We start from the raw sequence: 123,926 nt of genomic DNA, 5'->3' as shown, positions 1-123,926 counted from the left end.
AAGTCCAAGCATGTCATTTTCAATACCACATGGTTCCAAAAACGCATTTTAAGGGCTTCCCCAAAAGAGATAGATCCAATTTTTTTTTTTTTTGGACCAGCAATAGATCCAATATATGTACCATGTGCACTTACATATTTTAACATTTACAGACACAGGACTATTTGTGGTTAGGGTTGAGCAAGTTAGTGAATACAGAGAAATTAATAATCACTCTGGTGGGGCCTTTTTCCATCTAGTTTTTGGACAGTGTTTTTTCATATTCATGATTGGAGCTTACTGTTTTCTTTTCTTCAATTAATTATTGGATTATTGGTGGATTCATACGGATCCCAATATCATTTTAAAAATTGCGATTAATGATTGTGAAGGGGTCCATCACAGTTTCTGGGTATATATGATGTATAATTATTATTGTTCTAAAAGTTAATATAATAATATAGTCGTTGGCAGAAAAAATGTAATCATATATATGGTCTTTTCCGATATTAATGCAACGGCTATGTTTTTATGTTTTTCCTCGATAATATATAGAATATCATAACTGAATACACTGCATCTGATCTCAAGATAGGTATAAAACTAAACATTAGAAAGGGACGAATAAGAACTGAAAGTGAAAAAATTAAATTATTGCAGCCCACTGCCATCTCTATGGAAAGCTAAAAGATTTTCCTTTGCACAGTTATTGATATCCAATACAATCAGATCAAATTTGATTATTCTTGTATCCAAGTGAAGGTAACTTCTCTCTCTCTCTTTTTTTTTACTCATCACATGGTTCCAATTCTCAAATCTCGACCTTTTTTTTTCAAAAAAAAAAAAAAAAGCAGGCTTCTTCCACCCGAGCAAACCACTATCGATAATGAAGAGTTTTTTTCAGTAATATCAAGAAATGTGAAAGCATGCATACATGTTGTTGTTGGATTATAAATATTATAACAATCTACCATTTGAATTGCATTAATCAAATAATATTAAGCCACCAACAAAATTTAAAAATAAAACTTAAAAAATCATCGAATCCTATAAAAAAATAAGTGTTATATAGATAGAAATGTAGTGTTTTATAATCTAATTAGTTAATTATTAATTTTAACTCTCTCAAATTCTCTTAACTCAGTCAATTAAAAAATATAAAAAATAACCTGTAGTTAAAGGATTATTAGTTTGGGTCTTTGCTTGTTCTTGAAACAATCGAGATCTTTACTTGTGCTTATATTTTTTTTAGATCAATATGGATTCATAGGTATGCTCATTGAATTTTACTTTGATTATTTTGATTAATTATTGGGATATTTTCAACAAGTACAACATAATTATAGGTGGCAAAATCATACACTGCACATATATATCTTCCCAACGTCCTTACCTACTTCCATATATAGCAATTATTGACACTAAACACAAACCCCTGGATTATGCTTCGGCAATTCTTAAATTTTAACTTCACGATGGAATAGGTAGCTTGATCATATTAATTAATTGCTAATATTATATATATATATATATATATATATGCAAGTTGGTCAACAGCAGAGTATATCAGTGAACTTGGGAGTTAGAAGTATCTCAGCTGCATGCACATGTAAGTTCGGTATATGAAATTCATAATTACAACTGCCAAACGAATTTTATTAGTTTCCTTTATAATAATTGAAAGTTAGTGTTCAAGATTGTAATTTAATCAAACGGTTCCATGTGGTCTCATGTGTTTCTTCACAGTCCACATCTCAGTGTGTGATATCTTCTTCTGGTCAAAAAAGGTTTCACATGATGTAATAATCAATTAAAATTCATAATCAATCATCTTTTCCATTTTTTGCTTATCATATTCTAGATGCTTCTCTTTCAATTTGATGGCCATGTTCTAAACATATTTTATACATACGTAATTCCCTCTACCCATGTTAAGATCTGCAGAATAAATTTCTAATTAATAATATTGTTGGCAAAGTCGTTATTGTCCAAAAAAAATTATGAGTTCGTTAGTGCACTTTCTTTTCTTTTATAGGTAGGTAGTGAATGCTTTGTGACCCTTAATTAACAGGAGAGAAATTAATTAATTAATAGTATATATAAACGGTAGACTCTAAAGACGAACTCTTGGTCAAACCTGGTGATGATGCTTTGACAATTGAACTCTGATACTGAACATTGATGACGAAAGATTTAATTTGCGCTGATCTCATAATACGTCGGAAAATAGGATTATTAGAACACACATGGTTTGGTACAGCAGTACTTACAAATAACTCCTTTATTTTGTGAATAGATATCCTTATATACATGTTATATTTATTTAATTAAAATCACTGAACATCTATATATAATAACGGTGAATTTATTCAATTTTTTTAATCTCATATCACATATAGTACATAAAAACAATGCCGGTGATAAGTAGCGGAACCACATGTTAGTGAGGGGGGCAAATGCACCCCTTCACTTTGAGAATATTATAAATACGGTATAAAAATTTTATAACTTTACACCCCTTATTCTTAATCCTTTGCTTCCTTTAGATTAAATAAAAGTTTTTGACTCAAAAACTTATTAGATATAAAATAGTTTAATGGTTTTAATAAGATATGAAGGGCATATTACATAAAAAATCATATCAACTTGGTCATTATAATTTTTAAGAAGAAAAATGATAATTAATCTATTTATGTTACTATAATTTTAGTCCTATAATATAATTATTATTTTAAAAAATATTAATTTTTTTATTAAATTATCCCACATCCCCTGGTTTTTGGGTCCTGGCTCCGCCACTATCGGCGGTAAAAAATCAAAAGAAAATTGCATTCAAGTCCCACAAAATAAAATTTATTATTGAAAAGTTTTATAAATTTTACAAAATACTCTTAAATTTTAAAATCCTATGTATTGACATTTGACTAAGGGTATTGATAGTTAGGCAATGATCATTTACAACTTGTAAAGGAACATGACAACTTGTAATAACAAATTATAAATGACCGTTACTCAATTATTAATGTTCTTAATCAAATTGTCAATGAACAGGATTTGAGACTTGAAAGTATTTTGTTAAATTTATAAGACTTTTTATTAATAAATTTTTTTTATGGGACCTGAATGTAATTTTTTTAAAATCAACATCAATAGTACATCCCAAAATAAAATATCGGATCACTATTTAATTATTGTTTATTCATGTGAGCACCCTTCTTAATGGGTTGCTATATATTTGCTAGTATTTCATTCGAAAGGGTCTTTCGAAATTGAGTAACGCTGCTGGAGCATGGATGAACAGAGATTTCTCTGCTGAATTCAAATGTCAATGACAAAATGTTAATTTTCAATACTATAAAAATATCATTTTACATACCATCAAAGTTTACGACAATGTTTTATTCTAAGTTCCAAAAAATAAATCCAAGAAGAAAAATAGGGTAAGGGATTTTTTGTAGGAATTAACTATTGTTGACTTCAGAATATTATGAGGTCCTTGTTGCGATGGACTTTTTTCCCTCAGAAGTTGACTTTCTCCCATAGTTTTGACTTCCGATCCAATTAATAGAGAACGATCACATGGATTCGTTGAAAACCACATATAATTAATTAATATTACAAAGGTACCTGCAAAAAGCATGTGGACCTTTTTTTTTTTTTTTGGGGGGGGGGGTTTGTTAAATGTGGACCTTTTGGATAGTTGCTTGTGCATATTGTTGAAGTAAAAATTCTATTATTAATCAGATAGATCTTGTGCTATGTTAATTAAAGCGTTGTTATTTCTTTTTATTAAAAAACTTAATAGAATAAATATATATCAATTTTATCGTATAATTTTACACTGGGCAGTATAATATAGGGTCTATGCCGGTAAAAGAAAATTGTAATATCGGTCTATATAATACTTCATTTGCGTGGTAATTATGCAGTGCGTAGTGGGTAATAGAAAAGTCTTAACTATCTTTTACACGAACGTAATTTATTAAAAAAATTGGGGAAAATACACGTGGCAATTAGCTTAAATTTTATGCAAAGTGATAGTGATATTTATAAATTTGATATTATTTTATTAACTGTTGAATTTTTTATTTAAAGGTTTTTACTCGAAGGGGTAAATAATACGACATTTTAAATAAAGTACTTAAAAGTTGAATTTCCCTTTGACAACGTATAATATACAACGTGAAGGATAGAAAAATTGTATCAGGAATTCATCTTTTTAAGATTATTCTTAGATTCTTTTCTTTCTTTGTTTTTTTTTTTATATCCTTCGTTCGTGGATAAAGAAACTCACTCACACATGGCATAGGGGTCAAACTTACAATTTTACACATTAAGAAGACATTTGAAGAAAATGCTCGTAGTCATTGTGATTTGTGAAAGACTCTAAGGCCAGTGGCCCTAAAATAAACCAAGTGGCGTATTGGCTTTGAACAACTTTGACTCTTTGAGTGGTCGAAGTGAACCCTTAACACGATACCATTTGTATCTATGTCCTCAAATTCGATAGTCTTGTCTTTCCAAGGGTAAAATGCTACTATCCGGTCATCTTGTTTAATTTACCCCCCCCCCCAAAAAAAAAGGCACAAGTAAAATGTTTATATTGTTACTCACATTCTTATATATATATATATACATATACATATATAATTCTTCACATTCTTTAATTTCACAAATTTTCACTCCCTACGTCCCTAATCTCCCTAATTATAAGACATCTTTTTTTAGGTTTAGTTTTATATAAGGAATTTTACAAAGTTAATAGGAATTAAAATATTTTTCATGGAATACCCTAAAAAATGAATAAAACGAGTTGACGATCCGCCTGCCAAATAATGAAACATTAACAATCAACTGAGGGTAAAACTGAAAAGAAGGAATAAATATTGGCAAAATAACAATTAGGGACCCCATAAAAATATTAATGACAATAAAAAACTTTGAATTATTGAAATCCCAACAAAAAATTATGATCCTTACTTACAATTAAAAAAATGTGAATAGTCAATTGAAAAACTTATTAAATACACTTTGAATTATTTGTAAGTTAATTAAAAACTTATAAGAGTTAATTCTGAATTTCAATTTTTTGCTATTAATATACTGATAACCCACTTGAAAAATAAAGTAAATACACTTTGAATTATTTATTGTAATGTTAAATGAGAATTTATGAGAGTTGGTTGTGAATTATAAGCAAATCAATTACAATTTTTTTACTATCAATATAAAGATAAATCATCATAGAAATCTACTAAATAGACTTAAAATTATTTATTATGTCAGTTAAAAATTTACGAGAATTAGTTATAAATCACAAGTCAATTACTTATAATTTTTTGCCATCACTTGATAAATCAATAAAAGATAGTTGGAAATATCTATAGCATTGACTAGAAATTAAATTTACTAAATTATGCAGTAGATCTCAAGCCAATCAATAAAAGATATATATAATTTATTGCAAGTTAGAACCATGATCTATTATTAACATTTCTATAATTGAAGATCAGTGATTATCATTAATGTTTTTATAAAGTCTTTAATTATTATTTTTCCTAAATTTTTAGCCAGGCAGCTATTTTTTCACACTAGTGACTTGGGTATGTGGCTTTTTTTTCACTACAAGATAATTGTGACTTTGTAACCAAGTGTTAAAGCTTAGAATGTTGAAGTATGAGTGAACAAATGTAAAAAGTCATGTACCAAGTAAAAAATAGGTTCAATAACTATTAACTAATATATAAATTTAAATATTAAGATTTTTAGTTAAGATGCAATGTCATCTAATCCTCAACATTTATTCATTCTCTTTTCTATTTTTGAGTAGTTGTCCCACTTCTAACATTAGAAAATGAGTACAGTACTCCCTCTAATCCTAATTATAAAATGGAGAGAGAATATTTTTTTATCATATTTATAATTCACATTATTAATTTTTTTATTATAGATTTCCCCATTCACCCCCACTAAATACTAGTGATATAAAATATATTATTGAAGCATGTATATTCAATAGGGGTAAAGTTAAAAACTCATTGAATTTTTAAACAAAATTAATAAGTTTAAGGTTTTTTCTAATTCTAATAAAGCATATTACAATGACTTGTAAATAGGATTTCCCATAAATAATATGCATGACTAAATTCCTTCTTGAAGATTAAGCTCACATATTTATTACCTATGGGATTAGGATCCTCTCAATACTCAATTTTATTCATCTATTTAATTATTTATTTAATTTAATGGTGTCATATCGCTCATCATGGCATTAAAATAAATATACTATTTATCCAATAATTATTATAAATAAGCATTATAAACTTATTTTTAAAAGCATTTAAGAAATAATAGTGAATAATCTATTTATTTTACTGTTATAATTGGCAATATTTGACATCATCAATAACAACAACAAGCCTTTATCCCACTAGGTGAGGTCGGCTACACAAATTGTAAGATGTCATTGTGCTCTATCATTTATCAAGCTTTTAAGAATATTATTAATTAAGAGATCGTGTTCAACAACTTTCAAGAGTGTTCTCTTAGGCCTTCCTCTGCCCTCTTAATCGGGCTCAAAGTTATATGTTTTACTCTTCTCACTGGTGCCTCCCGTGGTTTTCTTTGTACATGCCCAAATCATCTCAATCAATTTTCTACCATTTTTTCCTCAATAGATGCTACCCTCACTTTTCACGTACTTGCTCATTTTAAATTTTATCTTTACGTGTATGTCCGCACATCCATCATAACATTTTTATCTCTGCTACTCCAACTTTATGCTTTTGCTGTCCCATTAAAGCCCAGCATTCACTACTATATAACATAGCTGATCTGATAGTAGTATGATAAAAATTTCCTTCAAGTTTATTAGGTACCTTACGATCGCAAATAACTTTTTTAGCTTTTCTTCAATTAAATCATCCAGCTTGAATTCTATATGAAATATCCCCACTGATCTCGCCATCATTTTGAATTATGGCTCCTAAATATTTAAACTTTTTCACTTAAGGTATAATTTGATCTCCCAATTTCACTTCCAAATTATTGTTGACTAGTCTCTTATCAAATTTATAATATAAATATTTCGTCTTACTCCTACTCAGATGGAAACCTTTTGACTTTAATGTCCTCCTCCATAACTCAAGTTTGCAATTAACATCTTCTCTTGTCTCTGCTATAAGAACTGTATCATCTGTGAAGAGCATACGTTTAAAAATTTTTCTTTAAATATGTTCCGTCAAAACATTTAGGATCAAATTAAACAGATAAGGACTCAAAGATGATCCTTGATGTAGTCCAATCTTTATAGAAAAATCCTTTATTTGACTATTAGGCGTTCTTATACTAGTTTTTACCCTCTCATACACATCATATATGACTTTAATATAAGCGATCCGTACTTTTTTTTTTTCTAAGGCTTTCCAAAGTACTTTTCTTAGTATACGATCATAAGCTTTTTTCAAATCAATAAAAATCATGTGTAAATCTTTATTTTTACAACGATAATTTTTCATTAATCTCCTTAATAGATAAATTATCTCTGTAGTCGATCAACCTGGCATAAAACCAAACTGATTTTTAGAAATACTTGTCTCTGATATCAACCTATGCTCAATTACTTTCTCTCATAATTTCATTGTGTGGCTCATGAGTTTAATCCCTTTATAATTAGTACAATTCTGAATATCCCATTTATTTTTATAAATAGGAATTAATGTACTTCTCATCCACTCATCAGGTATTTTCTTGGACTGTAAAATCACATTAAATAACTTGGTTAACCATCTCACTCCTTCTTCACCTAAATATTTTCACACTTCAATAGATATACAATCAAGTCCATTGGCTCTATCATTTGTCATTTTTTTAAAAGCTTCCTTTACCTCCTTATCACGTATTATTCGATAGAATGACAAATTTTATTCTCCTTCATCGGTTACCAAATCCTCCCAAGTTACTAGATGAACTCTCTCCATTATTGAAAAGTTTGAAAAAGTAAGTCTTCCATCTATTTTTAATTTCATCATTTGTAACTAAAATTCTTCCCTCTTCATCCTTTATACACCTTACTTGTTCTAGATCTCTTGATTTTCTTTTCCCACTCTTAGCAATCTTATAAATGTTTCATTCTCTTTTCTTCATCTCAAGGCTCTTATAAAATTCTTCAAAAGCTTTAGAACAAACTTTACTCATAGCTCTCTTAGTTTCTTTTTTAGCCATATGGTACCTCTCTCAATTTTCCTCATTATTACACAAATGTATGGCTTTAAAACAGTTCTTTTTATGCTTAATTTTGTCCTGTACACTATTATTCCACCATCAAAACTCCTTATCTCTTAGACCAAAACCTTTTAATTCTCCCAAAACTACTTTTGTAACCTCCAGTATCTTTTAGCCATATCCTCCCACATGATGTTAACACTTCTCTGAGATTCTCAATTCCTTTGTTCAAAAGATTTCGCTTGAAAATATCGTACTTTTCACCTTTTAATTGCCATTATCTAATCCTTGATGCTACTACTTGTCAACGTTTTTAAATTTTACTCATAATACACACATCAAAGACTAAGACTCTATGTTATGTCGTTACAGCATCCTCGAGAATTACCTTGCAATTTGACATTGTTAAATAAAAAAATAATTAAGTGAATAGACATGATTGAGTATTAAGAGATGTATTAAAAAAATGCATGAAAAGAATCCAATCATTATCCATGACCATCGCATTAATATTGCTCTTTCGCGAACCTCACTTTCACTTAGAATTTCCCAAGGAGAATAACAATAAGGCGGTAGCTTGGTTATTAGAAAGGAATGTTATGAAATGACTTGATATGAAACAAAATGAACAAAAATAAGGTTGCATGGAATGATAAAAGTAGGGATGATTTAAAAAAAATGAAAGCCATGGGTGATAGATAAGTGAGAATGGAGACTGACATGAAAAAAGTCATCAATCCTTACTCCCTCCATCCATTAATCATTTATCACTTTTCATGACTTTCACCTCTCTATAATGTTTGTCTCTCTATCAATCCACAACTTTAATTTAGTTTATTTTATTTTTTATTAATACATTTCATTTAAGTATTTAACGGATGATCAATTCCAACAACCAAATGGTCATAAAAGAGATTCTACACAACATGTGCCGGATGATCAATTCTATAATTCAACGGATGAACTCAAACATGTTGACCGACCATTAATATTAATTAATCTGACGAAATTCTAGTTATAGAATACGTTACGTGGCCTTAATCTATCACCATAATAGAATGGATAAAGAGCAATCGACTTGATTAAACTAATTACTGCTCCCAATATACGGGAAGAAGATTAAACTATTATAGCCTCTTCTCAGATTATCAATCGATATCGTATTTGTATATCCTAATTAAATTAATTAAACAAACTAGGTTATTCCGTCTTCCATGTGACATTGATATCTACGACAATCTGGAAAACATAATCTTCAGTGGGTGAGCTTTGAGACTAGCACGATGCCTCAGATGACAAATCCCAAATTTGAGACCAAAAAATAAATAAAATATTGTATGCGCCCTGGAACGTGAAGTTTTCATGCCAAAACCATGAAAGGTGCGATGGGCGGCACATAGGAAGAAGAGAACAAAATCCCATTAGCTATTCTTTAATTTGTTTAGGAAATTAAAGGATGTACGTCAACAAACATATACACATGTAAATGAAGAGCGATGCCCTGCCACGTGCAAGTCCACGGTTGCGCCACGTGAGATATACTCTTAGCATGGCATTTAGATGAACATTTAGCTTCAACTTGGGATTTCGCTTTAGGTCCAAATCGTTTCAAAGAAGCAACGTAACTTACCAGCATACTGACTCAATGACACCGAAAAATCAAAAAAGTATCCAACATATGACCTTTGGAATTGTGCTGTGTCTCATGAACAGATTAACGATGAAGGAATCGTCCCAAGGGAATAAGGATTAAGGATCATGTCACCTTATTGTAATTAAATAAAAATCATAATAAGTACTCTTTTTCATTTAAAATATTACAAGATATCTTTTAGAGATATCCAATTTAAAAATATGGGGTCTTTCATTTTATTTGAGTAATCACTTCCTGCAAAATCATTATTAAGTAATTTACACTTTCAAAAAGATTGGTTACAAAATTGAATTTTCAAAAACTTTTATATATTTCCAATCATACTTCTTAATGGAGTAAATATAACTTGATTTATTTAAAATATTCTCATTAATTACTTGTCTGTAACATAATAAAGTAATGATATAATTAAATATATATGTATGTATGTATAACCTGTCAAATGTTTTATATTTTAAACCAATCAAGACTTTTGAAAAATACCTTACATTATGATTTAAAAAAAGTATGTATATTTAATAGAGGTAAATTTAAAAATTTATTAAATTTTTAGACAGATTTAATAATTTTTAATATTTTTTAATTATAATAAAATTCACGAAAACTTTGCCAACTGCAACTCTACAAACACCGCCAGTTTGACATTGCTACCACGGGAATTCATAGCAGGAGGCTGAAAAGGCTACACGTGGATCCTCATCGAAGTATATGTGATTCACCATATGTGAAATTGTAAGAAACATTACTAGCATATGGATCGGAATTGAATTTGAAATTTAAATTTAAATATAAATATTTTTTATTTTTTATTCTTGATTAAACCATAAATCTGCAGTCTCCACTCTTAATTACTCATATGTGTGTCCGCGAGAACGGAAACATTTGACGGCAAGCGGCTCTAGTAAAATGCTGTTGCGGGAAACAAGTTATTACTCTCTCTATTTTTATATATAAAGTATTTTTAAAAAATTTATTTTATTTTTAAATATAAGAGACGTTAATAATAATTTTGAGTAATTAAATAATTTTATTCTTATTTTAAAAAATAAAAATATTAATTGTATGCTTTACTCACTATCACCATGACCCAAGATGGATACCAGTGGTCGTTGGATTGAGTAGATAAAAAATTTGATTAATCCTTATATAGTAGTAATATTAAATATTCAAACTTTGTAGATAAAAAAAATTTTACTCTTTCCGTTCAATATTATAAAATATTTTGAACTAAATTATACTTTTCATGAATTAGTTAATTGTTTTCAAAACTACAAAATCTTTTATATTCACACTTTTTCATTAATAGGATATCTTAATTAAAAAATCTTAATAATTACACTTAGGAGCTAAGAGTAAGAGTGTTTTGAAAAAATATTATTAATTATACCTTAAAATATCAAAAATATATTATATTTTCTAACATGATAATTAAAAAATTCTTTATATAGTACTTTTTTTGCACATCAGAAAACAAAACGCAAAATATATATATATATATATATATAATGCAGAAGAGTGATATTCCCAATCAAGTTTGATAATGTTCAATGTGATACGATAATAGTAATACTATACTGAATATCATTTTTGCTAAAAACATTAATGAATAATTTATAATTAAATAAAAATTCTCATGCACACAATGCGTTAATTAAAGGAGGAAAAATAACAAAAAATCATAACAGGGGCTTTTTAATGGCTAATTAAGCAAGTGAGTATATGCTATATCCTGAGCAATAGATATTGCAGAGACAAAAATCCCAACACAAAAATTAATCAACTGATGTTTAGATTCCAATCATATTTACTAAGATTATGTTTCATCGATAATATCTAAACACATGCCAGAAAATATTCCAAATCCGATAAAAGAACATTAATATATTTGGCTCCACAGTGAGAGTTTACGTGTTTTGTCACATGAGAAGACCAAGCGAGCAAATTGTAGGAACAGAAGATCTTCAAAATCTTCTCAAGGTAATTGATTGCCACCTTCATATTATTTTTTTCCCCAAAATATTTGCTTGTTCCCCGATGCCCACCCGTCATGTGAGTCTAATTTTTAAGGAAAAATCGAGGTCAATTTATTTTCCTTCAAAGCTTCATCATCGCTTCCTTTTTTTTTAATTTTTATAATTATAAAGCCAAAGCCATATCCACTGAGACGAAGGGAAAGGACCCCCACAATATATACAGAGCATTAGGAGAAGGCACAGATGATTAGTCGGAGACGAGCCACGATGATGAGCATTAATTTAATTGAATGGTCAATGATTAGTATAGCGGGGTATGGGGCGGTTAAGTGGAATTTTATAAAATAAAATCAAAGTAATAATAACGAAGGAACATATACAATTACAAAGCACTCGATATAATTGTTGGGGTCATCAGTGAGAGTCAATTGTTTATATCTTCGAGTTAGCTAGTCAAACACCCCCTTTTGCCTTTTGCCCATCATGAACTGAACCTAGCCCCCCCGGGCGTTCTACGATTCTATAGATGATAGTTTTGCATGTAACTATTTTAGATATATTTTCTAAGTATTTATTACTTATATTTTTTGATATAAACGCTTTTTCTTAAAAAATAATTATGTTTTATCCAGAGGCTGTAAAATAGTTCAGCTAGCACTGGCTAGATATGTGTCTGTGGTACGTGCAAACAGTTATATACACGTATAGATCTATGTAAAAATGGTTATTAACCCAGTGGTTAAAAAAATATTATTTTTATTTTATTTGCTGAAAGCAAACCTTCATATAAGTATTTTGAGAATCTCGCACTTGGCACCATACATAATTAAACTGGAAATAAAATGGAAGATTGACTGTAATACCATTGAAATATATAAATGAGATGTGAGTACTGTGAAATGTGAAAATTATTTTCTAGTATCAAGGAATTATTTGACATTCTAAATATTTGTAAAAATACATATTTGACCATTTTGACATTACACGGAATCTCCTCCCCAGATTTGACAAAACAAGATGCCAAGAGATCGAGGGTGCCGCCATTGTTCTCAGCACCGTAGGCACTGCTTGTATACAAATAGATGGGAGCCGCCAAATGAATATAACTTCTTCTGAAAACGAACTCCGTCTTCCTTTCTTGCTTTTGTTCTTGGCTCCATGGTTAGAGTAGTGGTGGTTGGACTTGTCAAGATAAAAAAGGCTTTTTCAAGTTTCGTGTGAAGTAGATGGGGTTAGATAGGTCTTCTAATACATGGAGAGACGTGAGGGAAGGAGGGAGAGAAAACACAAGGTCAAATATATTATATAGAATCATTAAAAGAAGCAATCTATTCCCAAAGAAGAGACGGAGGGCTGTGGATTTGGTAACAGATTTGAACCACTCGAAGCCTTTATGCGTTGCAATATATATGTTTGTACTTTGTTCTCTTCGTTGATGCATGGGTGTCTATGGTTTTGTTATATGTGCAAGTCCTAAGAACTATGATATAATTATCATATTCTGCCATACTTAATTATCATTTAAATATTTTAAAGTTTTCTGTCATTCTCCCAAGTAAAAATACCACTTCCATTTTTAGTAAATGAAATCGTTGTTGATATCAAATCATGTAGCAATTAAGTACACACTCTATATATCCATAGATACATACTAGTATTTCTTATGACTATACTAAAAAAAAAATATTCTTAATGAAAGGACGTGTCCTTACTCACGATATGATAGAAATCAGTTTTAATGCTTGTTATACAAATAAACACTTAGAGCTCACTGCCTATGAATTATTCAAATATAATGTGGATGGTCTAAATTTACAAAACATCAATTGAAAACTTATAAATATGGACTGTAAAAATTAGATTTAAATGGTTCAAAGATAATGAACTCTCAATGTTCATTTATATGATGAGCATTGAAATCAATTCAGATATGTTACAAGGTCTTAAATCATCCTATATGCTATTATTGAGACTGAAAAAAATTTATTTTGTTGAAAATATGATTGACGCGCACCGAACTGTGGGGGCGGGGAAGACTTGATATTGTTGTTAGTTGCAATGTTAACATCGTTTAATCCAAAAAAGTCTTTGATTCGCATGCCACGTTGTCATTTTTTTGGCTCCCGTATTTTTTATTTATTCGTCGGCAGTGCTAATTGAAATCCATCCCTCCTCTTCTCTTCACTATCTAGCTAAAATACGCATATTTAAATGAGGAAAAAAAAGCTAGAAAACCTAATTAAATGTAATGTGGTCGCAAAACTACTTGTACAATGTATCACCATATTCCAAAGTTGACCTTTAGTACGTGTTCGATGGGTTCAGTGTGGGAACTGCGTTTCAGTGCTTCACAAAGCAACTTCCTCAGCAAATCAACACGTATATAACCCCAAATTTGTCGTCACGCTCTTCAAATTTCTCATCCAAACTCCTTCCCAGAAATTTCTGAGCAGCCAAACAAGCTTGGAGATGTATATAGAGATCAGGAAAGCTAAGTGAGGAATAGTTGATTTAAAAAATGTGAGTGTGTGGTGGCATGCACCGCCATGAACTGGGTTATTAAGTGAGGAGTGTAAAGAACTTCAACTTCCGAGAAGCTCCTATATATCTCAATATAATGTGGCGTGTTGCCTTTCTCTCTCGATCTTTTTCCTCCACGCGTGATTCAGGCTCATCATAGTCCTGCTTTTCATGTAAACGTGTAGTACTAGTTTATTTGTTTAATCAACGCTGAATGAATTAAAAGCTATACCAGTCATATTCTTCCAAACAAACGCGTTTTATTTATTTCATTATTTTTCTTGAATGCTAACACACACATGCATATGGAAGGAGCTGAGGGAGATCACCACGGACGGAAAAGAGAAAGCTTAGCTAGCTAGCATTAGTAGTGTACATGATGATATAAGCTGGACGACTTGAATTGACCGGATATATTAAGTTTATTCATATAATAGCTAGATAGAAGCTAGAAAAGGGATTTTGAGAATGAGTAGGAGGAAAAGCGTTGATAGGTATGATGAATCACATCATAAAAAGCAGAAAGGGCTTGTTCACAAAGATGGATGTGGAGCAGAGCAAGGCTGTTTGCGTGAGGATAATTAGTTGCTTAGGGACAACAAATATAACACTCATCCCTAGCAAGAGATATATATCATTCATGGGATTTTGCCCCTCTCTCTCGTATCCTTTAATTTTATTTTTATACACACACACACACAGAGCCAAAGCTCCAAGCTAAGCTTGATTGCAATTTTTTTTAATTCCTTCATCGTGAAAAGGATGGCCTCGTATATGTTGTGAATTGTGAGGTTCATGGTGTCATGAACTCATGCATGCACGTGCCACTCCTCCTTCCCATGAAATTTTTAACCTTTATTAATTTCTCCACTGTCAAAGTGAAGGAATGTGGGGACACACGCCATCATGATTTTCCAGCTAATTAAAAGCTCACCGGTCATATAAACGGCTCGAAAGGTATGTATTGTATGTGAACTGGAGCGATCGCTTCGGGAAATAAGTTAAAAACCTTGACTAGCTGGCCACTCATACGTCGCTTGATTTATTAAGTCAACAACACCTAGTGCAAACGCCCTATCAATAGCTAGCTAGCTAGCTAGCATCAAAGTATGAACCCACGAGGTGCTTAGTAGATACTTAACTATCAGTACTGTTCACGATACACCGAAAGTTACGTTACATATGCCCTTCAATCATTCCTGAGCTCTCCGTGCGCCAATGAAGTACTATTTTGTATATGATTAGCTCGGGAATGCAAGTTCATGAACTTTCATATTGAAAGGTGGAACTCTACGTGTAATTGGAACATTGGATAATAACTGCCAACAAGGTGCTAATTATATATTGCTGTACCCAGAGAACCCTGTGGCTATGCAGATTATAATTAAGCACACTACGTACGTACTATATATATGCTTCTATATTTCCTTTTTAAATATAAGAGTTTTTAAATATTTAAGGAACTCTCTATATTTCTTTGTTTTCATTGCAAGCAAAATTACAAATTTTAGAAAACATTAATTACAATTTTTTAAAATTGTCCATTATAAATAGTTAGCATCATTAACTTAGAGGAAAAATAAAAAATTAATCACAATGGCATTTTAGTCCAAACATTTTAATTTTAAATATAATTATTATGATAAATTAATTTTTTTTAACTGTATGAGTTGGTTGAAATCCTCCCATACTTGAAAATGGAAGGAGGGCATGCATCTCTTTGAATAATTTGCATACAAATTCATTACTTTGCCATGAAATAACAAGCAATATCATAATAATTTTTTATGAAGCAATATGTCTCTTGATTTTCCATTTCTCCTTTTTTATGCATTAGCATATATATGTACATAGTCATGAATATAAGTTTAAGTGAGTGGAGTCTCGAAAACTCATTAACAGGTTGGGGCATGTCTCTAAGCATGTACAATAGTATATTTTTATTACCCAACTATGCACTCTATTTTGTATATTTATTGGAAGTAAAATAAGAAAGATTAATTTTTTGAAACACAAAATCATTTCTTACTTCCTCCGATCCCTATTATATTGCACTTTTAACTATTTGAATGAAATCAAGTAGAGGTGGTCAAGGCATTAAAATTTTCCAAAAATAAAATAAACTTCTAATTTTATCCATGTATAAATGAAAAAAATTAAATTTATATCACATTTTTTTCTCATAATTAATAAATTTTTCACTATTAGATTAATGAATTTAAATGAAAATAATATTAAAAAATATAATTAATACCATAATATGTATTTTATATTAAAGATCAAATAATCCTTACAAAAGACATCCTATAACAAGGATACGAGGTAGAATGTATCTAGCCTCATGTATTGATCATCGGCTTATCTTTTAGAAGCTTCATTTGATACTCCTTTCGTTTAAAAATATAAGCGATTTTTTAAAAAATTAGATATTTAAAAATATAAGGTATTTTTAATCTTTTGAGGTATAATTATTGCCCCTATTAATAATAAATTTAAAAATGTATTATTTTATTAGAGAGTGAGATTCAATTAAAAATACCTTATATTTTTGAATGAATTCTAACCATACACCTGCTTCATTTATTGTTATTTTTTAAAAAATAATACATTAAAATTTTAATTGTTGTTATTAAAACACTTATATAGGGAAAATATGTAAATTTTTTTAAAGTAATTAAGATTTTAATTAACACTTTTTTAATCACCATAAGTTAATTATCAATACTTTATATTTTAGAAGAATGATTGTTAGGTCTTATAATATTGAACTAATGATAGTTAAGTTCCTAATATTTTTTTTGAACAACAAGTTAAAAATATCGATTCAAATTATTATAAATTTAAAAATTTTAATTACAAATAAATATTTATAATTGTAATAGAAATTTTTATCTGTAATTATTTAAATTAATATTTATAATTTATTTTGTAAAAAATTTATTAATAATATAACCACAATTAACTCATTCCTTTAGAATGTAATTGTCATTCATGGTCAGGGAAGAATAATATAGAACTGTAATTTATTAATTTATAATCGGCTTCTGAGCATGTCGGTAGAATAGCAGCAAATTTTACACGTATGAAAATTCGAGGGAATTCATCGACTTTCGCGATTGGGTAGGAGAATGTAGCTGGCGAGGTTGGTGTTAATCAATTTTTAAATTTTTTTGTTCTTGGATGAGAAAAATTAAGAACAAAAAGGGATGAGGTCGAGATTTTTTTGTGTGTTTGGCTGGGAGGTTAGAGAACAGGTGAAGCTAGGATTAAATGGGGACCGACACGTGTCAATGGGCAAATGATATGAAAGTCGCGAGTGGGCACCAAAAAGGTCGCCATCCCCGAAGGGCGAGGGCACTCGGAGGGCTCGTCCCCTCCACGTGGGCTCTGGTGGGCTTATCCTAGTCAGCACTAGGCCGCCACGTGAGCACCACCCTTTCCGCTCAATTTTTGGTCCCAGAACAATTACTGGAGGATTACATGTCACCTTCGCTGCTGATTCCTCATAATACAATTATTATTCTTTGACGTTGCTCGCTACTCATCGCTCAGTACACACGTCAAGAGAGTCTCATCCCATCAATCTTAACCCCTCCAGTGCAAATCTCATGACTGAAACACATAAACTTCATTTAAATCAATAATCCACACACACATTTTATGGGGCCAGCTCCATGAAATAATCCCGAACCCCTGCGAGTCTCTCATGTGGCACCAACCTAACTGAAAAAAAAAAAAATATCACAGGATAAAAAGATAAAAAGAAAGCCTTGAGCTTCATGAGTATCATGCTATATTGATATGATTTTTTTTTTTCCAAAAACTGATCAGTGTGTGTCTTATGTGATGTAAATATATATTACGAAAATGTAATTTTTAATCTTTAAAATTTTCAATAATTATTGACTTCTTAGGTCCTATAGCTTTAAAAAAAAAAACCTAGTCCCTATTAGTCACGGACCTAGAAAAATTTAATAGTAAAGGCAAAATTTTTACTCAAAAAAAATATTTATTATTTTTTAAAATATTTAAAATTAAATAAATTTGTTTTTTAAAATATCATTCCTTCTATTATACCTTCTATTCTAAAAGAAATTTTCTTTTAGAAGATGGGGCAATTGACATATTTTTTATCATTATATCTAATTTTTTCTAACATAGTGGGAACAATTGCCTCCATAAACCTTAAACTTGGCACGCCTCTAGCTCTATAATTTATTAACTCAAAATAACTCAAATCTTATAATTTTTTTAGTTAACAAGACTCAATTTTTACACTTTATTCACTCAAAAACTATAAAAATTAAATTATAATAAGTCAAAATCTAAAAACTAAATCAATAATTGAGAAAAAATTTAGGAGTTAAAAACTATATTATCTTGTATATATTTTATTGTAAAAAAACTAGTAAAAAGTCAACAGTGAGAGTCTTGTTCAGTTGTTTGTAGCAAGAAAGGAACCACAAACTTTAGGGGTGGGTTTCTTTCATTTATCATTTATCTTCATTGTCTCCCCACTACAAATCTAGATCTTTTAAATTGAATCTATACTTTTAAAAATTATTAGATTTAAATTTGTAAACTTAATTTAATAGTCCAGATTTTTTCTAATTTCTCCACTCCTCTCCTCTGCAAAGAAAATCCAACCCCAAGTTTTCAACGAGAATATATTCCCACATTTTTGTTTATTGTTTATGAACACCCAAAAAAAAAAAAAGTTAAATGGTCATGGTTGAGTAATTTATGGAGAAGCTCAAAGTGGTAGGGTCTAATAAAATAATAACCAAGGAGAACATGTCCCACTAAAATTTTAAATATATGTAGTGAAAAAATAAGATGAGATTATATGAACTCACAAACATAATTCATATTCAAACTCACAATTTAAATAATTTTTGCAATGCTCAAGCTTTCCTATTTAAGGCCTCCGAACCTCTCCTCCTTCTTCGTACAGTATCCAAAATCCCAACATTTTTCTTCATATCATCCAACAAATCCCAAGCTCACTCTCTCTTTCAAGCACACTACAAAGTCCTTCTCAATTCCTCATTTGCTCAAATTACCAGAATGGATAACTTGTTTCGCCTCCTCGATCCCCAAGACACGTCCTCTCGACGATGCATTTGGGTCAACGGTCCTGTCATCGTCGGAGCCGGACCTTCTGGTCTCGCCACGGCCGCTTGCCTCAGGGAACAAGGCGTCCCCTTCATGGTTCTCGAAAAAGCTGATTGCATCGCCTCGCTCTGGCAACGCCGGACCTACGACAGATTAAAGCTTCACCTTCCCAAGCAATTCTGTCAGCTCCCTAAACTTCCATTTCCTGAACACTACCCTGAATACCCCACCAAGGGGCAGTTCATCGACTACCTCGAATCCTATGCCAGGCATTTCGATATCAACCCTCGTTTCAATGAGTGCGTCCAGACCGCTAGGTACGACGAGACCAGCGGCTTGTGGCGGGTCAAGACTGTTTCCTCCGCTGGCGAGATGGAGTATATTTGCCGGTGGCTAGTGGTGGCCACGGGGGAGAATGCCGAGCGTTTCACGCCTGACATTGAAGGGTTGGGCGAATTCAAAGGCGAAATCGTTCACGCCTGTGAATACAAGTCAGGGGAGAGTTTCAGGGGAAAGAAAGTGCTCGTTGTTGGCTGTGGCAATTCCGGCATGGAGCTCTCACTCGACCTCTGCAACCACAGTGCTTCTCCTTCAATGGTTGCTCGTAGCTCGGTGAGTATCAATTTGGATTGGTTCTCGGTTTTCTCTGAGATGTAGTAATAAAAAAAATATTCGTTTCACTGGGATGAAAAAATAACAACGGAGTTTCCTCTGTTTTTGGTGTACAGGTTCACGTGCTGCCCAGACAAATCTTTGGGAAATCAACATTCGAATTGGCTGTTTTCATGATGCAATGGCTACCTCTTTGGCTAGTGGACAAGATCCTGGTGATCCTGGCATGGTTGGTGCTGGGTAACGTGGAGAAATACGGGCTTAGAAGGCCATCCATGGGTCCATTAGAGCTAAAGAACACGCAGGGTAAAACCCCTGTTTTGGACATCGGCACTCTGGAGAAAATAAGATCCGGAGACATTAATGTTGTACCAGGAATCAAGAGGTTCAACAATAACGAGGTTGAACTCGTCAACGGGGAAAAGCTTGACATTGATGCCGTGGTGCTTGCCACAGGATATCGCAGCAACGTCCCTTCTTGGCTGCAGGTGAGAAAATGTTCCAAGTCCTCTGTTTTCCATAAAAGGCAGAAAAGAAGCAATTTTTTTTTTTTAGAAGCTTCTATTTATTATAACACGGAGCAGTGAACTGAACTGGACTTGGTTATGTTATGAACAGGAAGGTGAATTTTTCTCCAAGAATGGATACCCAAAGAGACCATTTCCTCATGGGTGGAAAGGAAATGCCGGGCTTTACGCAGTTGGATTTACAAGGAGAGGGCTATCTGGAGCTTCATCTGATGCAGTGAAAATTGCTCAAGATATTGGCGATGTCTGGAAACAAGAGATAAAGCAAGTGAAGCAGCGTACAACTGCCCGACATAGACGATGCATTTCCCAGTTCTAAGTTACCAAAACGTCAACCGAATTTCTACCTCACAGTGTCTCGTTAGTCAGGAATTTTTTACTGTAAAAAGTAAAAACAAATAATAGCATCTCATAAAAGAAAAAGGAAAGAGAAAAAAAAAAAAAAAGAATACTCAGATAAAGGCGGATAGCAGAGCCCTCTCCAAAGGCCCAGGTTTTTGTTTGGGCATCTTTTAACTACAGGATGATGAGGCTTCTTGTTTTACTTTTTTTCCTTCCCCTTTCAATGATGATAAATACAGCTTATATATATGTACCAATACTTTTGAGTTTTATATGATACGCTTTCGAGTTTCAACTTTACTTCCAACTTCTGTCTCCCCTCTTTCTGTATTCAGGCTTTCAAGTCATCAGTCATGTCAATACGTTTATATTCCCTTCAGCCCGGAAAAGAAAAATACATACTATATGACAAAGAATATGAACAAACCCGAAAAGTTCAGGGAAGACGATGAAATTTCCTATTACGCTGTCTAGTCCTTATCTTACATTCCTCAAGAACCCAATGATAATAACTCACCAATATTAACCAAGGTCCCAATTCCGAGTGAAGAATTTTCAAAACAGTTGACTTTTCTCGACACATGGTCAGTATTGAAGACTTTCAGCGAGTGTTAATGGGGAAACGAGTTGTGCTTTGCGTTGCGTTTCACACATGATTTGGAGTCATGATTTGCATGGTCTTTTTCTTTACACATGTATTTCAAAGAACTGATCGCAGTCCCGAGTGGGCCAAATAATTAATGTGGGGATTGATCTGCTCACAAATTGAGATGGGTAGGGTCCATTGGAAAGAAAAAATATTGAAGCTCAAGTTCATCACACCCGGTCACCCACCCCCAGAAGCCGATTATTCTAACACGTCTGCATTTAGATTTGATATATAGGACTTGACCCAACTACAGAACATAGCAGTTTCACACACACACACTACACAGAAGATGAATATGGTTTACTGCTTTGGTAAATATAATCTAACAGAAGAATGTTAAAATATATAAAATGGAGGGAAAAAGGAACAAGGGTGTACAGTATATACCATACTGGTGAATAAGGGCATACAGTATATACCATGCTGGGATTATTGTAAAAAAAAAAAATGAAACGCCCAGATTAATTTTCCCTTGATGAGCACCAGACGCGTTCCCTTCTTACCATTTGTTAATAGAGACCCCGAACAACTAAATAACAATATATTGAGAATAAAAATTTTGGACCTTTTTGTTGTAGTTTGTTAACTAGAATTATGAGTATAAGCTAACTAACAAGTTCTTCATGAATTCATAGCCGCTAAGTTTGGCGACTAGTGTAAAATGCTGTCTCCAGAAACGCGTCGTTTTCATTAATTGTTTTGGCAAAACTAAATATAATTGTATGTCTTGTATTGCATTGTTCGGCTTCTTCACAATCTTCAAAATATCCTTAACAGCTGTCCTTTTTCCCCCCTTCAGAGAGATAGAAGATTTTAGTATGAAATAAATTTTTTATCTGGAAAAAAAAATTACACTTCTTCTTGTAAAACATGGACGTCATTTTACCCTTTTTCCCCCCTCCCATTTCATTAGTATTATTTGAAAAATGACTCTTCAAGGTAATTTTTTAAAGAAAAAAAACTTACAGCATGAAAATAATTATTATCGATAGATGTTTTCTTTAAGTGAAGTTGAAGGCCTGAATCTTATAAATAGCCAAAAAAAAAGGGGGAATCATGTCAAAGAAGCTACCACAGCTGTTGAACTCATGAATATTCTGCGACAGTAAAATTATCCTTCTGCTAAAGTTCAGCTGAAAACAGAAACACACGTATGAAATATATGCTTAACTGTATTCCAAGGAGTGACAAGTGTGAGTTGGAAGAATCGGTGTCGTGACTCGTGAGAAGCGAGAAACAGGCCATATGAGTTCCCATGCTGACCAATTCATAATTTATAAGAAAGAAATATAATGAATGGCCCATCTGAAAATGATCAATTCTTCACCATCACAACCTCTCGGGCAGCAAGTCAGACTCGGGACATTCATCTCAGTTTCCCTTCTTCAGAACTCACAGCATTTAATGCATTCAAGTTAATTTAACACATGGAATGGCTTTTATTTTTCTGCTTATATATATTGCTCGAATTTATATATACTAGCTGCTACTGCATGTGCAAATCCGACGTGTTTTCTTCACATGCTGGTGTCATATGTGGGCTTGTGCGAGTGGACCTACCAGAATCCATAAAAACATGCTATTGTCAGAATTGCAAGCATTGACTCTCTTCAGTAAGTTCGTTTCCATCATATACTGCATTATTTATAGCTAAAAACACAACACTTTTGATTTGATGAACCACTAGCAACTTGTCCTTATGTATCATCATTATCTAATCAATATGTAGCTTTAAATCTAAGTAATTGTTTTGTACTTCCTACTAATGCTAAATCGGCTTGGCTGGTCCTCCCTTGCGTACATGTTCTAGATCATATTGTTCATGCATGTTGATTATCGAGGCTTTCAAGTATACTTACACAACAAATGTGTCTATACGCTAAGGTTTATTTTTTATCTTTTGTCTCAGCATTTGAAGTTGAACATAATTTAACACGCAAAATGATGTATCAAGACAATATACAAACAACATGTTGGGTAGACAAGAGCAGCGATTCTCTCTGCAGGCTGACACAGTTGCGCGGCCATTGTGGTGTGTTTGGTCATGGTTTAACTACAGGACAATAATGCTATAACTATCACGCAAGAGGTGGGATGTCCAAACAAGTTGTACTAAAATGTGGACCATACACTGAGCTGAGATTTCCAGGTTAACTGCAAACTCAATCCAAAACCAGACAGCTATGACTGTGATAGATGCTTTGGCTCACAACAACACTCCCTCTTGCTAGCTATCGTATAAATCCATTGATTCTAGATCATGTGAACTTGATTTGAGGTTGAATATATATGTATATAGGAATAGTCAGAGGCAGAAAAGGGAAGAAAAGCCATTCATTAGAAACAAATCTGTTACTGGAGCCAATAATGAAGATGAACTTGTAGTGTTCTGCAAAAGCTAATGCATGATGATGATATCAGAAATATCATTTACATTTTATCTACAACTAAAGCCTAGTTCAGTGGAATCTCAATGATTACTTATATATAGCAACACGTTTCTCTGGGTCAACATCGGACAATGGAGTGAAACTTCCAAGTGAATAGACAAAATAAAATAGGGCCAATAACAGGCATGCGGGTTTTGCGCGTCTCCAGCTCGTTTGAAAGCGGCCATCTCACTTTCGGTTCAAAATTCAAACCATGTATGGTTGATCATCCTCATGTTTTATCCTCAGGTTTAGTCATTGCGACAGAAAATTTACGTGGATGGATATGTTCTTATTGCGAGCCAACTTCTCCGATCAATCACTGCCTGTCAATGAAAGACCCATAAATAGGCTAGGTGTATATACAAACAATTCTCTGTGTCAATGTCATTTAAAGTAATTTTCCAAATAAAACACGACAGGTGCATGGTTGTTCAATAATAATATGACCACTTTATAAACATCAGACAATTCTATACAATCTACTTAATTAATATTTTTCAAAACCAAAGCCAAAGGGTTTTTTTTTCTTTTTTTGTTATATCAGAAATGTTTGAATTCTCGTCCTCTAACTATATCACACCCTTATTACTTAATATAGCCTTAATTGACTGTAGAAAACTCAGGAAATAGGGGCCCGCTGGGGGCAAAACAGAGGACTAGTCCTCTTTTCGCCTCTGGCTTTCATCATGCAGTTTATTATTCCTCTCTTCATCTATTTTGGCGGGTCCGTTTTTTCTTCTTCTTCTGTTGACCCTTTCTTAACTGAATGAATGGTTAAAGGTGGACCAGTGATCAGTCTGTTGAGGCATGAGGAATCGGCCCAGATCAATTTATTAAAATCTCAACCCATACATAAACCCTGACCCAGAAAAGCCCATATAAGTGACTACTGTCCACAAGCCTAAAAACTTGTTCACAGTTCAAATTCCTTGATATGCAAGGAAAACACAGGAAAGGTCAAAAAATATATATACGCTCGGGCCTCGTGCCATGCGGAGGATTGAAACGTGTAAGATAGGACAGGTAAGACATTTAAGGGTGTGTTGGATTAAAAAATTTACAACTGAGGTTAGGATTCAACTGAGGTTAGCAAACTGAGGTTAAAAAAAAAGTCAATTAATGTAACGTGATTTATGTTTGGATACTTTTTTTTTCAAAAGTCAGTTAGATAAACTGAAATTCGTTTGGATGATTTGATTCAAAAGCCAGTTGATAAAATAGGATGTTTATATTTTTTGACTAACTAATAAGTAAAAAATATTAAACTTCAAATCATAATTAATAAGTAAAATATTTTAAATATTCAATTACAAAAACCTAAAATAAATTAATATTCAATTGATATGAAGTAAAGTTGAACTTTAAAGGTCATCCTTTCCATTGTAACCACTTCAATTCTAGGGGGAAAGATTTAAACTTCCCTTCCAATCTCACATTATTGATCTGAAGCAGCACCAAGTTCACCATTGTTTCGAAGGACTTGGTTTGAAGCACTACAGCCTCTCCATCTATCTCAACTTGTTGAAAATATTTCTTGTTCAACTGCTTAAGGAATGCCCGAGCATTTGCAAAACTCAAACCCCATTGAAGGTGTTTCCCAAAAATTACTTCATCCTTATGATCTTTAGTAGATCTTTCCTTTAAGTCTAGGACTATGCCTTGAATACTCCTCGTTCCCTACGATATCGAAAGCAGCCAAATATTTAACAACATATGTAAGGAATTGGTATTGTTATCAGAGGAGCGGAGAAGAAGCTATAAAAATCGCTAACACCAAAAATCTGGGGCACTTGTGTGAAATGCATGTCAGACATTATATATAATATTTAATGCATGTCAAGATTTTCCATTGGTCTGATATATGCACAGCATGCAATTTGAGAACGTATTACGACATTGTAGTATTTTATTGAACCAAATCTGATTAAGATAGTTGCAATATGATTAAATAATCTGACATGGTTGCCTTACAAAATTCTGTCTTTTCTTTTGTTTGTCTTGGTCACTCCTCTTGCCCACAAAAGACAAGTAACACGAGGACATGCATTCTTTTATTTTACCGAAATGTACAAACAACTATCACCATTTAACTTCAAATTCTTTTGGAAAAACTCAGCAACAGAATAGTATAGTTATCTACATAAACACCCATTTATTTCAAACCCCATTAAAAAATGAAAGTAGAGCAAATAGTTCAGACTTTATAAACCAAAGCAACAAACGAAAGCTACTCACAGTTCATTAAAAAAAGAAAAAAGAACCAGAGTGAGGACGGCACAGCAAGGAATGAGACGATGTAGGCAGAGCAAAATCAGACGATGAAGAGGAAGAAAAAAACTCAACATAGCAGCAACCTTCAGCAACGAATGAGATGAAAGGAAGAACCTTACTTGCCAAGGACAGTCGATGAGGAGTAGATCCAGCGATGAAAATCTCAGATCTGGTGGAGATCGAGACGCAACTGTAACGTGGAGAAACCATTGCTCAAGAAACTACACTTTCATCTCAGACCTCGGTGCTTCAACATGGAGATGTTGGAGCTTCAACTAAGGTAGAAGAGAAGCAGATCTGAACGCGACCTGGTGCTGGATGTCTGGAGCTCAGGAGGTGAAGCGAAGCAAATATGGAGGTGTTGCACAGGAGGTCACAGGAGGAAGAAAGCAACATAAAAAAAAAACCAGATACCTCGTGCCTGGCAGGTTGAAAGCTAAGAGGAGAGAGAAAGCATGCAAATTTTAAAACATAATTTAATGAATGCAACGGTTTGCAACGTGAACGCTGATGCAAAAGCCAGGAGAGTGGGCTTCCGAAAAAACGCTCATTTTTTGCTAATTGAGGTTGAGATTTTTTCTTAATCCAAACAAAATAAAATGGGCTTTTTTTGTTTTAACCTCAGTTGGGCTTATTCTAACTAAGGTTGATAGCTAATCCAAACATGCACTAAATCCAGTACAAACTCTGGGTTGAAGGCAGGGTAAATTTGATTAAATATGTTGCTAAGGAAGAAAAAACAGAGAGAAAGAGATATATGTTAATCTGCGAATTAGCGTGCTTCACGTTGATGTCTAATTATACGCAGTGTGCGATTTTGATTCCTTTTGTGCTTTAAATGGTGTAGAAAACTATTGTATCCTAGCTTAAAAAGCTTGTATGTGTACTGTGATTTCCCATTCAAATGAACAGTCTCCTGGCTTGCTAATTGCTATTTATATGAGCTTTTGAATAGAGCATGATTAAAAGTTGATTTTCGATCCTTAAATTCTCAGTCGTGCATTAAAACTGGAAAATACATTGGTGGTGGTATTGGGATGTGTTCCCTCCCAGTGTTGTTGTCTTTTACATAGTCATTAATATCTGATTGTGAATGCACGTTTCAGGTTTTAGCCCTTCGAAACAATAAAATTCCCTCCGCTGGACCTCGGAGATAGGCCTGTGATTTATTTTAGCTGCGTTTCGTTGAAGACTGCTGCTACAAAGTCAAAACCAAGACACATTTTTCGTGTCTTATATGAACTAAAACAGATTAAAATGCATTAATAATAAATTGTGAATAGTTGAAGATTTCATTGTGCGCGCGCGCGCGCGAATATACAGATATATTGGTGCTAGGAGTCTAGGATAGCTCCTGTAACTTCTTGTCTCGATAAATTTCAGAAATAACTTTCTATTATAGTTTACCGTCATATACATACAGACACAGGCCGATTCCAATAACAATTTTAAAGTCAGACCCATTGGATTCTAACTTAATTCCATACATTGATTGGAGCTTGAAATCGTGTTTCTGATATCCCTGAATGGGATTCAGTTATAACTGTGAAGGGTTATAAGAAAAACAGATTTATGCGTGAAATTTTAATTTTAAACAAGAACAGGAGAAACATACGCGTGTAGTACGTACATTAAAATTTCCTTGGTGAATTACTACCAAAAATTGCCTGAGTTTGATGACAGCATTAACAAGAATAAACAAGAAGGATCGGAAACAGATGATGAACAAAAGCACATGGAATGTAGAATATTGAAAGATCAAAGGGGTAGAGAGAGAGAGAGAGAGAGAGAGAGAGTAGGAGTAGAAATCAAATCCCTTAATCCATAAAAGGAAGGGGAGAACAAGAGTCAAAATTACAAAATGAACACGGAGGGGAAGAGACAACACTCAATTCACTTCCTCAATTTCATCCAAGGCGTAGTTGTTGGTTGATACGTTGGCATAGTTAACCTTGTTGAATCGAACCACCACCGGGTACCGAGTCTTCGGGTCCTGCTTAACCCAAACCACACACAAACATCGTTACAATCACAAGTAATTAATATATGCACGCCACTGTGAATTGAGATCGAGTCACCGAGAGGAAACAAACCTGATCAACAGCAACAACAGAACCAGTGCCTTTATACCAGTAAGATTCCTTCCTCATAATCTTAACCTGTCAAGTGTTTTAAACATTCCATCACTTTGCAGAAAATAAACCTTAATCACATCTAGTTTTTTCGATTTCTTCTCCGATTTCTCCACATTATATCCACTAGTCCTATCTACTCTTGAACAACATATGTCAATGTTGTAACTTTTGGCACAAGCACGCGATAAAGCTATGAAACCTCCAAAGCATTATAGTCAACAACAAGGGAAAGAAGTAAAAAGGTGAGGGAAAGCAGGTGACCTTGGTTCCTCTCTTGGGGCCAATAGGAGGAGGCTTGGGTTTTGGTGTTTCGCCTTCGGACGGTGGGGCGGCGGTGGCGGGAGGAGCCGCCGCAGCCTCGTCGGCGGCCCTGACGACGAACCTCGAGGAGTTGTTGGGTGGGAACATGAACGTGGAAGTCCTGGAAGCTGAATTGGATGTGACCGATGGTGCGAACACAAACACAGAAGCGGCGGATGCCATGTTGGAGGTGGCCATCGCTTGTTCTCAGTCTCACACTATGGTGGCGACAAAATCAGTGCGTGTGAGAGTGATCAAGATCAGAGATCTGTGAGGCTTGGATTCAACTCAACTGGATTTCCTGGTTCGCTCGGACAATTATCTGATATGATGAAGCCAGTGCAAGCAATCGATTGCTCCACTAGGATGCCGCCACCTGTGCATCATATCCACTTTTCGGAGATAACGTTCTTCAAGTTCCAACTCATCCATTGACACTTGGGAAGTTCCCCACTCGAAATCCAAACTTGCTTGCCGTAGGGAGCGATTTTTTTTTTTTTTAGTAATAAAATTTTTAGATGAATTGGATGAGCCAAAGCCGAGGGTTCAAAAAACATTTATCAAAATATTTATAAATCACCCATCAATAAAATTCTCGTATCATGAGCTGTAATTTAAGCCACTAACTAACGAGTGAAGTTAATATATGTGGATAAGAGATTGTTTTTCTCCCATAATTTTTTGAATGATGCACTCAAAATCAAAATTGGATTGAATTTTTTGTGAAAAAGGCCATTTTTCATGAGGCAAAAGACCATGATCCTATTGGGCCTTATCGGGCCTCTTTTATTTATCTAAGTTATGAGAAATGACATCTTTAATGCAGAATGGGCCCGACTATCTCATTGGGCCAGATTTTCAACTTCATCTCATTGTACATGCCAAAAAGACACTGGGCCTGTTACCCTATTGGGCAGTGTAATTTTCTTTGTTCATTTCAGCTATTTTTTTTATCAAAAAAGAAAAAAGAAAAAAAGATGCCAGCGAATCCAGCAAAGAAGAAAAACCACACAAGGAAGAAGTGATGTGACGGTGGAGACGATGAGACAACAGAAATAAGGAAGCGATGGTTGTTAATCCAAGTCACTGTTAATGATAAGCAAAGTTGGAGAGATTAGATTTTAATTGTACTGCACGTATCTCTTGTTGCTTGAAGCAACACGCAAAAGTGGGATTTTTTTTTTTTTGGACTTTTAGTTATAAAAAGGTTGTTGTTTTATTGTAATATAATCATACTCGTCACTAACCACGCATTAGTTGCGACAATTCGTTTTTTCGTCTATCAAGGTGTCGTTTTCAATTGCATGTGCACCTTCTGTGTCACTTCTTGACATGCAACAAAAGAAACCGATACGCATGGGCCCACTATGCACTACTTAATTCAATTAATTAATCATTAATACCTTATAATACAGCTTCCTTTTGTCTTGGCTTGCCTACATAACCTCCATAAGGCTAAGATCGTACCAACCGCCATTACAAAGTCAAGCTAGATTTTCTCCATGCAAAATTTTCGTTCCTTTTTCATGTCTTTTCTTCTTTCTTTAATTTAATACAAAATTAACCAATTAATGGTTACTCCATCTTTAGAGTTATCTTAAAAAAAAAAAAAAAACTCTAACTCAATTGTATGATTGTATCCTTAGTAAGTACTCATACACACACATATATTTAGTAGGTAACTTTTCAATTTTACTATTATTTATAATTAATAACCATAGTAAATTATATTTTATAAATTCAAACGACAATAAGTAAATAAGAAGCAAAATTAAAAAAATTAATTAATCTAACTTAGTTTTATATTAAAGATGAAAAAACTTTCAAACTCAATCTCATAATTAAGAATGAGACGGAGTATATCTTTTCACTGTTGTTCTTTTATAATTTCCATGTTTTCTGGTCAAAGTAATAAATGGGGGGAGACCCCTGTCGCATTAATTATCAGGTAACCGCGTTCATTCTCGTCTATGATAGTTTCAAATTACAAAATATTTTTAAAATTTTTTTTTTTAAAATATAAAATATTTTAGGTTGATTAATATTTTATTAAATGTGACAATTTTAATATTATTTTTTTCTCTTTATAATTAATTTATGTTCTTTTTTTTAATATATTAAATAATAAATATTTTTAAAAATTTATATTTTTATTTTAAAAAGATAAAGTTGTTAAGTATATTTAATGAGGTTCATTAATATATAAAAGTTTGTATAAAAATATTTTATAATTTAAGACGGAGGGAGTATTATGACAAATTAATTGACGTTCGGGTATTTTCTTTGATTATATTTTTCCAATAATCCCATGGCCTGACCCTTGAGCGGAGTAGCATTTCACTCGAGAACGTGTCAATGCGTAGATATGGTAAAAAGCTAATCCCCGACATTTAAATCACGTACCCACCAAATGGAGGTAGCTAGCTAGGTTGAAGCGTGACGTGAATTTAAAATTAAAATCATTTACATGCACTTGCTACTTAGTATACTCGACTCTGTGTGCAATTATGGACGGTGTAGTAAATAAGGTTAAATTATTGTGCAGGAGTTAATTACTACTGCTCACAAAGTTGCTGGCTGCTTATGCTAATATTTAATAGCACATTCAATGGAAATAATGGGTGGCGTGGTGAATAAAACTTGGAATGTAAGGCAGTAAGCCAGTAACCAGAAGGGTCTACTTTTGGAATAAAGAGGTTTGAGAATTAAAAGCAATAATAAATACAGAGAAACCCCACACGTTTAATATTTGGCGTTAGATATATCTTGTTCTTTAAAGTTGGTAGGTCTGCCCCATCCATTTTATTTACTTGTCATACTTTTATTAATATATCCTCTCTTTTTTTTTTTAACCAGATCTTATTCATCCTTTCAATACCCACTCTCTGGATCAGTTACTCAATGTGGTTTATCTAACTAGACCATCAAAATTGATTGCAGTGGACAAAAGTCAGATTCCCACAAATCTCAACAACCATAACAGTATCTTTTTTTTAAAAAAAAAAAGTAGTTGCGAATGTGAATATAAATATATAATAAAACCGCACGGGGCGTAATTATCTGATTTTCCGCACCGCCTGTGTACACAAGTTCAAGGTTCATTTTATTTTATTTTCATTTTTGCGGGTTCTAAAGTCAAATAAAACGATGGTTTAAAAAATGTCCGTTGTGTCGTGACGTGAAATGTCAATGGCGTCGAATAGAAAGCCCAAGAAAAGAGAAGAAAAGGTCCGTTGCCAGGAAAATTCTAGGAAAAATTGCGCAGACCTGACATTTTTACTTCTCCGATCTTATTTATAAATTTTTTTAAATATATTTTATTAATATCAATAAAAATTTTAAAATTTATTAACTTTATCTTAAAATTTGGTAGATTTTTAATTTTATTCTTATTAAATATATATACTTTTAATAATATATTTTTTTCAATATTTAATAGAGGGTGAAAGAAAAAATTTATAATAAAAATTTAATAATATGACTCATAAATAAAATCAAAAAAATTATTCTCTCTCGCTTATGAATAAAATCAGAGGGAGTATATTAAAAAATTTAATAAAATTTGAAATAAGTTTATAAGTTTAAGGGATTTTTTTGCAATGAAGTTATACAAGTTTAAAAACTTCTATTGCAATTAAGGTTTTGTTTTTTTTTTTTGTTTTTGGTGAAAAGATGCTATCGTCTCTTGACCACCTTGTGATTTAATTGGTCGTTGGCAGCCAGCATCATAATTTTTTTAAAAAGATAATATATTAGGGGTAATTTAATTTTTTTTTACAGTATAAATTAATTTCATTAGGATCTTTTGATCTTGTAAAGTAATTTTTAAAATCATTTAATGTTATTTATGAAACTTTATTTTGAGAGATTATTAAATGCGATTCTCCTAACAAAAAATACCATATGGTTTGACTTTATGATATAGGTGTTGTTTTAATGTATGTAATGCACTTATGCAAGAATCGAATTTAGATGAGCTTTTGTAACGAGTGTAAGTTATAAGAATTTCTTCCAAGCATATGATACATTAAATTGTCTCGATGCAATTAAAGAGTTGGTGTGAGATTATTTTACATTTGCATTCATGTCCTTGTACCAGGCAACTTGAAACGAACAAGTAGACAGTTAAATGTTGAGAGCGTTATATTATATTGAATAATCTTCACCGTCAAAACCGCGTGGGTGAAATGGATTCTTGAATCCAACGGCAGGAGCGAGAGGGAAGCTTCGGCGTAAGATGGAACGTGAAGACCAGGCTTGAAGCTAATAAATAATAAATGGCCTCTTTAAAGCAAGTCAGGCTCCGAGCCTTCCAATTAAATTAAATTGAATTAAAATGGATGACCAGTTTGTATGTAGTCTATATAGTATTATTGCCCAGGGTGATCTGCTGTTTTCATATAATATGAAACCAGCCAAGATCTTTTTTTAAAAATATATATATATATATATATATTTTTTTTCTGGGTTCCATGAGAATTTCTCCCCATCCTGCCCTGAAACTGCCTTGTCAACGGGAATTTATCACTGCACACTCTTTTACACAAAAATGATACATGCAAAGAAAATGTTGGAAATGATTTTTTTTTTTTTAAGTGGTAATGTTGGGGATGAGATTTTGTTTCAGATTACACTCATGAATGATAACCGGTGAAGCAGTGCAATAATCAAGCAAGGCGGAGCTTGGAGTAATAAGTACTGGCGTGTATAAAATCATTAAGAAACTTGCCTTTTCTATTATTTCAAACTCCATTAAATAAGTAGGTCTCACATGGTAGAGTTGGCACCAAAGTACTGTGTCTTGGAAAGCTATCAAATGTAAAATATTTTTTAATATTTTAAAATACAATTAATACTCCATCCATATTAAATTATAAAAAAATTTAAATAAAATTTTGTATATCAATATATTTTATTAAATATATTTAATAATTTTATTTTTTTAAAATAAAAATATAAACTTTTAAAAATATTCATTCTTCAATATATTAAAAAAACGATGAAAATTAATTATATAGAGAGAAAAAAGGTAATCTTAGAATAAGTCTATTTAATAACATTTTAATCTTCTTAAAATATTTTATATTTTTAAATACTGAATCTCTCCCAAAAGTGTTTTATATTTTGGGATGGAGGGAGTATATTTTTTTAAATGCATCTAATAAATGATTTATTTTATATTTCTTAAATAAAGCTCACTGTTAAATAAAAGTAAATATAAAAATATGGTATTATAAAATTTTACATTTTTGAATACAAGACCACGATAAGAATTGTGTAAAAGATAAAAATTAAGTCATGTCAGAATTCAAAATGATTCTACATCTTGTAGGAGGATTAGTAAAAAGAATAAAACCATAATTGTCTTGGTGAGCTTGTGTGCAAGTATATTCGCGTATTTGTTAGCTTATATAAGGATGTGATCAAATATGACCATCCAATCTTTCACTACAAACTCCTTGATTTTCTTAATATTATTCATTAAATAATGACTATCAGAGAAGTTTTGCTGGATGAGTAAAACGGCTTCTATGAAATCAATGTGTATGTTAATTTTTGTGAGTTTTGCACTCTAATAGATCCGAAGACCTTTTAGAATGCCAAATAGTTCAGTCACAGTATTAGGGTGGTAGCCAAAATGCTTTCAAAATCCTATAATCTAATGTATTTTTTCATCAAATAGAATTCATATGTCTGCATCTGCTGGAACATATAAAAAGCGAGATGCAAAATAATTTATTCTAGAGAGGACAATCATGACAAAGATATTGCCTTTTCTAATATCCAACAAATAATTAATGATACAAGGTTTCAATTAAGAGCGAATATTATAAATAATGGCAACTTTAAATTTAAAGCTAACTTGAGCCTTTCAAAAGTAGGGTGGGTTTGACTTGATATTGACGATTCAATAAGTTTTAATGGAATTACAGTTTGTGATGGAGTCGTTCATAATAAAAAAGGCTTTACGCTTTTTAATAAAGGAAATGCTCTTCTTATTCTTATTGGAAAGTACTTTCAACTACTTTATTTTATAAAAAAAAATATAATTGACTCATTAATCATGTCTTCAAATAATTTTTTTAAAATTTTATCCTTATTAAAAATGGAAAGAAAGGGATACAAATGTATAACAAGTCATAAAACTAAATTTATAATAGGGTTAAGTTTCAAAAAATATATACCTTATATTAAATACCAAATAATTCTTCTACAACATGTCTTATAATATGCATAAAAAATAAATAAATACTCCCATCTCTTTTAACAGAACAAAGAGCGATATTTTTTTTTTGCCAACAAAAAAACGATATTAATCATCATGTGTTTTATGCAAATAAAAAAGGATGTTATTTTTAGCGATGCAATACTTTATTTTCATCCCTTAATTTTGATGGCATTGTCAATCGGGAGAAAGCATAATAATTTTATACAAATAACAAAACATTCACTTCATGTTTTTCTTGACTATAATTTTTATTGTAATATTTATATCCTTTTAATTAATATAAATGTATGATTAAAAATTAGGACGCTTTTTAACAAATAAAATAAAAGAATGATTGTTTAACTCATATAAAAAATGTTTCAAACATGCTATACGAAGAAGACGAGGCTGGGATCCTACTTTCATCATACTCAAATAATTGGGTTAGACCGCCTTCTGTTTTTATCCGTCTTTCTCATATCCTAACATAAACTCACAGTAGAGTGTAAAGTGCTGCACCATACACAGACAACTTTTTCATTTTCCTCATCATTACTAATTTGAGACGCCAAATTTGTTGTCAACTTAAGTTTCGGATATTATTTACCAACAAAAATAATTATATATGTTAAAATGATCATTAAATTAAATCCAACTATCGTTATAATTTTTTTTATAGAAAATAAACTATGCATAAAATACGAGAGAAATTATTTCTCTTTAATTATGCGTATCTTTTACTTTTTATCCTGCTTAACTTATTGATATTATAATCAATATCAATTAACATGTATAATCTATAAACAAAATTAGAAGTTACAAATAATACAATTTATAATTCATTCCACAAACTCAGATTGTATTGACATATAGTTTTATAGTAAAATATGTGTAATTTTTATTTTTACTATTTCAATAATTTTTTATTTATCTTAATAAAACTTCACATAATAAAAAGATGTTTGTTATTATTATTATTATTATTATTATTAATATTATTCATTCCGTTAAAAATGTGTGGTATTTTTTATAGGATTGAATGTTAAAAAATTTAAAATATTTTTACTTTTTTAAAATATAATTATTATTTTTTAAAAAATTTTATAATAATTTTTTATTTATTATAAAATATTTAATAAAAATAAATATAAAAAAATAAAATTAATTTAAAAGTAAATAATTATTTTATACAAACGTTTGTTTTTTTGGTTAAAATTCCATCTACATTACTTGTTTTTAACGCTGCAAGAAAAAGAGAGCAAGCCCAACTCTCATACATTTTGGTTCTCTCTCTTTCCCTCTCTCGTACCCTCCCCCCCCCCCCCTCTCTCCCTCCCTCTCAATCCCGAACTGATAAATTCAGCAGATCCCACAAAGACTAGGCGAGGACAGAGAAGCATTGCCAAGCGGCACCCCTCCCCAATCCATCACTCTGTAGTCTGTTCCTGGGACTCGCCGATTCCCTCGCTGCGTCAGATCCCGCGTCGCTTCTGTTAACCTGCGGCTACGTTGTCGCCGGAATGTCTCTCTTCCCTTTCCAACGTTCATCGCCGGGTAGGTTTTTGCATACTATTATCGACTTTTATGGCCTGTGAGCTCCGCATTTTCAGAAATTTCTCTTTGGCCGTTGCCTTTTTGCCTGCCATCGACCTCACTATTCTCGAAGCTCTTGCTTTTCGCTGCCACTCCAAAACTCATTCCTTCTACTTTCTCTTTCTAGATTCGCCTTTTCTCTTGCTGTACCCGCAGCTTTTTCCGAAGCCGTGTTTGAACCAAGATGCTACTTTTTGTGCATCGATTTACTTCAAACAGTCATGATTTAGTTTTACTGTTCGCGATGCTAAAATATATATTTTTTTGGGGAGAGGACGGGCTTATTTTAATACTTGGAGGACGTTTCACTTCTAACAATGCTTTCAAGTTAGCTGTCGTCTTGCTTTGTGTGTTGGGATTTTCGGCTTTACAAGCAGTTGTGGTTTCACTTAGTTGGTACGACTCATGGTGAATACTGAATACATGTGTTTTGAGCCTATGATCACTGTCTTCTATATTTCTCTTTCAATTTTCCAAATCTGAACGGACACTTGTGCTCCTGATACCTTGGTTTTTCGTTCACGCATGACTTGATGCAATTATTAAAGTGAATAACGGCGTAATCTGTGACTACTCTTTTTAAACAAGATGGTTTATTATGCTTCATAAAACTTTTATCCGTGTTTCCTCCTTCGTTTGTCTTTCCACGTTTTGTTGATATCTAAGGCCATGACACTGAGGTTGTAGATTTATTCACACTGCGCAATTTATACTCGGAGATTTTTTTTTTGTTTGTGGCCAAAGAGTCAGACTTAGAAATGCGAAGCTCTTTTTGCCAGTTCATTGCTGGGTACCTCCCAACCAACTGAAAGATGCGTTGTAGATTGTGTTCAATGTCTTGTTTAAGCATTTGTATCTTATTTTTCGCTTACCTATGTTGTTTTCTTTCATATTATATCTTTATCTGCCCAAAAAAAGTTGTCATCTTCTTAGGTATGGTGCATACAGGCTAATCTTGGAGCTCAATCACAGCAGCTGTTGAAATGAACAGGGTGCAGAACAAACAGATTCACAATATTGAGAAACCTTTTCCGGGATGCCTGGGAAGAATGGCAAACCTCTTTGATTTGACTACAGGTGTAACTGGAAACAGGCTACTCGCAGACAAGCCACATCATGATGGTGATTACCTTTCTGTTATGTCTCCTTTTATGCTACCATAGGATTCAACATCTTACTAACTAGTACTTTGTTGACTTGCAGCCTCGCTTTCAAGGAGCCAATCTGATGTTACAGGGATCTTGAGTCCTCCTCTTGGCGATCAGATTGAAGATAAACTGGTAAATAGGGTGCATTAATCTTTTTGTCCGTATAATATGATCCTAAAAGAAAACACAACTGAAATGATATTGACAATTACATATAGTCTCTGATTCCTAGATTTATCATGTGCATTGCTATACTGATCTCTGTTCCATTTTCATGGTGGATTTTGCAGATCCTTTCCAACTTAGCTAGAACATTTTCAAAGAACAATATAAATGGGACGCCCATCAAGATGCTCATAGACCAAGAAATGTCAAAAGACATTGACTCTAAGCGCAGCCCACCCAATGTAGTTGCCAGATTAATGGGGCTTGAGGCCTTTCCTCATGAAGATCCTAATCTAGTTGTGCAAAAGAGCCATAGAAAAGATTTTACTCAACATACATGTGGTCATTCAGAAAAACCATCCAGACATTGGCAGCTGGAAGGTAGTTTTATGGACAAGCAAATGGTACATGAGGTTCATAACACCACAAAGCAGGTTGATTACAAGGATATTCATGAAATATGGCATCAACCTAGGAGCACTAGCCATGTTAGAGAAAAGACACCAGAGAGAGGAAGGCGAAATCAAAGTCAAAAAATTATGGAAGCAAGCCATCTGTCTTCAGATGAGACGATGTGCCAGTCCAAGGAAGTTGAAGGTGCCTTGGAAGTTTTAAGTTCCAATAAAGATTTATTACTTAAGTTTCTGGCTTCTCAAAATCTTTGTGAATTTCAGTCTACACCACCACCTGAGACAAAGCGGATAACTATTCTTAAACCTTCAAAGATGATGGACAATGACAAATCTCCTTGTAAGGTGAAGAATGATAAACCAGTCAAGAAACCAGCTAACGTTGGGCAAGCAGCTGTATGGGACAAAAGGAATCATGGATACTCTCTAGCCAGTCAGAGGGTTGACGAGTATCCAGCTCAACCTACTCGAATAGTGGTATTGAAGCCTAGCTTTGGGAAGATACATGAGAGTAAGGCCGTGGTTACTCCAACTTCATCCTCATCTCAAGATCTGCAAATTGGAAGCTTCTATCAGGAACCTGGAAATGATGCACTAGGGTCAAGAAAGGCAGCACAAGAGAGCACAGAGCAAATGCAAGAAAATCCTCAGGGTCTTCATAGAGACGAAACTTTGTATTCATCAGTCTTTTCCAATGGCTATACTGGTGATGAGAGCTCATTCAATCAATCAGAAAATGAGTATGCAGCAGGGAATTATAGTGATTCAGAATTTATGTCTCCATCTCCAAGGCATTCTTGGGATTACATCAATCGTACTGGTAGTCCTTATTCTTCATCATCCTTCGGCCGTGCATCCATTTCTCTGGAATCATCAGTGTGCAGAGAGGCAAAGAAACGACTCTCTGAAAGATGGGCCATGATGGCATCAAATATGAATCCTCAGGAACAGAATCAAGCAAGGAGAAGTTCTACCCTAGGTGAGATGCTTGCTCTTTCTGACATGAAGAAATCTGCAGTTTCTCAGGCTGAGGTTGTTATCAAAGACCAAGAACCAAGGGAATCTGTTTCCTGCAAAAATAATTTCGATGAAGAACATGTGGGTGATTCTCCGAAAAATCTTTTCAGGTCAAAGTCTGTCCCTGTATCTTCTAATGTCTATGAAACTGCGTTCAATGTTGAAGTTTACAATTCAGAGGTTGGCAATATGCCTATTTCCAAGAAATTGTCAAAGTCAAAGAGCTTGAAATCATCATTTAAAGGGAAAGTTACAAGTTTGTTCTTCTCGAGGAACAAAAGGTCAAGTAAAGAAAGATCCAGTCTGTCTGAATCTAAAAATGAATCCCAATCCACTGTTGTTGAAACGTCAAAATCTCCATCAAATTTCCCTGGGATCCGTGGAGATGATTTGTCTCGGAGCTTCAACAGTGGTGGCTTTGGAGACCGTTCTCTTCATTCTCTTTGTGATCCATCAAGTAAATCTTCATCACATTCAGTCTCAAAGGGACAAAAAGGCCTAATTTCTCTAGAGGTAATGGCTAGCATTATTCTGCATATTTAAATTATTAAGTTGCATATACAAAGGTTTCTTTCCAGTACTAATGACTTCTTTACGTCACTACTCACTCGTTTACTCCCTCTAAGTCAGGCACCTTCTTCCTAATCCAATTCTCTCCAATCCTCCTTTCAACTGCAAATTAAGGGGAAAGAAGAAATAAAACACAGAAAAATAGAATTAGGAATCCACTAATTATTTACTAAGCATTCTTCTACAATCTTGGAACAATTTTATGCTCCCTCCAACTTCATTCCTTTCAGCTTAGATTTTGTGTAGGTAAAACACAACCTCTTCGAATTACATAATTACATTGCAGATCCTAAAACGAATTGAGTGCGTCTATCCTGGGACAATATAAGTGGAACATTTAATCTGTGCTGAAAATTCACAAACAATATACTGCAATTTCCTTAGACAGTGTTTATTTTCACAGCCTGGATTGACTGTGTCAAAGCCTGGTGCTCTGGGCATGTCAAACCAAATCCAGGACCAGCCAAGTCCAATTTCAGTTTTAGAACCTCCATTTGAAGATGATAATGCAGCCCGAGAATCCTCTGACTGTATGAAGGCCGGTCAATTGGGTAAAGCTTATACCCCAGCTTCTTACTGTCATTCTAGCTATACTGAGAAGTTCTTATTTGATGTTATTGGTTGATGTTATTCTTATATGGTCTGATTTCCGTTCATTATGTAGGTGAACAGGGACACTTGAAGTCTAATTTAATTGACAAATCACCACCTATAGAATCTGTAGCCCGGATCCTGTCATGGGATGGTTCTTGTGCAGAGGTAGCAAGTTCGGATCCACTAAAACCATTGATGACTTCCCTCGATCCAGTGGCAGAGGAACAAGACAGTCTTGTGTTGGTCCAGAAACTACTATCAGTGTCTGGCCTTGATGATCAAGTGCTGTCAGACTCGTTTTACTCTAGATGGTATTCCCCTGAGAGCCCATTGGACCCAACATTGAGGGACAGATATGCGAATCTGAACGGCCAGGAGCCTCTCCAGGAGGCCAAACGAAGGCAGCAAAGATCAACTCAGATGCTTATATTTGACTATGTTAGTGCTGTGTTAATGGAAATTAGTGGTTACGGGTCAGAAAAGTACTTAATGAGAAGGATGTGCAGGCAGCCAGAGGGTGCATCTACCCTACTGATGGACCTCATTTTGTCCCAAACGAAGGAAATGACATCTAGTGGGATGAAGTTTGATTGGGGGGATGGTGGGGACAGCAACGGCATGATGGTAGAAATGGTTGTTAGGAAGGAGGTTGCGGGGAAGGGATGGTTTGAACTCAAGGGATTGGAGATTGATCTTCTAGGCAGGGAAATAGAAGGGAAGATGCTGGAAGAGCTTGTAGAGGAGGCTGTTGTTGATTTGACTGGTAGGATCTATTACATTTGATAACCTCCTTTTATAAAGTGTCTATTATTTGTGTATTTGACGAACAACATATTGCCCTACTTGGCTAATTTATTCAATGCTTACGAAATTGTATCAAGATGTAGTTTAGCTGATATTATGTCTCTGATTTATGTAGTTGCCTTTGCGTAAATCGCTGCTTAGGTAAAAATTGAATATGAAAGGATGGAGTTAAGCTTGTAGGAGTGATCAACTTTCAAATTTTGTACGTGCATTGTGGAGAAAGGTAAGTTCGTGTGTATGAAGACAAAAGCTGCCATATCGAACAGCTAGAAAAGTAGTTAAGGGGTTTTGCCTGCATTCGGCACCCAAAAGGTCACAAAAAGGAAGAAAAGGGCATTGCAATAAGTGAAAAATCTAACGACGAATTCAGCTGTGACGGTTTAATAAATGCAACTCCTCGGAGCATGAATACTCACTCCATCAGACTTGGAATTGTTATCTTATGCTCTTTCTAATCTAAAATATAAATAGTTTTTTTTTTTAAATTCATATACCAGTAAAGTTTTTATTTTTATAAAAATTTGTATTGCTTTTTTTTATTCCTACTTTCAATTATCAATTTATTTTATAATGAATGAGAAATATATTTATATAAATATTTAAGTGAATAAATAGACGGGATAAAATTATAATTATTTTACATATGCTAAATTATTTATATTTTTGAATTAAAATTAATTAAAAAATACTTATATTTTGAATCAAAAATAGCAAGTCATAACGTCGTCCGTGGTCCAAACTTAGGCACAGCTGTTGCGTGCTGTACATTCCGTCAAATTGACATGCACCTTTCACTATCCGAAATCACTTCGATGCTCATCTGGGATATATATATATACATATACATATATATATTGACACCCACACAGGCGGCACACATATTTTGGGACCGAAGAAGAGAGAGAATTACATTTAAAGACTTTCTATGATTTTTATTTATACTTAAGGACTTTGAAATTTTAAAATTTAAAAAAAAATCATAATCCTCAATTAAAATTAATTTTTTTCGTACTCCTCTTCCATGTTCTTAATACTTAACTTTCACATTTTCAATACTTATTTTTAGAATTTTCAGTTCTTGATTTTAATTTTTTAATAGCTATTTTAGATATTGTCGATGCTCATCTCTCATGTTTCCATTACTAAAAAAATACTTAAGATGACCACTAAAAATTTAAAATTAGGTATTGAAAATGTTAAAGATGACTATTTAAAGTGTGAAAGATGAGTAATGAAAATATGAAAAATGAGTTTCAAAAGAATTCAATCTAAAAAATTTTAATCCCAACTGGGGATCATGATTTTTTTAAAATAAAATTTCATAACTGTAATTAATATTCTTAAAATATCCTTAAATATATTTTTTCCCAGTAAGAAATATGTACTGTATACTCCAATAGAAATTATTAGAAATGATAACAACTAACGTTTCAGCAGTTGATGAAGATTAATTTCACTGTGCTGTCATGAACTAATTGAATTTCTATTTATTCTCTGTACTATTTGGTGGTGTATAACTTTATTCTATGGTTTTTTGTTAATATATTTTTTAAAATTTGCAATCGCTTTTACTTACCTAATCCTGTCGCTGTCATGCACTATGTCGCTTCCTGAAACATTATTGCAAAGCTGGATGGAAGGCCAACGTTATTACCTTCATGCACGCCTTCTTGTTCTGGTAGACGTCGTAGCAGTTTCAGAGACTGATCTACAAAGTAAAATCTCCATTAAACACCTCAATTTAAAAACAAACACATACTATACATTAATTAGCCTTTCAATCTTTTGTATAATTAGAGTCTGAATAAGATTCTCCTGCAACACATGGACAGAAGTTAGTCGCATATGCTAAGAACAGTTTGTGGTCCAAAGATTGTGTGTAGGCTTTCCTCCGAATTTATAATCTCTTGCCTCGTTGTTAACAAGCTGTTAGTTAATTTCATCATTTGTTTGACGAACGGGCTTGTTTAGTTGGAGAGAAGGGAACAGATAGATCGTGAATTGTTTATTGCGTTCGATAAGATAAAACCTGAAAGGATAATAATTGAAGTGTTGCAAATATTTAATCAAAGAAAGTGGTCAACTTGGATTGTGTGTAGTTAGTGTCGTTTTTCAAATGAAAACGGACAAGGAGAAATACGTAGCTAAATACACATGTAAATTAGGCAGAGATTCTTGGCAGCTAAGGTATGAAGCAGAACAAGACAGTTTTTCAAAATGAAAGGGAACATATGGTGGGGGTATGCATTTCTGTGAGCAAGAATATTCCTGAAGAGGAGCAACCAGCGACATGTGTTCTGGTCTGTGAGAATTCTCAGGTAGAAGACAAAATCATGGAATCTACAGCTTCAATTAAATTGAAATCGATCCAACCCAGAAATCCCGTGACAGTGCGGTGGACTTGAAGAGAATAATTAACTTGAATTCATTCTTGAAATCCTAAATAGAGTGGGCGTGGTCCTTGGAAGGGACTATGATGTTCTTCATCTCGTCGTTTCTTTGTCGATCATGGAAAAGCAATATACAAAGGGAGAGGTGTCTAGTTTTTTTTTTTTTTTTTTAATATAAAAAAACATAATCTTATGAATAATTATAATTTTTCATTTCTTTCTAACGTAAATTTGTGTGAAATTTCAATTCTTGAACCCAAATTTTTCATATATTAAAGGAAAGCTTTTGCTTCTTATCCCTTAAAAGATTTTTGGTTCGTTGGGAAAATGTTATGTGAGAATTTCTGTCTAAGAAGCCTTCGCACAGAAAGACACGACAATAACGCAAACATTACCTAAACATCAAGTTTTGAAGCCCAAGGAAAAAAAATTGCACGAAGTTTAGAGAATTTCCACTAATTTTTTAGCATATATTATTATATAAAATTTATTTTGTTAAGATTTGCACGTATTGTTATAATATATTGATATTTATTTTATTAGGATTTAAAGAATTTTTTGTATTCATTAGTCATTATTAAAATGATATATTTTTTGTGGGTATATTGTAAGTTTTTCGTATTCTCCTATCCTTACTTCTTTCATAATTGTCATATTTGATACTTGTTGAGCACAAATTCATCTTACAAAAATATCAGAACTACATCAATGTCGATCAATTCCAGAATTTCATTTTCAGCCAGTGAAATAAGAATATATATATATAGTGTTGAATGGCCGAATTCTGAACCTATACAATACATTCTGATAGTTGAGGACCCGGGGCAGGGGATCAAGAGGACATGATACATTTATACAAATGAGACAACTGATATGAAAATGTTGAAACCAAAGATGTACACATATATACTGATATGTAAACATAATTCAGAATTGCTCGTGAACCTACAGAGATCTCACTGCCTGGAATTATTTCCTGGTGAAGAGTTCTGAATTGGTAAGCTGTACTTATCACGAGAGTTTAGTCCATCCTGCATAATTGAAACAATGATGCATATGTTAACTACAAAAGGCAGAAGGACACTACCATAACCAACAGTAGCCGCAGAGTTTAGTAGTAGTTTTTAATTTACAATGTCAAGACACCAGAGTAACCAGGCTGCAAGATAAAGGCCATCTTCTATTACAAAGGTACACTTTTCAAGAATAAATATCGAAGCAGCTACTCGAGATTCTTTATTCCATTAATTCCATGATGAGTGGGTATCTAAGATTACAACAAAAAACTAAATAAGCTTTCCAAATCTTAGAAATATTGGTGGAACACAACCACTGGTTTGTTCCTATTGAATTCAAAGTGTTCAGGTGACCAATAAAGTCCCAATTTCATCACAATAGATATAGATACACTTTTCTTAATAGTATCGTGATTGTTTGAATTCATATAATTAATTAATTAATGCTACATTTGTTAATAGCATACCTTGTCTCTTGACAGGAAGTTCCAGATGTTTGAGACAATTTTGTTATGACTCTTGGTAGATCCAGATGGGCGGCCAGATTGATGATTCAGTTGGGGCTCCCGGTTTCCACCCCTAACATCATAGTCATCCTCATAATCACAGTCTGATCTCCGAGTAGAAATTGTGGCTCGCAGAATTAATGCGAGTAGAAGAGATAAAGCCTGAGGTTAACAACAGACAAGTGAGCAATTAGACCAAAAACAGAAAGAAAGAAAGAAAAATGGAACAAAGACAATTGCTAAAAATCAAATTACCCAAGGTATCCCATGATGTCATTTTATAGGGCTCTACAAATTTTGCTATATGTGAGACATTGCAGTTGATTTGGCAAACACATCCAGAATGCATACAGACAAATGAACTAAAATCTATATGTGGCGATGGAATCACAGACATATTCATTTGAATCAAGCACTCTGGCTGATACGATGATGTCCTTCATCCTAAATTCTATAACTGACCAAATATAAAGGTTCCAGTGACGTGCAGAAAGACCTTTAAATTTGAACGATTCAAAGAATTCCAGATTTTCATGAATGCTGGTTGAGAAAGCCCCAACTTAGAGATAGAAGATGAAGATAGAATATACTGCACATTAACATGCAGGGACTATGGTCTGTAATTTATTCATTTATCATTGGAAATCATAAAAGATGGCCAGAGGCCATCCCAACATTGCAGCACAATATACCTGGATCATGAGCACAGCAGGCCAACCCATTTACATATATATCTAGATTATCTTCAATGAAAGACCGAAGGCTATCGAGTTCACCGTTGGATCGAATGGAAAATCCTGTAATGGTAAGAATTGACATGTTTCACGCTTTATGAGGGGACACGAATAATAGATGGAGTTACATGTTGATGTGGGGGGGAAAGAAATAAAGGAACCTCTTCAAAGTGATGGTCAATTGCAATGAGTCCCACCAGAACAGCCTCTAGTAGGAGGACTACTAAAATGAGTATCGTTTACTAACAGATCAGAAGGGTCAAGGAATAATAAACTGATAATGAAGATCAAAAAATTGAAATCTGTAGAGTTTGTAGGGGTTATGATTCAAAAAGAAAAATCAATATCCTTTACTTGCAAGAAACAAAATGGTGTGGAGAAGAAGCTAAGGATATTCAAGGTTTCAAACTTTAGTATACAGGAAAAGTAAGTGCACGCAATGGAGTAGGCATCATTATAGATAAGGAGTGGAAGAAGAAACGTTGTAGAGGTTTAGCAGAATTGGAGACAGAATTATTTCTTTAAAAAATGATAATTGGACGTGAGACTGTTAATATTGTTAGCGCTTATGCGCCGCAAGTCGGGGAAAAGTCAGTCTTTAAGGAATTATTTTGGGAAGATCTGGAGGAGTTGATTCGACACATACCACAGAGTGAAAAGATTTTATTGGAGGAGATTTTAATGGGCATGTCGGGAGGAAGCTGGTTAGTATGCGAGGGTGCATGGTGGTTTTGGTTTTGGAGAGCTAAACAATGAAGGACAACTCTTCTTGATTTCTCTATTGGCGTATGATTTTAAGATTGCCAACACTTGTTTCAAGAAGAAGAGAGATGAGCATCTCATCACTTACAAAGTGGAGCCTCAAGGTCACAGAATGATTTTCTTTTGGTTAGGAACACGGATAGAAAACTTTGTAAAAATTGTAAGGTGATCCCCGGAGATGCACTAAAATTATATGTAGCGATGGAATCACAGACATATTCATTTGAATCAAGCACTCTGGCTGATACGATGATGTCCTTCATCCTAAATTCTATAACTGACCAAATATAAAGGTTCCAGTGACGTGCAGAAAGACCTTTAAATTTGAACGATTCAAAGAATTCCAGATTTTTATGAATGCTGGTTGAGAAAGCCCCAACTTAGAAGATGAAGATAGAATATACTGCACATTAACATGCAGGGACTATGGTCTGTAATTTATTCATTTATCATTGGAAATCATAAAAGATGGCCAGAGGCCATCACCAAAATTGCAGCACAATATACCTGGATCATGAGCACAGCAAGGCCAACCCATTTACATATATAGATTATCTTCAATGAAAGACCGAAGGCTATCAAGTTCACCGTTGGATCGAATGGAAAATCCTGTAATGGTAAGAATTTACATGTTTCACGCTTTATGAAGGGACACGAATAATAGATGGAGTTAACAATGTTGATGTGGGGGGAAAGAAATAAGGAACCTCTTCCCAGTGATGGTCAATTGCAATGAGTCCCACCAGAACAGCCTCTAGTAGGAGGACTACTAAAATGAGTATCGTGTACTAACAGATCAGAAGGTCAAGGAATAAACTGATAATGAAGATCAAAAAATTGAAAAAGAAGCATCTAAAGTTTGCATATAAATTTCTTTCAGAATAAAACGAGAATGAATTATAAGCCGAACTAAATGAGAAAATAGATATTTTCACTTTAAGTGGGATACAAAGCACAGGCAGCAACTATGAACAACTTCAGCTGCAATGCAACCCAGGAAAGTAATGCAGCACATTACTATACCCACCCCCGTAAAAGAGTAGATGAACCTGCCGGCGATGGATACATGGAAAAATTGGGGGAAGAAAAATACCGCATTAATAACCATCAAATATTAAGAATGAAGATCCTCGTTAAAGAATAGCATATTAATGATAACGTGAATATATGAAAATCTGACAAGCGGAGGTGTGCAAATAGCCGCTCTATCAAGAGACCGTACAAGCCTTCATGCAGCACTCACGTTTAGTCTTTCAATTTTTAAATTCATTCAATAACAACCTAATCATATTTACAAGACAACACCCTATCCTGCTTTAAAATTGCAGCAGAGAATAATCAGCAAAGTAACAACTAAGCATAGTTCTATCCTACTACTTTCATGTGGTCCTGAATCGTAAAGCTAAGTCATAGCATTTTGAATCCTAGAGTTCAAATAATTAAAAGGGGACAAAAAACAATTTGAAAAAGTTACCAAGGTGCGGGAAGCTTGAAGGAACTGAATTGAGGACAAGTCCATTATCGTAGCCGGAAACCGTGTCGACGGCGAGATATAAAGGGGTGAATAGAGCAGAACCCCAGTGTGGGGCGAGAATTAGAGGGAATAGATGGGAGGAAGAAGATGAAGAAGTAGCTTGTGAAGGGTGTACAGGAATGTGATGGTTCCATTGATCATCATCATCCATATCGAGTAGAGTACGATTGAAACCCCAAGAAAGCATGGAGAAAATTTAGGAATTTAAGAAGAAAAGCTAAGAAAGCATGGCAGCAATTGCGACGCATGGTTCGGTCAGCCCCTCGGTCGGCAATTGGAGGGAATACACCAACCTTCTCCAATATCTAATGGACGATTCATCACTTGACATGAATTTCTTCAGATAATCGAATGGCTGGATTGGCTTCGTTGTTCTCTCTTCTGAAGAAGACAAAATTACATTTGGCCGTTTTCTTGTTGCCTTCAGCTTCTCAATAATTTCAGAATTTTATTCGGCTTTATCCACATCTTTTTTTTTTTTTTTTTGGGGTGGGGGGGCGTGGGTGACGGGCGGCCGCGCCTGAAAACAGTTGTTTTGAGGACATTATATGAATATGATTTTTTAAAGTTGGCAAAAGAGATTTCTTAAAAAATATAATTATGAATATTTATTAATTTTTTTTGGCCTGAGAATATTTATTGAATTAATATGATAATGAAAATGTGAGCTATTAAGATTATGATTTTTTTTTTAATTCGAGGCATGGGATTTGAATCTGGATATATCAGATTATGAAGGATTAGCTCAACTTGTTAATAAATTAATAGTGTTTTTTGATCAAGTAAAAATAATCATTCCTTTTGTGTGGGTTGTGCAGTTTTTTGTGCAGAATATTGATTTTTTTTTTTTCTTTCTGAAAAACACCAGGTCTTCCTCTTCGTGGTTTTGGGCCCATTCCCCGGTCGGATTAAAACGAACGTTTCCATACTCGTTTGACCCAACCGGAAACAAAATTCAATTGACCCCCTGTCGCGGGCGGGACTGGTGACTCACTGACTATTACTAATTCCGCAACTCTAATGTTACCCCCTTTCACTCGCGCGTTGCGTTGTGTGGATTCGTAGAGGTTTATGCCTTTATTGCCCCCCAATTACCGTTCTGCTTGACATCAGCGAGCGCGGGTCCGAATCGGATACGTGAATAGAGTATTCATTGTACTACTGATTATCGAGCATGGTAGAGGTTCCATCTTTGCTTTCTCTGTGCTTAGACGCTCTCAAGAAGAGATTATCCAAGGCAAGAGCTTTCTGTCAATTATGCCTCTCTGTTTTTGGTTTTAGATTTCTTCCGGATGAAAAAGCTGTTTGCAATTTGAACATGATCGTTTAAAGTCGGGGATTTTTAAGTACTGTGCGAAATGGTTGCAGGGGATGGTGTTCTACCACCTGTCCATTTGCTTCCTTCTGAGTTGCTGGACACCTTAATTATGTGTTTGCCCCCCTTCGGATTGTGGAAGTTGCTGAATCAACTGTATGTTGAGTTCTCAATTTGACTACTAATTTTATGCTGTTCATTTTTCTCTATACGTATAGTATATCCAATCACCAGCGGTCTAGTTATTTCTTATTTTGTTGTATTTGCTGACTTGTTTTAGTTTTCTTTATTCGACAGTGCAAACTTGTATCTATCCAATCTGGTTTATATAAATACAACAATTTTGACGATAAGGTCCTGCTTGCGAAGGATTGTGTTTATTTTATGCACTGGCTATATTTTAGTAATTATTGGAATTCAACTCTTAACTACTGTTGTTTCCTTTTTGCGCTCTCAGTTTCTCACAATGGGTTGGATCATGGTTGTATTAGTCACTGAAACAGGCCACTCGAGGGTCACCGTTGGAGGGTATTCTATCGATCACTTAACAAAAAAGAGAAAACGTGGAAGGTTAGGAATGATTTTATACTCCTAATTGGTGCATGGTCGGTTTTTTTGTTTTTATCAAGGAAACTTGTTATTACAGGGATTGGAATATAGATATTGCTTGGCAGTGTGTCCTTTAAGTTACGATGGCCTGATCTTGCCAACCAGACCAACCAACTGACTGACTGGCAGCAAGCATATTGGGAGGCACATTTGCAAAAGTATACTTACAGATGAAATGCATATTTTTAATGCTGAATTGCTTGTCATTTGACAAAATTATAAATATTATTACTTTTTTTTGGCCTGAGAATATTTATTGAATTCGAGGCATGGGATTTGAATCTGGATATTAGCTCTTTTATTAGACAATTTGTTAATAAAATATAGTATTTTTTATCAAGTAAATAAAATTAATCATTCCTTTTGTGTGGGTGTGCAGTTTTTGTGCAGAATATTGATTTTTTTTTCTTTCTGAAAACACCAGGTCTTCCTCTTCGTGGTTTCGGGCCCATTCCCCGGTCGGATTAAAACGAACGTTTCCATACTCGTTGACCCAACCGGAAACCAAATTCAATTGACCCTGTCGCGGGCGGACAGGGTGACTCACTGACTATTACTAATTCCGCAACTCTAATGTACCCCCTTTCACTCGCGCGTTGCGTTGTGTAGATTCGTAGTCTGCTTGACATCAGCGAGCGCGGGTCCGAATCGGATACGTGAATAGAGTATTCATTGTACTACTGATTATTGAACATGGTAGAGGTTCATCTTTGCTTTCTCTGTGCTTAGACGCTCTCAAGAAAGAGATTATCCAAGGCAAGAGCTTTTCTGTCAATTATGCCTCTCTGTTTTGGTTAGATTTCTTCCGGATGAAAAAGCTGTTGCAATTTGAACATGATCGTTTAAAGTCGGGATTTTTAAGTACAGTGCGAAATGGTTGCAGGGGATGGTGTTCTACCACCTGTCCATTTGCTTCCTTCTGAGTTGCTGGACACCTTAATTATGTGTTTGCCCCCCTTCGGATTGTGGAAGTTGCTGAATCAACTGTATGTTGAGTTCTCAATTTGACTACTAATTTATGCTGTTCATTTTTCTCTATACGTATAGTAGACACAATCACCCAGCTGTCTAGTTATTTCTATTTGTTGTATTTGCTGACTTGTTTTAGTTTTCTTTATTCGACAATGCAAACTTGTATCTATCAATCTGGTTTATATAAATACAACAATTTTGACGATAAGGTCCTGCTTGCGAAGGATTGTGTTATTTATGCACTGGCTATATTTTAGTAATTATTGGAATTCAACTCTTAACTACTGTTGTTTCCTTTATGCGCTCTCAGTTTCTCACAATTGGTTGGATCATGGTTGTATTGTCACTGAAACAGGCCACTCGAGGGTCAACCGTTGGAGGAGTATTCTATCGATCACTTAACAAAAAAGGAAAACGTGGAAGGTTAGGAATGAATTTTATACTCCTAATTGGTGCATGGTCGGTTTTTTTTTTTTTTATCAAGGAATCTTGTTATTACAGGGATTGGAATATAGATATTGCTTGGCAGTTGTCCTTTAAGTTACGATGGCCTGATCTTGCCAACCAGACCCAACCAACTGACTGGCAGCAAGCATATTGGGAGGCAAATTTGCAAAAGTATACTTACAGATGAAATGCATATTTTTAATGCTGAATTGCTTGTCATTTGACAACGGTTTCATTCAGAACTCATTTTCTAAAATCTACATGAAATAACAGCTGTCTTGATGAAGCAGCAGAAATGGCACTAGTCCCATCTTTTGAAGGATATATTGGTGACATAAAGATCCCTGGTATTATGATAAGTTGCCCTCTCTGTCACTCAGTCAAATTTGTGGGTAGTTTCCTTCTAGTTCTAGCTGAGTCATAGACCTCTTCAGTGTTTACTGTTAAAAGTAATATTTTATTTCACCTGAATGATATATTGGCTGCTATTATTATTTATGAGGAGTGAGGACATAAAGTTACTTTTAATGGAAAATTACCTTTTTTTTAACCTGCGGAGATATCTATAATCTTTTAGAAATTGATTAAAGTGCACTATGACCTCGATTAATGAAAAAAGAAGTGACGTGTTGTGGATGACTTTTTTTTGTTTTTTATTGCTTCACTTTGCATTCTGCACCAACCTTTCAAGTTTTACTTTTTTAAATAATGTATATCTATCACGTGGTTTCCTGAGAATAGAGCTTTTAACAAAATCAAGTTTCTTATAATCTGCTTTAATAGCATTTACAACCTTTGTTCATTTCCTGCTTCTTTCATGCCTTGCCTCTTTTCCCCTCTTATTTGCAGAGACCATATTGAAACATATTGGCATTTGGGGACATCCTAATCATTCAACTTTTGACCATGCAAAACTATCTTATCATTGTCAACATTTTGGCTGCCATGCAAGGTAAGATATTACAACGTTATTGTGGATTATAACTCATAAAGGGTGTTGGTTTTTTGAAGATAGATTGTCATTTAACTAGACTATGAATGGAAGGATAGGGCCATGGGTTTCATATGTGTTCTTGGATGGGATGATTTCTGCTCACATCTTGGATAGTTAGTCAGTTTGAGATCCAGTTTACTGATTAATATGTGCTATACCTTAACTGAGGGTTAATGTTAGTCTCTGTCTGCACTCTGCAGTGATAATCCATCATGATTATAACTGTTTTGGAATGGTGTTATATATTATTGCATGTTTTATTGAACATGTCTTTTGTTTCTTATGTTACTTTCGTGTTGATCACAGATGTCTGAGACTTCAAAATGTGCTATGCACTGCAGAAACTAGTGTAAGTCGTGCTTTCTAGAATTTCATGAAAAATTTTCTAGAATTTTATCTAGCTTGAGATTTATTCATTCCTTAGTCTACATTCTCTTTGGTATTCTATGTTCTTGGAGTCCAAGTTAATATTTTTGTTCCTCAAATGTTTCTTTAGGTACCTCATGCTTGCTAAAGTTTTGGCAATTGCATGCAGTAATCTAAAGAAATCCTGAACAGAGATGCATGACTCTTATAGTACGTTCATGGGGAATGCTTGTAATTGATAAGCTTTCCAGTTATTTCATTTTCTTTAAGATACTAACTTTAATAGTTATTGTCGAAGCATTTGAAAGATTTTGTGTGTAGTATTGTAATAATATTAGTTCAATTTATCTTTGAATTTTTTATTGGCGCATTTATGGTGCTGCTAACGAGACTCAAGACAACAATGATCAGAATGAAATGTAAATGATCCATCTCATGTTCATAGCCAGTTAGCTTGTAACGAAATTCAGACTGAAAAAAAAATGCAGAACTTTATCATTTCTCACTTAGAAGCTATCTATTATTTTGCTTGTAACAAGAAGTTACATTTAAATTGGCAATTTAGGAACTGTATCATATGATGTTATCATAATTTCATGCTCTATTACGCATATCTATTGATCATCTCTATATTGTAGCACGTGGTTTTGTCAAATTTCTCCTGCATTTTACTTAGGAAACACGCAAATCATTCAGATGACATCTTCAATTTATTGCTTGAACCTTTATGATATGGACTAAAAGTATTTGAGCACCTCTAACATGTTACATGGTATATATTCATGCATTGTGATTTGTAGGATTTGTTGAGTGAATGCAAGCTGCAAAAACTTATACTACGATGCATCAGATCCAAAGAACAAGTAAGTTTGCAGCACGCCCATAATGGATATAATATTTATTTACATCACCCACATAAAGGACCAACTGTTTATTTCAGTTGCCAGTAAATAAAATAAGATAGGATGGGCATTATATAAAAACAGTAGTTAGCTTACAACTAAATAACTGCATTGAGTTTGTTTATTTATTTTGTTTAATTTTATTCTTCCTCATTGTAGTCTGTCTTGGAGACCTACATTCTAGCATCTCTAGTCCCTTATTGGAGGGACAAGTGAGTTTTATACATTGCATAAGGTTTGAGTAGCACAGTACAATGTCAAATAGGCTCACTTATGTTCCTTTTCATGTATAATTGCTCTGTAAATTGTCATGCTAACTCGAATGTAGAAGACATATATGAAGTTCATATACTATTTTTATATACGAGAGCCTATTGAGGATATAGATTGTCAAAGTAGAAAAGAGTTGAAAGATTCAATTTTCACACCATGCTGAAGCACCTCCTCTTTTGATGTGTTAGTTATGTTATATTTAGCAAATATATAGATTGTGTTTCTCTGCATGGGTTAATTGCCTACTCGTTACTTTGGTGTTGATGCTTTCATACGCTCCATTTTACAGATTGATGGATTATGCAAGCTTCTCACTCAACATAGTAAAACATTATCATCGCTAGAATTTGTTCACTGTTCACTCTCCTTAGATTTTGTTAATGCAATATGTGGTGCTCTGGTTTTAAATGGTGTCCAAAGACATGAGCTACAGCACTTCTCCATCAATTCATCAAGCTTTCAAGAATCAGGAACAATTCCATTGCCCATTGGACTTGTGTCTTTTTTGTCTTCAGGAAGGTTCATATTCGCAATTGTTTCTCTCTAAAATAGGTTATTGCTTAGTTGTAGTCTCTATTGATTGCACAAAATCTACTAAGTTTCAGTGCGCAAAATCTGGATGTGATTGGAAAAATTTGATAGTTTTTTTCTCTCTGGTAATTTTTTTTTTTCAATGCTTCTGTTACTGTCAGGTCATTGTGCTCATTAAAATTCTCTGACAACAGCCTTGGCCGGACTTTTGCACAAGCTCTTTTTCATACTCTTCTTAATCTTTCTTCTAGCATATCCATCCTTGACCTTTCTGAGAACAATGTGAGTTTTTCATCCTTATATTTTGTGTTTTGACTTATTAATATTAGGTTACCATAAAGTTTCACACACTTGTAGATAGCAGGATGGCTCTCTGACTTTAAGCGGAGGCCCTTGAGTGATTCCCATGTGTCTTTTGAAATTGGGAAGTCCTTGCAACTGTTGCGAGTGCTTAATTTGAGGTAGCATGCTTCTAAAATGTAATTTTATACTTTCAGCTTGATAGGAATTCTTCTGTTACCAAATTTTGTTGGCTGTGATGAACAGCCGGATGGTTACTGAAGATGAATGAAGGTTTCTCTAAAACTTTGTTCTAGTTCATGTATGTCGCATAACATCAATTCCATTTTTCTGAGTCGTGCTAATGTGAGCTGCCGGAGGACAAAGGCAATAAAATTAGAGCAGTTGCTTTTTCAGATTTATTCCATATTTGATGAACATGAAGTTTCTAATCTGGCTGTAGGGGAAATAATTTACGGAAAGATGACGTTGAAAGTCTTGGATATGCTCTCGCTCAAATGCCTAACTTGGAGGATCTGGATTTAAGTGACAATCCCATTGAGGATGAAGGAATCATGTGAATTGTGTTTTTGTTATCTAGTTGTATATACTTTAAAATATATTTTAGGTTTCTCACTTTCTTTTGTCAAGTTTACAGGAGTTTGATTGAAGCATATGAATCACGCTCTGCCTTGGCTAACTTGAAATTGGAGAACTGTGAGCTGTCCTGTGATGGTGTGAGTCATCTTCTTGATGCCATTTCTACCTTTGAAGGACGATTGAAGTCTCTTTCTGTTGCTGACAATTTCCTTGGAAGGTTTGTTTGTAGACAAGCAAATTTACATATTGTCACTCAAATCCTCTCTCCATTTTTGTTTTAATTGATTTTTGGCATTTAGTGAAATAGCTGGGGCTTTAGCAAAATTTATGGGCACGTCTATTAAAACACTTGATGTTGGAGGCATTGGATTGGGTCCATCTGGTTTTCAAAAGCTTCAAGACCTAATGAAGGGAGAGCTTGAGCTTGTGAAAATTAATATAAGGTTTGAAGTTGTGCTTTTAATTCTGTTTCCTGTGTCGTTTGGTTTAGCTTGTGGAAGAAAATGACACGTTATTCTATTTGATCAGCAAAAACCGTGGTGGGATTGAAACTGCTATGTTTTTAACAAAGCTCTTGTCACACGCTCCACAACTAACCGAAGTGAATGCAGCAATGAATCTTATGCCAATAGAATGCTTGACCATCGTCTGTGCTGCATTGAGACTGGCAAGAGGTATTTCTATTGTAACTGGTTCTTGTATTTATGTCCTTGGCAATTGAGTAACTTTGTGATTATTAAGTCGATTAATTGCTGAAACATGGCCGCTGAACTCCCATATGTAATCGCTGTAATGTTAATAAGCAATAACAATGAATTATGGTCACAGTAAATATTTAATTCAACTCATCTTTCAACCTGGCTTCATCCAATCCCATTCACTGATTGCCCATGGACTTCAAATTTTCAATGGAGTCTGGATTATACTTCACATATCCAACTGATGTTTTTTGTGGGGGCCTTGACATATCCAACTGATTTATAGCACGTATTTATTAATTATGTAAGCTTGTAAGTCTAAGTTTGCAATTGCAGTTTTGTGGTTATAGCTTGAAAATGACAAGTAATTTAACGTGACAGCCACATCAATAGCAGACAAGTCTGCCAACCTTGTGCCTTGTGTGATGTTAAATTGTCCCATGTTTGCTATTTCTTTGCTTAAAACCTGTTAAATGTTAGCTAAAGTAGAAAATGCCGCTACTGCTAACAAATGTAAAGTAGAATTTGTATATCCTCGTGTATCACACTTAGTCAAGTTACTTGATCTCTTTGGGGAGTTGGTGTGAAGCTATTGGGAATTGTCTTTTCACGTTTGAATTCTACCTGTCACCTTCAGATTTAATTATGTCATCGCTATTATGCTTTAGGTAATCTTGAGCATATGGACTTATCGGGACATATTTGGAAGTATGAATCAGATCATGCTTCACTTCATGCTGAGTTTGTACGTAATGGAAAGCATATGTTGATTCTTCCATCATCATCTGCGTTAGTTGCACCTTATGATGATGATCCTTAGACAACAGATCTCACATGCTCCGAAGGTTACAAGCCATGTTCTTTTAACTCCTTGATCATAGTGCATGTTGACACTGTTGCTTGTATATTGCCTGCAAAATATACTACGACGAAGTTTGAAGCAATTTTACCATCTGGATTTCAAACCTGGGCAGACCTATTGTCTTTTGTTTTGATTAATGAGATCTCTTTTTCTCCTCAGTATATCAAAATTTCAGCGGGCCTTACCTTTATTTAGTTAATTAGATAATCCGCTACTACACGGACAAATATGTTGTATCATAACAATCTAAATCATGGTGGATGGTGATGGAAAAGATGGAAAGCTGGAAACAGACACCATGTCCTATCCCACCCATAAAGAGATGGACAGAATTGGCTCATGGAAAGCTATTTATTTCCTTATTATAACAGATTGGAATAATGTTACTGCTCCTTAATTATTCTTGTGGCTCTTTTAGTTAAAGTTAGATGAAGTTATCCAAGTATGCAAGGAGTATCTTGACAGTTTTTCTAACTTGTTTTTCAATGCAGGCAAAAAGAAGGAGAATTCAAATCGAGATTACTCAGACCTCTAGGCTAGGACTCATTTTCCAAACAATATACAGTTAATTGCCCAAGTCTTTCAAACTTCTCATCATCCACTTGGCTGAACTTGCTTAGGGTTATTATACGAAATAGAACCTAACGTGATGGAGCAAAAGCAGGAGGGGACAACTGTTGTTTTTCTCGTCATCGGCCTTTGTTGGGCTTAAGTCCAAAATTGGTTGTTGATTTGGCTTTGTCGTGAAGTTACGCTGTTTTTTCTGCTGTGTCCCATCTAATCGCAGAACAAGGTGGACCAAACCATATAATTTAATTATAAAGTAGTGATTCTTGTGAAAGACCCGTGAACAAACAATCTGGAGCTATTATTTAACTCATCTCTCTTACAATTTTACGCTTAGCCTTCACCATTTATCCGGATATGCGAAACGTCATGGGACCATCATAATTATCGGAAATGATAAGTAAATGAATTATAGTTTATAAAATTGATATTTAACGATTTATAAGGTTGAGTTCTCGTTTAGGAATTATAGGAATGGGTGATTATTATTATTATTATTATTATTATTATTATTATTAGTACTGCTACGTTTATGTTGTTTTGAAAACAATGGTGAAATTTAAAATTTAAAATATTACTATAACATCGTGAAAAATGGATTGCAACCCAAGAAACCAAATATTGCAAATAAACCAAATATCTGCATGCTTATCTTGACTAGGAACTTCTTGAATTGTTTTAGAAGGTTGAGAGCTTTGAGAATTTGAGGATTAAATATAATAAGGGCGTTTGCTTTTGCTCTGGCTGTCAACACCTAATAGATCAAGATATTGCAAGGCTTTGGATAACTTTAATATCTGTACGGTTCAAAAATGTGATCCACTTTACTTGTCTTTTCTTGTTAATTTTTCTTCTTCTACTGTATTTGTTTTATCTTTGACATTGTAAACTATATTTTATTATTAATATATTTGTCTTTTTACAAAAAAAAAAGGAAAAGAAACCAAATATTGACCTTGACAAGCGTTAATAATGATTCATTTATATCATCTCATTCAGGGACATTAACTTCTAAAACTAACCATTAATTTCGAAAGTTTTAGGTTGTTACAAGGCATTTTCCCTGACTTTTATTCTAAGCGCCAGATTGCTAAAAGCCTGAAACTTTCTTTCTGCTGTATATAAAAAGTTGCCATGATTATAAGATCATATAAGCCATATAAGATATGTATGAGGGGGTAAAAATTAGTATAAGAAGCCTAGTGGTCAAACAAAGAATTCTATAAGATTGGACTACATCAGGGATCATCTCTGAGTCCTTATTTGTTTAACTTGATTTTAAATGTTTTGACGGAACATATTCAAGAGGAAATCCCGAAATGTATGCTCTTCGCGGATGATATAGTTCTTATAGCAGAGACAAGAGAAGAGGTTAATTGCAAACTTGAGTTATGGAGGAGGACATTGGAGTCGAAAGGTTTTCGTCTGAGTAAAGTAAGACGGAATATTTATATTGTAAATTTGGTAAAGGACTATTCGAAAATAATTTGGAAGTGAAATTGGGAGATCAAATTATACCTCAAGTGAAAAGTTTAGATATTTGGGAGCCATTATTCAAAATGATGGCGAAATCAGTGGAGATATTACACATAGAATTCAAGCTGGGTGGTTTAATTGGAGAAAAGCTAAAGGAGTTATTTGTGACCGTAAGGTGCCTAATAAACTTAAAGGAAAGTTTTATCGTACTGCTATCAGACCGGCAATGTTATATAGTAGTGAATGCTGGGCTCTAACGGGACAGCAAGAGTATAAAGTTGGAGTAGCAGAGATGAGAATGTTACGATGGATGTGCGGACATACACGTAAAGATAAAATTCGAAATGAGCACATATACCAAAAAGTGAGGGTGGCACCTATTGAGAAAAATGGTAGAAAATCGGTTGAAATGATTTGGGCATGTACAAAGAAGACTAAGGGAGGCACTAGTGAGAAGAGTGGAACATATAACTTTGAGTCCGATTAAGAGAGGTAGAGGAAGGCCTAAGAGAACACTCTTGAAAGTTGTTGAACGTGATCTCTTAATTAATAATATTTCTAAAAGCTTAATAAATGATAGAGCACAATGACGTCTTGCAATCCATGTAGCCGACCCCACCTAATGGGATAAAGGCTTGTTGTTGTTGTTGTTGATTATAAGATCATATATTCAGCTGGATATTAGCAAATCAACAAGAATTGGGTTTACCAAAAGGATTAATCCCTCAAAAGAAATGTTCATGTTTAATGTTCGATTATGCCTTGAACATAATTACTTTTGATAAAAGAATACTTGATTACTCTTGCACAAGTGCAATGATATTAACAAACACTACTGTAGGGACTTTTTACTCAACAGGTGAACTAGTAGCCTTTAATAATAACAATAAACAACAGCAACAACTTCCTTTCATTACTTATCTTGATTTCAAATGATATGAGTGATTTATAAGAATGAATTTATCTAAATAACGTGCAACTAAGGGATTAGCTTGCCTTGATTTCATCTCCACGGAAAAGTTAATTGGCTTTCAAGTTGGTGAGCACATTATTTTCATCAAAATTTCTGTTCAACAACTTACGGGTTATACCTTGTAATGTTCACATTTCTTTAACACGACTCAAGCTAATTCAGGAACTCGATGCTTAGTAAAAATTCATTTACCCGTCCCAGTATAATTTGCTTGTAGGTAGGTTTCTTAATTTGGTAATCAACGTTATCATCTCTATCCATTTCAAGACTGAAACGTTTCGTATTGAGGGCATTATGCTTTTAGTTCTGGCAATTAGTACGAAAGCATTCTGATGAATTAAACGCGCTGGAGACTAATTTTCTTTTGAAAACTACGGAATATTTCTTTGTGTGCAATTAAGCTTTAATTTCAAACAAAAAATAATTGCTCGTGTCATGTCATTTACTTTGTAACGTGCTTTTCTATTTTTATTACTTCAGCTGATGATTTGACGCGAAGCAGTAGTGATTAAAGGGATCCAATGTCAAGTTCTGGATATAACAAATTTGTGAGGTTTCAGTTCAATGTACCCAGAAGAAAAACCTCCACCGATTGGATTAATAATTATATTGAGTTCAGAATATTAGGTGAAACTGTATAATCAAATTTTGTTGGTGATTTGATGTCAACTATAGTCACTATAATCTATATCTCCCCAACCACATAATTGTTTTCCATATATGTATTTTTTGCGTGGTATTGTCTCGGCGCCTGCTTATAAGAAATAATCTGTGGCAAAATTTTAACCATCTCTGGTTTTAAAAAGCTTTGACAAGAACTGGTGATGAGGACTTTTGGCTACTCATAAAGCCTGTACCCTGTAGTTGCAGCACAAGTTTGCGACTCATTGAATTTGTATATTTCGTTTTGCAAAAAGCAAAAGTAAGGAGTAGCGTGAAGTGAAACATGATCATCACTTGATTGCGTGTTTATTTTCACATTGGAAATTAGGATGCTGCTTACACTAAAACTGTGAGGTTCTGATAATTTTTAATATAAAATTAAGAAAAAATAATAATAAATTTTTTTAATTATATAAATAACAATATAATCATTTGAAATGCTATAATTTCAATGTCAACAAATTTTAAAGTAAAAAAATTATTTTGCTTTTATTGAAAAGGAAAAACATATATTTTGATACCTGCACTTGCTCGTATTTTGTTATAGATTTTTATATTTTTTAATGTTTTTGGTCCCTATACTTTCATTTTTTGATATTTTACGTTTATCCAAGATCCTTACATTTTATTCATTTAGGGATCTAAAATGCCAAAATGAAAGTGTAAGGACCAAAAATACAAAAAAAAAGTACAAGAATTTATAACAAAATACGAACAAAATGCAAGGAGCAAAATGTATGTTTTCCTATTAAAAATAACAAATTCTATAACAACTTTGTTAAAGAATAATAATTTTATTTAAGAATTACAAGAGTTGATAAAAAATAACAACTTATTAAATATAATCATTATTATTACAAAACAAATACCAATCACAATTTTTAATTAAAGAATAATAATTTTTGTTCAATGAATCACAAATATCGAATAAAAAATCATAACTTATCAAATGTAATTTTGTTATGAAAAATAAGTTCTCAAAATAAAAATCTCAATTACAATTTTGTTTAAGAAATAATAACTTTTATCTAAAGAATAAAAAAATTGAACAAGAAATCACTAACTTGTCAATAAAGGCAAAATAATCTTTTTAATTTAAATTTATTAACACAAAGAATTTATGATATTTTGAATAATTATATATTATTTATATAATTAAAAATATTTTATTATCATTTTTTAAATCAAACATATTTTAAATTAATATTGGAGGCTAATTCGTCTCTTTTTGGACTGAGTGTTTACAAAATTAAATAGGGACATTTATGTCGGCAGGGGGAAAAGATGGGAACTGCTGCAAATGCAAAGAATGTTTAAAAAAAAAAAATCAAAAATTCAACCCAAAGAGTGGATATTCTACCTAGCATTGTACTTGGTACCTTGGAATCAATTTAAAAAAAAAAAAATTGCAATCCATGTGAAAGTGCATTTTGCATGCTATAAATGCAAATTTAGAGATTCCCAGTCCTTGCAAAATAAACAAAGTCAAATTCTAACGTGTGTACGGTGAAATCCGATTTTATGATATTTTCTACGTATTTGTCTTCAATTTTACCACCTCCTCCATTCTACACCTTCTTCGTCCCCGCGACGCTTCAGCAATAGCAACCAACCAGTGATGATGTCCTTTCACTGGCGTCTGACAACGATGTCCTTGTCAGTAACGAACCACAACAATATGCACCCTTGTATTTCATAGACAGCAATGTGCTTTGCCTCTTTACTCTTAACAGTGATGGATTTCAAACCAAAACAGGATAGCAAAGATTTTTTCGATCGCCTCCACTCGTCGCTTCCTCTTTGGTGATCATTCAATGCCTGAGATTGGCTCTTCCTCATTCCATGCCATAGGCAACGTTAGTCGGTGTCCCATTTGCTTCACTTGCTTCGTCCATCTCCCTCTTATTGAGTTATTATCTCTCTGCCTTTCAAAGCCAAAATCCTTTTTTTTTTGAAAGGATATTTTTATTTTTTAATTTTAAAAACGCATACTTATGAAAATTATATTGGTCCCGTCACATGTTAAATATATTTTTATAAGTTAATTATAGTTGATTTCAATTTCATAAAAACTATTTCATCTTATCAAATCAAATAGAATCTAAAGGAGAAGCATTGGGGAGGATTCGAGAAATTAAGATTAAAAGCACATATACATGGAAAGGCAACCCACTTATATACAAGAATTACAATTTTTTATATGTCTTTCTTTCTTTCTTTTTTTGAACATATTTGAAATATAAGGATTATTGTATTGCCAGACTTTTTAAAGGATGGTTGAAAAGATGTGTTAAGCTAAAGAAATTTAATAAAATAGAAAATTGCTCTAAAATCCTAGTCATTTAGGAATATTAAAATTGTCAATTGCTTGTTATTAAAGTTTTTCAGTTACTAATTAAACAATATTAGCAATTAGCATTAGCAATTTCGTAATTTTATAAGAATTTTTTAATGATGAGATATCTGTCTTAAACAGTCGCTTAAGTTTTCAACGTCTCATCCACGATCGCCTTCTCTAGCCCGTCGATTGTGCCCCGTCATCTCTCTCTATCTCTCTCTCTCGCCATCAACTTTGCTATTTCCCCGTACGACTGCGACTCTCTCCCCCACACCCGAAAACCTCTTCGAATTTGACGGCTCCTCTACATTTCGCGGTTCTACTCCTCAGTCCTCAGCCCCCCCATCTGAGTCTCTTCCCACATTTCCCGTTCATAGAACCCACCCGCACACACTCCCCCAAAGCCCCATTATTCAAGTCCTAAAGTCAATTTGGTACCACGTTATGTTAATCCAAGCATGCAGATTATTCCGTATCTCAGGTACCTAATGTGAATAGCCGTGCTCAGTGTTAGTACATCATTAAAGGATAGAGACACCAGCATTCACGTGCTAAACAAGCATATAATTCCCGTCTCATATCTCCCAAAAGATGTGGGAATTTGACATCCCCCAAGCTTATCCCGTGCATGCTTGATATTGAGAATAAAGGTGCCTGTGTACCAAATACATCCTAAGTGGCATATTTTTGCTCTCTGAACTCTAGTTAGTTCTACCTGAACACGAGGGGTGTTCAATCGCATAGCAATAATTCCAGTCTTCTTTTAGTGTCAAAATACAAACTATTTTATGAGGTCTAACGAGTTCATCAGCAATGTCCGTTGTTGCAAAGTAGAAAATCCAAGAAATATGAAAAATGATCTCTTATGGTTGCAGTCTTTTGAAATATTAAGCAATACCAGTTTGACCTTGGCTAAAAAAAAAAAAAAAAAAAAAAAAACAGAGCAACAAGAGTTAAGGGTAAGAAATTGGAAAAGCATTTGCAAGAAATAAACGTTGATTCTATGAAGAGGAAGCTTATTGGCTGAATGCTGCCGACACCCTAGCAATTATTAATGAATCTTTCACTCTCTTATCGTGACTTTTTAGATATTTGTTGTTGCGGTATATTGGTATTTTAAATTGCGGCGCTCCCAACTCCTATATTTTGATCTTGCTCCAGTGAAACTGACACCAAATCGAGCAATGATGAGCCAATGAGTATTGTGCTCTACATTTGCAGAGGCTCTTATTAACTAACTTGGCCATTTGAAACATTAAGGAATTTATGATTAACTGTCTGTGAGTAGCTTCTACATAACAATTGGAGATATTGGTTTCAATTTTTCATTTGGTCTTTAGGTTTCTTCCCCCACAATAATTGTTGAAAGAGCAGGACTCTTTGCTTGGACACACAAAAGCTGGAGAGTTAGAGAGGAGTTTGCTCGGACTGTCACATCTGCAATTGGTCTATTTGCATCTACTGAGCTCACCCTTCAACGTGCTATTCTTCCTTCAGTATGTTTATTGACTTTTAGCAGTGAGCAGCACATATCATTAGAATGTTTGCTATTTTAGGACGTGATACTAACCCTTTCCATTTTGATCAATTTCAGCTTTTGCGGTTGCTAAATGATCCAAATCCTGGTGTTAGGGAAGCAGCTATCTTGTGCATTGAGGTTAGCTTCCCCAATCTTTGTGTCTTTACATATTATTAGGTATAGAACCCATTATCAAGTTTATCTTAGTTCACGCAAATAGACAAAACGTGGGGGAGGGGATTCCATATTGATAGTTGGCTTGAATGATTATGGGTGAAAAAGGAGAAAAAGAAAGAAGTGCTAGTATTGTGTACTGTTTGCAGCTTTTCTTAGAAAGTTGCTCTCTCTATATGAATCCGCGTATGCCTTTGTCTGATTTTTTCTTGTGGTATCATTTAGCAATATGCTTCTGAAGATTGAAGAGTGGAATAGTGGTGGTGGGTCTATTTTAGAAGGTGTCATTTGATGTTTGAATCATGTTAAACATGGATCATAACTGATAAAATTAAAAGCTGATGTGATCTTAATTTATCCTAAAGTAGGAGAAGAATGTTATTTAGTGCTTTTGTTTTAAAAAAACATTTTCTCTTGACAGGAGATGTATGCACAAGCTGGTCCTCAATTTCGTGATGAACTTCAGCGCCACAACCTTCCTTCTTCTTTGGTAATTACCAAATAGGGAATCAACTATCTGATGTGGTGGTTATTTCATACACACACTGCTTGATTTGGACTTATTGAGGCCCTTCTCCTATATCTTGCCAAAAGTATGTGACTTTTCACTATTCTTTTTTTTTTTTTGGTTAAATTACTGTGGTTTCAGGTGAAAGATATTAATGCTAGGCTAGAGGGTATTCAACCAAAGTACGTTCTTCTGATGGCATACCTGGTGGCTTTGTTGCTGGAGAAATTAAACCTTTAAGCTTTACTTCCAAGAAAAGCAGCCCAAAAGCTAAAAGTTCATCAAGGGAAAACTCTATTTTTGCAGGTTAGATTGTTTGTAATTCTTGGATAGAGGGAGATTTGAGAATGTGAGTATGCAAATAAGGCTCGCACTCTATCACAGTGAGGGAGTTTTGGATATATATATATATATATATAAAGAATAAGTATCTATAGTCATGTTCTTATGAAATGAAGCATATCAGACATAAGAAAAATAAAATGTACTAAATCACATGAACGCTTGGCAAGAATAAATGAATATGAGAAATATAAAATACTGCAAATGTAATTAACTCTGAACTATTCATTCTAACTCTCTTGCACTTATTCTGAAATTGCATTATATTCTTATTACAATTATTTGGTAGTTGTGATGGACATGTTTTGTCTCAGGATCACAATTTTGCTTTGATTTTTTCAAAGTTTGATTTGCCTCATTCTATATCATTAAACTAGCACTGAATGCAACGATTATACTCTTTTTTGGCATTACTCTTGAGCTTTCAAGTTATGTTGGGATGATTTGCATGTTTTGCCTAGATGATCATTGGATCCACCTTGAATCCATGTTGGTCATGGGCTCTGACCAATTTTAGTTGGTAAATGGAAGAAAATTTCTTCGGCATGCCTTCAATGGGGAATACTGAAATGTGCCATAAGATGCTGTTAAATGTGTAAAATATGAGATGATTATGGTGGTAGAAGTTAGATGAAATTAGGGAGAACAACCACATGATTGGAAGAGAATCACCTGGGAAGTCCTATGTTGGAAAAGATTCCAAGTTTTATGCTGTTAATATAGTAAGCCAACCCCACTTAGTGGGATAAGATTTGTTGTTATTGTATGCTGTTAATATAGTAGGTATAGTCTGATAATTTTGGTACACATATGCTTCTGTTCTTTGAGAAATTTATGATGCTCAGATACTTTCATTACTAAACACTGCTTTTTTGTTTATATTCTATTATGATTTACGAGCAGGAAATGGTGATGTCACAGAGAAACCCATAGATTCTATCAAAGTGTACTCTGAGAAGGAGTTAATCAGGGAAATTGATAAGATTGCATCTACCCTTGTCCCAGAAAAGGATTGGTCAATTCGTATTGCTGCTATGCAGAGAGTTGAAGGTCTTGTTTTGGGAGGTTGGTGTTCCAAATCTCCTGTTCAATAGTATGTTCAGGAGTTGTATCATATGCTTATGATGCAGTTCAATGAAAATACTTCTACTATCTGTTCTCGCACCTGGGTTTCGCAGAAGTAACTTTATTGGGATGTCTAATGGTTATTCCAAGTCTAGATGGGCAACGAAACTTGCAACCGTAAATTTATTTGATGTGATGAGATTAGTATGAAGAACTTCTGGTGATCTTTGTCTTAAATTAGTGAAGTGCTTTAGTCTTTGTCCATTGAACTATGGCATGAAATAATTATGGAATTGATCGAAGAAATAGATCTTTGACAAACAATAAGAAGTGTAAGAGAAGTGTTTATAGGGTCCAAAAAATTCTAATCTACTGAGTGCCACCTGTCTACCAAGTACCAATTTGGGGTGCATATAGAGGTACTTTTTATAAGATCCAAGTTCCAAAAAGAACCAGGGCTTATGTAGCAGTTCAAAACGATAATTGCACTGTTGAAAATTTAAACTTCTGTTCATCTATTTAGGTGTTTTACTAGATATATCTTTTTGTCAGTGTCACAATAGTGGACATCTTTTGAATGCTTTCATTATCAGGTGCTGCTGACTATCCATGTTTTCGAGGACTCCTGAAGCAACTTGTTGGACCTTTAACCACTCAATTATCAGATCGAAGGTCCAGCATTGTGAAGCAGGTGTGTTAACATTTCTTTTTCTCATGTTTGCATATTGATTTTTATCCCCCTTTTAAGAAAGCAAGTGCGTGTGTCAAAATCTTATCATGATACATTTTTTTTTTTCTTTTTTCTTTTTGCTTTGCTGCTCTAGGCTTGCCATTTATTGTGCTTTCTGTCAAAAGAACTCCTAGGTGATTTTGAAGCTTGTGCTGAAGTGTTCATACCTGTAAGTTCAATCTTTTCCCTTGATTAGTATGATTGTGTTGCTTTAATAGTGTTCATCAATAATCAATTTTCATCTGTGAATCAGGTCCTTTTTAAGCTGGTTGTGATCACTGTACTGGTAATTGCAGAGTCTGCAGATAACTGCATAAAGACGGTATTGCAAATCTTATGTAATTTTCTGCAGCCCTTTTCTCCCCTTTCGTTATGCTGTATTCACGTTGGCCCTCTATTTTCCAGATGTTGCGTAACTGCAAAGTTGCCCGAGTGCTTCCTTGTATAGCTGATTGTGCAAAAAAGGATCGCAATGCAGTACTTCGTGCAAGGTATGGTTGTCTACTTTCTGGGATAAAATGTGGGTGTTTTGCGCTTTGATTTATGCCTTTCATGCTGTAGGTGTTGTGAATATGCTCTTTTGATATTGGAACAATGGCCTGATGAACCAGAAATACAGCGATTGGCTGACTTATATGAGGATCTGATAAGGTGTTGTGTTTCAGATGCAATGAGTGAGGTAGCTTTCATAGTTTTAAGTTATTTGAATTCACGACTTCTGTCTGTAATTTGTAATTTCCTGAATGATATTGTAGTCTTCCAATTTATCCTAAAGACCTATATGAAGTTGTGCTGAAGTGTTCAACCTGTAAGTTTTTTTTGATTAGATGATTTGTGCTTATAGTGTTCATCAATAATCAATTTTCATCTGTGAATCAGGTCCTTTTTAAGCTGGTTGTGATCACTGTACTGGTAATTGCAGAGTCTGCAGATAACTGCATAAAGACGGTATTGCAAATCTTATGTAATTTTCTGCAGCCTTTTCTCCCCTTTCGTTATGCTGTATTCACGTTGGCCCTCTATTTTCCAGATGTTGCGTAACTGCAAAGTTGCCCGAGTGCTTCCTTGTATAGCTGATTGTGCAAAAAAGGATCGCAATGCAGTACTTCGTGCAAGGTATGGTTGTCTACTTTCTGGGATAAAATGTGGGTGTTTTGCGCTTTGATTTATGCCTTTCATGCTGTAGGTGTTGTGAATATGCTCTTTTGATATTGGAACAATGGCCTGATGAACCAGAAATACAGCGATTGGCTGACTTATATGAGGATCTGATAAGGTGTTGTGTTTCAGATGCAATGAGTGAGGTAGCTTTCATAGTTTTAAGTTATTTGAATTCACGACTTCTGTCTGTAATTTGTAATTTCCTGAATGATATTTGTAGTCTTCCAATTTATCCTAACTAGACCTATAATGAAGTAGCTGTTCTGCATACGTGACCAAGGAACCTAGTATGTGTTTGGTAGTTGAAGTTGCAGAAAGTGAAGGGAAGGAGTTTGATTAAAATTTTGAATTCTTTAAAATGTTTAACTTGGTGGATTGTGGAAATGATACTGAAATTTAGAAATCCTTCTAAGTTATATTGGTGGATTACTTTTATGTATAAATATTTGCATGCATTTACTTATAAATAATTAAAATTTGGAATCTTTGAATGCATAGACAACCTGCTTTTACGGTTTATAATTAGACAGAAAATTGGATCTTTCTAATTGTTTCAAAAGGCATTTGTTTGAATTGCAATGACTAAAGTTCAATCACCCAACGAGGAAGCAATGAAAAATGCTTACTATTTTAACAGTTAGTTTTGTAGAGACTCAATGCTTTCTTGCGACCATGGTCATCAGGTGATAAGTATCGACCCAATTTGTTGCTTGTTACAAGTCTTGCATGCGTCTGCTAGTCTATGAGTTGATCTCACATTTAGGAAAGTGGGATGGCATCATCATTTTTTTAAAGACTTTTTTGTTGAATAGATTGACATAATTATCTGATTCTTCTGTTTCATTATACAATTTTGGTTGCTAATATATCTGAGAGTTTCTCTTTTAACTTGCTGTTAGGTTAAGATATAAAAATGTAATCAATCTTATTTTTTAAAAAAAGCTTGTCCTTTTTGTTTACCTAAATTTATTCATTCGGGACAGAGATTTTTCAGCAATTGATATTCATTGATGTCATTTTCATTTATGGTTGGAAATAATTACGTGATATTTGATAGGTACGGTCTACTGCAAGGATGTGCTATAGACTATTTGCAAAAACATGGCCTGAACGTTCCCGTCGCCTATTTTCATCCTTTGATCCAGTTATTCAAAGGGTATATCCTTTAAATCAGGTGCTATTTATCCTTGATTTTGTTTCTTAGCCATTTTAAGTGATTGTAACTTGCAGTTAATAAATGAAGAGGATGGAGGAGTACACAAGCAACATGCTTCACCTTCCATTCGTGACAGAGGTGCACTGGTGTCATTAAATAGCCAAGCCTCTGCTCCTTCTAATCTACCTGGATATGGAACTTCTGCTATTGTTGCAATGGACAGGAGTTCAAGTTTATCATCAGGGACATCTGTCTCCTCTGGTTTACTTCTTTCACAGGCAAAATCACTTGGTAAAGGTGCTGAGCGAAGTTTGGAAAGTGTGTTGCATTCTAGCAAACAGAAGGTCACTGCCATTGAAAGCATGCTCAGAGGCTTGGATTTGTCTAATAAGCATAGTTCTGCTCTCCCGTCATCCAGCTTGGATCTAGGTACCAAAAAAGTTTTCCTGTCAAAAATATGATTATTTTTCACTCTTGATGTTTTGATATGGTTAGTCTTGCTGTTGGTATAATTTAAAGCTATTTGTGAATGGCTTAATTTTTATCTTATTGCCCCTAGTGCAGGAGTTGACCCTCCATCATCTCGTGATCCACCATTCCCTGCTGCTGTCCCAGCATCCAGTAATCTGACAAACTCTTTAAGAACAGAATCAGTTGTATCTGGTGTCAATAAAGGTAGTAACCGAAATGGTGGCTTGGGTCTGTCTGACATAATTTCACAAATTCAAGCTTCCAAAAACTCCAGTAAGGTATCATATAATAGTAATACTAGTATTGAACCTTTATCAGCACTTTCATCATACTCAAGTAAAAGGGTTTCTGAAAGATTGCAAGAAAGAAATTCCGTTGATGACAATGGCAACAATAGGGAGGCTAGGTGGGCTATGAACCACCGCATTGATGGGCAATATTTGGATACCCCTTATAGAGAAGAAAACTTTAGGGATTCACAGAATAGTTATGTGCCTAATTTCCAGAGGCCACTAGTGAGAAAAAATGTAGCTGGGCGTATGTCTGCTGGCCAGAGGAGAAGTTTTGACGATAGCCAACTTTCTCTTGGAGAGGTGTCAAGTTATGCAGATAGACCAGCATCTCTCCCTGAAGCTCTAAGTGAAGGGCTTAGTTCAGGATCTAACTGGTCTGCTAGGGTTGCTGCTTTTAACTATCTTCACAACTTGTTACAGCTAGGTCCAAGGGGAATTCAGGAAGTGGTCCAGAATTTTGAAAAGGTTATGAAGTTGTTTTTTCAGCACTTGGATGATCCTCACCATAAAGTTGCACAGGCTGCTCTTTCAACACTTTCGGATGTTGTTCCAGCATGCCGGAAGCCCTTTGAGAGTTACATGGAAAGAATATTACCCCATGTGTTTTCTCGGTTAATTGACCCAAAAGAACTTGTCAGGCAAACATGCTCCATGACGTTGGAAGTTGTTAGCAAAACTTACAGTATAGATTATCTTTTACCTGCATTACTACGTTCACTCGATGAACAAAGGTCTCCTAAGGCAAAATTGGCTGTCATTGAGTTTGCAATCAGTTCCTTCAACAACCATTCACTGAATCCAGAAGGTGCTGCCAATATTGGCATCCTGAAGTCATGGCTTACCAAGTTAACTCCTTTGGTTCATGACAGAAATACAAAGCTTAAAGAAGCGGCCATTACATGCATGATATCAGTATACTCTCACTTTGATTCAACTGCACTGCTAAATTTTATCCTCAGTTTGTCAGTTGAAGAACAAAATTCATTGAGACGAGCCCTTAAACAATATACTCCTCGCATTGAAGTGGACCTAATAAACCATTTGCAGAACAAGAAGGAGAGACAACGCTCTAAGTCTTCATTTGATCCATTTGATGTTGGAACATCCTCTGAAGATGGATATGTTGGTTTCTCTAGGAAAGCTAACTACCTTGGAAGGTATTCTGCTGGTTCTCTTGATGGTGATGGTGGTAGGAAGTGGAGTTCCCAAGATTTAACCCTTGTTAAAGCCAGTTTTTGCCAAGCAGCGTCTGGTGAAAATCAGGAACATCCATATCAAAATAATGAAACTGATTCTACTAGTGGTATTCTTGGTTCAAGGACTAAAGATCCTGTTGATGCTGTCAATTCAATGGGCCAAAACTTTGGCTCTCATAATAGTCAACCTGGGCATTCAGATGGTAACATGGACTTTGAGGGTCTATCAACGCCTCATTTGGATGTCAATGATCTGATGTCCTTAGAACATTTAAATTTAAATGTAGGCTTTGGACTTGAAAAAGATCCTCCTGAATTGGACCTTGATCATTGCTCGCCTGAATATGTCAAGAATAACTTGAAAGATTCAGAGCCTGGCATTCCTCAAATCCTTCATCTGGTGAGTTATGCTGCTAGTATAAGATGAGTTGACTTTGTAACATTTTTAGATTGAATACAAGATTCTGTTGCAGAGTCTGTGCAAGGAGGGAAGATGAGGATTTGCCAAACTGCAGATGTTGTAGAGTAGGAAAATAAAGCAAGAAAAAGAATTAATGATTACTAAATAGTGGCTGTATGCCTTTGCAGAGAGATATAATGGCTGAAATATAGGGCTACACTCCAACCAAAGATACCAAACACTGGAGAAAATAAAACTCATTTATACTTGCCTTTCTAAAATTATAGAAAGGGGCAGTAAGAAAGTGATCTAACTGGGTCGGTCTAATTCAAATCAAAACTCCCCCAAAGCATCAAACAGTGTGCTATGGAACTGCTAAGCTAGATTCTAAACTCGCTGAAAAAAATGCAGATATCAGGAGACAAAAGCTAATTATGACCTACAAGCATGTGATAGATCATTTATACTTTAACCTGTGTCTATTGACAAGATACAATTGTTGCTTTCTGGTAGATATGCAGTGCGGGTGATGGCATTCCTATTTCAAGCAAGCAAGCTGCACTTCAACAGTTAATTGAAGTTTCTACTGAAAATGATTCTTCTATTTGGATGAAGGTATGCTTGATTGATTGGATATTTGATTACCTAATCTCCTTCGTGTCTCCAAGTTTTATGTAAATCTCTGGTGATGACAATGTTAACTGTTTTGCAATGAAAGAGCCAGTCCCTCCATATTTGTGATTTTTTACGAACTTTTTGAATGCAATGAATGTAGATGGACTGATAGTGAGGTTTAATCAGTAAAAAAAAATTTTGTTATATTGAACCATGTCAAACGATAATTTTAGATTTGTTCACTTAATGAAATGATAGTTTCCTGGTGAACTTGCAGTCCTTTAATCAGATTCTGGCAGTTGTGCTTGAAGAGTTGGATGATTCAGACTCCGCAGTTAGAGAGCTTGCTCTTTCAGTTGTAGTTGAAATATTAAAAAACCAGGTTTTTATTTCTTTCATGTCATTCTTTAATCATGTTCTTTACACTCGCTTAATTAGTACTTGTTGGAAACTACAACTATTTTTAATTATGTTATTGTCAGTTGTTTTGTTTGTTTTCTTTTATTCAAAACCTGATTGTTCTTTTGGTTGCATAATATTTCTATGTGATAAATATTAGCTTGAGTGTTCTGTTTCGATTGGGATAGGAGTTGCGACTTTTAGTTGGAGTATATTTATCTTGTATATTTCTCCATAGTTTGCTGTTCAATAAAATAAGTTAAGTGGATTATTAAAACCAAAATTCCTGCAGTACTTGTAACTTTACACATTAGCTCTTGAGCATTTTTGGGACTGACAATTTGATAAGAAAGTTTCTTTTTCCTCCCAGAAAGATGCCATGAAAGAGTCAGTTGAGATTGTAATTGAAAAGCTGCTTCATGTTACAAAGGATACTGTTCCTAAGGTACTATTTCACCAAAATTTTCTTTCTCTACTGTTCCCAGTCTCAGCTTCTTCTATTCTTTGTTTAGGTCGCAAACGAAGCTGATCACTGCCTTACCATTGTTTTGTCTCAGTGTGATCCATTCAGATGTTTAAGTGTATGTATTCCTTAAATTTTCTACTTCATGGACTCCCTCATCTTTGAGAGAAAAAGAAACTTGCCTTGTTAACTTTAAGCTGATGGCTCTGAGTTTGTAACGTTTCAGGTTATTGTCCCTTTACTGGTTACTGAAGATGAGAAAAATCTTGTTACCTCCATAAATTGTTTGACGAAGGTAGTTGTTTCTTACAACCTTTTATCGGCCTTGCAGTTGCACCAAGTGGCGGTTTTATATGAAAAAATCCATCTGAATCTAATTCCAACTTTTCATATATTCTTTTCAATTGAATTCTCTTTGAGAAAAGAAAGAACCAATTTCTTTCACAAATTTAATTTACATTATGGATATGTGTTTTAAAGATAGAATTTGAAATGAGCGCATGAAAAAAAAAAAAGATGAGCATCGCACCTATTGAGGGGAAAATGGTAAAAAATCGTTTGAGATGGTTTGAACATATACAAAAAAGGCTGCGGGAGGCATTAATAGTGGAATGGATAATTTTGAACTCTATTAAAAGGGGTAAAGGAAGGTAAAAAAGAACACTAATGGAAGTTGTTAATCGAGACCTCTTAATTTTTGGTAAATGATAGAAGACAATAGTATTGTACAATTCATGTAGTCGACCTCACTTAGTGGGATAATGCTTGTTGTATTGATATGCATTTTGTATAACACATGCTATTCCTGTGTTCAGCTTATTGGCCGGCTTTCTCAGGAGGAATTGATGGCTCAATTACCCTCCTTTCTGCCTCCTCTTTTTGATGCTTTTGGAAACCAGAGCGCAGATGTTCGTAAGGTAATGGGTCCCTGTATGCAATCATTCATTTCTGGTCCTCTACTTTATGCATCCTATTAGGCGGTAAAAAAAAAAGCCCTATCATCAAGGAGTACCATTAAATGTTCTGTAGTGATCGCTGATCCATATGCTTAAGCTTTCAGCTGGTTTCAGAAAACGGGCTTGTAAAAATTCAAAAGAATTCTGAAGGCTTTTCATGAAATGTTTTTCCTGTGGAACAACCGTGCCTGCTTCCATTGTTCCTTCTTGGAAGTTTGGTTCAATCTGAGACTAGTTCGTTTTACTGGAACTTGGATGGTCAATTAGTTTTAGGTGTTCTAGTAAATTTACTTCCTATTATAGTTCTATATACCTGAGCCACATAGGCGTGCTTCGCATCTACCTTACTAGTCAGCTGCCTGAGTGTCTCTAATCCTTTTAAGTTCATACAGAGCTTTTATTTTTTGTGGTCCTTCAAGATGACTTGCCAATAATATACACAAGGTGGATAATTAATAAAGCTGTCTCTATCTAACAATATTATTTTCCGGGAGCATTGGGAGATTGGTTTTACTTATATTGCATGAAGTGTCAAGGTCTTTTCTGATGCGCTTTACCTCTGTCTATATATGTATTCTTGCATTATTCTCATTACATGTCTATACTTTACGTTGCATGGTACAGACAGTTGTGTTCTGTCTAGTGGACATATACATCGTGCTCGGGAAAGCATTCTTGCCATACTTGCAAGGTCTTAATAGCACGCAGTTGAAGCTGGTCACCATTTATGCAAATCGAATCTCACAGGCCAGAACAGGCACGCCAATTGACACCACTCAGTGATTAGCAGCATCGAGGGGAAAAAAATTTCAATTTGAGATATTGTCTTGTTTGATTTTTGTACATCGTGTGCATGAGTTTACAGGTTGGTTTTGTTTTCTCCATTCCATATATTTGTTACTCCCTTTTTCCCTGCCAATGTTTGTTGGATTTGTAGAGTGGTGGTGGGAAAGTACAGCACGGGAACTGTAATTTGCATTAAGAAAACCATATTTGATTGTATGAAATGGCTTTGGAGTGAAAGCTCAGATGATTGATTCAATCAAGTCTTTTAAAAGATTTAAGTTGTCTGTGTAGCATTTGAGTAAATGAGAGAGGATCAAAATTAATCACTTCAAGTGCTGAATGTTTTAACTTGCCATGACAGAGTTCTTGTCAACGTCGGTGACGGTGGCCCTGGTTGGTGGGATGAAGAAAAAGGCTTTATACCCTTTAGGTAAAGAATTGAATGTCTGGAAGTCGAAAATAAAAGTAAACGAACATGAGTGAGTGAAACTTGACAATTTTTGGATAAGGAGCAAGACATTGTCACTAAGCAACAAAAAGATGAATATATGGTAACAAATAAGCGTGAAGCGTGATGGCTTGGCTCCGGCTAAAATTAATGGTGGAACGGTTTTTGTTTCTAAAAGGAAAACATCACACTGTCGTGTCTGCCAAACTTGATGTACTTTTTATGCGTAATATGGGAGTTGGTAAGAACGTTGATTTTTTGTCGACATTGATGAACATAGTCAGCTATATATACAGTGGCCTATATATGTTCAATATTCATATGGTGTTCACGGGTCACAAAAAGCACACTGCAAGATTTATTGCCACTGCATTGCAAGATGCCAATGTAAAAGCTCAGGAGAATTCAGAAGAATAAAATAAACCCTCTTTGATTCGTTGCTCTTTATTTAATTTAGGCTCAACTTCAATTTTTCTTTAAAACAATATTGTTCGAAATTCGGTCAGTTCCCACGCTTGATAAAAATGAAATTCATTGTAATAAAGAGATAAAATAGACCAAAAAAAAAAAATTTAACATATTAAGTATAAAAAAACTGTTACGTTAAGTTTTTTATTTTTAAAATCTATGACTCAATAATTTTAAATAAATAAGAAAGAAAGGTCTTCAAATGTATCAAAGTGAAGAACTGGAATTATTAAACCACATTCAAACACAAATGCAGAGTCCCATCTTGGGAAGAACTGGAATTTGGAACTTTTTCCTTTCCTGAGCTGTGAATCTGATTTCTATAATTTTGTTGTGATCCAAAAATGAGAGTGTTTGCGGACATTTATTACGACTGTTGGATTCATACAAATTATTATACCTAAATCCAAACTAAAAATCTTACATTTTTATTTAAGATAATTAATATTACCTTATAGTTGAGATATTAAGTCATTTGATAGAGAAATTAGTGTGCGCGTGTGTGAATACAAGAGAAGATGATGAGATGTGTATCTTGGAGGATTATAACATAGCGTGCTTGGATGATAAAGAAAGGATAAGGACTTGAACGTCGCGCAATTAAAGGGAACGTCCTTTTGTTTTGTTGCCTCTTAACCTTTATTTTCTTTAACAATCTTGACAAATTAACAACAGTTCAGTGGCTGAAAAATTTTCTTACTAAAGATGCTAAATGGGTCCGATATAGTAAGAATAACTTTTTAACAAAAGTTAAGCAAGATCAATAACTATTGTTTTCCACTGAAATTAAAATTTGCCATGTTAGCATTAAAATAAAGAGGAAGGAAACTAGCTACTTTGCAAGGAATCCATCTATATCGATCTATCTGTGTACGCATATATGAAAATAACTAAAAAAAAAAAAGTATGTTGTCATTTAGTTTTTTCATAACGTATATATCTGATTAATTATTTTCAAAAATGAAATTATTTGACTACGTTTACAATACAAGTGAAGAATAAAGTATTGTTGTTAAGGGTTTCAATTATTCATTGCAAAAACCTGTTTTCTGGTAATTATATTTGTTATCAATGAAGTTAACTTATTTTTGCATATATATGTCATCATATTTAGGAGAAAAACTATTTAACTACATTCATTATATTATTCTAAGACAAATCTATAAAATCATATGCTAATTATTGAAAGAATAATATTATCAAGCATAATTTTGTTAAATTGGAATTAAAGGCATGGACCCCCCCCCGGGGGGTGAACTAGCTGCAGGTAAAGAAATAGGATAAAATTGTCCCTATGGATGACCTGGGAAGAAAGAAGTACAGTGAATAAAACAAACAAGAAAAGGCTTAAAAAAAAAAAAGGATTGTATGGTGTAGAGGTTTAATTGGCGTGGAAATTAAAAGAACATGAAGCATCAAAAGGACCCAAAAAAATAGTGTTGAAATATTTGGTCTATCTGTGTCATACAAAAAGGGAAAGATGCCCTCTAAGTTTACTCCAGGTAGGAATAACCCTATTTCTGGAAAATATCACTCTCCCTCAGATTTATTAGATTTTTAACCAAATCCAAAGATCTTGCCACAAAATCCAATATTGATCGTCTCTCTTCTTTTTCTTGCTTTTCTTTCCTCCCAATCCTTATCTCGAACCTTTCTTGAGCCCCATTACTACATGCATGTATTTGTGTATATATATCCCTTCTCTTTCCTTCGCTTCGCATCATCATCCTCTTCAATTCCACTGGTTTTGATTTCTCTGTCCAAAACGATTCTAAACAAGCAACTTGTTCTCTATTCAGGTCAGTGCTATGTTCATATATATATATATATATATTCATCTTGACGCCGCATACGTACATCAAGACACTCACACACACACCACCGTCTGTTAGTGTGTAATATGTGTGTGTGTGTGTGTGTGTGTGTGTGTGTGTGTAACGATTGCGCACGTGTTTTTGTGTTTGTAGAGAGAGAGAGGGTAGGAGAGAATGGAAGGTGATAATTCAGCAAGAAGGGAATTAACGGCGCTGGTTGTAGACGATCAAGAAATGTTGAGGAAGATCCACGAGACAATGTTGAACCGTGTTGGAGTGAGAAACGTGGAGGCTGTCAATAATGGAAAAGAAGCCGTGGACATTCACAGAGCAGGCCGAAGTTTTGACCTAATTCTCATGGACTTGGACATGCCTGTCATGAGTGGCGTCGAGGTAACTGTAACGCACACTCAGGAAACTCTCAAAATTTAAGTGTACGTACATATATACAGTAAAAACGTATCTTTGGATTTGGATTAGTATTGAATGCGAGTATGGGGTCTGTGTTGCATGTCGGCGACTGTAAAATGAATGAAGGCGACGAGAGAACTCCGAGCAATGCGAGTCAGAAGCAAGATCGCAGGCGTATCGACGAGAATCGACGAAGCACGAGTTCAGGAGTTCATGGAAGCTGGCATCGATGTCTTCATTGACAAACCCTTGACCTCTGATAAGCTCTCCTCACTTCTTCGCCATATCAACCCTCTTTGATCATGCCTACACTTTTTTGACACTATTTTTGCTAGATACTTTATACAGTAGTACTTGTTTCGTGGAAAGGAACAAATGCAATTTCACCTCTCAACTTATAAATTTAATTTGGAACTTCGATCGCTTTCTCACCCTCTGTCTGTCTTAATCTTAACTCTGGGATATGTATTTTACATATACCTAAATATCCTCCAAAGTTTGAGATTCACTAATTTCTATGAAAATTTTCTTCTTTTTTTTGGATATTTTCTGTTTAATTTATTCTCTCCATTAAAAAATATGAATCATTTTTTATTTTTTAATGTGTAAGTAAGGGTTTCTTTTAAACAAATATTTTTAGTAAATAAATTACTTAATCATTTACTTTTAAGTGAAATATCTTATTAAATAAGGGTTGATATGAAAAAATTGTGTTAATTTAATAATAATGAGCTAGCTTATATCTTAGAGTGTAATTCATTTAAGAATATCTTATATTTTTTAATAAAAGGTGTTATTTTTTTTATAAAATATAAAACTTCTTTTTTAATCAGACAAATTTCATTCAACTTAGAAATTCTCAGCTCCACACTATTCATTGGTATTTTATTGAAAAAATAGCAATCAAGAATCTTTGTATGAAATTTATATTAATCAAGAATCAATTGTTATTAAAATTTGAATGAATAATAAGCTTCAGTATATTGTTGTTAATTTAAAATGAGTTGTTGTTAAAATTTAAATAAATTCTTGTCGATGAAAAATTAATTCAATCAATAAGTATTTATGAGTTTTGATAATAACTGATTTTTAACTTATATAACTTTTACATATATAGACATCATCGATTGCTATTTTTCCTATTTTATTTTTACGTACAGCACTTGCAACTTTTCCGCAACATTTTTAACGTACTCTCACCGCGCGTGCAAAAACGAATGTCAGGATTAAGAGACTTACTTGTGTAGTTACAATTTAAGTGTTTAAGGAACTGTTCTTGCAAGTGACCCCGAATTTAAGGAGGTGTTTCTGTACTTGTCTTATTTTTAATTTGTATTACTGTCAAGGCTTGCGGGTGATCAGCAAACATGCGAACAACATTTTCGAGGTTTTGTGAGGTTGTACTGTACACTCATGGGGTCTTTCAATCATTACTATTTACTGCTTAAATTAATGAGGCTGGTCACCCGAAATGAGTACTTTTAATTATACGAATATTTAACTACAATTACTCCAATACGCTTATGCCTTCGTCTCCCTCCAGGAAGAATTACTTAAATACATGCATTAAAATTTACTTCCTCTTTTTTTTTTTCTATATAGGCCAAGTTTAATTAATTTACATAAATAAAAAGGGTCGGTTGAAATTAGTTAGGGTTTGAAATTTTTAAACACAAACTATTTTTTAAATAGAGTAAAAAAAAACACGTATTTACATCATTACAAAAATGAAGTGTAATTTAAGGACATGTTTGTTTTCATGGTGATAAATTTTGACAATTGCATTTCTTTTCTTTTTTTTTAGTTTTCAACGCGGAAGTATTCACGCAGTGATATTAAGCGTGCAAGAATGGTTGTAATGTAAAAAGGAAATAAGGGCTTGTTGAGTTTTTTATTATTTGACGAAAATGATAGTAGCCATGAAAAATTTGTCAATGACTCATGACAATGTGAAGTAATGGGCTCACCTATAGTAGCCCAAAAAATGTAAGCGGCCCAAAATTAGGGCCAGAAGACTTGGATATGGTTAGCGGATTCGTAAATAAGAACTTAAAATTTTTAAATGGGAAATTCATTCAACCAGTCCCTCTATTTCACACTCATTTTTAGATAGTTTCGTAATAACTCTCGTGTTTCTACTAAGAAACGATATGCATGATGCTATATAACACGTTATAAAAAAAAATTGCAAAATTAGATAACGTTTTATTTTATTCCTTGGATTCCTTCTTCTTTTTTTTTTTTATTGTGTATAAGTTCTGTCTTCTTGAAGACAGTTATGTTCAAGGTATAGTCTGTTCGATATTGAAGACGAGTACCTTTCTTAACCAAATTAATTCTCTCTTTACTGTGATCACCAGCTAATTAATTATCTCCTGCACCAGATGACATGCTTACCATTCTGTTACGTTGTAAACCCCTCTTTTTTTCATAAAAACTAGAATGAACCTCCCATGAGTTACGATATTAGATTTTTTTTAAAAAAAAAAAAACCATTTCCATAACATGGACATCGAAGATCAGGCGTTTGAATCATGTGCATATTTGAAAAATTAAACTTATTGGAGTTGGCTCGTGACTCGCCCATGCTGATTAATGTGTGGGTGTAAGTGTGTTAGCCAGCTATATGCATATATTTTGAAGTTTATTATTTTTCTTTTTTTTCGGGGCACAGACATTGGTCATTAGATCATTGTGATGACGATGGTGGCAACTTTATGCTAAAAGTAATATATATTATATGCCCAGTAAACAAAAGTTGACAACAAGAAGATATATATGCATGTATGTATGTATGCATGCATGCTTCGCCTCCAATAATGCTTTGCTTCGGCCTTTACATCATGTCTTATAAATGTTGCCTTGTGCCCCATACAATATATCAAACAGGGTTAGAAAAGAATGCACAAATAAATGAATAAGAGGGACACGTGCGTGATGGAGCAAGTAATATTCAAGAAAAACGAGGAGGAGGGGTCATGCGTGTACCTGAGAGACAGGGCATATGGCAGAAAGATTCCTCTTCCAAGGAGAGAACAATATCACCTGTATCAGACCTATTATGTTCCAGCCTGCACCCTCCAATCAAAATCCCCGCACATCATATGGGACCCTCCCCTCCTCCGTCCTCATCTTCACCCGCGTCGCAGCTGATCTTACACCAAGTCTTTCATTTTATCTTCTCCTCTATTTACGGACTTGATTTGTCTGTTGGTGTCATTTTCTTCATGTGCTCTTATCAGCAAGTTTTTTGCTTTTTCAAACTCATGCTCCTGCATGTGAAGGTAGGAGGGAGTTCAGGAGAAAAGCTCTAGAAGGAAGTCAATTCTTAATTTACAACGTTTTAAACCATTGCGAAATCGTGTCCATATAATCATCTTCATTATTTACGCCAAGAGCGTTAGTGTTTTGAAAACTACATCAATCATTTCACCTGCTCATCGCTATGGCCTGGGATAATGTACGTGTAAGTAAATGCAAAAGACCACACCCACCAGAGGGCGACAGGTGGTCCCGATTGACTATTAATAACATAAACTTCTTCAAACCCCACAATTAAATAAAATGAATTCATGACTGCCAATGTTCATATCTGTCCAATTGATGATGGGCTGATCAGGAGTCACTTCCCAGCATCATATGTAACCTTATTGTTATGCTCCTCTTTGATCTTGTTTTATAATGACCATAAAAGTTATCCATAGCAATTCGTTGAAAACCAGTGATCATTGTAGTTCCTTAATTTCATTTAATCACCAAATACTATGTAGCATGCAGGGATAATAATGCTGCCCTTTTTCGATGGAGCTGATACAGACCATCTTTTATTCTATTTACACAAAAAAAGCTCAAGTAATTGAAATTAAATAGCGTGGTCATCACTCATGATCATGATGGATCCATTGATTGGATGACATGCATGTTTAGGCCCTGTATTAAGGAGATCTTTGCTGTAAGGTGTTGTGTGCGAGATTGAACAGGGAGAATGGTAGCATTTATTTGGATCCAAATATAGGCACTCGCCCACGATGATGTGTAGAATTCATAGGATGTGGATTAGGTTGAAGTCGGAATCACCCTGTGTTCACACACTGTTTGGTGTTTACCCGCGGTTCGTCCATTACCTTCTCAGCCTCGTTGAGCTTTCACGTCGTGCCCAAGCCCTAATTACTTGACTGTTTGTCAGTTATCTTTTGCTTTAATATCATCTCACTCGCTGCTAAAATTTTAACACGCGCCATTTGATCTTCTAATGCCAACTCGCGCATGACATGACTGCATGAATAATATTTTGAACTCTGTATACTTATTTTTTTTAGTTGAATCTTTTTATAGATAATGGTCACATTAAGAATTTCGGCATTACTTTTAATTTTTTAATTTTATATAAAATTTTAATTTAATCTTTTAATTTTATAAATTATTTTTTTAATTTTTTAACCCTAATATTATTAGTCTTAAATAATTTTTTTTATATCAATCATTATTATTTTAATAAAATTAAATTTAATATATTAATATTTGAAATTTTAATGTGAAAATTTGTTACGATAAAAGTAATAGTGTTAAGATTAAAAAATTAAAAAGATATTTTATAAAATTAAGTGATTAAAATAAAATATTATGTAAAATTATATGATTAAATGTATATTATAACCTAATCTTTTAACTTATATTTTCTAATATCTGAAATCAGTTATTGTTGGCGGGTGACGTAGTTGGAATGATAAAATATATTCACTGAGTTAAATTTTTTTATTAATTTTATTATTTTCTGGGTTCAAATTGATCTTAAAAACCACGTCAACGGGCTTACCTGACTCAATGAAACCGTGGAGCGTACTTGTTATTTCTGGTCTTGACGTTGATCCAAGTAATATTCACATTATTTTATAGAAATATTTATAATTATTAATGATAGCGATGATGTGGCAGAGAGCTTATTAAAAATTTACTTCCTGAGGTCAAGAAAAGATAATATAAATTGGCAACATGCATTTATTGCTATTCTTCTAATTATGATGGGACGGTTAATCGTTAATTGTCGTTTTCCACTTAACCTTTCGGAGCAAACGTGTAAAACCTACCGTCATCCGAATGTAATTAATTAGCTCCATCTAAGTGGGACACTAGAATGATTACGCTAAACAAAAAGTACTAACATTGGATTAAGAAAAAATAACAACGAAGTACGAATAATTTAACATTGAAAGTTGCTTTTCAGCCTCTTACTCACACGTTGACGGCTTCATTCCCAGATTCGAAATCGTTATATAAAATAGAAAATCTTTCAGCCGGGTCTTCGGACCAGAGAAAAAATGGGTTGATCCGAAGCCTAAATCTGTACTGTTTTGTCATCAACCGCAGGAGAATTCGGAGCATCTTTTACCAGATAAACAAGATAATGCTAAGTACACTGTCAGATCGATGCATTTTGGTCGGTGCTTAGATGGATCGAGTTTGGATGTGGATCACCAGTTTTCACGAACACGCGTGCATGCATCAGAGATAAAGTAGACATCAAGGTTTTTGCACATACCACACTTCGTTCTCTATTATCATCCCAAAAAAAGATTTAATCATATTTTTACGTTTGTTCTCCATATTCAAATTTTCCAAAAATTGATCATAACTGTATTTTAGTACAAGATCACGAAAAACTGTGCAGAGATAATAATTAATTTATATCAAAGCTTATAAAATTTCCATACCTTTAAAGGAGTTCCACAAAAAATATAATGTCAAAATTGTAATTAGATGCATGATAAACGAGGCACATAATTTAATTAGTTTGTCCTTATATATAAAAAATCTTTTAAAAATTTTTTTATCTCTAAATATAATAAGTTGTTGGCATATTTTTTAATAAATGAACCATTATACCCTTATTAAATTGAAAAAAGAAAAAGATAAATATTCTCACTATTTTACTTTAAAAAAAGAGATTTATTTTTTATTTATAATAATTAAGAATAAAATTAAAATATTACTGTATTTTTTATTAGATAATTAACTTTTATTAATTCACGTAATTCAATTAAAAATATCTTATATGTAATGATGTAGAGAGACACCCACATCTTGATCTACAAAATTCGTGTCCAAGTGAGAAAACAACAGCAGTGGATGGCTTAATTACAGTCATAAAAATGCTTATTACCTACTCTCTCCATCTTTATATATAAAATATTTTTAATCGAATTACATAAATCAATAAAAGTTAGTTATCTCATTAAAAACATTGCAACATTCTAATTTTACCCTAATTATTATAAATAAAAAATAAATCTTTTTCAAATAAATTAATTAGAGTATTTATCTTTTTATTTTTTTAATTTAATAAAAATATAATAATTTATTCATTAAAAATATATTAATAACTTTTTATACTTAAGGATAAAATTAAACTTTTATATATGGATACGGAGGGAGTATTTACCTCATATACTCTCTCTATTAAAAAATATAAGACATTTTTTGATGAATTAATGTTTAAAAATATAAGATTTTTTAATTTTTTGAAGTGTAATCATTGTATTTTTTTTTAAATGTTTCTATTTATAATGACTTTATATTTATTATAAGGGCATGTAATAAGAATAAATATAAAAAATAAAATTATTTTAAAAATAAATAATTATTTTATTAAGGGATAAAATTTAATTAAAAATATTTTATATTTTTAAATAGAGAAAGTATTTATTATTAAATCAGACATTAATCATTTAATCATATACTGCTGTGCTAAAAACTAGGAAAAGAACTGGCGGTCTAATTACTTGTGGATAGGTCAGTGTGAGTCATGTGATTTAGAAGCAGGACGGAAATTAATATCGGAAAGCTTGTATAAAATAAAAAACTGAGTCGGGCTTGTCAGATGTGGTCGAGAAGTTAGGACACTAGTTCGAGTGGATGGCATAAACAGAATGTTCAGATTCAGGACAAGCCGGGATGAAGAGAAGGGAAGAGTCGGAGGGAGGAATCAGTTAGAGAGGCGTGATAGCTGACACAGACTAGAAAATGATCAGCGGGCAGGAAAAGCTTTGTAATTTTACGGCAGGCACAGCAGGATGTCAATTGAAAAAAAAAAAAATGAGAAAGGAAACGAAGAAGATTCTCTCAAAAAACGACAAAGCAATCCCATTGCTTGCGCAGGTCTTGACCTTTATAATATGCTATACTCTGCTCATACGAGGAAGTGGAGGATGGAAACACAGGCCATGCCTTTTTCTAAACATTTTATCTGGGGAAGTGCACGCAAGACAAAGAAGTGAGAAGGAAGAGAGAGGAGCCCCACGAGACGCACTGAATATTATTAAAATAAAAAATAGTAATTATGATTGGTGATTACAGTAGCTATTCTGGCGTGGTGAAAATGAAGTGAGGGTGAAACTAGAAGACTGACGGTTAAAGGCGGACTAGAAGAAGGAAGCGAGGTGAATGGAAGTACAGCAACGAGTTGAAAAGGCTTTCGTCCTTTAGTCTTAGAGAGAGAGAGAGAGAGAGAGAGAGAGAGAGAGAGAGAGAGAGATGTTCGTTTCGAATTTTGGGGCATTAGGCCTCCCGGCTGCTCCCAGCCACATTGACGCAAAAGGAAAGGAACACTATTATTACGCCCAAAACAAGAAGGCAAAGAAGAGGAGCCAAACCTGGACGCACACTCTCTTTTCCAACCCTGCACGCCTCTTTTCTTCTTCAGATATTCAGTTCCAGGCCTGCTCTCTTCCACAATTTTAGCAGCCTCAAGACAAACTATCCACAACTCAGCTGCTGTACCTGTAAGTTGTCCTTTCCTCCCTTGTTCTCGTTTCATTTACCTCCATGGATTTCCTCTTTTCACTCTCTCTCTCTCTCTCTCTCTGTTTTTAGGAATCCCTTTTCCATTTAGCTCCATCCAGCTCCAGATGGATGATAATGATGAATACCCCATTCCCCTCTCTTCTGCCTGCCCTCCTTCCAAGAAACCCTTCCTGTAAGCTCCTTCCAACTTTTTATGTTTCTCTGTTTCAATTTTCTTCTGCGAGCACTCGCTCTCGTTAACCGTCAAGCTTGGAATTTATAACAGGCCCGACGATGGAATCATGGAGCTTTTCTGGCAAAACGGTCCCGTCGTCATGCCCACCCATAACATTGGGCCTCTCAGAAAACTTCCGCCGCCCAGGCGCTCCGGCGATGTGACTCCTTCCGGGACCTCCGTGGCGACGGAGACCGAGATTCGACCCTCGCCCCCAGTAGAAAACTACTACAACCAACATCTGTTCATGCAGGAGGATGAAATGGCTTCCTGGCTTCACTGTCCCATCGTCGACGATTCCCCCTTGGATCACAATTTCTGTGCTGACCTCCTCTACACGCCGCACGCCGCGGTCGACAATAGCAGCCAAATCAACAACAGTGCAACCATGCAGACCAATGTCCGTACATCTCAGATGACGGAGGTCCGGCAGCCCTCGTCGTCAGTAGCTCTTCCTCGGACCCCGATACAGCCGGCCTGGGGGCCACCGGCGAAGATGCAAGAATCCGAGGACTTCTCGAAACACAGTGCTAGAGTTGAATCAGGGCCGTCGAGGTCGAGGACCGCTGCGAGGGAATCGACGGCGGTGGATTCATGCGATATCCCTGCAGTCGCTCCTACTTCCAGAATCTCGGATACCGTAAGAAGCGCGGCGGAGCGAACGGAAGAGGCAGCCTGTTGCGGGAGCATGAGTACTACCGGGGTTGCAGCGCCTTCGACGACGACTGCTGGCGGAGTAACGGAGGCAATGACGTGTGAGATGACAGCAACGTTGTCGCCAGGAGGATCATCTGGTAGCGTAGAACCGTCCGACAGGTCGCCGGCGAATGATCGGAAGCGGAAGGGCCGGGAAGCCGATGAGTCGGAGTGTCACATCGAGGTGAGTGAATATTTTGACTGCTATTTTTATTTTATTTCAAGTTTTCAGTTTCTGTCGCTCACAAACTCGTTGAATTTGTAATGGCCTCGCCTATCGTGAGCTAAGTTAGTGACGTGTGTAAACGTAAGCTCCAGCTCGGCATTGAAGTGAACGCCTATTAACCAGTCAGTGTGTTTCAAACTTCAGTATTTGGCAACGTGGATTGGGCTGCGAATAAATTCTGTAATTTACTGTTTTGATTTTCGACAACAACAATCATTCTACTGAAGTATTTGATGACATAAAAAAAATACAAGTATTTGACGCGAAAACGAATTTGTGATCTGAAGATTCTAAAATTGCGATGGTGAGAGCCACAGTGAAGTCTGCGACAGTCCGTGTCAAATAGTTTCGTGAGAGATTTTGTATGGTATAGGTGATAGCACGGAAAAATTTATGTAAAACTAGAGAGCCAGTGGTGCGAATGACAAAAGACATTTGTTTCACTTGTGTTGTACTTCTTTCTTGGCCCCAATATGGATGTTGTGGTGGTTTCCAATGTGTTTGAGCTTGCAGGTTCCTCTCCATCTAAGTAAGTAAGTTGGAACAGGCTCGAGGCAGATTTTATATTCGTCATATCAAACTTTTGGTCCTTTCTGATTTTCTGCTTTCTGTTGCCTGTCTGCCTTTATCGTGTTTTTGAGGCGTTCTTGTGTCTATTTGGGTGGCTGCAAAAAGGATTTGGGTTATGAATCTGCTGGAGCGAAAAAACAAGTTCGCGGATCAAAATCTACGAGGAGATCTCGTGCCGCGGAGGTTCACAATCTATCGGAGAGGGTACCGTACATTTCTATTAAAAAAAGTGATTTCCTTCTGCAGTGTTATTCACAAGCTGAAAGCTTCCAAATTGCGTTTTTATCCAGAGACGTCGAGACAGGATTAATGAAAAGATGAGAGCTTTACAAGAACTTATTCCTCGGTGTAACAAGGTGAACAGGCTGTTTTAACTTTCTCCCTGCTTTTTTCATGACATTACAAGGGACAAGATTTCAATTTTAGTTCCTAATATCGACATTATTTTTTCTGAATTATAGTCTGACAAAGCGTCGATGCTGGATGAAGCAATCGAGTACTTAAAGTCACTGCAGTTACAAGTCCAGGTAGCTTCATCTCTGATTCCGCGCATGCGTTATTATGTATTGGGAATAGCTTGCATTTAGTATGCTCGTGTTGATATACCATCATTTGTTATACTCATATGGCATAGTTTTTTATGAGAGCAAGGATGGAATTGACTTGTGCAGATGATGTCTATGGGATGTGGAATGGTACCCATGATGTATGCAGGAATGCAGCAGTATATACCAGCAATGGGGATGGGAATGAACAGGCCGGTGATGCCATTTCCTAATATGGTGGCTGCTGCTTCAGCCATGCCAGCAGCTGTAGCAGCCCGCTCAAATGGGACCAAGATCCTTCTCTTTGCCTCCTCCGTTTCATGTTGCAGCACCTGATTTGTCCAGAATGCAAGCAGCAACACAGGCAGATAAGATGCTTTCCTCACTGGCTTCATCGAATCCTATTCACTCACGGATCCCACACCCCCCTGGTGCTTATCACCAATGCCTTGGTCCCCACCAGATTCGATGCCATTTAATGCAGGTAATTTTGTCCTCTAATGTTCAATGCTAGGCCGGTTTCCATGGCTGAGGGCAAATAGAATGAATTAGAAAAAATGAACTCGAGTTCCGGATCTTGTTCAGTGTCAGAAGAAGATCAATTGAACTGTGGGGGACACTTACATGAGGCTCGTTTCCTTGTACAGAATCAGACAATGATGCAACAAGATATCAGCAAGCCGAGTACCAGTAGGGCCCATGAGAATCTAGAAAATCATCAGTCAGGTGAATGCTCTTAGTATTCTTCAAGATTTCGCTTCTTGCGGTGGAAATAGAAAGGACAAGAATTATTGTGGGGCAATGGGACTGGCTGTATCATTGTGTCACAAACTTCCCCAGCACATAATAACTCGAGGGTCTTCTGGTTTACTGCATTAATGAAAGTGGGATCTGATATTGATGAGAGAATTCATTTGTATCGTCTTCTCTAATACTTCAGTCTTTATAATCTACCTCTATCTTCTTAAGCAGTTCGGTTTTTCTTGACGCTGTGCAGAAAATGGATGATTCACTCATGGTTACAACCAAGGGCTAATCAAACCTTGCAGATTCCAGCAGCTCCTACATTGAGTCCCGAATGATCATGATGTGAAATAAAAATAACTGCCTTTAAAAATGGACTTAATTTTGGACGTTGTAGGTTATATTTTCTATCAGAGCTGCTAAGTTTGGCGGTGTCCGAGAACCAACTTTTTAGCAGTTCTCTGTGGCAAGCTTGTATATATGTAGCATGCAGGGGGCTAGCAAGTAAATTACTGCCAATCTCAAAAGGCTATTTTTTGTGGGTACAGTAAAGTTTTTTTTTTTTTTTAACCCTCCCCTTACCCTCGTTACCCTTTGTGGTGATATTGCAGAATCTCTCTGCAGCGTGATCTCAACATTCTTAGATCTGTTTCAGATCTTTGTTTCTTTTCTTTTGTTTTTTGTTTTTTGTTTTTTGAGTGAAAAGGGAAATTCATTCATCAAAAGAGGACGGTACAAGAAGCAATAATTACATCAAAATCCTGAGAGTGGACCAGGACTGTAGAGAGTGATTAACAAAAGCTCTAATCTGGGATAATACTCTATCAACAGAAAATGTTTCGTTCGGGAAGATGCTATGGTTTCTAATATCCCATAATTTCCAGCAAGTGATACTGATGCCGATCTTCCATGAGATGTCCAGGGCAGCAGAGGATAGGCATTTAATGATCCAGGCTTCAATTTCAGTTCCATAGAATTCAGTTCTCAGATCCCTCCACACAGCAGCTGCAAACGGGCAATGTTTGAGCGCATGGTTAATGTTCTCATTTGGATGTGTACAACGCCAGCATTGTTTGTCATGAGTCATATGTCTTCTGAATCTTTCAGTGTTAGAAAGTAATCTCCCTTTTAGTAGTAACCAAGTGAATGTTCTGACTCTTTGTGCCATGGATAAATTCCAGACCTTGCCAGATTTTGTCAACATTATTCCATTCTGAATGCTGATTAGCCATGTAAGCTGATTTAACCGTGAATTCTCCATTACCAGTGAGGTGCCAAGAGCAAGTGGGCTTCAACTCATTGTTAGAGTCGACTGTCATGCTCGCAATTTGTTCCAAGGAAACACTAGGCAGCAATTCTCGAAAAAGTTCCATTTCAATAATCCGTCGTCATCGATGTAGTCAGAAATAGGTCGATTTAAATCTATCTCAGGAATATCTATAAATGAAAGGAATTTTAAGGGGCCAGAGTCACCTACCCAAAAATCTTCCCAAAATTCGATGTTTCTTCCATTTCCCAGCACAATTTCTTTATAGTAACAACCACAATTTGCCTGGCCATTGAACTGGGGGAATTATAAATAAAATCTTCAGCCAATAGAACACTAAATTTTCATACTTCCTTGCGATGGCACCGTCATCATCGTTATTAAATTATGCACGCGGGTGATCTGATTTCAGTGAAACTGTTGGCCTTATATTTCATTCACTAGTTATCAGTATTGAATGAAATATAAGGATCCGTGCACTGGCGAACCAATCTTGAGACGCCCAAAAGGATCCGTGCACGGGGCATCTGTGCACGCGCATATGCCGCAAAGGGATCATACATCCCATGGTATTTTGAACATTATATTTACCAGCCGATGACCGGGTTGGTCAATGTTAGAACGCTAGTTATAGATATACATATACTTATCAGTAGAAGTTAAAACTCAAGTTATGACAAATATCAGAACTCGTCTTCAAGTTAGAACGTGAACTTGAGTGAAGCTTCGTTTCAAGAGTCAAGCAAAACTGCAAAAGTAAACACATGGAAATTTGGGGATTCTATTTTCTATCTACACTCTTGTTACTGACACACAAACTCTGAACTAATTTTGTGCGACCATACAAAATAAAATTGATAAATTAAATATGATCAAAAGCTAAGTCACGGGATGCCGTATAGATCATAAAAAACAAATATTAGGTAACAGCTGGCATGATCTGAAGGATCTCATCTCATCATCTAGAAGTCTGGAACTTCTTGCATACGTAAACTTTCTACGACCTATTCCTCCACCAGAAACAGTTGCCCGCACTTATGGATTGATTATTGACAAAATCTGGAAACCAGATTAGAAGAGTAAGAATAAGATCAAGGGCACTGTAAAACTCAGATTATTCAATGTGACTCACAACCTAAACGAGTACCAGTTGATTGCATTACCTCTTCCGCAAACAATCGAATCGGTTCCTCTGCCATGGCTTTATCAAGTGCCTAGTCAGAGACATAATTTTCAAATGAAATATCTCCAACTCAAAATTTAATGTATTTAATTTAAAGACCTTAATATGATCCAAGTTGCTAGGTAGCAGACCAACAGACCCACGCACATAGAAGGTGAAATTTTAGAATAGGCATCTGACTATCTAAGTAAAGATTAACTTACATTCTCTGCATCGGGGGAACAATCAATACTGCAAATTAGTTCTTGAAGGGCCTTATCATTCAAAGCACTGCGAATCTTACTGGAACAAGCTGCAGATCGCATGTTAATACAAAAGAATAAATTAAACATTCATCATATGAATCCCAGAATTTTTGGCGCGGTTACCCTCCCTATAAGAAGAAATGCTTGAACAACAGGGATATTGATGACAGAACATTACAGCTAAACTAGAACTGAAACAATCACCATATGTAAGTACATAAAATCTTCCCATTCATTGACAGTAAGGAAGGTACAAATAAATACATAAACGTAAGCGCATTGGGGGAGGGCAGATATCATACCTATGGCATCTAGTTGGGATTTTTGCAGCACCTCGCTGGGTTCATCAACAAGTATTGGCTTTTGTACATGCGATTCTGGAATGGCAGCTGATGAATAATACAGGAACAAATATCAATTCATGACAGTCCCTAAGAGCAATGAATTGTTGTACAAAAGCCAGTTTGAGCAAACTTAACCATCAAGATTGCACAGGCCTGACGGTAAAATAGCGATCACATGTCATGAAAGAGGAGACATTATTCCATCAAAAAAAATTTGATCTGTTTAATAGTATTTACAAACAACCCCCCCGGCCGGGGGGGGGGGAGGACAGTAGATACATTGAGTATCGGAATCCAATACAGGAAGTAAAAGGCAAGGTGTCAGACTTAGGAGAAAAGATGAGAAAGAAACAAACTCGAAGGAGAGTGTAGAACATTCTACAAAGTGAGGGCAAGCCACTTGAGTTACTCGATTTGTAATGATACTGAATTGAAAATTCCCCAAGGCAGAAAGAGGAACAGGAGAATTTTGAAGGATAAAATGAGAACAAACGTGCATTGTTATTGTATCCATCGTAGTATAACTCCAAACTTTATTAATCCTCGAAAAGTCATCACAAACAATATAGGTTGCAGAAAATATCTTAGCAAAGCCAGCAATCATACAAGCCAAGGAAACTCTTACTCCTTTTTAGATCGGAAGGTGGTGGCTTGACACACGGAATTTCTGCAACATCGAAGCAAAACTTGTTCAGTTTAAATGTTCAATATCATTAAGAGAAATCTCAGGAGCAACAGTGCTGAGCGGGGTGGGGTGGGGGAATGCACTGTCTAATATGATACTCAATTCACTTCTCTCACTGATCCGTATGAGGTGTATTAAACAGACAACAGGCAAAACAATCAATGCGGGGAGAACACTCATGGAGGAACATGAACAAACTGTATACCTTTGTGCTTCTTAAAACAGGCCAGAGAGCAGCTGTAAACGCATTAGTGAAAATCAAATTAGAGAGTAATAATTTTAAAGAATTTGAAAAAAGAAGGGGTTTGGGTTAGTTACACGACGTTTATAACCCGGAACAAAGGATTGAGCATTACTTACTAGGGTGTATAGCATGAAGGGCACTTGTACTTTGATTGAGCTTCATCGCAAACCTGACACAATCGAGGACCCATTGAACTTGAGGTACCCAACAAGGTGAAAAAGTACAGAAACAGAGGAGGAACTCGAAGGACGAAGAACAGGGCAACAGTGGAGGGCTAGGGTGAGGGTAGCAGCGGTGGTCGTCGGAGAAAGAGGAGAGACCAAGAGAAGAAAGGCGGCAGAGGGAAGAGGGAATTTTCGAATCAGAGACAGAGAAGAGAATTGAGAGGGGAGAGGCAGAGGTAGGGAAGGAGCTTAGGTGAAGGTGAAGCGATACCGAGTGAGTGCTGACCTGAGGCTGATGTGTGATGCCAGGTTACCTGCTTGAGGGTTTCAATTTCAATTTTTCATGTACGAGAAGATGACCGAGCCAACTTCATCCGATTTTGATTTTATTAATTGAGGTTCTCTCTTCCCTGTTCAGCTGTATTTTTACAGGAGATAATTATATTTAAAGGATTCTTATCGATTAAATATTGACCTTTTTTTAATGAGCATTTAAATATTAATTCATCATGAAAATATTTCCTTTTGCTATAACTAAATCCAACCTTTGTTGGCATTAATTGAGGTTCTCTTATTTTCTCAAATCTCAATTGAATTTGAGTGTTGAAGCCCAAAAAAAATTGAATTTGTGTGCTAATTAAAATCACTAATAGAATTGGATTTGGTGAAAAGAGGTAATTCCTAACAACATGCTAACAAATTAAGATTTAAATTTCACCTATAAAAATGTGTATATTAATTGAGAAATGTGCTCATATTTGATATGCCTGTACTTCCAATGAAATTATCTCTAATAAATAAGTAACCTATATCGTTGGTCATTCCCCCGTAATATAATTTAACAATATTGTGAGAGGAGTTTTGATTAAAAATATCTACATTTTTTATTCAAAAAACAATTTATAACTCTTCCCTTGACATTATTAAATCTTAATTTGACGATTAATATTTCTCAACGTCTTGTCTTAAAGATCCAATCCCGCCTAAATCCATGCATCATAAATTTTTGTTGCACTTTTATTTTACAATATAAATGCATTTCTTAATTTCAAAAATTTGAATACATTTTTGGCCAAAATATTTTGAATCAATTATTTTAAAATATTTCTTGGAATAATCTATACTTATTATTTTCTTTTATGATTTACACAGAATTCCCCTATTTCCTAAAATTCTTATAAAATCAATATTTAAAAGATATTATAAAGAAAAATAGCAATCAATAATCGTTAGAAGAAATTTATATTACACAAAGATTAATTATTATCAAAACTTGAATAAAAAATAAGTTTAAATAAATTATTGTTAAAATTTAAATAAATACTTGTTAATAAAATACTTACCCAAATTAACAAATATCCATTTAAATTTTGATAATAAGTTATTATTAATTGATAAAAAAATTTTTGATGATTCTTAATTGATATTTTTCTTATTATAAAATTATTAAGTGCAACATTGCTTTTTTTAATCCCAATAAAAAACAAATATTTCAAACTATAGATTTACATCTAGATTATTCATGAGAGGGCAATCGAAGGAATAAATTATGGCCCAAACATTCACCATGTTCGCCGGTGCATAACATACATGAAGTTTTACAATAAAGTTGACGTATTTGCATCTGGTAGAAAACCAGACAGCAGAGACAAAGCGATGTACGTGCACGTCAGTTGTAAAAGACAGAGTAGAAACTAGAAAGTAGTTGGCGTCTATTTTATACGTAGTTATACGTATATATGTGTTGATTTTTTTACACATATATTAAAAAATATAAGTCATTTTTAATTAAATCTTACCTTCTAATGAAATAATTACCCACTTTTAAATTAACTTTATCTTTTTATATTTATTCCGATTAACCACCCTATAATAAATATAAAATTATTATCAATAGGAGTATTTAAAAAAAATGATGATTACATTTTGAAAGAATAAAAATGCTTCACATTTTTTAACATCTAATTCATCCAAAAATGTTTTATATTTTTGAACTCCATACGTGTTAATTTTAGGATCAATTAGTCCATTGGTTGAAAAAAATCTTATGACTTGAAAATAAGGATTTATGTTTTAAAAATTTAAAAATATGACTAGTTTATATTGATGTACAAAAGATTTATTATTGATATACAAGATTAATTATTAAAAAAATAAAAATTTATCAAAAATTTATTATTAATAATATATCATTAACAAATATAATAAATCAATTATAATATAAAATATAATAAATATTGAACTGTTTGATTAATTTGGTCTTGCAGCATGGATATTATCTGCAGAAGCCCCATAATTTTATTGTATCTTTACCCAAAAAAATAATAATAACAACGTGCTATATACATAGGTCAGTTCTATAGATAGAGTTGAAGGCCAGTGCATGCAGTCCTTCATGGCCCATGGTTAAATTAAAGGACGACTGGGCCATCTTAACTCAATATTAATAAGCTGATATTCAAAGCTTTTCATGACCAAACCAGCATTAAAAACTCGACTGCATATTAATGGCCTTCCTTCACGATTAGGTTTCATGTTTAGGACCCTACGGATATTATTAGTTCAAACGCCCAAGCCCTTCAAGTTCGAGTATGTTTAAGATTTTTGGACCGTCCTCTTAATTAACATAGGCAAACCCACCCACCCACACGTTAACTCGCTTGCTACATTTCAGACAGATTTTTTGCTCTTGACTATTAATGTTTACCTCACCTCTGGCTCCTTAGATTCTGAGCTTTATTCTCAACTGAGACAGAGAGAGTCGTTTTGCTTGTTTCTCAACATATATTTTAATACTCCAGTACCGTCGTGCACATCCGAAAACTGATCTTAATATTCTCTTATAGCCACGGGAAAGTTTTGCTGCAAAAGTTGAACCAGCGTTTTCCAAATATCTATATATTGTTTGAATCTTGGAGAACCAGAGGTTGACAGTTGACCGTATGAAATTGCATAGCAAATGAGCTCTAGCGGTGGAGGAGGAGGACCAGTTGAGCCTAGCAAATGAGCTATAGTGGCACTGCAGAGAGCATCGATGTCTCAATGACATGGTGAATGATGATTAACCTAATGCTGTACTGCTGAATTTAATTGTTGATTGATTAAAGTTCTGCGGAATTAAGGGCCAGAGAGATCATGCAGACAACCGTAAGAGTAAAGCATACACCTACTTATACCCACTGTAACATGGGTTGCAGAGAACTGAACAATTAATGTGGGCGGGGCCGGCTTAACTTTGTTTTCTGGATTTTGAATCTGATCAATTACCACTCCTACTAAAAAGGCATTATATTGTAGTGCCTATCTAACACTTAGCTGTCTACACTCCACAGGCCACAGCCTCATAAATTTTCATTAGCGCAGATTCCAACTTCCGAGGTTGGTAAAAGTTCTCTAATATAATGGAACCTTTTCTTCTGGCGATGTTGGATTATTAATCGGGGGAAAAAATCGATCGATAAAGATATACAGAAGAGCTACTTACAATTGTAGGACGGTGTGAATCCTGCAGATAGTGCTTTGAACATACATTCAATCTGTTTTATCAGGTCTGTTAGTTTTGTGTTACTGCCGCAAAGGTGGGGTTGAGTGGAGGGAAATTATGAGTACACATAGAACGGTGCTTAGCCCAAGCAAGATTTTCCTGTGTACCCAGAACCAGTGTAAATACGATTATGTTTCATGTTTTATGATATCTTTGGACTTATAAGAAACGATTGATAGTCAAAATCAAAGGTGGTAATTAACATTAACATGAGCAGGCCACCCGCGCGCGGAAGTTAGCTTCATTTTGCGACTAAATATTATTTCAGCTCTCGCGCGCTTCTTAGATTCTGACTTTATTCAGCGGAGAAAGATAGTGACACTGTGCTTGTTCCTTAATTACTCCAGACTCTCGTAAGGTTGTGCAAATTCAAAGACTAATCTTTAATGTTCTCTCTTCGTTCAGTTGGGCTTGAGCTAACTAGTACATACATATATAATTTAATTCGAGCAGGGGTTAATCCTGTGATCTTATTTAGAGCAATATCCGTGTGGTGTGGAGCAGTAGCATTTCCTCTGTACCACACAAACACAACTCTAAAAGGCTTCCAGACGTAGTTAGAGTTCGATTTCTTCATGCGGGAAACATTAGGGGACGTGATAAGAATATAATCTCAGTCGGCCCTCTAGAAATTAATATCCCTTGTACTCTGTATGTTCATTCAATTTACCGAATTCATCTTAATGGGACCCTCCCCCCCCCCAAAAAAAAAAAAAAAACATAGCTATATGTTTGTATCGGACCCGAAGAAAGGAATGGATACATAAATCTCCGTGTGCGTGTGTGATTGTTTTGTCGCTCAGGTTTCTGCATTTATGCATGGTGTTAAATTTTTCATGCTACTGGAACAACAAGTGGCATGTAAGTTATTTGTTTATTTGATGTATAAGTTGGCCGGACAACCAAACGAGCGTCTTCCAAGTCATTTTTGAACAGAGGAGGAGCAAATTAAAGCCTGAGTGCAAGTCGGTCAGTAGAAATAGGATCTTAGTTTCGATACATTTCTGTTGTACTGTACATCAAAGGCGAGACTTAGACTATACAGACATAAAATAATTAAGCACAAAGCATATATAAAAACACACACTAGATCATTGATGTTACTTCAGAGTTCAAACTGAAATGAGAAACATATATACTGAAACGTAAAATATTGAAACGTAACACACCTGATAATAAAACACGCTACTTTTTCTTAAGCCAGAGTGCTTCTAATATCTATCTGGATAATAAACAACACACACAGACTGTATTATTTATTTCTGAAAGCAGACCAAAGGGCTAATGGGTATTGATTGCATCGCCATGCATGCAGGGGTTCAAGGGTGAGAAAGAGCGCCGGCGGCGATGCCATTGCCAAGGACGCCACCTGCAGCTCCAACGCGGCCAAATCCACCGATGCCACCATATCCTCCGCGGAATCCGCAACCGGCACCAACACCTTTGACACCAGCTCCAATAAAACCTCCAATGCCACCGTAGGAGAGGAAGTCTTCTGGTCCTTGAGACCAGAAGCCTCGTTTGGCTCATTCCTAGCATTGGCCACCACAGCCAGAACGAGAAGCATCACCATGATACACCACTTACCCATGTCTCTCACTCACTTGGTATGCTTCTTTTCTCAGACACTACTTAATTACTTCTTACTGAAGTGATCTCCCTCTAGTCTGTATGCTGTGGTATAAAGCCTGGGAATCGAAGGATCTATTTTATAGGGTAAAAGAAAGAGTGGTAGGGGACGAACAGTTGGGCATAGTAAATGAGCTTTAGTGGCGTTGCAATGCATTGATGTCTCAGACTCTCGGGACATGAATGATTTACTGGATTTGATTGTTAGTTTATTGAAGTTCTATGGAATTAAGGGCTGGAGAGATCGTTTAAGCAACCACAGGAGTGGGCATACACTTACATGAGTACTATAAGAAGGATTAAAGTGAGGGAAACAATTAATAGTAGTGTTTTAAAAACAAAACTGAATTGGCTAGTTTAACTGATTGAGTCAGAAATTAGTTCTTAATTCGATTCGATTGGCTCCTCAAAGCCTACTATAAGGAAAACCTGTCAACTATTGAAAAAACTAGTTGAAAACCGAATTAATTCCTTTAAAAACCAGACTAAATTAATTAAAATTTTAAAAAATTAATTAAAACAAAGAACAATTAAGAATAATTAATATTAATCTTATATTCATTAATAAATGATCATTTTACCAAGCATTTGTTAATATTTTTTTGAAACATATAAATATGTGCATAAATTTCTTCTTTAATTATGATACATAAGTTAAAATTAAAAATATATTAATTTAATGTCATTTGATTAAACTGTGATTGAGTGAATCAGTGGCTAATTTGTTTTAATAACTAATCCAGTTTTTAAAACCTTGATTAATAGGGGCTTAACGTTGTTTTCTTGATCTTGAATTCCATCAGTTATCGCCCATAAAAATGCCCTTATATTGACGCGCCTATCTGACATTTAGCTGTCAACAGGCCACAGCCTCGTAAATTTTCATTTGCGCCGATTCCAACCTCCCCGGTTGGTGTGAGTTTTTTTAATGAAACTTTGTCCCCCCCCCCCCCCCCACCCTTTTTTTTGGGTGATGGTCCGTCTACCTCTGTCTCTTGACGTAGTATCCGGTTGTCAAATTTGGAGGAAAAAACAGCTGTTTATGTCTAAATCTTTAGGGCAGCGGAGGAACCTTTTGCGAGCAGATAGGCTTGACCTGCGTATGCTACAGAACATTGGTGAGCCCAAGCCTGTTTTCCTGTGTATCCAAGAACAACGCGTTTTTGTTGGGACTGACAAAAACATCACTGTTGCGTTGTGTGAAATAAAACAGGCGTTAGACCAGATAAACGCGAAACAATGTCCTATTCAAGAACAAGAAATCGGCATCTGAAAGAGCTGTTATATAAGTGACTGTCAGGAAATACGAATAAAATTCACTGACATTTAACAGACCCATTAATTGTGCTTCCCGGTCCGCTATTGTTATTATTGTAAATAACTGTTAGTCACCATTATTCGATATGATTGCTGTATTTATTATGATTATATTCTATCCCATGTTTTGTAGGGTCACATGCGCACCTCTGGTTATGTCTATCTTGTATATATTTAACTATAGAATCAATGAGTAAAAGACAGCCACACTTCTACTGTCATTCTCGATCCTCTCCGTTTCCTTATTTCTGATTGTGATAAGGAAGAGTAATTTGCTGGATATTCCAGACGATAATATCATTGACGTACGGCTCATCATGCAGAAGCAATATAGCTTCGCTTGGTATATACGTTGCGTTTGTTTGGTCCCGTTTGATTTTTGTGCGATAACCCCTTTGTTTTGTCATCAATAATGATGCTCACTCGCATTGGCATAGTCGTTTGAGAAACCACAAATAGAATGAACATGTCAGCAGGTTTGAATAGATATTAGAAAAGACGTTCGCAAAATATATATATATATATATATATATTGTAGTAAGTAATAATATATTAGAAAAGAGGAAGCCAACAGGTGGCAAAGAAAACAGCTCCAATAACATATTCATGCTTTTCGAATCATTATATATATATATATATATAGCAGGCCACAGTACTAATAATTTAACATTTTTTTGAATTCTGATGATAATGTTGGTGAGATGGTTGGAAGTACATGGAATATATCCGAGGAACTACTTTAGAAAAGCCCCCACCCCCCTCAGATGTAAAATCGTTTTCCCTGCTGTCTCCAGAATTTTTCGCCTGACCTTCTCCTTCTTGTTATCCCCGTCAAAATACGCCTCTTCAAATTACCGTGTTTTCTGCATTCATTACCAAATAAGGGAGCATGTGGCGACCAAATTAAATAGAAATCTGTTCATCAGATCTCATTCAGCATGTATACTAGTAAGTTGTGTCATGATTGAGGAAGATATTGAAGGGAGGATAGAGGATAAACAGAGCGTGTCCGAGATTTGAGATTTTCCGTAGCTTTCTTGGTGACGTGTTTTTAATTTCAACTACCCAGATGTATAAGTCAAAATTAATTCTTGAACTGTTCGGCGGCGGGATAGTCTGTAAACCGGTAATAACGAAGACGGTGTCTTGTGCTGAGCTTGTGCATGTATCCATATCGAAGAAGAGGAGCAAGATCGGCCGCAGAGAGAGCTGCGGAATATATAATCGGTGATGCATTCAAAGAAAGAGAACGAGAAATCAGTGGAAGAATTTAAAAATCGACCTAGTCACCGAGGAGACACGTAATTAAATTTTGATACATGATTTGGTGTCTCTTGATTACCTTGGTTTGTTTGTAATTAAACAAACAATGAGAAGGTACGACGACACTCTAGGGTACCGAATTCCTAATACTTTGAAAAAGAAATTCAAACAATTTAAAAAAATAAAATTTTATTAATAATACTTTTGTAATATTTTCCTTCAATTATAGAGTAATGATCATGTGTGTTAGGGTAATCATAAAGTTTATAGTTTTGTTATAAAAAAATAAATTTTTAAAGTATTTTTATTATGTTTTATTAATATGCATTATCTGATCTTAAATTGTCTCATGATTCAGGACGAAAAGAGTGGTTTTTTCCCCTTCCTTCCTTGCATTTTTTTCATGGGTTAAGATATTAAAAGGTACATTTTGATTTTATTTATAAAATACTTTTAACATATTTTATCAAAATTAAAAAAAATTAAAACTCTTAAATCTATTTAAAAATTTAATATTTTTTAACTTTATTCCTATTAAATATAAATATTTTAATAATATATTTTTTTTTCTAATGTTTAATAAATAATATATTTTCTCTTTCTAATGTTTAATGAAGGTAAAAGAAAAAAATTATGATAAAAATTTAATAATATAAAATAAAAAATTATTCTATTTTTCTCTCTAAATAGTACTAGAGTGAGGAGCCAGTGAATTCAAAATAGATGTTAAAGGGAAAGATAAATGTTGAATGCAAAAACCTTATGTAATTTTTTTTATTATGTTCTTTTGTTAAAAATATAGACATATTTTGAGGAGTTTGATATTAAAAAATATAAAATATTTTTAACCTTTTAAGGTATAATTATTATATTTTTTTAAAGGCCCATTAGTAAATAATTTTATATTTATTATAGGATGTTTAATGGAGATAAATATAAAAAATATAATTAATTTAAAAATAAATAATTATTTATTAAAAAATAAAATTAAATTAAAAATATTTTATATTTTTTAACAAGAGTATCATCCTTTATCTTAAAAGCAAAAATAAATGTTAGGAGCGTAAATCACGTGGCGATGTAGAATCTGCGACGCAGCGAGGTGAATTAAATGAGTCGGCATGTGCAGAAAATCACACTCCCTCCCTCCCTATATATTAAAAAAAAAATTAAAGCTTTTTTTTATCTCTAACGCATAAGATATTAGATTTTTTTTTTACCAAAATGCTACATACAGTAAAAAAAATTTTAAAATGCTGCAGCGTGAAAAGTATTTCTTGAAATACTATACTAAAAATCATTTAGGGAAAGAACGATTTTGAGGCTTTGAAAAAGTTTTTTTAACCTGAAATGATTTAGAATGAGAATTTTTTTTTTTGCATTAAAAGCAAAATCATTCACTACCTGAATAATTTTAACTTATTATTGTTATTTAATATTTTATTCTCAATCCTTACATTTTTTAACACGTTATCATTTTGTGAAAATCTTTAGCATAATGCATGTTCATGCGAGAATAAAAAATTCATGCACAATGGCTATAAAAAGGTCTAAAAATATGAAGATGCAGCAGCAAAGTTGAAGTCAGATAGTGCAAAGCTAGTTTTTTCACTGACATACTATACAATATAAAAAAAATACTAAAATATTACACAAAATGCTACATTTAAAATTGTGTAGGGGGAGAATAATTTTTAAAATTCATCACCATAAAAACTATTTCTTCAATGTATCAATTTAATTTCAGGAATGATTTATGAACTTCAGCTGCACCTTACAATTGCAATAGTAATTTAGTAATCATTTGAATGAAAAAGATAAATAATAATTGGTTCTAATAACAACTTGTTCTTGTTGTATCCCATGTGGCCGTTGATATCAAACGTATGAGAAGGCGAACAAGATGTGGCATCGAAGTTACTATTTGTGAGATAAATTAACTTTTACTTTTCATTCATATAACTTAACCATTCATTATTAGTTTTCATAAAATCTAATAATTATTTATTTATTGTTAATAATTTTTAATTTAATACACCTCATAATAATTACTTGATAATGTTAGAACCAGTTATTATTTATCATTTTCATTCAAATGATTACTAAATTATTATTGCAATTGTAAGGTGCAGTTGATGTTCATAAATCGTTCTTGAAACTGAATTGATATATTGAAGAAATCATTCTTAGGGCGATAAATTTTAAAAATTGTTCTCCCCTTACACGATTTTAAATGTAGCATTTTGTGTAATATTTTAATATTTTTTTTATATTGTATAGTATCTCAGTGAAAAAACTAGCTTTGCACTGTCTGACTTTAACTTTACTACCACATCTTCATATTTTTAGACCTTTTTATAGCCACTGTGCATGAATTTTTTATTTTCAGGTGAACATGCATTATACTGAAGATTTTAACAAAATGATAACGAGTTAAAAGAATGCAAGGACTGAGAATAAAATGTCAAATTAGCAATAATAAACTAAAATCGTGCAGGTAGTAAACAATTTACTTTTAATACAATAAAAAAAATAAGTTCTTACTCTAAAATCGTTTCAGGCGAGAATGACTTTTTTACAACCTCAAAACCGTTATTTCTATGAACAATTTTTAGTATAGTATTTCAAGAAATACTTTCTACTTTGTAGCATTTCAAGAATTTTTTTTACTGTATGCAACATTTTGGTAAAAAAGCCTAAGATATTATTAGTATACTCCTCTATCTTTATGTATAACGTATCTTTAATCGAATCTCTCATATCAATAAATGTTTGTTATTTAGTTGAACTCATATAAAAATAAAATAATTTTTCAATTTTTTCCTTAATAATATTATAATTAATATCATGATGATTATAAAAAAATATATATTATTTATTTATTCTATTTTATAAGATAAAAATAAAATTATTTAATTACTCAAAAATATAATTGCCACATCTTATATTTAGAGATAAAATAAGTTTTTAAAAAATACCTTATATATAAAAATGAAGAGAGTATTTTTTTTATAAATGAACTATTATATCATTATTAAATTTAAAATAAATAAATAATTTTATTAATTTATTTAAATAATTAATTTTTATTAATTTGTATGATTTGAGTAAAATCATGTTATAACTAGCTACACAGGAAATATTAATTATGCTGGAGGGGGTGGGGGCCCACTGAATGCCTGGACCTGATATCCTATCAACGCGTCGCTGTCCCGTGCCGTCTGTGTGTGGGCAAGTTCACTTTGTGGTAGTTGGCGTGGCACGACCTTACTCGGTGAAGCACAGATTTTGGTGGGAATGGATTGGATATCAAGGCTCCCCCAATCCGTCCTGTTCCAAATTAACAACCTTTTTATTATACAATCCTCTTCATTATTCCAATATAAGCACCGTCGTCTGGGTGCAGGGGCAGGACTGTGCCTCCTGTATTCCTTCCTGTGTTCACAAAAGCTTCTCTCATTCAGTATTCTAAATAGTCAAGGACTAAAGTATACTTTAGTAAAATAACAATAACAACAACGACAACCGCAAAGCTTGCCACACCAAGCACGTACACATTATAAGTTTCTTATGTTTATAAAAATAGTTACTTATTTATTTTATAATATATTTTATTATTTACTGTTAAGTTTTGATTTTTATATTATAAATTAGTCTGTAAATTTTTTATTTCATTTCAAAAAATTTAAAACAACATATTAAGTTCAAATAAACAGGAAAATATATGAGGCTTGGGCAATAGGCATGCGCAGAAGCGGAGGATACTGCGAGGGCGAAGCATGGGAAATGAAGGGCGCGTGAAATTGGAAATAAACAAAATAACTGAAGATTATTTTTATTTTTAAATTATACACAAAAGTTTATAAATATTTTTAAATTTAATTATGAGTCAATTTCATTTCTTAAATTTAAAGATATTCTCTATCATTATCCTAATATTAAAAATACTTAGGCCTTGTTTTATATGGAGAAATGGAAGGGTGGGTTGAGATTGGGACGAACTAATTGAAAGCTTTGATGTTTGATATATGAGAATGAAGATTTTAATCATAATTTAATTCAACTTAGGTGGAATTATTCAATACCAATTTAATTTGGTATTACAAAATCAATCTTAGACTGATTTTTGTAAAAACCAAAATGCCCTTACCTTTGCCTCCCACACAAGTCATCATCTTCATTTGTTGGTTTGAGTGTCCAAATCCAACATAGTGGGTGACAGTTCAGTAGCATTGTCAGTGACAACTCAGCTGCATCTTCTTCTTTCATTGGTTTGAGGGTGTCCAGATCCTTCGTCTCCATCTTTAAACCTAGTTCAGCAACATCATTGGTGACAGTTCGAAACTCTAGATCCCATCCTTGTCTTCCTCAGTTTGAGAGAGTCCAAATCTGGGAACAACAAGTTGGAGGAGGAGGTTCGCCGCTACGTGTGCTCCCAAGTCCATCGCCCTCATTTTCGTCGTTGAATTCGATTTGAAGAACAAGTTGTTTGAGTGAGGAGATGACTCATAAGTCCACAATGGAGAGGGGTTTTGGAGCAATTTTTTTTTATTAATTGTAAGGGACGTTGTAGTATTTTTATAATTTATGTTTAACTGTAAAATAAAATAAATAAAATATTGTCTCCAATTGTTATTTCATACTAAATATAATTTTAAAACTCCAATCTCACTTTTAATCCTAATCACAAGTCCAATTTTAATTCTATAAATTTGTATCTACGTATCAAACAGGGCTTTAATGTTTGTTAGACATCATTTTTCGGTGGAGGACGGACTCTGGTGGGAATAAGGCTCCCCCAATCCGATTCTATGTATTCATTTATGTCACACGTGCTCACGCGCCCTCCAATCCCTCGCTCACACTCCTCCCACGCTCTATTTTATCGTTCGCATCCTTATCCTATCCGCTGCATGACCTGCTGACGTGTTTTTGTTGCCTCCCAATTTAGCAACTCGTAAAAAGTGCGCTTTTTTTTTTAATGATCAAACGTTCGGTGTTTAATTAATTTACATTTGAGTTAGATCGACTTCAATTAGAATAACAGAAAAGCTTAAAAAAAAAGAGAAGAAGAATTAAAGTGCAATCTTTATCTTTAATTTTATATAAAATTTTAATTTAATCTCTTTATTTTATAAAATATTTTTTTAGTCCTCTAACTCTAATATTGTTAGTTTTATATGATTATATTTTATGTTAATCGTTATTATTTTATAAAAATAAACTTATGTCAGCATTAGAGAATATTTTATCAATATTTAAAAACTTAATGTACAATTTTTATGATGAAATTAATTGTATTAGGATTAAAGTATTAAAAAAATATATTATAAAATTAAAAGATCAAAATAAAGCCTTGTATAAGATTAAAGGACTAAATTATACTTTAGAAGAAAAAAAAAACAGCAAAGCTTACCACACCAAGCATTTACATATTGTAAGTTTCTCACGTTTTTAAAAATATTTATTTTATAATATATTTCATTATTTACTGTTAAGTTTTTCATTTTGTATTATAAAATACTCCATCCATATCAAATTATAAGAAACTTTTAAATAAAATTTGACATACCAATAAGTTTAATTAAATACACTTAACTATCTTATATTTTTAAAATAAAAATATAAACTTTTAAAAACATTCATCATTTAATATGTTAAAAAAATGGACGACATTAATTATAAAAAAATATAATATTGAAATTGATACATGTAAAAATTTCAATCTACTTAAAGCATCTCTTATTTTGGGACTAAAAAATCTTTTAAAATTACTTTATAATTTAAAATGGAGGGAGTAGTTTGTAAATTTTTTATTTTATTTTAAAAATTTTATATGATATTTAAAAACTAATATTTCAAAGAAGATATTAGATTTAAATAAACAATAAAATATACAAGGAAGCGGAGGTTACTGGGAAGCATGGGAAATGAAAATGAGGGGCGTGTAAAATTGGAAATAAACAAGAAATATAATTCACTTGGAGTCTGTGGAAAAGCAGGAGGATCAGTGGAATTGCGGCAAATGCAGGGTTTGGTTACTTTGCCTTGAAATGCTGATGGGAGAAGGGTGGGTGAGGACTGAGGAGACTTGTGTGGTCCCCATCGCCATGGTCATGTTATCATGATAATCCTCTGTCCCGCCTTCACATGCTCCTTTTAACTGCCCTTTCATCTCTTTCTTTTCTTTTCTTATTTTAAATTTTGTTTTTGAATGCAACTCCCTTCCCTCTCATTTGGAGCCCACCTGAGTCTCGTGTCCAATTTTGGTTCCATTTTATGGCTCCTCCTCGCCTTTTTGTCCACTTTTGACTTTCTTGTAATAAAAACATTCTAATAATTTATTTCAAAAATTAAAACAAAATTTCCTACGAATTTAAACATAAGTGCTGAGCGACAGTTACATTGGCAATTAGATAAAGATTCTAATGATTTAAATATAAGGGCAATTAAAAAAACATGTAGGGCTTGACATATTTTAAAGAATTAAATGATAATTCAAACCCTAAACTCATTGTCTTTTCGTATATTTTAACTCATAAATTATAAATTTGAGACAATTTAAAACCCTACCGTTTATTTGAATAAAACACCATTACTTTTAAACATGACCCCCCGCCCCACCTTTCTCCTTTTGCAAGCTTTCTGCAAGATGCCTGCCTCCCACAAAGGTTGAATGACACTACAACCCTGTATTCCTTCCACTATTTGAGACTGCCTTATGCTGAGTCGGTTGGCTATCAAGACTAGAGCATCATAAAAATGTGAATTGAATGTTATGGAGGCAATTAGAACAAATCAGTAGCAAGTTGCATGACTTCGAAGGAAATTATAATAAAAGATTTTAAAAACCTTTAACATCTTTTGGTTACAACTTACTTTTTTGAAGACACTCTTTTAACATGCTTGGCATATTTGAACACCCAAAGGGTCACGACGCTATGGTCCGTTCACAAAAAAATCAGGCCAACAATTGGATTCCATATAGATACCCATGAAATTTGCTGGATTCCATAGAAGTAACTCTTGCCCTCATAATCACTCCACCCTTACCCGTTGCCATCCCCTTACCCCTCACCCACTGGCATCCTTATGCTATCACAGTGTCTTTGTCAGCAATGTCCACTGAAAATGCAATGGGGATTTCCCTGACCAATTCAGTGTAGCAGAAAATAGAGAGCATGGCAAAGATCTCGAAAGCGATGTAGGACATGACAGTAGCAGGTCCACTGTCATCGTGAGCTTCTTGACTAATAACAAAGACGAGGCCGGACCAGTTGAGGCAGGGTTCCATGACTTTATTGCTCCTTTTTTTTTTTTTTTAATCTCGTCGGACTCTGGCATCACCGAAAGGATTGTTCTCAGGTTTCGGTGAGATTCAAGGATTGTTTGGCGAGCAGAGTCTAAAAGGATTGTTCCGGTAGGAAATCTTGCTCTCTCCATCTTCTCTATTAGCTTGTTCGTGACTGTGAAGAAGGAGGATCCTCCATGGAATTGGAAGCCATCATTATATTACTGATTTTGAAGTTGTTTTGTGATAACTCTGTGAAGATGTTGAGCGACCTACAATGATAAAACTCTACGATGGGTCGGTTTATACAAATAATAATCTCCGGTGCCGGTCCGCAACACGCCCCTTTGCCTTCAACTTCTGTTCGTCCATGGATTATTGCTTCTTCCCGTTGGAGTTGACATAATTGAGGCGTCCCAATTAAGTGACCTTCTTCTTGTTCACGGCCGGACTAAACATAGGCGTTAATTTTCATTATTTTATTTTATTTTTTTAATCTTAACTAGAAATGGTGTTGGTTTTGGCTCGTGAAATTAGTTATTTTAAAGGGGGTGATTTCTTAAAGTTCTGAAGGTTTGCACTATGACTGGTGAAGAAGAATTGACGTGGAGGAAAGCCTTTTTTTTCAAGGGTATTTTGGTATTTTCCTATTTTAATACATATATCTATTAATATCATATCAAAATTTTATCCTCTTATCAGACAAACTTTCAAAATTCAATTCTATTTTGATTTCCATTCATATTCTAATTTTAATTTCAATTTTATTAAAAATTCTTGCTTCATGTCAATCTTCCAATCAATATTCAAACAGGCCCACAAAGTAAATTACCAATTTCACGTTTTTCATCGTCATCTCCTCCCCCAGAGCATGATCAATACAACTGCCACTCTCATCCTTAAACCTCATCACCAATCCAATGCTAACCCTATTCCATCCATGACACACACACACTCTTTTTATTTTATATTTAATATAAGAGAAAGTTAACTAGCTTTGCATTAATTTAAAAAAAAATAGTGGTATTCTTTAAACTATAAAAAATATGTATTTTTTTAATTTTACCAATAATTAAACATTATAATTTATTATCCAGGAATTAAAGCCATAACAAGCAAATGAGGATAAAATTGGAAATAAAATTAACTACCTTAGCTTTGTCTTAGATGAATGACCAAAAAAGTTTTCAAAGTTTTAAACCATGGGCACATATATACACAGAGGAAACATTTTACTCATGTTTTATTGTTTTGTTTAATTGAAATGAAATGATTTCTCCAATGATTCGTTATCTGGTTTGCCATGAAGAAAAAGGAAAGATGTAAATTTTTTACCGTATCCGTCCTCACTTTCACCTCGCCTATCGCTCAGATTTCATATATTATTTACAATAGAAAAAATTAACTATTTAATTTTGACTTCATTACAACTCAATTCTTAAACTTTAACTCATTATAATTTAATCATTATAGTTTTGAGACTCTTACAACTTAATTTTTATAATTTTAACTATTTAAATATTAGTCCTTATATTTTAAATATAAAATTATAAATATTATAAATATTTTTAAATTTTTAATTTTTAGGGATTAGTAATTTAAAATATTAGCCCTAAATTTTAATATTTATAATTTTATTTTTTAAAATATAAAGACTAACATTTTAAATATTTAAAATTATAAAAATTAAATTATAAAAGTTAAAGTTTAAGAATTGAGTCACAATCGAGTTAAAATTATAAAAATCATGTTAATGAGTCAAAGTTTAAATATTAAATTATAATTAAGTTAAAGCTATAATGAAAAATGATTAATTTTGCCATTGTAAATAAATTTTTAATCAGACTATTCTTTGAAGTTTTATGGGAAACCATTTTATTAGTACCTATAGTTTCCCCCTATTTTTAATTTGATGCCTATACTTTTTTTTCTTTTTAATTCCTCCTTTAAGTTTCCTTTGTTAAACACGTTGCTCATTTGCTGTATGAAATCGCTAAAAGGACTTACGGAACATAGACAGCATTAACTTTAGGCCCTTGAACTTTGAAACTTTTAAGGCAGCCTGATACGATTTGGGATCATCGTTCACCGGAGAACTTCGCCTTCATCTTCGTTCAACATAAAGCAAGAGGGTGATTAGGGATCTCAGTTTACTAAGCAGAGTGGTTTCAGACATTAGGGATTTCAATTCTGCAAAAAGCAATTAGGTGACCCAGTTTCGTCTTAGTGTGTGATAGGGCGATTTGACTTTGTCTTCATGCAATGGGTCAATCTAGTTCATTAGAAAGAGGAGCTGCCATTCATGGATTAGGATTCAAATGGCTGCTTACTGGTTACTCCTCATAAGTTCATTCGAAATGCTTACTTAATGGTTACTACCGTATGTTCGAATAGTTGCTTTGAATTTGATGGGTTCTATATTAATTTTATGAACTTCATAGTTATAGTGTAATTTTATTTTAGGATAATAACAACTAGATATATTTTGATAGGTTTACTTATTGATTTTTTCTTTTCTTGAAAATGGTTCCCTTTTTATATGGGCCATAACCTCAGACAAATTCTAATTTCATGTCTAACACAATTGCGATGGTAGGTTGCTTGCCTTATGACCCCCAAGCTTTTATTTTTGAGATCATGCAGGACTTAGTGGCAGCAATCTGGTTTGGTAGCAACATTAATTCTTGAAAAGTATCAAGACAAGAACCTGATACAATAGAATAAGAGCATGAAGGACGAGAAACAACATTAAAAAAGAAGAAGAAGAAGAAGAAGAAGAAGACAAGTCAACAGACTGAAAATGAGAAATAAGAGTCTTAGCTAGATTGGTTGACTAAGTATAGCCCAATGCAGTTCAATGGCAGTGTGTTCAGAAAAAGGAAGTCCTCCACGATGTTATGAGCTTCCCTGGCCAAAAAATAATTAACAATCCACGATACAGAGATAGAACAATTTGTCCAAATGTCATCTTTTTATGTTCAGCAGCAAGTATCTCCATTTCTTTCAATTATAAGATCATTTCACATATGCATTGGGCTATACATATGCAGATAGAACAAGTTTTGCATGATGACAGAACCTTGTTATGAAATGACAAAATTACCTACAAAGATACACTCCTGGAGAAACTTGTTCTTATCTTATTTGTATAATTTTCGATTGATTGTTCAAGATTAAAAATTTGTGGTGGAAGTACCATATATTTTTAACAAATATTTCTATTTTAGGGTCCATTTGGTGTACTAGAAAAATAATATTAAAGATGAAAATTAACCACTATGTCCCAACCAAGTGGCACATTAATGTATTGTCCCTATTTGACATTGGTTAATTTCCAAACTAAGTTGCTCATTTTTTCAGAAATAAAAAATACTATAAATTTTCTTAGTGTTTGTCAAATTTCAAAAGTCTCATCTTTTTCCATTTTTTGATTATCATGCCTTCATATGATTATTTTGATTTACAATTAAGTTGAGAGACAAACTATTTAAATTGAAGCATCTATTCGAACAGACATGCAATTTGGGCATCAAGTGTTTAGTAAAAGAAAAATTAAGGCTAGTATGCATTTCGAATGAACCAAAGGAAGAAACCAAGAAGGAGATACGAAGATGTACTTTAAAAATAGAGAGACAAACTTACATATTCCAAATTGCAAATCCTCTTTCTTGTGAACAGGATTGGCCTGTAGCACAAAAATAAAATTGAATCACCCTATCACATGAAGATGAATAGCCTACTTGTTTTCTATAGAGCTTAGATCTCTAATTTCCTTAACTACTCTCTCTGGGGAACCAAGATCCTTAATTGCTCTCTTATTTTTTGTTGAATGAAGATCAAGTTGAAGCTCTTTGGTGAGCGATGATCCTTAATTCCCTTAAAAGTTGAAACTACGAAGGCAACTTGGTACTTGAGCTTCTGGGTTAACATCGTTTGTGTTCCATAAGCCCCTAAAGTGATTTTTAAATGTAGAGGGGGTTGTGTGTCTTGTTATATTTCCATTATTTAATCACAAATAACTCTAAAATTTAAGTTAATCAAGAGATTATCAAGTTTGAAATTTGTAATAATGGGGTCCCAAATTTTTGTAATTTAAAATTAAGTCAAACCATTTATTAGACTTTTAACTAAAGTAAAATAATGTTATAGAAGCATGAGATACCTCAAAAAAGTAAAAAGATTCAAAAATAGTTAAAAAAATATCACAAGCTAAAAAATAGAATAGTAGGCCACAGCTTGTGCACAATGTGCTGCAGCTTGTCACTTTGTGTGCCCTATGCTGCAGCTTGTTGCACGTTCATGATAGTAGATTAGGTAACTTTCGGCGTGCCTCATTTTTCTGTTCGATGTCCGAATGAAATGATTTGGATGCCTACGAAAAACTCATAATATAAACTAGCTAATGACATAGCTTTCACTTTCTAATCAAGTCACACTAAAAAGTTGAATATCCAAACATATTTTTACAATTTTTCTCAGCTTTCTCAACAAAACAGTGACCAAAACCCTATACAAGTTTCAAAAGCTATTTCTAATACCCAGACCATATTCATTAAACCAAGGACTAACAGTATAACATACCACGTGCACATATACACCATTATTTCACATTTTTATCTCTCAACCCCTTTCATAACAAAAAATAAAAAGGGAAGGTTTTAGCATTGCATTTCATGAAAAGTCAATCATATCATATTTAAAACAACCTCACTATACTTGTACTAGTATTTTGAACTTATCAACATTTACAATTATCATAATCAACATCTCAGGACCCAAAATACCTTCCAAACATCGTAACAACTATATAGTACAAGTGTAAAATGAAAATGCATCATGATTGACAATATACTTATCCATTACATAAAATAATTGAAGATAAGAGGGTTTATAGTAGGAACCTTAGATTCTTAAGCCTCTAGAAGCTTTTCCCTTTTCACGCTAGAGCAAGAGCCTATAAAATATTAGAAGAAAGAGATGGGTCTAGCCACTCAGTAATCAAAGTATTAATTAAATAAATACACATGATCGAAGTTGATTTTCTCAAAACATAAATACCATCATACATAACACAAAAATGTTATTCCTTATTTAATTCATAGTCATAATTTTCATCTTAAATCACACGATATATTGCCATAAGACACACAGAAGTGTGACAATGATCCCATTTATTATCACGTCTTGCCGTAAACTTAAACAACCAAGTGACATGTCATATGAACATATGTGTATGATCAAACCATCCTTATATCCTCCTTATTTTCTTTGACTGAAATCATGGGTTATAACATCAAATAGGGCTTCATTCGTGTGACTAAACTATCCAAGCTTACTAATTGTGAGGTATGACCCAACCAAAGATCACAGGACTCACTTTCAAACCACATCTTCCCCTACTCTCGATTCTCTGAGATATCATATACCCTAAGCTAACCTTCTCGATAAACTAGTAGAGATAGTTAGGTTCTAGTTCCTTGACAAATTTTGGGACAGTCCTTTAATAAATTATGGGATAAGGCTATGCCCTTATGCATCAGAAGGTAGCTGAATTGATATATGGATTTTAACTACTCCACTCTTTAGGTGAACTTGCTCTAACTAATCATGCCATATACGATGCTCGCTTGATTCATAAATTTTGTTTATTCAATATTAACACATTAGGCTTATAATAATACGCTACTAAGTGAGCATCCATAATATTTTCACAACTATTTTTCACTTTATTGAATCATCAACTTTAGTCGTCAATAAACCAATCATCACATCACATCATATCACACTTCTCATTCCAAAATACATGCGTGTTCATTGTTTTAAAAATCATCTTGACTTCAATTCCACATTTCAAGTCAAAATAAAACATTACGCATATTCACAATTCAACAATTATCAAAGTTCATAACATGCTTTTACATTTAAAGTCAAATCATACTAGTTAACATGCACATTTTACAATTAACAATCAATTAAAAAACAACTACTTAAAGTAGGGTTTCCTCGATTACCTCAAACTTTTGAGAGGTTAAAGGTTGACTTCTTAATACTTAGCTTCCAAGCTTGATTCACAAGCCATGTATGGTGCCAGAACGCTTAATCTACAAAAAAAAAATCTAAGCTCATTAACATTATCAATAACACAATTTCAACTTTCACACTTTCTCTTCTACAACACCCAACATCTTTATTTCTCACATTTGGCTTTAAACATTGGGTTTATTAACTATCTTTAGTTCTTAATATCATTAATGAGTTATTAAACCTCCATTAATGGCATTATAACTCTTTCAACAACCCTCACTAATGCCATTTTATGATATTTATGGCATTTACCAACCAATAACTTTTAAAAATATTAATACTAGATTTAAATACTTTAAATAATTCACATTAACTTCATTTAAGTCAAAGGCAATTTGAACCCATAACCTATATGAATCGAAAATTATCATTCCCATTCAAACCCTAACTCAAATCTTTGAAAAAATGAAACAAGAATTGAGGAAAAGGGTCTAAGAGCCTTGGTAATTAGGAGTTTCAAATCTTCTCCAATCTTCTCCAAAATCATGCCCTAACAGAGCTCTCTTCATTCTCCTCGTCTCTATTTTCTAACTCTTATGATTTTTCATCAATTCACGCCCCTTTTTTTTGTAGAATTTGCATCGTATGTCACGGCCTGTGGCATAAAGGCTTTTCTACTTGTTTTTTTTCTTCACTTTTTGATGCTCAAGTAACCTATTTTCTTTTTGGACCCAATTTATACCTGAAATCTCAACTAAAAACACTTGTTAATGCCTTTTGACTACACATCACGTAAAATCTTACTTAATTATCCTTAATTAGGATTATCATTAGAGGGTAAATTTTTAGTATGTTATATGTCTAACTGATGGAACGTAAAGGAGGGGAAAAAAGAAAAAATAGTATATGTACCAACTTAAAAATTAAGGAAAACTATAGGTGCTACCAAAATGGTTTTCCCAAATTTTATTTGATTGATTTTTCAACTAGCACGAATGTCTTGGATGGTTTATGATGCAAGTTTCTTAGTTACGTATAGATATAAACGGTACAAATAAAACAAAAATGTAACTGATGCTACAAAATTATTAAAATTATGAAATTATCATAACAATAAAAATTTGGAATTATAAGATAATCAATTTTATAACATGATAAAAATTGATCAACTTATTAATATAACAAAAGTTATGAAAATTTATATTTTTTTATAAAACACTCTTTCCATCCCAAATTATGAAATATGTTTAGAAAAAATTAGGCATAGCAGTAAAACTCATTAAATAAACTCTACAACTTTACTTTTTTAAAATAAAAATATAAAATTTAAACAACGCCATTCATTTAATATTTTATTTATAAAAAAATATTGAAAAGAGTGTATATATAAGAAGAATAATACTAAAAAATATCATTAATAAAATTTTATTTTTGTTAAAGTATTTTTATATTTTAAAATGCTGAAGCTCCTCCAAAAATATCTTACAATTTAAAATAGAAAAAGTAGTATTTAGGAGAAATGATGATAAAATCCCTCTAAATTGTATAAATAATAATTCAGTCTCTCAAAATATCATAATTTCATTGAAGTCCTTAAGAACTTCTATGTTAATAAATTTTAAAGTAAAAAAAATTATTTTACCCTTATTGAAAATATTAACTCTAATCATAACTTTTTCTTAAAGAATAATAAATTTTATTTTGTGAATCACGAGAGTTAAACTAGAAATCACATCTTATCAAGTGTGATTTTTGTTACTAAAAGATAAGTCCCAATCATAACTTTTACTTAAGAAATAATAAGGTTTGTTATGTAAATCGTAAGAATTGAATAAGAAATCATAACTTATCAAGTATAATTTTAATTATTAAAAAATAAGTTTTTAAAATGACAAACCTCATTCACAACTTTTATTTAACAAATAACAATTTTTATTTAAAGAATCGCAATAATTAAATAAGAGATCACAACTTGTCATAAAGGTAAAATAATTTTTTTAATTTAAAATTTATTGACACATTGGTCCCTAAAAATTTCAATGAAATTGTGGCATTTTAAGATATTAAATTATTATTTATATAATTTAAAAAGATTTTATTATTATTTTTTCCAATATTTATGCTTGGATAGGCATTTTGGTCAAAAGAAAATATCAAAGTTGTGATCTCATAGTCTAACTAGTGATTGGATGGAGAAAAGTATGATTTTAGAATTAAAAGAGAATCATGTGACATACATTTTATTATTAAAAAAGGTTCGTGAAAGTTTTCAAAACAAAAGAAAAGTTCACACAATTTAAATTAGACAGAGGGAATGTTAGTGCATTAAACTCAACTAAAAATGTGTTGATTTTCCTAGAATACCATTCTTTAATACTTTATATTAACTTGTGCAACCAATAACAATAATTTAAGAAAATAAAAAAGAAACCAATTTCTTATTTTTAAAACAAGGGTAGATGTTCATTTTGCCCTTGATGTTTTTCTTAAAGAGCACGTAGCACCCTAATATTTTTTACATAACATTTTTGCCCCTCACCTATTTTATTTGGAGCACGTTACCCATGCGTTAAATAAGGGCAAATGTCCTTTAAACCAATAGTTATGGCTTAAATGTCTTTTAGCTATGACTTAAACATCTCTGTGAGCGTTTTGGCTACGGCTTATAATGTCTTGGCTGTAGCTATAGTGCTTCTATTGGGATGACAAATCAAGCATGAACCTTCTTGCCTTTCAAAAACGGATTGTCATGCAAAAGTTCTAGTCTTGATTTATGTGACAATTCAAGTGTGAATCCTTTGTGCTTTCAAGCATGGAATGAATGACAAAAGTACCTAGCTTATTTCACGCTTGATCATGTTCCAAATCAAGCTTGAGTTGGCTTGGTTGGTTTTAGGCTCTTTTATATCAAATTTTGGTTCAAGTGATCATGTGACAAATCAAGCATGAAAATTCTCCTTTCAAGCATGAAATGTCACTTCTATAAAATGAAATATGATACTAGGTGACAATTCAAGTATGGATGTATTTAACATTCAAGTATGTTTGCTAAAAAAAAACATTCAAGTATGAATTGGAGCATATAAGATTCACTAAAAAATTTCATATACACAAGTGACAAATCAAGCGTGAATTAATTCTAATTCAAGCTTGAAACATCAAGCATTGTTTAACTTCTATGGTCCAATTTAAGTGTGATTCACTTTATTTTCAATCTTGAATTGACTATGTCAAGTCATATTATGCACAATAATGATTATTTCAAGCATGGATCATCTGAAATCAAGCTTGAAATGGATAATTGAATACTAGTGCACTCTAAATATATGAAATTTAAGATCAAAGGACATACAAATCCTTATTTTCCAATTTGTCTAAAATGAATGTGCACTATGTAATATACACTTTAAATGTCGTTACTACTTTAAATGAAGCTAGTTGATTCATTAATTACTAATTTAAAAATATATTGTTTGAGCCTGTTATAAGTAACCATAATTGGCTTCATCAGATTCAAAAGCATAAAAGTGACCACAACTAACTAAAGTGGCCATAATTAGGTTTAATAACAAGTCATTCATATATAACCGTATCAAAAGTGGCCATCAATACAATAGTCCTCAACAACCAAATCTAAATTCCTCTCCCCTTTATCTTCAATTTATACAACTTAATCCTTGTTTGTTTAAGTGACTTGAGGTGTGACCTTGTGACACTATCATATCCTACCCGCTTGAGTCTGGGTGCTTTGAAAGGAAGGTTTGAAGGTTGTTTGACATTTGATCCATCCCTATGGAAAGGCATTTTCCTTAAGATGCTTCTTGTGGAGTCTGTTTAAGTTTTTTGCTTCTCAAGCTGCTTTTCATTTGGGATGGAAAATCTAGTTTTAGGATTTGCATTATGAACCATATATTCTGCTGCAGTCCCCTATTCAATTACAACCTCAAAACTACGACCAGGCTATACAAATAAAACACAAGGTCACTGTAATCAAAATTACCAAATGACAGGCACACAAGCAAAAAAGTCATGATAAACAAAAGGAAAAAAGCTAACATTATATATTGTCCATCCAGTTTGTAAATCCACCTGACATCAAACATGAATCAGAAGCCAACAAACATGAATCTTTAAAGCTTTAGGCCAAAGATTCTTACTTGTAGCTCGATGACAAATCTGTGCCTCTACTTCTATTCTTGCCTGATCGCTCGCCTTCAATCTTTAGCTTCTTCTATTCAACCTTAGTTTGATTGCTTCAAATAGCTTTCACCTTCGTACAGGGTTAATAAGTTTCCCTTTCACTCCTACGACAATTCATTTAGGAAATTACTTTTCAACCCTTTTTATTTCAATCAAAAGGTCAAACTACTTTTACTTTAGCACTTCTCATCAAAGTTTACTTCAACTAAGCAATTTAATGCCAGGGCAACAAGGTGTTCAGAATAAAATAGAGAAGGGCAAAAATGCTATGTGAAAAAGGTTAAAATGTTGGGTGCTTTTCACAAAAAACATAAAGGGCAAAAATGGACCTTTATTCTATAAAAGCCAACTTATTAGTGAAAAGTAAGTATTAGACAAAAATTTGCACCCATTTCCTCGAAGTTTCCAATTCCCACATTCCTTTCTATTTTCCCAAATCTAGGACTTTTATAAAGAAAATAATGTTTCTGGCAAAAATAAAAAAAAAAGAAAATAAAGCTTAAGAACCCCAGCCAACAGTGCTTTATAAATAAGTAGTCGCAGTGCAAACAATACCAACAAAAATCTGATTGGGAAATGCACACCGTCGCCGTTAGCAAACGGTGGAGCCAGCGGGTTGTATCCGGTGAAGGTCTTAACCACAAAAACCTGTCGTTATAACGAGACAGCTTCCCCGCGTCTGCAAACTCTCCGCTATTATTCCCCTTCCCCATATACTCTTTCTTCAGTGTTTCTGTTTGACGGGTCTACGAAGAAGAAGATTGTTTGCTTTTTTCGTTCCCAAAAAAGTAGTGGGCAAAGTCCGGAGTTGAGAATATGGTTTCCAATTATATGATGGAGAACCGCGTCCACGTTGGCTGCGCAAGTTCTTCTTCCTATTCTTCCTCTTCTCGATTCTTGTATGGTTATACCCAAAGGTACTCTTTGAAGATCCCTTTTGATTTTCTTCTCGGGTCTTTGTCGCTAACTACCAATTTCTTATAATTGTTAAACCATTTTCTGTTCGAAAAGTTATATAGTTTACTTGCTTTTGTGGATTTGATGGTTTTGATTGAGTGCTTCCCGCCTGAGTTTGGAGGATTTTTGGAGATCTTTGGGTTAGGGCTACGCATAGTTTCCCCTTAGCGGTTTCGAGATCGCTTTCTCTCTCAATGGGTGGAGATTTAAGAGACTTTATGCCTTGTATATGTCTGTTCATCTTTCTTCTGTCTTTTTCTATAGAATCTGTTCAGTATGTAATTTAATTTATTTCTGGGTACATACACAGTTTATGTTTGAATCTTATACTTCCGGGCTTTTTAAAATATTTCTGGGTGTGAGGATTTTGTTATCTGATTTATTAGTTTTGGGATTTAATGGAGAAGTATAGAGGGGATTAATATGACGAAGGTGTTTATAAGCTTGTTTTGTGGGATTGTTTTTGGGGTGGCAACATTGAACCAACCAGCAATGATACTCGTCAACGAGGTGAGGTGAGATGGGCGATTCTCTTCTCACATCGCTGTCAATGGAGAATCATCACCCATCCACGCTCCTGTCCATGGATTCAAGTGCATCTTCTCACGAGGAACTGGATTTGGAGATGAATCGGCAAGTCATACTTTCCCGTCCGCCGGATATCAATTTGCCCCTGTCAACTGAGCGCAGCCCGCCTCCACCGTCGTGGAATTCTGACCCGTGTGATATATTAGATGTTGGTCTTGGCACTCAAGGATACGAGACTGGGGGTTTCCTCAACCCTCTCCCCAAAGGTGGAAAGAAGTGCTCAAAACGAGTTGATAGTATATGGGGAGCATGGTTTTTCTTCACGTTCTATTTCAGGCCCGCATTGAATGAAAAATCCAAGGCTAAGATAGTTAAGAACAACAATGGTGTTTCAGGGTTCGATAAATCTGATCTCAAGCTTGATGTTTTCATGGTTCAACATGATATGGAAAACATGTACATGTGGATTTTCAAGGAGAGGCCGGAAAATGCATTGGGCAAGATGCAGTTGAGGAGTTACATGAATGGCCATTCTCGCCAAGGGGAACCTTCATTTCCATTTAGTGTTGATAGAGGCTTTGTTCGATCTCACAGGATGCAACGAAAGCATTATAGAGGCCTATCAAACCCCCAATGTTTGCACGGCATTGAGGTTGTTTCATCACCCAACCTTGCAGGAATTGATGAGGATGAGCGAAAAAGGTGGGTGGAACTTACTGGCAGGGATTTCAATTTCATAATCCCATCTGAAGCAAGTGATTTCAGTTCATGGAGGAATCTCCCCAATACAGACTTTGAGCTTGAGAGGCATCCTCACACAGTCAAGAGTGCTTCAAATGCAAATCCAAAGAAACTTTTCAACGGATCAGGGCTTAATTTGTCAACTCATCCTTCTAACCACAGTAATGGCGGTGCAATGGATCTATCTCCTAGCAGCAAGAGGAGGAAAGATTTCTTCCCTCAGGCAAATGATGATGACAGTCACTTGGCTGATAATACTCCTTCAGACCGGATTTCAGATATGGAAATTCACCCAAGTGAACCACACTGGTTGAGTAACTTCAGTGGAGTAATGAGGAATGCCTATGGACCTGTTACGGCTGCGAAAACTATTTATGAGGATGAACAGGGCTACCTGATTATTATCAGTCTGCCGTTTGTCGATCTTCCAAGTGTGAAAGTTTCTTGGAGGAATACTTTTACTCATGCTATCATAAAGGTTACTTGTGTGAGCATGTCTGGGAAACCATTTATCAAGAGACAGGATAGGACATTCAAGCTTACAGATCCGTTTTCAGAGCACTGCCCTCCTGGTGAGTTTGTTCGAGAGATTCCACTTCCTACTCGGATTCCAGAAGATGGCAAGCTAGAAGCATACTATGATGAGCCAGGATCTGTGCTGGAGATCACGGTGCCAAAACTTCTTGATGGACCTGAAGAGCATGAAGTTCGAGTCTGCCGTCGCCCTCAACTGGGTGGTAATGATTTTATGTAAACTTGAGATATGCACTTGTGTAAAATTGCTCGGGTTGTCACCACCATGGTCCCTATATCATTGTTTTACTAACATTGTATGATGCAGTGTAATTTATATTTAAATGCGTCTCGCTTTTGTCTTTAGCCATTTTTCCCTTTGCATTCATTTGCATTCTTTGTATGATTGCTACTAATCTTTTATCATCCAATTCTCAACATTCTTAATTACATCGCTTGTCTGGATTGATCTTTGGAGATAATTTCCTTTGCGATAATTTTCATCTTATATTCTGTGCTGTCATCTAATGCCTGATTCATTTTTCTATTGTCGCACCAAACCATCTTTAACGTAAAGAACGACTTTGATCGGAGGTTACCCGCTGAGTGGTTTTACGTCCACTCAACCTGTACTGGAATCCGTCCTTTTTAGAGCATCCATTTGATAAGAATTGCTTGTGGTTGTTATCGTTATATGCTGTTGTTATATTTGAGTTCACAGAATATTAATTTTATGTCATCGCTGCAGCCTGCATAAACTAGCACTGAAAATTGGGGTACCAAAATTAACTGCAACTTACGGAGATGCAGCACTTTATGTATGCACCATGTCCTTGTTAGTTATGGCGTTAGTGGTCTGGGTTGTTACGGAAAAAAAGGGGGGGTGGTTGGGCATAGCACTGCAATAGTTTTCTCTGGTAATGTTATGTTGGAATCTAGGGAAAATCAACCCGTCGGTTGAAATAGTCAACACTCAACGGCCATGAGAGGATGAGATTTGATTTGTTGATTTAAGAAGCAAAAGATGACCGGGATATTTTGGTAATTGGTGGAAATGATGATTTTGCCGACGTGCCTCATGTAAAGATCGGACATTCGTACATCCTCAGCGCCACGTGAATAACTCCTTGGTCAATTTAGGCAGCCGATAGGGAAGTGACGACGACGCTGGAGATTGTGAAAGGCCAAGGATGACGCCTTGTTAGATTATTATAAATATAATCATCAATAATTTTTTAATTATTTGTTGGGCCCACGTCTAATTTCTTGATAAACAATTGGGTCCAACTGCTGAAGGCATGTGCCTCTGGTGAAACTTTTCTTTGTGGCACGGATCAGAAATGGTTGGGCCTGACTGCACGGTCTTGGGCTTGATAGTTCTTTTCTTTTGGCAGTAGCTTGATGGTTCGTTTTGAAAAAGTAACAACGTTAAGTGTTGAAATTTGTCGGTAATAGAAACTGAATCTAGTACAAAAAAAAAACCAAAAAATTCTCGCTGCAACTGTTTTTTTAATTATTCAAATATAATATAACCCTCCAACATTCTCGTGTGTTTTCCTCAGTGGTGCACATGTTTTTGCATCCCCAACCATGCATTTTTTCGGCTGGAGTTTCAACTCTAACTTTTTTTCCCTTCTAATTGGCTGAAAAGTCTTTCCTTCTAAGTTGGATAGATGAAGGGGTTCATTTGTAACAATTTATTAATTACATACAATACAAGTCAACTTTTATAACTCATGTAAGTCACTTCAATAAGAAGTTGGGAAACATTAATTATGAATTAATTATTCCAAAAATAGTGTTTTTCCGATTCATTAGATTTTTGGGGCAAGTATGAAAATCAAAGAAACTTCAAGATAAATTTAAATGATACATTTAAATTTTCTTGATTTGAGGTAGTTAAAAGTAAATTATACAACTATCTAGACCCAAATTAGAAGTACACCAATAAAATTCTTTAAATACACCTTATAATCTTACTTTTTTAAGATAAAAATATAAGCTTTTAGAAATGCCTCCCATTTGATACTATATTTGTAAAATAATATTAGAAAGAGATAATATATTGACAGGATAATATTAAAAAAATATTATTATTAAAATATTTATTTTATCAAAATGTCTTATATTTTGAGATATCAAATTTCTTTAAAAAACAAGTCTTGTTATTTGAAAAAGGACTACTGTGAGAGTAATATTAGTTATTATTATCAATGCAAGGCATGTCATGCAGTATGCGTTTAGTCATGGGTATTGATTATTGAAATTCCCAGCCTGCCTCCCTTGGCTGAGCCGCAAGAACACTTGATATTAAAATTCCAACAGTCTTATAAATATTGAAATTTTTGCGAATTGAGAAACGAATCAGGATAAGGGCACTAAGAGAGCGGATTTAAAGTTTAAACCAATGTGAGATAACATGAGAAGTTTAAAAAAAAAAAAAAGGAAAATACCGGGTTTTTTATATAATTTTTTAAATCTTTATTTTAATAATATAATATTAAAGATATTTAAAATGAACAATAGAGATTAATTGAAGCTGAAATCAAGCAAAAGCCCGGTGGACACC

At 34.0% G+C, this 123,926-nt stretch overlaps 8 protein-coding genes and 2 pseudogenes across 11 annotated transcripts; 7 read left to right on the top strand and 3 right to left on the bottom strand.

Moving 5' to 3' along the window:
- Positions 1–19,325: 19,325 nt before the first annotated feature.
- LOC129307215 (probable indole-3-pyruvate monooxygenase YUCCA8) lies at positions 19,326–21,245 on the top strand. The gene is made up of 3 exons (XM_054948108.1): positions 19,326–20,076; positions 20,193–20,564; positions 20,695–21,245. The coding sequence occupies exons 1-3, from the start codon at positions 19,417–19,419 to the stop codon at positions 20,920–20,922; spliced, it is 1,260 nt and encodes a 419-aa protein (XP_054804083.1). The 5' UTR covers positions 19,326–19,416; the 3' UTR covers positions 20,923–21,245.
- Positions 21,246–28,019: 6,774 nt separating this feature from the next.
- On the bottom strand, positions 28,020–29,040 carry LOC129306637 (photosystem I reaction center subunit IV, chloroplastic-like). Its single transcript, XM_054947321.1, has 3 exons — positions 28,694–29,040; positions 28,391–28,456; positions 28,020–28,290 (listed from the first exon to the last, which is right to left on the bottom strand). Exons 1-3 carry the CDS (start codon positions 28,928–28,930, stop codon positions 28,186–28,188), a joined length of 408 nt encoding a protein of 135 aa, XP_054803296.1. The 5' UTR covers positions 28,931–29,040; the 3' UTR covers positions 28,020–28,185.
- Positions 29,041–36,239: 7,199 nt separating this feature from the next.
- Positions 36,240–41,719, top strand: LOC129306152 (uncharacterized). 4 transcript variants are annotated; one of them, XM_054946547.1, is made up of 7 exons: positions 36,240–36,494; positions 37,482–37,655; positions 37,737–37,813; positions 37,972–39,786; positions 40,247–40,394; positions 40,508–41,200; positions 41,357–41,719. In XM_054946547.1, exons 2-7 carry the CDS (start codon positions 37,517–37,519, stop codon positions 41,368–41,370), a joined length of 2,886 nt encoding a protein of 961 aa, XP_054802522.1. In that variant the 5' UTR covers positions 36,240–36,494; positions 37,482–37,516; the 3' UTR covers positions 41,371–41,719. The 4 variants fall into 4 exon arrangements, with proteins under 4 accessions (XP_054802522.1, XP_054802523.1, XP_054802521.1 ...); XM_054946548.1 differs by having other exon boundaries at positions 40,301–40,394; positions 40,508–41,439; XM_054946546.1 differs by having other exon boundaries at positions 37,467–37,655; positions 40,508–41,439.
- A 2,686-nt stretch (positions 41,720–44,405) lies between these two features.
- LOC129305632 (tetraspanin-18-like) lies at positions 44,406–48,161 on the bottom strand (annotated as a pseudogene).
- Positions 48,162–49,357: 1,196 nt separating this feature from the next.
- LOC129305631 (uncharacterized) lies at positions 49,358–57,872 on the top strand. The gene is made up of 21 exons (XM_054945615.1): positions 49,358–49,486; positions 49,796–49,852; positions 49,956–50,068; positions 50,173–50,265; positions 50,808–50,863; positions 51,032–51,093; positions 51,435–51,502; positions 51,581–51,697; positions 51,800–51,873; positions 52,376–52,478; positions 52,827–52,869; positions 53,687–53,749; positions 54,351–54,580; positions 54,754–54,874; positions 54,950–55,053; positions 55,335–55,448; positions 55,530–55,688; positions 55,771–55,914; positions 56,000–56,145; positions 56,838–57,014; positions 57,523–57,872. Exons 1-20 carry the CDS (start codon positions 49,358–49,360, stop codon positions 56,987–56,989), a joined length of 2,148 nt encoding a protein of 715 aa, XP_054801590.1. The 3' UTR covers positions 56,990–57,014; positions 57,523–57,872.
- A 4,486-nt stretch (positions 57,873–62,358) lies between these two features.
- On the top strand, positions 62,359–75,560 carry LOC129305630 (CLIP-associated protein-like). The gene is given in 26 exon segments (XM_054945614.1): positions 62,359–62,366; positions 62,467–62,566; positions 64,389–64,544; positions 64,643–64,705; positions 65,163–65,231; positions 65,391–65,427; positions 65,430–65,555; positions 66,495–66,656; positions 67,250–67,347; positions 67,481–67,555; positions 67,640–67,708; positions 67,792–67,877; positions 67,948–68,110; positions 68,266–68,334; positions 68,417–68,502; positions 68,573–68,690; positions 69,605–69,703; positions 69,778–70,132; positions 70,268–72,063; positions 72,577–72,678; positions 72,956–73,060; positions 73,448–73,522; positions 73,590–73,658; positions 73,767–73,835; positions 74,356–74,457; positions 75,121–75,560. Coding segments are annotated over 26 exon segments (4,416 nt in total). The 3' UTR covers positions 75,280–75,560.
- A 2,287-nt stretch (positions 75,561–77,847) lies between these two features.
- Positions 77,848–78,804, top strand: LOC129305057 (two-component response regulator 24-like). Its single transcript, XM_054944970.1, has 3 exons — positions 77,848–77,997; positions 78,168–78,405; positions 78,550–78,804. The coding sequence occupies exons 2-3, from the start codon at positions 78,187–78,189 to the stop codon at positions 78,721–78,723; spliced, it is 393 nt and encodes a 130-aa protein (XP_054800945.1). The 5' UTR covers positions 77,848–77,997; positions 78,168–78,186; the 3' UTR covers positions 78,724–78,804.
- A 6,950-nt stretch (positions 78,805–85,754) lies between these two features.
- Positions 85,755–90,464, top strand: LOC129305800 (transcription factor PIF1-like; annotated as a pseudogene).
- Positions 90,465–91,156: 692 nt separating this feature from the next.
- On the bottom strand, positions 91,157–93,712 carry LOC129305801 (uncharacterized). Its single transcript, XM_054945900.1, has 7 exons — positions 93,303–93,712; positions 93,148–93,179; positions 92,883–92,924; positions 92,216–92,302; positions 91,872–91,960; positions 91,649–91,699; positions 91,157–91,544 (listed from the first exon to the last, which is right to left on the bottom strand). Exons 1-7 carry the CDS (start codon positions 93,374–93,376, stop codon positions 91,521–91,523), a joined length of 399 nt encoding a protein of 132 aa, XP_054801875.1. The 5' UTR covers positions 93,377–93,712; the 3' UTR covers positions 91,157–91,520.
- Positions 93,713–119,214: 25,502 nt separating this feature from the next.
- Positions 119,215–121,723, top strand: LOC129306528 (uncharacterized). Its single transcript, XM_054947169.1, has 2 exons — positions 119,215–119,535; positions 120,066–121,723. Exon 2 carries the CDS (start codon positions 120,096–120,098, stop codon positions 121,596–121,598), a length of 1,503 nt encoding a protein of 500 aa, XP_054803144.1. The 5' UTR covers positions 119,215–119,535; positions 120,066–120,095; the 3' UTR covers positions 121,599–121,723.
- Positions 121,724–123,926: the final 2,203 nt, after the last annotated feature.

The sequence above is a fragment of the Prosopis cineraria genome, unplaced genomic scaffold (genome assembly GCF_029017545.1).
Source record: "Prosopis cineraria cultivar Desert tree isolate PC_DT_omini unplaced genomic scaffold, ASM2901754v1 PC3, whole genome shotgun sequence".
Lineage (NCBI taxonomy): Eukaryota > Viridiplantae > Streptophyta > Magnoliopsida > Fabales > Fabaceae > Prosopis > Prosopis cineraria.
The sequence above is the reverse complement of the archived record's forward strand: the minus strand, read 5'-3'. Positions and strand labels throughout refer to the sequence as shown.

Coding starts and splice junctions, on each gene's coding strand:
- LOC129306637 (XM_054947321.1), bottom strand. CDS start 28,930: ATGGCCACCTCCAACATGGCATCCGCCGCTTCTGTGTTTGTGTTCGCA. Junction 28,457..28,693: donor GCCCCAAGAGAGGAACCAAG/GTCACCTGCTTT, acceptor AACACTTGACAG/GTTAAGATTATGAGGAAGGA. Junction 28,291..28,390: donor CTGTTGTTGCTGTTGATCAG/GTTTGTTTCCTC, acceptor TGGGTTAAGCAG/GACCCGAAGACTCGGTACCC.
- LOC129306528 (XM_054947169.1), top strand. CDS start 120,096: ATGGGCGATTCTCTTCTCACATCGCTGTCAATGGAGAATCATCACCCA.
- LOC129305801 (XM_054945900.1), bottom strand. CDS start 93,376: ATGGGTCCTCGATTGTGTCAGGTTTGCGATGAAGCTCAATCAAAGTAC. Junction 92,303..92,882: donor ACCTTCCGATCTAAAAAGGA/GTAAGAGTTTCC, acceptor ATTATTCATCAG/CTGCCATTCCAGAATCGCAT. Junction 91,700..91,871: donor GTTCCCCCGATGCAGAGAAT/GTAAGTTAATCT, acceptor GTCTCTGACTAG/GCACTTGATAAAGCCATGGC.
- LOC129305057 (XM_054944970.1), top strand. CDS start 78,187: ATGGAAGGTGATAATTCAGCAAGAAGGGAATTAACGGCGCTGGTTGTA. Junction 78,406..78,549: donor CTGTCATGAGTGGCGTCGAG/GTAACTGTAACG, acceptor AAATGAATGAAG/GCGACGAGAGAACTCCGAGC.
- LOC129307215 (XM_054948108.1), top strand. CDS start 19,417: ATGGATAACTTGTTTCGCCTCCTCGATCCCCAAGACACGTCCTCTCGA. Junction 20,077..20,192: donor CAATGGTTGCTCGTAGCTCG/GTGAGTATCAAT, acceptor TTTGGTGTACAG/GTTCACGTGCTGCCCAGACA. Junction 20,565..20,694: donor ACGTCCCTTCTTGGCTGCAG/GTGAGAAAATGT, acceptor TGTTATGAACAG/GAAGGTGAATTTTTCTCCAA.
- LOC129305631 (XM_054945615.1), top strand. CDS start 49,358: ATGGTAGAGGTTCCATCTTTGCTTTCTCTGTGCTTAGACGCTCTCAAG. Junction 50,069..50,172: donor AAAAAGAGAAAACGTGGAAG/GTTAGGAATGAT, acceptor ATTGCTTGGCAG/TGTGTCCTTTAAGTTACGAT. Junction 52,479..52,826: donor CATTTTGGCTGCCATGCAAG/GTAAGATATTAC, acceptor TGTTGATCACAG/ATGTCTGAGACTTCAAAATG.
- LOC129306152 (XM_054946546.1), top strand. CDS start 37,517: ATGAACAGGGTGCAGAACAAACAGATTCACAATATTGAGAAACCTTTT. Junction 37,656..37,736: donor AGACAAGCCACATCATGATG/GTGATTACCTTT, acceptor GTTGACTTGCAG/CCTCGCTTTCAAGGAGCCAA. Junction 40,395..40,507: donor TATGAAGGCCGGTCAATTGG/GTAAAGCTTATA, acceptor TTCATTATGTAG/GTGAACAGGGACACTTGAAG.